The sequence below is a fragment of the Pseudorasbora parva genome, chromosome 18 (genome assembly GCF_024679245.1).
Source record: "Pseudorasbora parva isolate DD20220531a chromosome 18, ASM2467924v1, whole genome shotgun sequence".
In the NCBI taxonomy this organism is placed as follows: Eukaryota; Metazoa; Chordata; class Actinopteri; order Cypriniformes; family Gobionidae; genus Pseudorasbora; species Pseudorasbora parva.
Genome location: NC_090189.1, coordinates 11,382,691 through 11,524,237, shown reverse-complemented (window position 1 = coordinate 11,524,237; position 141,547 = coordinate 11,382,691). Strand labels below are relative to the sequence as shown.

Genomic DNA, 141,547 nt, shown 5'->3' with positions numbered 1-141,547 from the left:
AAATAAGAACACACTTACAGTCTCATATAACGCTGACTCAGAGTACTTTTCAAGCAGATGCATTTGATAAAGCACAAGTTCATCCAATGTTCTTGCAAATAGGCAGAGGGATAGACAGACAGAGCAAGAGAAAGAGATGTGATGATGGGATGCGTGGAGGAAAAACCACTACCGCAAAGTACAACAAAGACAAAATGTGTGAAAGGAAAATAAAGAAATCAATAAAGCTTTCATGGCAGACATTCAAATAAAGCTCAACGGTGGAAGGAATTAGGGAGCAATCTCAGCCCTCACACTTAAACAGTAAAGCAAGAAACAGCAGCTGTAGGAGGCCGCCTCGCCACATCTAAGAGCAGACACTGAAAAACAATTTGGAATGAAGCATATCTGCAGCAGAGACCGGCCTCGGCACAACGCACATCAAAAAAAGAAATATCACATGGAGGGGAACATTAACATCCCCGGTAATTTCATCGTGCTGAGAGAGAAATATTCAAAGCTTTTCCAATCAGTCTTAAGGTAAAAACGACAGAAGACTGAACTGCAGAAAGTGCTGACTGCGATCAAGCAGCAATTTTTACTTGAACAATGTTTGATAAAGGGAAAGCTGAGGGCTGTGGGTGAATCTTGATCTAGCCTACTTTGGACCAAACAGAGGGGTCATTCTGAGGTCAAAGATCAAGTGTCATGACCAGGCTATTCTCACGAAAATGCGTATAAATAGTACGAGTGTGCAATGTCGTGGAATATAAACGCCAAAACTCATTTTGGCGTGTCTGTGCCACGCTGTTTTTCGCGTGCATATTATACGCACTTTATGGCGTATTATACATACGAACCCCCCACCCGACCACCCTAAACCTACACAAGAGCGTGTCATATATACGCCATAAAGTGCGTATATATGCACGCAAAAAACAGCATATCATATGCACGCCAAAATGAGTTTTGGCATATACATTCCACAACATTGCACACTCGTACTATTTATACGCATTTATGTGTGAAAGTGTGAGATAAAACTCAATACAACATTTAATTCAGATTAGTGCTGTCAAACGTAGAGCTGGATGATGTGACCTTAAATCAGAACCGATTACTTGAACACTTTACCTCGATTACGAATAATAAATGATTTTTTTTTTTGCCCTCATAGTTCACTGACAAGGTATGTACTGTAAATATTCATGACTATTAAAGGTAGGATATTTCTTTTTAAAATAAATTAGCACAGTGAGAGTACAGTTTTTGTGTCTGTGAATTAGTCATACCATCTCTTTATTAATTGTGAAGCTGTGCGTTGTATGTTGTTACTTCAAAAGTAGCTATAACTTTTGAGTTTCTAATCTACTTTAGTGATAAATCACAGAACGGAGTTGACAATCTTCGCGTGATGTGCGAGCTGCTTCGTGTGTCACAAGTCAGCGCAGTAGCTTAATATAATGATAAACATCCGATGGTTTAAAATAGCTTGAATGTTCAAATTGGCAAGCCTTAAAAAACATACAAGTGACCGGATCGGCTCTGTGTCACAAAACAGCTTGCGAGCACTTAAGTGCCATGTGTTTGAAGGATATTTTCATTTATTTCAAGGATATGTTCATTATTTTCATGTAGTTGCATATTATGATATGAAGTATTAGTCATGTGGCATATTATGATTCACAGTATAAAGTATTGAGTATACAGTATTAATTGTGTTTTTCACCATGAAGTATTAATGATTGAGTGTGATGTTCATTATGAATTGAATTGTTCTTGAATTTGCTTATGATGATTTACCTTGCAAATGTACAGAAGATTAGGATATGCGCTGAGATTTTTGCAGGACGCTATAAAGAGTGTGAAACGAAACTAAGGATAAGGATAGGTGGTACGATGTGGTACGAGGTCAAGCAAGGGTGAGACAGAGGGGATAGGGGATCTCTAAGATGGAAAAATACCAGAGCTGTACTTTCTTTGTGTGTGTGTGTGTGTGTGTGTGTGTGTGTGTGTGTGTGTGTGTGTGTGTGTGTGTGTGTGTGTGTGTGTGTGTGTGTGTGTGTAAGTGTTAACCTATGTTCATAGAAATGCTGCCAGGAGACTGATGACGTGGGACACCCCAATTCGAGGAGACAGTACAGAAGGAGAAGGGGACGAAGAACAAGAATATAAAATATGCATGACAAAAGTTGTGAAATTCATTCGTGAGCAGCCATAGTGAAGCCATCAGGATTTTCCTGATGCTGGTCTTTGCTAGTCTGAATCCTGAGCTCAGAAACCTTTTTTACTTGCTGTTACTTTAATAAAAGTATACTTTTGATTGATAACTCGACTCCTGGCCGATCATTGAACTTGACAAAATGTCATAAGTTAGCTGTCTGTGTGTGTTGTGTGTTTGAGTTCATCTCCATGTTGCTTCCATGCCACTGATTGGACGGGCAGTCACATGACTACACACACACACACACACAGTAGTATGTTGTTAAGAGGAAAGTATTAACTGGATCAAATAAACAAAATAGCTGACATTCTGAATTTCGGTTTGAATTGCTTTCCGGTGATTCGTCCAGCCCTAGTCAAACGTTAATTGCGATTGATCATATCCAAAATAAAAGTATGTGTTTACATAATGTGTGTGTGTGTGTGTACTGTGCATAATTATGTATATATGTATAGAGGTTGACCGATTAATCGGCACCGATAGCTGATTGGTGGAACAATTGGTTATCAGCAAAAGTCCACACCGATAGTTTTTCTGATGCGTCTGTTGCTGGAGCGGTGGAGAAGGGTGTGTTGTCATTACACAGTACAAAAGCTCTGAGAAGGATCTGCTGGCATTATATAGCACGAAAGCAGCCTCTAAAGGCGAAAAAAACCTCTCTGACTTGTGTTTACATTCACACGCGAGGCTGCTCGCTGAATGGAAAACACGCTGGACCGAGAGCGTTGACACATCTGATGCGCGTAAAGGTGCCCTAGAATGATTTGAAACAATATGTTAAATTATTCTCTGATATCTACATAGAGGGAATGGGGCTTATTTAAGGGCAAAAAATGTCCAGATACAGTTTTACAGGTCCATTTACAACCCTATAAATTGTCCCTAGGATGTAATGCTCCGGTTTTGCCTTATTTGGAAGAGTCATGAATATTAATGTTGAGCTCTGCTCTGATTGGCTTATTTCAGCAGCTCAGTTGTTCAGAGAAGCGGCTCGTGAGTCCTGACCGTCCTGACAGAACACAAACCGACTGAATGACACTTTAAGCAGAACATCTCAAATGGAGATTGCTAAAATGCAGCTTACTTGTTTATTGGTGTTTTCAGATCATCTGCACGTGAGAAAGAGCTCGCGTTTGTGCGGTTGCCAGATTTCAGTCATTTAAATCCCCCAAACAGAGCTTTTCTGTGAAAAGAACTCGTAAACTATCCAGTGTTTTACCTAAACATGTCCAATCTGGGAACGATATGCACGCGAGCTCTCTCGCACACGGATGATCTGAAAACACCAATAAACAAGTAAGCTGCATTTCAGTAATCTCCATTTGAGATGTTCTGCTTAAAGTGTCATCCAGTCTACATTTTAGGCTTGTGTTGTTTCGTAAACGATATTGCATGTTTATATAACGTTAGTTACAAGGTAGGCCAAAGTTACGCAGTGACTGTGATGTACTCTGAAAGCATGTGAAAACATCATAGGCCTACTTCAGTTCTCAAAAATATAAATATATAACTTATCTTTTTACAAAATGAATAGCCTTGTCAAATGACTGTCTTTTTAACTTATATGGTGAGTTTACAGTTTAAGACGCTGAGCAAAGCTTGCTTGAAATGGGCCGAACAAACAAACGATTTTGAATTAAATTGTTGTGGTATCCGATTATAATAAACATCAACCTTGACTGTTGACATTTTTTATCTGTGGGAAGGGTAGAAAAGTCTCCTGCACAGCCTGGAACATGCCATGTGTCCAGAAGAGAAGTTTGTTTATCGGCAATCTTGATGATTCTGCTCCATTTCCACCTGACAATGAACATGTTTGGACATATGCAAATGTTGGGGGCGTGCATATAAATGATCCCCAACGCTTGCGTCAGGGTTGGGTTTATGTTGAGAAGCACTTTTTTTTCTGTGGTGTTTTTGATTTACGAGATTTACATGAGAAGTAGGAGGCAAGGGTGTTTGAGACTCACAGTATGTTATGTCCATGTACTGAACTCTTATTATTTCACAATGGCAAGGTTAATTCAATTTTTCATTCTAGGGCACCTTTAAATAGGGAAAACGTGGAGGTGTTTGGTCACTTCTAACCTGATCTCTGTTTGGTACCATAGTGAATGAACTGGGCTTAGTGGGCTAAGCTGAATGCTATCAGATCGTCACCGCGTGCACGCACTGATGAGAGAGGTATGTATCAACTCGTTTTAGTTAAGGGAATAACAGTTTAATATGAAAAGCGGTGAAGTATCCCTTTAAAAGGTGCACAATGTAATTTTTCCGTCCACTAGAGGGCGCCTATTCAAAACAAAGGCGTAGTTTGATGACACCAGGTTTGAGCTCAGAATCTTGGGAGGTGGTCTTCACCTCACAGCCGGTGGAAAAGAATCGGGATAGGACTCATGGCAGAAATCATGTTCATGGATACAGTTATTAACGTTACTGTAGTATGAAGCAGAGCAGAGCCGAGTGTTGAGGAGCTGAGCAAGGCCGCTGGAGCGATTGTTACACAACTGTTTCCACTTTTCCGGTCATGAGTATGAGGTAACGCAGCTCTGTTTATCATATTAGATACATCTGAGTGTGTTGAAAATGATGTTATGACGTTACTCTGTGCGTTCGCTCAGCGGCTGCTGTGACACTTGTTCACACTGCTAAGAGTAAAGCGCTTCTGCCAAATAAAACCAGAAACCGAGGATAACGCAGATATGACGCAATTGACAGATGACCCCCTCAGACATCCCGGCTTCTTGGTTTAAATAGTAATTTTCTCACAATTTAAAAATTGTTGGAAACATCTTGTATATTGTAGTATATAACACTGATCTAGTGGTTTTTGGATATTTTACTGATTTAAAAAAAAAAAAAAAATTACATTTAAAGTACGGTATAGATGTAACTTGAATGGTCAAGAAATAAGCTAAGAATACTGGAAACTCAAATTGATCAGCCACAAATATATATTTTTAACCTTAAATAGACTATGATAACTCACCATTGTTATGTGACATGTCCAATAGGTGGATCTCACCTATTCATTTTGTGTATTATTTATCCTCATTTAAACAAATAAAATATTAAAATGAATATCTGAGTTATGCTTACAGGAATGTTTAAAGGTTTAGTTCACCCAAAAGTGAATTTGACCCTACTGACATGCATTATACTCGCAACGGCTGGAGTTAAAAATCTTCATTTGTGTTTTAGAAACAAACACACCTACATCTTGGATGCCCTGGGGGTAAGCAGATAAACATCAACATTTCATTTTTGGGTTACTATCCCTTGTGAAAAAGAAGTGTGCTTAATTGTATTGAAAGTGTATTTTTTGTGCACTTAATATATTTAAAGTATATTTTTTAAAAACTGCACTTGTAGATAATATGATATAATTAAAATTAAGTGCCACTTAAGTGTACTTAAAGAGAATACACTTTAATGACAATATTTCTAAACACACTTAAGTACACTTTTTTAAAATTCACTTTGTAATAATATCTAATTAATTTGTATTTTTAAAAAGTACACTTTCATGACAATATTTATAAACACACTTTAGTGCACTTTTATTAAGTGTACTTTGTAATAATATATAATTAATTTGTACTTTAAAAAAGTACACTTTCATGACGATATTTATAAACACACTTTAGTGCACTTTTATTAAGTGTACTTTGTAATAATATATAATTAATTTGTACTTTAAAAAAGTACACTTTCATGACGATATTTATAAACACACTTTAGTGCACTTTTAATAAGTGCACTTTATAATAATATCTAATAAATTTGTACTTTAACAAAGTACACTTTCATGACAATATTTATAAACACACTTTAGTGCACTTTTAATAAGTGTACTTTGTAATAAAATCTAATTAATTTGTACTTTAAAAAAGTACACTTTCATGACAATATTTATAAACACACTTTAGTGCACTTTTAATAAGTGCGCTTTGTAATAATATATAATTAATTTTCACTTAAAGAAAGTACACTTGCATGACAATATTTATAAACACACTTTAGTACACTTATAATAAGTGCGCTTTGTAATAATATATAATTAATTTGTACTTTAAAAAAGTACACTTTCATGACAATATTTATAAACACACTTTAGTGCACTTTTAATAAGTGTACTTTGTAATAATATCTAATTAATTTGTACTTTAAAAAAAGTACACTTTCATGACAATATTTATAAACACACTTTAGTGCACTTTTAATAAGTGCGCTTTGTAATAATATATAATTAATTTGTACTTTAAAAAAAGTACACTTTCATGACAATATTTATAAACACACTTTAGTGCACTTTTAATAAGTGCGCTTTGTAATAATATATAATTAATTTGTACTTTAAAAAAGTACACTTTCATGACAATATTTATAAACACACTTTAGTGCACTTTTAATAAGTGCGCTTTGTAATAATATATAATTAATTTTCACTTAAAGAAAGTACACTTGTATGACAATATTTATAAACACACTTAAGTGCACTTTTTAAAAATGCACCTTGTAATGTCTACACCTAAATTTACTTAAACCATTTTAATTATGAGTTTGTTTCATAAAGTGCACTTATTTTACTAATGACAAAGCACATGGAAAATAAATGATTTTTTTTAAAAAATTAGTTGTCCAAATTTACATTGGTTAATGTATTTTTCTTCAAAATTTCACTCGCTTACACTCCAGTACAACATACTGTTGAAATGTTATAACTAGCTCCTATGAACTCAACTACAAGTGTCAGTTTTCTACATAATTTGACATTGTCAATCTTTATGAGAGGAGTTGCCTAATGTACTGTAGGCTACTTTACATCTGTGTAGAATAACCTACTTTCAATATTATGTTGTTGTATGGCGATTAAACACACATTTAATTGCATTAATTCCAAGAAAAAGTTGAACAAATCTAAACCAAATTAATTTGCATTAAAATTCAGTTAAAATGGGCTACATTTAATTTTAATCAGACTCTAAACATGATTGACTTTTAGTTAGGTGAATGAGTCAAGTTCTCTGAAATACAGTCCAACTACACAGTGTGTTAGAACAACCTGAACAGAAATGGATAATTAATAAGTGATTTATAATCAACATTTAATGCACGAAATATCTTATTTTATATTTATACTTAATATTTCAATGCGCATGCGCCAAAAATACTACGTCATGATTTTGAAAAATGCGCGGTCCGCCTCCGCCATGATTGCGTCATCTCGATGCGTGAGGAAAATGAAGCTGAAGAGAACAGACAACAGAGGAGCGAACCGTTTGGATCATTACAGATGAGACATTATATGCTACAAATAATGAGTCAAGTAAGTATATCTTGATATAAGCTCTCTTGATTTTACATTTTCACCGTAACATGGTAGCTCTCTATTACGGTGCAGTTATTTAGTTTAATCGCAGATAGGGGACTCGGGAGGTGAATTAACATTAATCATGTTTCCTATGTATCTAAGATTGTTTTATTCATATTCATGTATCTAAGATTGCATTATAATAATTTCTTAAATCGGAATGTGATCGCCGGTGTGGGCATGTTCAATGAATTTGCCTGCTGTAAATACAATATTTTAATCGATCTCCTACTTTTTAAATGGACAGAAGACATTTAACGTTATATACATTTATTCCATATATTAACTTAACGTATAACAACAACAACCAGTAATGAAATAATGATTTTAATATGTTCTTTTCTTTTTGCATTTGGAGAGTAAGATGTTAAAGTACTATTTGTGTTTTTAATATTTTGTGCTTATTTTTATTTTTATTTTGTAGGATCAATACAGATGTGTTATTGGAGATCCAGTGCAAGCTGTGTGGAATCACAGAGCCATCTTGATGAGGTCAAGTTAATGTTAATTATGAATTTATGCCCAGCCATGACACTGATCACACAAGCTAAAACATAACTATCAAGTCTTTAGCTTTTAAATGCTTTGCATCTTGTCCATTTGTAAGTAATACATTCCCACTTGTACATTTACAGATCCCCTAATCATTATATATTTTACAGGCCACACACCCAAAGGAATGGAGCCGCAGCATTGCTGTGCCAGGCGTGGTAAATACAGGAACATCCTTCATGGAGATGGGCGAGGTAAGCTGAAACTTGCAAGGCAAGATGAGGAAAAATGCAAGAATACTTTTCTCAATTTACATTGGTCTTGGGTTATTTATCTATATTTAAGTTATGTTTAATTCCCTGTAAAGTAGGAATAAAAACCATTATTAAAATGTTCTCTATTTTTAAAGTCCAGTGTCAGTGAAGATGATGTGCTCAGTGGGATACGTGAAGGAACCTCTCCAATCATTCTACCCTGACGACTGAGGTAATTCATCACATAGGGGATGCAGTTGTGGTCAAAAGCTTACACACACCATGCAGAATAAACTGCTTCATCAGGGCAGTACTAGATTAAAAAGAGACAACATGCTCATTTTTATGATCCCTCTTATGGCTATTTCTTTTTTTTCTTCTTTTTTTCATACAGATACTGCTGTGTGAATATAAACTGTACATCTATCGTTTTAATTTAATTGAGCCAATTATAATAATGGATAGATCTGTTTTATAAACAAGTTTTTTCTTTGCGTTTTCTTTTTCTTTCCTCAAGGTATATCTTTTTTTGCTTTCCTGCCTCTTTGGAACATGTCCATTCACATCTACTGTGGAGAGATGGTGCGCCAGTTTCCTATTGATGGAGAGCTTCTGGGACATTGACATAAACAGCACTTTCCAAACAACTTGAAAAGAGTTGGTGACAAACAATTTTGTGTGCCTTTGGAGTTCTTCAGTTTTTTTTTTCATTCACTAATGCTGGAATAAGATTTTAGAATAAACCTTTTGGTCCTAATTTTGGTGCTAGTAAAGGTTTAAGAGCTTATAAGTTCAGTAACACTTTACAATAAGATCTAATTTGTTAACGTTATTTAATGTATTGACCAACATGATCTAACAGTGATTTCTTTTTATTTATTTTTTTTATTTAATTTTTTACAGTGTTTATTAATAGTTGTTGATCTTGCTTAATAAATAATAGTTCAAAGCTAGTTAATTAAATTTATAGTCATTGTTCATGCAAGTTAACAATGCATTAAATAATTAACATTTAAGATTGCATTAATAATAGAGGTGTAACAGTAGACAAAGCTGACAGTTCGGGGAGGAACACTAAATATAAAAATGCTTCTTTTTTTTATTGGTTTACTGAACAAATTGTAATTGTCCTAATCTAAAGGTTTCTTAAAGAATTAAAAATATAATATAAAAAATATCTCTACTAATTATTATTATTATTATTACCTTTATTTAACCAGGAGAAAAACTCACTGAGATTAAAATGTCCTGTCCTGGCCAAGATAGCCAGCTGTGTTTGCATGTACAGTTATACATAAAAAGTCACATAAAAAACATAAAACATACAACCAGTCAAAAACAATTACACACCATTAATTTACTCTCAAAATGATGTAGTAAAATTTTAAAATGACTAAATGTCACCAGATCTTTTAGCTTCTACTCAGTCTGGAGCAAATTCCAATCTGAGGCTGCGACATATTTGAAGGATGTTTTACCAAGCTTAACTCTAACAAAGGGCACACAAAGATTATAATTTGATTCAGAATGTAATATATAATTGCCTTGTTGTTTCTGATTAATCAAATGACAAAGAATGCTGTATAGTGTAGACTATATAAGGAGGCCTTACTTGCACTTGCATTGTATGCAAACGTGTAAACTTCTCATAAGACCGTTTTTGCATTAACTTATAAATCTAATTATAGGTTAGATTTTTTTCAGGTTTTCAGGTAAAGTAGAATATGATGAATATATAGGCTAATATAATGCATACATTTAGTGAAAGAGTTCATCTCTCGTGTTTTATCGACGTCTTTCTGCTGTTGAAACACTGAACGATTACACAATGTGATACATTTTAGTAAGTTGTAATGTATCCTTAACATACCTTCTGATGTTAATTCATGTTTATTCTTTGACTATGACAAGGTGATCACATTCACTCGTGCCGCGTTGCTGCTTGAACTGATGTCTTTACAGTGATCTGTCATGTCACATTAAAGAGCATCAATATGGCATCACTTGAATTTAATGATAAAATTGACAGAATACATATGTTCTTATGAAAACTTGTATTGAAGTGTGTTCCACTCATTAAACAAGCCGTCTGTTAACTGTTAAAGATTGCATTCGTACCGCTCGGTACACACGTGCACTGTACCGGAAGTCCTTTACCGAACCGGTTCGGTATGAATACATGTGCCGTTACACCCCTAATTAGTAAATGTTGAAATTAACATTAACTAAGATAAATAAATGTTTATATTATTATTCATTCTAGGTTCATGTTAAATTAAGTAGTTAACTAATTAAACGTTACCCAAAGTTTTGAATCTTAGTGTTGTACATGAAACGATTCTTTTCTTTCCATTTGTTTGTATTTATTCATCTGTTGTGTGAGGTAATTTTCTGTGATGGGTAGATTTAGGTACCTTTGAATGAGGGAGATATATAATAATGCATATAATTACATATAATTGCATATAATCCTCATTGTCCTCCAGACTCTTTCTAAATGAATTTGTGTTTGTGTAAATAGTTTTTTGGGTTTTTCTTGGGCATCAAAAAAAAGTTTTTTTTGTATATTTGTTTTACAGATTGTTTTGTCAATAAATGTAGAGGATTTAAATTTGGATGTGTTCATTACACGATATTGCAGCTGTATTATTTGAAAAATTTAATTATGAATGTATTTCATTATATTAGAGTGTACATGTAAATTACGTTAAGGTATATTTTAGTTCATATTAATTGCTTGTTTTTAAGACAGTAGAATGGATGTCAGTACATTGAGCAGTGCACTTTAATTACAATTTTAATACACTAGAAGCGATTATGAAAGTACATATAAAGTTGTATTTAAGTACCACTTAAGTTGTTCCAAAAAATCACTCTTAATTGCAACTTATTGTATTTTATTTCAACTAAATATGTGATAAATTTGAAATCAATTACATATAATGTGTGTTAAGTACACCGAAAACATTGCATTTAATTCACACTTAAGTGTATATTTAGCTGACATTAAAGTATGTTTTAGTTCACATTAATTGCTTGTCAGTACATTGAGCAGTGCACTTTAATTACAATTTTAATACACTAGAAGCGATTATGAAAGTACATATAAAGTTGTATTTAAGTACCACTTAAGTTGTTCCAAAAAATCACTCTTAATTGCAACTTATTGTATTTTATTTCAACTTAATATGTGATAAATTTGAAATCAATTACATATAATGTGTGTTAAGTACACCGAAAACATTGCATTTAATTCACACTTAAGTGTATATTTAGCTGACATTAAAGTATGTTTTAGTTCACATTAATTGCTTGTCAGTACATTGAGCAGTGCACTTTAATTACAATTTTAATACACTAGAAGCGATTATGAAAGTACATATAAAGTTGTATTTAAGTACCACTTAAGTTGTTCCAAAAAATCACTCTTAATTGCAACTTATTGTATTTTATTTCAACTTAATATGTGATAAATTTGAAATCAATTACATATAATGTGTGTTAAGTACACCGAAAACATTGCATTTAATTGCACAATTAAGTGTATTTAGTATAAGTATATTGTCTGTGTAATAAGTACACTTTATAAAAGTACACTAAAGTGCACTTTTTTTTCACAAGGGATCCCTTTAAGTTGAAATCACATTGATGCATGTTCGTCTATAGAAGTGTTTGTTCACCATCATAAACCCATGGCAGTGTTCTCAATAAAATCCATTTTGCATGGGTTTTTTTTTATTTGGAGATCAAATTAGCTCTACAGGAAGCTGTATATCAGCTGGACCAGAGTCAAAGAGGAACACTCATGCGTTTGAGCAGGATTGATGTGTTCAATTTCCAGTCATTCAGAGCAAAAGCAAAAAACGACGATCATCAGCGGTGCTGGATCAGACCCACAGGGATCAGAAGTCTGTCATCCTCGTACAGACAGCACCGTCACACTCCAAAAACTTCTAGACAACAAATCCTCACAACTCGCACTCTGTCTATGACTGTGCCATATGATGATGGATGGGACTTCAGGATGGAATCAAACTCCAGAACCACTGCAGGGCAGATTTAGGGTTGTTAAGCTCATATGGCAACACATATACAGTGTATTCACTGACCGTCTGATGCATACACTGCACACAAAACGCAGCTCAGTTCTCAACGCCTTGCATTATGCAACTAGATACACACATGGATTCCATAAGTTTGTCTGGAAACTAAGTCATATTGCATTTTGCTACTAGATGGATGCAATAACACTGGCAAAGTTAGGCACGTTATTAACAGTTCATTTCAAATCTTAAAAAGAGCTACTTTAAAAATTTGATTTTACAATATTTCTACTGTAAATTCTTACAATAAAATACATTTATATATGAAATACATACATGTTAATATTTTAATCATCTGAAATAAATATAGGCTAGTTCATGTCCTGTGAGGGAAAAATAAAAATGTAATAATAATAAATACACTAAAACAATTATATTGGTTTAACTTTGGCATGTTTCACTTGGCGAGTATGCAATATGCTTACACAATCTTTAATAGTATTTGAATAATGATGTCAGTTCTCAAAAAGGAGATGATTTTTGCAACTATCTGAATTACCACACTGTAAAATAAAAAAATGATTTGTTTTTACCAACTTTTTATCTTTTGTCAGTTGAGCTTAGATAATTAATGTGGTTCAGGTAACAGAATATTTTGAGTTTCTATTTAGTAATTTAATTTCCTCCATTGTATTAACTCCATTTTTTAAGGAACTCAAAATTAAAGTTTCAGTCAATCTCATGTCAATCTTGAGTACCTATAGAGTAGTATTGCATCCTTCATATCTCCGAAAAGTCTTTAGTTGTATTATATTTATAAAAGAAATATGGGCTGTACCGAGTCTTTCCGGAAAAAAACGAGCGCCTGGAGGCGTATCGAGTGGGCGGAGCTAAAGAATGACGATCACGAACAAAGCGGTGACGTCCTCAAGCGTGGAGAAACCCATGGCTATCGATTCTCAGCTAATAGATATGATCCAGAATCTAATTCGGAGGATGAAATAAATTAAATAGGAGAATCAGCAACAGCAGGACGTCCGTCTCTGTGGTATGTACAGTATTTAGTGGCCTGTCAATATTTGTGTGCGTTTACTCGCAGTTTATGAGGACATGATTCGGTTTATGGACTATTGTATGCGACTAAACCTTAGCAGTAGCAAGCAAAACGGTTTTGCACGTCAGACTAGTGTAACGTTATACATAGAACAGCAATGGAGTAACGTTAGCGCATTTGAATGACGAAGCACGCGATCGTGTCGTTTACTGATGTTTACTCACGCGACGAGCCAACAGCTCAGACATTTGAAGCAGTTTAACTCACCGGCTGCTTCCAAAGCAGGACCGAACCTTTATCGCTGGGACCGCTCCGTCAAAAACACACTTCTTTGGTATGATTTGGTGAAGTCCTGACAGCAGTGATTTGCTGTGCTGAAGCGTTGAAGTCGCTTGATGTCACAGATAGGAATAAAGTGGAGCGTGGCGGGAGTGTATGGGCGTGCATTTCCTCTCTAGCTCTAGTCACGCGCGCGCGCACCCTCCCGGGAGAAGAGCCCGTACGGCCCATACAAGGACCTTCCGCTCTAGTAACGTCAAGTCGAGCCATACTCGAAAAAAACTCTCAGAAACTTGTGAGAAACCGGAAGGAGTATTTTTAACACAGAAATACTCTATCAAACGTCCAACATTAGTTTTTGAAACTTTAGCCCTATTCGGACTGGATTAGTTTAACATGGGGACATGTGAGTAAAGTCATTTTACCTCCGGACGTCTGTAATATCAATGGCCAATTCGCACGGGATAAGACATCTCAGTAAAACTAGCAGAAGTGGGAGGAGTAACTCGCTTTACGCACCTCCTTGACGTCATGTGCGTATGACGTTACCGTTATAACGTGAGCAAACACACAACCTGAGCGCCAGTCTGAACTCCGTCTCCAATATATATGTGTTTTAATAAACAGTTAGGTCCAGTCTAACGATTATGATTGGATTGTGTTGGTAATAGACACTTTCCTAGAGCTAAAATGTGTTGTGCCTCTAATAAGTGCTTTTGATCTTCTTTTTGCTGTAAATTATATGCGGAAAATACTGGACATTTTCCACAGATTTGTCCCACCACCTACAACGCAACCGAATGCTTCAAGCGCCTCCAAGGTCGCAAAATGTGCTCTTTTTTTTTACTTTTAAACAGGCAATGACGGAATTTTACCATAAATTTTTACAGCAGGTCTATTCGAACGGGATTAGTATTACCTGAGGTAATTTTTCCGGACCTTTTTACAGAAGGTAAAAGTCTCGGTAATCTTTACTGACATTCTCCGTAATGATTACCGAGATGGCACATTCGGACGGGACTAAAATCACCGAGAACCTCTGGTAATAATTACTTTACCCCCACATCCTCATGTTAAACTAATCCAGTCCGAATAGGGCTTTTGTCTATGTTTAGGATGGGAATCCAAGTCTTTAACAGTGTAAAAAGCTCAGTATGCATGAAACAGCATTTTTTTTATGTTGTTTTTTACACTAGATTTAAGGTGACTGAACTGTGAAGTGGAGATCCCCCCCCCCCTCTCTCTTTCTTCCCCCTCTTTTATTTAGACCCAGCGGGAGAGAAATCAAGTTCACTTTTAAAACAGCAAGGCTTGTGGCCTCAATGCATGAGCTGCACGCCTATATATATGCCAATAACAACCCCAGATAACAGACACGGCCTCAAACTACACGCTCACTCTCTCTCTCTCACACACACACACACAAACACACACACACATCATTGTAATTCACTGACCTTTCCTCACTCAATTCAGTGGTTCCTACCTCAGCCCACTCTTTTCCACACTCAAACAGAAAATAATGCTGTGGGTCAAAGACATGCAAATTGAACTAGCCCTGGAAATAAAGTCTGTGACTGCACCTTTAAACACAGCCGTGTGACCGGTGTCTGATGCTGGCGTTTGCCGAGGTCAGACTCGTGCAGCGTATGGCAGAGGAAACATAAAAAAAAGCTATTCAAACTCTAAAATGTTATTCAATATTTATTTATTTATTATAAAAAGATTTCTAAAAGATTCAAATAAGATTTCTTCTCCTAATATCAGAGAAGGATTAAAGCTGTTATGTTGTTCCTCTTAGCGTAGCAAATATTTTTAGTGATCTAAAACTTTCTCCACTGGGAAATTCAGGCACGCTGTGGCTTTGGGAATTAATTAGTCTAAAAGTATCACATCAGAGATTCAGCAAACCCAAATAAAACAATCTTCACAACGTTCCTCCATAAAACTGACTTCAGAGCAGAGGGTGGAACGCAAGTAAAACCGATCAGGCTACTGCTAATGCTGTTGGGTTAATCAAATACTGAATTATGAACACACAAACTGTTCAGTTTAGATTGAGCATTTCTGTTTACATTAAACTTGGACTGAAATCCAGCTCAAATTTAATTCACAAAATACAAACAAGGAGTTACTGGACAAATAGCCACTAAACAAATCTAGATGATAGAGTCAATTTTGAGCTGGAACTTCACCAGGAAAGTTCAACAGGGACCTTCGTAGAATACGCTTTATTATTTTCCAGGTTGTATTAGTTAACATTAACTAACCATTAACAACACTTCTGTTCAGCATTAGTTCATCTTTGTTAACGTTAGTATAAAAATCCAGCTGTTCATGGTTTGCTCACGTTCGTTGGCAGTGCATGCAGTTAATGTTGAAATGAACATTAACAACGCTAAATAAACGCTTTAAAAGTGCAGTTCATTATTATTTTATCATAGTTCATCATAACTAATGTAGTTATAATGTTAATCATAAACCTTGGTCCGGCGCTCTGGGGTCGTGTAAGTAAGAGATTCACTTATGGCGTTGGTGTAAACTACGCCAGATCATGTATACCGGAAGTGATGTCTTTACACGTCCACGACGTGTATCCCTTCAGACCCATTTCAATAAATCTGTCATACAACATGACACTGACAAACTTCTTTTTTCCAGTTGAAGCAGCCCAAACTGTCTGCAGGTTCCTAGAGCACACAGGGCCTGAGTTACACACTTTCAAAAATGAATTTATTTAAAATAAAATAAAAACATCAAAAAGCGCCTACTTTTTGGGGGGTTATAACAGCTTAGACAACATATACTTCCATGTTTATCACTTTTAGCAGTGTTTTATGTAACTTTAAAGGGTTTCCTGTAAAACGACACCAACATTTTGAATTTAGACCACTGTATGTATGTATGGGAAGCTTTCCAATTGGCCTGGATGTCGAGGAGGCGGTTAAAATCTCTCCAGGGCGATACGACCTCTACTAGCCCATCACAACTATCATTCTCAGTCTCTTCAGTCAATAAAAACACTGGCCATACTCTTTATATTGCCTCATAATTTGATAACGGTTGGTTTGCAAAAACTCATGTGCTGTTTATGATGCTGCTACACTAATTTTCTTAATATATTTGTTATATATGTGGCAAAATAGATTTAAAAATGAATCCATTTAGTTCACCCAAAAATGAAATTGATGTCATTAATGACTCACCCTAATGTCGTTCCACACCCGTCAGACCTCTGTTCATCTTCGGAACACAGTTTAAGATATTTAATATTTAGTCCGAGAGTGTATGCAAGTCAATGCCCACTATACTGTCCATGTCCAGAAAGGGAATAAAAACATCATTAAAGTAGTCCATATGTGACATCAGTTAGTTCATCAGAATCTGGATCGCGTGTCAAACTGTTGAAATCACGTGACATTGGCGATCCGAATCATGAATCAATCCGCTGATTCATAACCGTTCAAATCTTTATTTGAGGATTAAAAAACAAACCAGGAAGAGAAGACAATGCCGAATAAAGTCGTAGTTTTTGATATTTTTGGACCAAAATGTATTTTCGATGCTTCAAGAGATTCTAATGAACTAACTGATGTCACATATGGACTACTTTGATGATGTTTTTATTCCCTTTCTGGACATGGACAGTATAGTGTGCATACACTTAGATACACTCTTGGACTTAATATAATGTTAACCGTGTTCTGAAGATGAACGGAGGTCTTAAGGGTGTGGAACGACATTAGGGTGAATCATTAATGACATCAATTTCATTTTTGGGTGAACTAACCCTTTAACTCCACTTCACTGTCCGTCCACACAAACGAACCTCGCGTCATGTCTGTTGTTTTGAAAGGAACAGGAAGTCGCTTGTGCTATTCGTTGTTGGCGATTTTGAGGATTCTAATTGGCTTGCATGGCTTTATCCTTCTCCTTATAGGTTTGGCATAGTCATGATGGCGCTCGACAACTTTTTTGAAAACGATGTTGTGTGCACAATGTTATTTTTCGAAAACGGAGGGGAGGAAATGTTTGTTTCTCTAAATACCCGGCTATGTGTAAACGTGGCCTCAAACAGAGCCGAAATAAACAGAGATAAATATTTTCGGAGAGAGAAAAAAAAAAGTTATTAAATGCAAAACCGCAATTCACAAGTGCATATTGAACCGTGAATGCCGTATTGAATATTATATTGAGAATTGTGGCATCTCTAATATATATATATATATATATATATATATATATATATATATATATATATATATATATATATATATATATATATATATATATATATATATATATATATATATATATATATATATATATATATATATATATATATATAAACCTGGTAACCTGTTAGTTTATGAAAAACATCACATATTAAAAATGTAGTTTTCAGGCCACACTTATTTAGGGTGATTGGGACATTTTTTTCCAAGTTATCTCAAATGGCAAAAAGTGTCCAATCAACCAGAATTCACCTTACTGCCGGTTTAAGATATCTTCACAATAAAAAAATGTAATTACTGACAAGATATATGCCAATATTATTGTCCATCACTTTGCGGTGAAACCCAAATGTTAAGCAGGTGAACAAGTAAACTCAATGCAGAGCAAATGAGATAAAAGCCCACACGTGGATGCAGACAGCTGTCATGAGGAAACAGGAGACGGAAGACTCATTTGTCAACATCAGAAAGAATGACAAATGGAGACCGAGAGCCGGGCGAGGTCAGTGCACCTGTCAATCCCTACAGAAATGACTCTACAGCGGGTGGGGCTGTGGGAGATTTCTCGTATTCCTCTTTTTTCTTGCTCTGTAACATGACATCACCTGCTTCATGTTGCTTAATCCATCTATTTTCATTCTCTGGATACAGCAGATCCAGGGGGGATTAGGTGAACCAGAACCTGCCCAGCCAATGACAGCGTGGAGAGAGAGAGAGAGAGAGAGAGAGAGAGAGAGAGAGAGAGAGAGAGAGAGAGAGAGAGAGAGAGAGAGAGAGAGAGAGAGAGAGAGAGAGAGAGAGAGAGAGAGAGAGAGAGAGAGAGAGAGAGAGAGAGAGAGAGAGAGAGAGAGAGAGAGAGAGAGATGGGCCGTGCACGATCTGGCTGTGTGACCTCGTGCAGGGAAGAACCGCAGTCCAATCTCAATCGACACACTGACCCCTACGGGACAGGAGAGGTACTGCAATGTTAATTGCTCAAGCTGTGGGCTGCTACACACATTCATTATTCATGAATCATGATGTAAGATGTTCAAATCTCAGAACGAGGAAACAATTATAGTGACAATATATAAGTGGCAAACATTAAATCACACATAATCTTTAATATAGGCTAAACATTATGTGAGATGACTGTTACTAACCTGGTGTGACAGTGAGAACAGTGCGCAGATGCATTGCTAAGATATATCAGGGGCATGCACAAAAATAAACACAACATATTTATATATTGCATATTCGCCAAGTTAACTATAAGATAATATATCGCATAGATCCATATAGCACTGTAGGTGATTTTCTGATGAGCAGGATGAAATATGATGCTGATATATTCTAAACAAATAAATCATCAACCACCAAATTCATATATACACACTGCGTCTATTTCTGGCCCACTGTGCATTCTTCCCGCCATGGCTCTATAAATAAAATAAGGAGTTCATTATGCATTCTATGGGAATATCTTAACAGTTCTCGCCAGGAGAGGCGACAGGAGTCATAAATCTGGTCAGATCTCAGGCACACACACACACACACACACACACACACACACACACACACACACACACACACAGGCACAGTGGACACAGTACACACACACATTCAATTTATATACAAAAACTTAATATTCAACATTATTGATTTAACTGCACTGACACTATTGGATGAGAACTGAGCTGAGCTGGACTTTTTCTTTTTCTTTTTTTGTGGAACTGCTTAACAGATTAAATTAACTAAATTAGTAATTGATGATCTTACGACGGAATTGAATTGAAACTGACTTTAGCTGAAAAATGACACTATTAAGGGGTTTAAGCACTTATCTTTTAGCGCAGGATCAGCATTCTCCACTAAATGTGATTGGGCAGACCAAACCCTAAGTCGTAGAGACTTGAAACTTTGAGGGCTAGTACTCACACCGTCTACAATGCCACCAAGGCTCGCCCTGATTGGCCTGACATGAACTCTTAAAACGTTAGGCGCAGGCTCAAGTGTGTCTTAAGCTGCATTTCCACCACAGGAACTTTACCCAGGAACCAGGAACTTTGGGTGGTACTCAGTGTGTGTTTAGACCGCAGGAACCAGGGTCTAAATGAAGTTCCGGGTAAATATTTCCCCCTCCAAACGGCCCTGCTCGCGAGGTAGTACTTTTTCAAAGTTCAGGAACTTTCGAGGGCGGGACTTGGGCGCTGAACATGCTGATTGGTTTAGCATTTTATTTCAACCGGCATTTTTTTAAAGTTTTTTGCAAGGTTCGGTCTACGTTCAGTAAATATCAGTCTTGCTCTCTGTCTGATGGCGCGCGTTTGTCTCAGCCATCTTACATGCAATGTCCGTAATAGCTGATAATAATATACATTGTCATTTTAAATCTAGCTTTACAAGCTTTCTGAATATGCTGCATGCTGCTGAATCTGCATATTAGTGCTCTTTTCTGTCGTTGTTAATTACCTCTTTAGTAAACCTATACATAACCAGCAAAAGCAGCACAGCTTGAATCTCTTTCATACTCGTTATACATTTTTTTACAGTCTATATTTTTCACCATGTAAACGACCTGACCGATTACTTTTAAGTGTGCGTCCTTACATGACGTGACAGCGTGCGCCGCACTCATGTTAACAAGAGAGGAAAGCAATTTTTCTGAGGGGTAAACTTTTTATTTCGTAAGTTATGAAGATAATGTTGGAATAATGACACAGCGTATATTGCCCCAGGCAGTTTTTACTTTAACTCTGTGCCTGACAGAAGAATTTTTTTTCCTGAGATGATTATTACACTTTACAACAAATAAATAGCTTATTATATAATACTGTATTAGTCCTGGTGGCCGTTAAGAGTTGCTATGGCTACAGTTAACACATTCCAGCTGCTGGAGAAAACAGCGTTGACATTTTTGATGCGGTAAACAAACTGCGCGTGACAAAATGATTGCGATTGAAAGTCATCACATCGGTTTAGATAACATCTCATGTAAACAGTCCACTAAATCTTTCAATCGGTACACGCAAAAATGATTACTGTCCGTCACTGACTTGGAGGAGCAGTCACGCGCAGTCCTACATCACCGGACTAATTTGCCTAATCTTAGGGGGGGGAGGTTCCTGTAAAAAAGTTCCTGGTACAAATTGTTCCGGGTAATTTTGGTGGAAACGGGGCTTTATATCGCTGGAATCCTTGGCTCAAGGCGGGTACATGGGTATTTTGGATCTTTTGAAAAACCTACGTTTGCAAACCAGTTTTGATTCAGAGTCCAGCAAAACGTTTGAAGAGGGAGGAGCCTCTTTAACTAAAATGACTATAAATGGTGAACAGAATTAAGCCCCGTTTCCACCAGAATTAGGCCCCGTTTCCGAATCTAAAGTTCCGTGAAGATTAGGCAAATTAGTCTGGTGATGTAGGACTGCGCGCGACTGCTCCTCCAAGTCAGTGACGGACAGTAATCATTTTTGCGTGTACCGATTGAAAGATTTAGTGGACTGTTTACAAAGACACTGACAGGTTATGATGTATTGGTTTATGTCAAGTTGCCATAACAAAGACAACTCTGAAATGTCATCATTGCATTAAAAATGACATAATTAAGCAAATGACACTTAATGACAGTTGTCATAAACATGCATAAAAACTCCCTCATATTCATGACACGTCATGTCATGATTATGAAGGTGTCATGTCAGTCTTATGCACACCCCTTCAAGTAAAGTGTTAACCATTTCATTTGTATAAAAAAGTTAGCATAGCAAAATACATGTAAATTGAAGCGATTTAAATCTATTTTGCTAAAATTAACAATTAAATGGCATTTTATTATTTGCTTTATTTTTTTATTTGCCATTTACAACCCTCATATCAGATCAGCCGAGAGCCACTGCCTTACATTATCTGATACATTATTAGTTAATTTATGTAACAATTTCTGGTGGGTTAAGACAACCGCATGATCCACTGGTGCACAATACCAAGAGCAGCCATCAACACATTCCCACAGATCAAAAGTGACATGCACGCACACATGCAGTTGACTCTCAGCGTACGGGTCAGTAATGATGCATTCACTGTAAAGGATGAATTCAGCTTCTTACAGATGCCTGACTTCATTTCTGCTGCATGCACAAAACTTTCCTTTATACCACCTTTGCTTCTGTACGTTTATTATGCAAATGCATGCTGAGAGCACTCTTGTACGTGGCTGCAGTGGTGAGCATGTTTGTCACTGCGTGTGGCAGAGATGATGATGATGCATCCAACATTTCACAGCATCATCTGCAGCAAGTAAACATTATCTTACGTGACCGCAGAGCATCAAATCACCTGCGTCACAGCCGGCTGTGTTGCCTTGGAAACAATGGGAACGATGATGTCACAAAGACATCACAGTTCACAGTGACCGCTCACAGCACCACCCTGTTGTTTGTTTTCTAAATCACAACTTCAGGACGCACAGGACCAACGACAATGGCATTTGTTACAAACATCCAGCCACATAATCCTCTTCATCTGTGCAAATAAAATACAATACAAATACAACTTAAAACTAGTGTGGTGGAGAAGGCAGCAAATGTTCAGCAATGCAGAAAGCACAATAAACTTGACCAAGAGCTCTTCTGCAATTCTGCAAAATGTACTTATCTAGCTGCAACTTATTATTTCCTTTCAAGATTTAATAGCAACTTCAGAGTGGCAGTACCGCAGATGGGAATACTGTGGTACTGTATGAATACCAAAAAATGTCATTTTATTTAATTTTAGATACAACCATGATCATGATGGCAGCAGGATTCTTTGCAGCCCACCTAAATGCTTTATGCTGCATGCATATTATATTTAATATGTAAGATTGGGGACGAACAGATAGGCGGACAGATAGATGCTGGACAGAACGGATGGATGGACAGATAGAGATTTAGATATAGAAAAATAGACAGAATGATGGCTGGATAGAACAAATGATAGACAGACAGACAGACAGACAGACAGACAGACAGACAGACAGACAGATAGACAGATAAATTATAGACAAATGATAGATAGATAGATAGATAGATAGATAGATAGATAGATAGATAGATAGATAGATAGATAGATAGATAGATAGATAGATAGATAGATAGATAGATAGATAGATAGATAGATAGATAGATAGATAGATAGATAGATAGATAGATAGATAGATAGATAGACAGACAAATGATAGATAGACAAATGATAGATAGATAGATAGATAGATAGATAGATAGATAGATAGATAGATAGATAGATAGATAGATAGATAGATAGATAGATAGATAGATAGATAGATAGATAGATAGACAGACAAATGATAGATAGACAAATGATAGATAGATAGACAGACAGACAGACAGACAGACAGACAGACAGACAAGACAGACAGACAGACAGACAGACAGACCGACAGACCGACAGACCGACAGACAGACCGACAGACCGACAGATCGACAGATCGACAGATCGACCGATCGACCGATCGACAGATAGATAGATAGATAGATAGATAGATAGATAGATAGATAGATAGATAGATAGATAGATAGATAGATAGATAGATAGACAGACAAATGATAGATAGATAGACAGACAAATGATAGATAGACAAATGATAGATGGATGGATGGATGGATGGATGGATGGATGGATGGATGGATGGATGGATGGATGGATGGATGGATGGATGGATGGATGGATGGATGGATGGATGGATGGATGGATGGATGGATAGATAGATAGATAGATAGATAGATAGATAGATAGATAGATAGATAGATAGATAGATAGATAGATAGATAGATAGATAGATAGATAGTCACATTTGCATCTCTCTATTAAAGACAGCTGTCATGAACTCCTAAATATAATATACGGTCACATGACACATATTAGCAGTGCAGCACAACTTACCACTGACACATCTTACCCCGCTCTCCCCTGTGTAAAACTCTAATAGCATTCATTTTTAACTTGGATCATGTAGATTGTATGGGATGTAGATTGTTTTTAACTAGGAACATGTAGATTGTATGGGTTATACATGATTCTGACCTGCTACAGTACATTCATTTCTCTCGTCTATATAAATGGGAACACCCACTTCTGTTTCCCCGTGTGATTTCAAAGTTTCATATACCTCAGCGTTATATTATATGGCCTCTTTCGGTCAAACATGTTGGGGCTGACTGCCGAGTGGGTTAGACCACAGATCTGATTCAGACACTTTAATGAAACAGGTTTTCTTTCTTTCTGGTTCTCATTCCTTGTCTTTCTTTCTGTGCAGCTCTCAGCAGTAATATTTTGGTTTGACATTCTCCAATGCCCTTTCTAAATTTGTGCGCTCTCCCCATGATAGATGAATGACCCTATAAAAACAGCCCTGAGCTGACGACTCCACCGTCCCTGGACCAGCTGCAAGGCTGCTGACTGCGGCGGGAATCTCTCACAGGTACATGCATAAAACAGATGCCTAATAAGGTCAGCCAACAGCATGCTTTCCCTCTGCAAACACAGATTCCTGAAGAATGGATGCTGATTCAGCAATCAGGGCATACACTAAGTCACAGTGATAGCGGTACAATTAGGAGTTGTGCAGGGTCATCAATTAACGGATAAGATTAACTGAACTTAGTAAAAACACTAAAGATGGGCTAATGACAGAGCCAGACACCAAGGTCAGCTATTCCAGCACCCTTATCTCAAAGCAGTTACTTCCCAAAGAGTGAGAGACTAAGATGACAATGTTCCAGGAATGTCTAAAGCCCAGTTTATACTTCTGTCCAGTGTACGCCGTAGCTATGCTGTAGGCTGTGTGTTGCACGCGTAGCATTTTTGCTTAACAATGTATCAATTCTATGTGGGCCGCATGCTCTGTGATTGGTCTGCCAGAACCCCTCCCTCAGGGGTGCACATGCTCCCTCTGCATGTGTGGCTGTACGCAGGGGCGTGGGACTGGGGGGATAAAGGGTACTGAGTAACCAGGGCCCGAGGCAGGGAAGTCCGTTTTCTATACATACACATACATTGGTACGGGGGCCCAGCGAGATGGTTTGTACCCAGGGCCCAAAATTTGGTGCTACGCCACTGGCTGTACGACACAGACAAGGATAGCCCACGACTAAGAGGCTACAACGCAGGTCTGATGAAGAAATATAAATCAGCCTTTATGCATAAATCTGTAACTTTTTGGGGGGCATATATTGCACTACATTAAATTGCAACCATAATCACAGATAAAAATAAATATTAACTCTTAAAGCTGCACTATGTAACTTTTCCGTCCGCTAGAGGTCGCCTATTCAAAACAAAGGCGTAGTGTGATGACGCCAAGTTTGAGCGCAGAATCTTGGGACATAACCTCATAAAATAAAATAAAAAATCATGCCATGGGACCTTTAAACATTTAGTTTAATTTTTCAGTTGCTACTTTTGATCTTACAGTCTATCTCGACCACTACCTCAATTACGATTATTTGTATTCAGTTGTGTTGTATAGGCATTAAAACAGTCCAGTACTTTATAGTACACTTTCTGTGCCACCCCAGACTGGTTGCTGGCCCCTGCCTGGCCACTCCTAAGTAAATAGCAGTCAATAAATACCACAAAAAAACAAACCATTTAGATGGACACTTTTGTTAAGTGGGTGGTTCTTGACGATGATAAAGGCTGGTTTGCCCCAACACACACCATATTTCAACAGTGGTGGTTAGGCTGTTGATGACTGCTGGAACAGTGTGAATTGCCATTGTATGGACCAGATTGTATGCTATTAGTCAAAAGTCTGGCTACCTCCAAATGTGTTGATCTGAACACTGAAGAGCTTCACATAACAGCAAGTAAAGATCTCAAGTCCATATCATCAGCAGAGATGAAGATGATTGCGGCTCTTCAGGATGGTTCTCCAACCGTCTCTTTAGACCTGCATGAACACAAGCACTCTAACACATCAAAGCAGTTGAGATCAGTGTCTCCCCCTCCTCTTTTCTCGCTCCCTTTGATCCTCTCAGTCATCAGTGGCGGGTTTCACTTCCTCCCATAATTCATTGGAGCAAGTCAAGGATGCTCATTATTACAATCGCTTTCCTCTCGTCTCAGAGGACGGGTGGCATGCACAGTTTATCATAATGATAGCATCTCTGGAGGGGAATGGAACGCCCCTCTTTGTGCTAACCGTGGTCTGCAACTTTAGACCCCTTCTGCCTGCATTTTCCACCACATTTAGCTTGATTGTACCCCTTCAATACTTAGCGTAATCTGATTAGGTTTTGTTATGGGATGCATATGCAGAAAGATAGAGATAAATGATTTGTTTGTCTGTAAACAGGATTGTAATTGAGTAAAGAAACTAAAAATAAGCTGAATTATCGCAGCATGATAAGACAGAGCTAAGCTTGATTCCATGAGGTCATCCGATAGACCCTGCTGCTAATTGAATATAGCGTACAGTCAGTGGCAGGGGGCATTTTTACAACTCTATTTGTCCAAAAAACCATGGGAGGATGAAATCTGTAGAAATCTCATATGCATTACTTAATTATCTACTGTGAAAAAACTGAAGAAAACATTTGAGCTTCATTGCAGGTTCTAGAAGAAAGTTAAACCCATGAGTGAAGAAAGTGCTGATATTCTGTTTTACACTTTGAAGTATGTCTACAGCTAGTCTAACAGTTAAAACCATAGACTGTAAAAAAAAAAAAAAAATATGGACGTAGTGTCCGTGAAGTCACCCATAGGATTCAGATAAGCCGCTCCGAAGCATAAAGTAGAGACGAGCTGGCCGTTGCCATCTTGCAAGCGCGTCATCGCCCGGATAACAGAAAATGGGCAAAGAGGCGGGACGTGGGCAGGGCTGAGGTGACGCGATGACTGACAGACAGCGGATAAATGGCTATCCATCTGTCACTCAAAGTGGCCACGCCCTTAATTATGCAGAACTTTAAGGCTTTTATATAAACAGTCAATTTGATTTAGTTTTGATTCAGATTCACTTATTAATTGTATATAGCTGCATTTCCACCAACTTTTTCCACCAACTTTCCAAAACATTTCCAAAAACTTTCCCTAGGAACTTTGGGGTGGCACTCTGTGTGTTTCAAGCACAGGGACCCGGGTCTAAATAAAGTTTCAGGTAAAAATGTCCCCCTCACAAAGTCCCTGCTTACGAAGTAGTACTTTTTCAAAATTCAGGAACGGGGGTGGGACTTGTGCACTGAACATGCTGATTGGTTGAGTTCACGCAGCATTTTGATTGGTTGACTCCACAGCGCAGCATTTTATTTCAAACAAGATTTTTAAGTCTGTTGCAGTGAGTGCAGAAAGAGTTTGCTATTCAAACCAACAAGAGTTTAAAATATACAACCGATGATGGACTGACGATGAGGTTCAGGCTTTATTAAGCTGAAATGCAGAGGACAAAATCCAGCGGGAACCGGAAAGTCGCGCGCAGTCTCACGTCACCACCCGTTGCCTAATCTGCCTAGTTTCCACGGTACTTTAGACTGTGATGGAAATGCAGACAGCAACAGGTCTGGAGGAAAAAGTTCCTGGGACAAATTGTTCCGGGTAATTTCGCTGAATTTTTTTTTTTTGTTGAATATGCTGATTTTATGCTGAAGTAACATTTCTTATTGTTATTAAAGTTGAGAGCAGTTGTGCTGTAATATTTTTGTGAAAACCCTTTTTTCAGGTTTCTTTGATGAATAAAGTTCAAAACAACAGCATTTATTTGAAATAGAAATCTTTTGTAACATTACAATTATCTTTACTGTCACTTTTGATCAATATAATGTGTAAAGGTATTCATATCTTTGAAATATAAAAAATCTTACTGACCCCAGACGTCTGAAAGGTACTTACTTTATACAATACTACAACCAAATATTCAAGAATGTACTGGTCATTTTTATAAATGTAATGCATCCTTGCTGACTAAAATTATTAAATTTCTTTCATTTTTCATTTTCAACATTTGAATGGTAGTCTATTCAGTTGAAATGGGGCAAGAATCATATGTTTCAAGAAGCAAAATTGGTCACGCTGCATGATTGTGATTCACTAAAAAGAACAGGAACAAAACAGTTTGTGAAATCAAACAACAGTCAGGTCATGTTCATGCTTTTGTACTTGTGTAGAGAATGTTACGTACTGTATCGCACTTCCAATCCTTTTGATGAGTGGACTGATTCAGAGAGGAAACGTTTTCCCCCTTGTCTTGTCTTTGGAAATGAGAGACTCTGACTGCACTAGAATAGCTGGAATACAAACAGAAGATCATGGAAGACAACAGACATAAACAAAAACTAGTCAGTGCATAATCAGAAACATTTACAAATCAAATTAAAATGACTTGCCAAGCTGACACGACAGTCTGTACACAAAATTTAATTTACAGTACAGTGCATTTTCCATCTGAGAGGCCATCTTCAGAAGATATCATACAGCTTTAGGAGATCATTCTTGCTTTATGGCTTAGTCTGAATTTTAAGCATCGTAAAATGCCACAATATCGCAGCCTAATAAATCAGCCTTAAAGAAATCTTTCATTTGTTCAAGTTAGTTCTGGATACTTCAATAAAAACAATTCAGCCAAGAGATTTATATCAGTAGTGGCTCAGGATGAGAGAATATCTAGATAAAGGAGTCTGAAATCTGTAAATATTGTAGTGAATAAGATTTTCCTCTTATGCTAAAGCGCAATGCATACAGGTCCTAAGTGCAAAACAGCGCAACATCCGCATTGTCCTCATTCTTCTCTCTTCCAACGCAAAAAGCTCACTCAGATAAATATATATATTTTTTGGGGGAAAACAAAACAAATAATAATTTAGCAATACTGTAAACCACTGCATACAGAAGCAGGAGAGACTCCTCTGTCAAACGCATGTTAACCACAAGTAAAAACAATCAAAATATGTTTTACATCCAGCACTGAGGCATACAAGCCCCAAAAACACATAATAACACTGATGATCAATCAGCATAGCGTAACAAAACCTGCACTCTCGCTCTGTGAGAATACACAGACGTACACAAGTCACCAAACATCTCCACGCGCTGTTTCACAGTTGCAAAAAAAGGCTAAAATTCATTAAACCCTACAGTATTTGGCAAATAAAAGTAGGTTCGAGTGCACACGTGCATGGCATTTGCAAGTATACATTCAATTAAGATACAAGCTAGCTCCATACGAACGCCCCAGCGCTCCGACGGCGATTGCTCTGAGGCTCGTTTCCCAGAATAACAGTACTTTTCCCTCCCGCTGAGTCAGAAGGTGTCCCGTATAGTACAGTACAGTAGTTTAAAAGCCTTTGGCATAAACTGGGGCGGGAAGCTAGCTGCCAAGTGCTCACCTACAAACCGCCCCCAGTTTCTGTCGCTAGCGCTGAGAGAAACCTCGCGACCATTCCAGGCACAGAGCTTGTAATGGTATGGTGATATTTTTTTTCTTCGAAATTAGGTTTAAGGAAGCAACATTCAGAAACACGAATATGATACAAAAATTAATAAATAACTAAATAAATTGCTTTAATATTCTGCATTTGACCTGGTGGAAGAACTGGTGAAGTCCATTCTGGTTACTGCAGAGTACGTCAGGATTTATGACTGAGAATTGTATTGCATGTACGAGGAAGAAATTTATAATTTACGAGATTTAGTTTGTTGTTTTTGTGCTATGAAGCATAACAGCGTCTGTATTTGCGAGCAGCGCATCAGTACTCCGTGTCAGAGCCGTCCGCTGGGTCGGTGTTTCGTGACAGCATGTAGTTGTCCATGTCTATGGAGGGGCAGTTGTGAATGGAATAGCGTAGGCGCTCGGCTAATATGGCCTGGCTTGTGTAGGGAGGAAGGCGGAGCTGAAAGAAGCACGTCTGGGCTGTAGGAAGGCCGTTCATAGGCTGTTGAGAGAACATAAAGAGAAAGTAAAGACCTGGGCTTGATCCCAATGCACAATACTGCTATTAGGCTTGGAAAGTACATACTACAGTATGACTACGCCTTTCAGACACTTTTAATCAGCCAGGCTCATTAATCTGGTGATATGATGATAATGCTAACCCTTTTACTAACCAAATCTACTGACAACCTTTTCATAAACAAACATTAATAATATAAATTAAATAATAATATAATATATAAATGATTAAAAATGTTTCATTTTGGGTGAATTTTAATTAAATAATACTACATTTTATATTCAAAAGTTATTTTAATTTTATAAATCTTGTCTGCATTTAATTTGTTGTCATTACATAATTATATTAAAATCATATTATATCATTTTATATTATATATTAAATGACCCAAAGTTTTATGTGTGTTCAGAAGTGTATGTACAGTCTTGTTCAAAATAATAGCAGTACAATGTGACTAACCAGAATAATCAAGGTTTTTAGTATATTTTTTATTGCTACGTGGCAAACAAGTTACCAGTAGGTTCAGTAGATTCTCAGAAAACAAATGAGACCCAGCATTCATGATATGCACGCTCTTAAGGCTGTGCAATTGGGCAATTAGTTGAATTAGTTGAAAGGGGTGTGTTCAAAAAAATAGCAGTGTGGCATTCAATCACTGAGGTCATCAATTTTGTGAAGAAACAGGTGTGAATCAGGTGGCCCCTATTTAAGGATGAAGCCAACACTTGTTGAACATGCATTTGAAAGCTGAGGAAAATGGGTCGTTCAAGACATTGTTCAGAAGAACAGCGTACTTTGATTAAAAAGTTGATTAGAGAGAGGAAAACCTATAAAGAGGTGCAAAAAATGATAGGCTGTTCAGCTAAAATGATCTCCAATGCCTTAAAATGGAGAGCAAAACCAGAGAGACGTGGAAGAAAACGGAAGACAACCATCAAAATGGATAGAAGAATAACCAGAATGGCAAAGGCTCAGCCAATGATCACCTCCAGGATGATCAAAGACAGTCTGGAGTTACCTGTAAGTACTGTGACAGTTAGAAGACGTCTGTGTGAAGCTAATCTATTTTCAAGAATCCCCCGCAAAGTCCCTCTGTTAAACAAAAGGCATGTGCAGAAGAGGTTACAATTTGCCAAAGAACACATCAACTGGCCTAAAGAGAAATGGAGGAACATTTTGTGGACTGATGAGAGTAAAATTGTTCTTTTTGGGTCCAAGGGCCACAGGCAGTTTGTGAGACGACCCCCAAACTCTGAATTCAAGCCACAGTACACAGTGAAGACAGTGAAGCATGGAGGTGCAAGCATCATGATATGGGCATGTTTCTCCTACTATGGTGTTGGGCCTATTTATCGCATACCAGGGATCATGGATCAGTTTGCATGTGTTAAAATACTTGAAGAGGTCATGTTGCCCTATGCTGAAGAGGACATGCCCTTGAAACGGTTGTTTCAACAAGACAATGACCCAAAACACACTAGTAAACGGGCAAAGTCTTGGTTCCAAACCTACAAAATTAATGTTATGGAGTGGCCAGCCCAATCTCCAGACCTTAATCCAATTGAGAACTTGTGGGGTGATATCAAAAATGCTGTTTCTGAAGCAAAACCAAGAAATGTGAATGAATTGTGGAATGTTGTTAAAGAATCATGGAGTGGAATAACAGCTGAGAGGTGCCACAAGTTGGTTGACTCCATGCCACACAGATGTCAAGCAGTTTTAAAAAACTGTGGTCATACAACTAAATATTAGTTTAGTGATTCACAGGATTGCTAAATCCCAGAAAAAAAAAATGTTTGTACAAAATAGTTTTGAGTTTGTACAGTCAAAGGTAGACACTGCTATTTTTTTTGAACACACCCCTTTCAACTAATTGCCCAATTGCACAGCCTTAAGAGCGTGCATATCATGAATGCTGGGTCTCATTTGTTTTCTGACAATCTACTGAACCTACTGGTAACTTGTTTGCCACGTAGCAATAAAAAATATACTAAAACCTTGATTATTCTGGTTAGTCACATTGTACTGCTAGTATTTTGAACAAGACTGTATGTACAGTGGGTAAGGAAAGTATTCAGAGCCCCTTAAATGTTTCACTCTTTGTTATATTGCAGCCATTTGCTAAAATCATTTAAGTTCATTTTTTTCTCATTTATGTACACACAGCACCCAATATTGACAGAAAAACACAAAATTGTTGATATTTTTGCAGATTTATTAAAAAGAAAAACTGAAATATCACATGGTCCTATTCAGACCCTGTGCTGTGACACTCATTTGTGACCGATCATGGACTGTAGGGACAGAAGTCGGTTCTTTTGAGTTATTCTGAAAGTATAGTCACGATGTGTGACACATGGAAATCTGATAATATTTGGAGAAGTTGTGGCCATTTGAAAGTAGGCATTTAAAAAAGTTTAAACTGGAGAAAACGGTCTCTAAAGTTTTGCAGTTCTCACCTGTTCTCACCTGTTGAGTGACAATAGGGCTCATTTACATCTCATTTAGATAAGCCATACCCCCTGTAAAGCTGCATGGTTGCATAATGCATAGTAACGATAGATGTAACTGGAAAAACTCGGACCACACATTAATAATAAAGGATAGCAGATGTTAACATTACGATATAGTAATGTTTTTTTTTTGGCAAGTGATACAATGCTAAAAAGTACCATTGAAATGACAGTTAATAACAATAGGTAGGTATGGGAAGGTCTAAACATGAGATAATGTGTACATGTTCTTAGAATGAACACAAAACGACAAACTTTGGTGTTTATGGAAACTCACACCATAAGAAAAAGAAAAGTATTGTTGCAGATCTCGTGGCCGCCAATGAAATAAGTCGTTCGGGAACACTTTATGTTTGCTGGGGTCTTCTTTGGGATGTACTGTGTGTCTTTTTTATGGGGATAAACAGAGAAATGGGTAAGGTGCATGTTATCAAGTTTTGACGGAACTCGATCAGAGGTTTGAATCCACCTTTTGCCACACTAACCGAGAAACACTTATTATTAAACACGTTAGATCCTTTATTTCCACTTTGCTAATATTTTCTCAATCCTTATAAAAAAAAAAAATACCTTTCCGATCTGAAGTGTGATGGGAACAGGGAGTAGAGAAAGTGTGGCGGATTCGAACCTCTGATCGATTTACTTCAAAACTTGATGACATGCGCCTTACCCCTACACTATAGCCATGGTTACGGATTTTCCCCATTTCTCTGTCTTTATCCCCATCAAATGTTACTATCGATATAGCCTTTGATATCTTACGGTCCAACTTGTCTGACACCAGTCAGATACATTCTGGTGTGTGTATATTAATGAGAAAAAATGAACTTAAGTGATTTTAGCAAATGGCTGCAATATAACAAAGAATAAACCCACACACGTGTGTGTGTGTGTGTGTGTGTGTGTGTGTGTGTGTGTGTGTGTGTGTGTGTGTGTGTGTGTGTGTGTGTGTGTGTGTGTGTGTGTGTGTGTGTGTGTGTGTGTGTGTGTGTGTGTGTCAGGACAGGAATTTTGGGTTTTCATGAGCTGTATGCCAAAATCATCAGTATTAAAACAATAAAAGACCTGAAATATTTCAGTTGGTGTGCATTGAATCTAAAATATATGAAAGTTAAATTTTTATCATTACATTATGGAAAATAATGAACTTTTATCACATATGCAAATTTTTTGAGAAGGGCCTGTATATATTTATATATAAATCTAAATGATCAATTAAATGCATGCATACATTTATTTCAAAATCATAAAAAATCTTACTGGCTGCAAACTATACATATTTCAATAAAATATTTAAATAAAATTATATTTAGTATAATAAATTAAAATGTAATAAATGTATTTCAATTTAATAAACAGAAATTAAAAACTAATTTGAATAAATAATACAATTTAATAATAAAATACATTTAAAAATAATTTAAATTTAATCATGTGGCATTGGCCATACCCGATCAACTTTGATGATCTGAAACTTTTGTGTGATGTCTGCCGGATTGGATGGCAGTCTGGAGCGTCCGGACACGAAACGCAGGAACAGGACTCTCTCCTCATTGGTGAATTCCGCAAGGCTCTGCCACAACCAGCCAATGAGTTGGTGGCTGTCGGTAACGTCACGGTATCGTACCACCTTCTTAAGCATCTCCACAGAGACCTCGGGCAGGCCACACACCAGCTGTTCCAGCTGCCGAGCCGTTAGCAGGGAGAGCAACGGAACTGGGATGATGGAGGACATGCCCTCCCTCACTGCTGCCACCTACACAAACAGATGCACACGTGCTGTGTTACCACTGCTTATGTTCTGTTAGCATTTGAGATCAGTTTATTGGCATTATTACATACTGCAGAGCCACTAACATGGTTGATGTGGAGTTAGTTGTTCTCATTTATCTCTACACATAGAGAGAGTCAATATTTGAGTTATTGTGGCTCTTAGTTCATGTCTGTTAGCTTCATCTATATGCTAATATACTCCAAATGTTGACAAATTCCCTTTTAGCAGAAAAGTGCACTGTAAATTTAGACATTTCCAGGAAATACTGGTACATAAAATACTGATGATTCACAGATGTATGTACACTTATGAAAAGACTAAATATGAGTATTGCCATTTTACAGCTGTACTATATTTAATAATAATACTATTAAATATATAATTTAATTTGATCTTACAATTATATACATAATTAAATAATAATTATTTAATATTTTATTTAATAATTTCCAATAAAATAAAATTCCATTATTATTCAGTTATATTGATATAATTATCACAATATGATTTTTTTGCCAAATTGTCCAAACCTCAACCCTCAGCTTGTTGCCCCCAAACAAGCACAGTAAATCATATTATTATTATTATTTTCAAACATTTATCAGTCTGGTTTTATCCGAAAAATCACTTAGTTTTCCCCCCAAAAAATAATTTTGCCCTAATAAATTCCCAAACTATTATCCGATTATTTTAATCAATACTTTAATCATGTCACATTATGTTTTAATAAAAAATATTTAATTATCAGCATGGGGTGTCTCAAGATGGCAGTATGCAAATTATGCAGTACAGTTATTCTAAAACCTCCTATTGTGTTTCATAGAAGAAGAAAAAAAACATGGGATTGGACCAAAAGTAGCAGAATATCCATTTTCAGGTGAATTGTGGCTTGATACCTGTCTGTCCATCTCATGAAGTCTGTAGTGCAGGGCTCTCTCCACATAATCGTTCCTGTTGGAGAATGTCAGGGGGAAGTTATGTCCACCTGGAATTACTGGAACCAACGTGCCATCAGCACTGTGAGCCACAAACGAGTCCAGAGGGATCATCTACAAATCCAGAAAAAAGACCAGACAGTGAGAAAGGAGAAAGTTACGTGTTTGATGTCTGAATGGGTGATCTCTGCTAGTCTCTCAGGAGTGTATGGCTCACCACTGTGAAGTTCTCTTCATTGATCACGCTGTTGTCCAGGTGCAAGATGCCCTGAAGTGAACGGTACGTGAGCAGGTCCACCTCCTCCAGGTCGCCGGCTCCCAGAGGAATACAGCACATTTGTTTCCAAACCCATGGTGCCAGGTGCAGATCCAAGGGCTTTTTAGTTCGAATGGCCACCGCCATTAGGATCCCCAAGAAGCGAAACTGCACAATGTGATCATCCGAGACTGCTGCTGGGTTCAGCAAGAATCTGTCCAGACCATGGAGGTTAGCGGAAAAACAGTATCTTTTTTAGTGCCAATAGAGTGTTGCAGGGTTGACATATTTTTGTAGACCAAAACCCAGAAACTAGTTAACATTAACTTTGGTTAAATGTCTAAAATAATGTGTGTGGTGAAAACGAGTTCAATATATTTTCACACTTCATTCTTCAACATAAAAAACATCAGTTATACCCCTAGTGAATTTTTTAAAGGTGCGATATATAGGATTGACAGCTAGTGGTCGAAAGTAAGTAACAGAGTTATGGTCTGGCAAAGTTTCATAGTTAATCATTTCCAAAGGGGTGTCACCAACAAATGTTGCTCAAATGCCTCTGGGCGCAATTGGGTAGACCTAAAACCAGCTTGGTCTACAAAAACACTGCAGCACTCTTTTACATTCTGCTTACACATCTCAGTGTCTACAACGTACCGGTCCGTGTTACTGCCAACATCTGCAGTGCTGTTAGGAGTGTGAATAAGAAGGTCGACCACACCAGACTGCAACTCCTGGGAAAAGAAAATTTGGTTCTGAATGCATGAATAAAAAGCGACCCCCCTCCGGGTTGTTGGAGTTAGAGTTACCTGGCACATCTCAGTGATGGTGTCGTCAAACACGCCCCCGGCATCATCCGCCCCCTCTCCAACCAACTTCACCTTCCATGCTCTGGAGGGCAGACGCAGCTCAGTAGGGTTCAGGTTCACCACCTGCTTGGCGATCTGCACGAAAATGGGCTTGCTAGAGCGCCCCCTGTGAATTTGGCAAAAACAAATCTGTAGCTCAAAACGCGAACACTATCAACTATCTGTCTATACATTCTCTACAAAAATATTTAACGCAGAATAAGAATGTCTATATAAATCACTTATTATTGTTAATGCAATTAAATACAATATTAAACAAAATAATAAACATAAATTATTCTTTGCTTAGCGTGAAACACGCAGTGCATATATTTATTTAAATTAATCACAACCTTTGCAATTTTATAATCGCACTAAGCCATATCCCGATTTCAATTTTATTTCGATTAATCGTGCACCTTGATTAAATTAAGTCTCGCACCTGGTGGAGATTCGTTTGACTGTGATCTGTGGGCCGTAGGTCTTCCCTTGGGTCATGGTTCTGCCGATAGTGCGAACGAGAGGAAGTGTGTTGACTTTCGGAGACAGGAGGCCTCGGAGTTGGCCTTGTACGATGGCAGCGGTACCTGAGCTGTAGCGAGAAGTATTCACCTGGAAAGCAGCCAGAGAGTGACACAGTCAGACAAAACGCTTGCTTGGAAATCGAGCGACAGAGACCTATTAGTCTGGAGGTAAAAAACAGGAGTCATAACAAGGCACACTTTCACACTGGACACAAATTCAGCTGAGCTTAGAAAATGATAAGAGGTTCTTGGCAGGGACTCAGTTTCTTTCCAGTGTGTGTCTGTGCTCATGTTTTATTATTGATTATGTGTACCTGACTGCGAGGGTCGAGGTTCAGAAGCCTCCAGGACTTGTACATAAGATCAGAGAAGTGGTAGAGCACTCTGAGACGGGTGTTCAGCACTTCAGGGCTGCAGTCTTTAAGGGCGTTATACTGCGGGGGCACTGACTGGGGCAAACCCAGCTGTATCCCTGAGCAACCTGCAAAATACAGAGTCAGAGTTGTTGACATGAGACACAAAAGCAAATCTCACATCCAACAGCTGAGGAACTGATCCTTGAACAGTGACACTGATAAGCTCAGAAACCATGGAGATGTCAACAAAGATGAATTAAAGGGATAGTTCACCCAAAAATTAAAATTTGATGTTTATCTGCTTACCCTCAGGGCATCCAAGATGTAGGTGTCTTTGTTTCTCCAGTAGAACACAAATAAAGATTTTTAACTCCAACCGTTACTCGTTTCGTATAATTCATGTCAATGGGGTGTAATTCTATGAGTGAGGGCCACTATAAGAGTAAAAAACCCATAGACATACGAATCCATATTAAACCCTGCGGCTTGAGGTGACACATTGATATCTTAAGACACGAAACGATCGGTTTGTGTAAGAAACCGAACAGTATTTACAGTCCCTGACAAAAGTCTTGTCGCTTATCTATTTTCTAGAAATAGCTGATATTAACCTGACTTTTAATTAATTCATTGGTGTTAGAAATAGCTCATATGAAAAGCTAAAACCCTCCCAAATGATGTTTAATGCACTGAAATAAATCATTTTCACAGAAAAAATATTTATCATTTAATCAAGACAGAAAGGTCAAATTTTGGCAAGACAAAAGTTTTGTCGCCTATACAGAAATTGAACAAATTTACTGCAAATACAAAAATATGTCAGCAAATTAAGTTGTGGTGCTGTGAGATCCAAATTTAATAGCTTGTATGACTTCCATGAGCTTGAAGGACTGCATCCATGCGGTTTGGCAAGGATTCATACAATTTATTGATGAAGTCATCAGGAATAGCTAAGAAAGCAGTCTTGCAGTCTAGTTCATCAATATTCTTTGATTTCGTCTTCCATGCGTCCTCTTTCATCCTACCCCACATATGCTCAATGATGTTCATGTCTGGTGACTGGGCTGGCCAATCCTGGAGCATCTTGATCTTCTTCGCCTTGAGGAACTTTGATGTGGAGATGGAAGTATGCGATGGAGCACCGTCCTGCTGCAGAATTTGGCCTCTTTTATGGTTGGGAATATAAGAGGTAGCTAAGATTTCTTGGTATTTTAGACTATTGATGTTGCCTTCCACCCTGCAGATCTCTCGCACACCCCCATACTGGATGTAACCCCAGACCATGATTTTTCCGCCACCAAACTTCACTGTTTTCTGGGTGAATCTCGGATCCATTCGGGCACCAGTAGGTCCCCTGCAATATTTGCGGCGACTGTGGTGTAATTCAACAGAAGATTCATCTGAAAAATCCACCTTCTGCCACTTTTCCTGCGTCCATCCTTTTAGCAGGCTGTGGGCCTTGGCAAATGCCACACGGTTTTTCAATTGTCTTTTGTTTAGTGCTGGCTTCTGGGCACTGATTCGACCATGGAGGCCATTTCGAGACAGAATCCGACAAACTGTTCTGGTTGACAAAGGGACTTCAGGTGACCAGGTCTCGTGGAGCTCTGCTGCAGTGGAAAATGGGCTGGCCTTTGATTTTCGAGCCAACAAACGGTCCTCTCGAGCAGTTGTCTTGTGGGGTCTGCCTGACCTGGGCTTGTCAAAAACATCTCCAGTCTCTTCAAATCTTTTTTTTATCCTCTGTACTTGACGCTGAGACACATTGAAGATGTCTGCCACATCAGCAGTGGATCTGTTCTTCAGCCTCTTGATAATCAAAACTTTAGTCTCAGGGTGAATCTTAGGCATGTTTGCAGAGGTCTAGTTGCAGTTGATGTGAAGGTCTAGTGTACTGGGGTTCTTTTTATACACACTTGAGACCTAATTGATCCATTATTAGTCACAGGTGAAGCTCATATGACAAGGCGACAACACTTATGTCTTTGCAAAAATTGACTCAATGGGCTTTACCAAGCTGTGAATATTAGAATACTTTTTGAAAGTTTAGTTTTTCACTGAACCATTATCACAAAAGCTGGTGGGATTAAAATGAGCCATTTCTTGTAAAAAAAATCTTGATTAGATATATATTTCAGTGGCACTTTAGGTCAACTTGTACACAAGCGACAAGACTTTTGTCAGAGACTGTATATCATTTTTTACCTCAAATACAAAACTATGTCAAACAACCGCGAACGCACCATCCCTTCCACTGGATGAGGTCAAATTACACGATATGGCATACGATATGCGCGAGACATCACTTCCGCTGCTTGGATCCCATTGAGATACGCCATATTGTGTACATTTGACCTCATCCAGCAGAAGAGATGGCGTGCTCACGGTTTTTGGACATAGGGTGGGTTGCACCAACAAGGATTAAATTAAACTCAGTTCAGAGCTAATCTAGGATTTGTTGATCTAGGCTTTATTTTAAATCTAGTTGTGTTTCACCACTTAATTTTAAACCCAGATTAACAAATCTGGGATTAGAATTTAACCTGCGTTTAAAGCCTCCATTTACAATACATTTTTGCCGCCATGATAGATTCGTCATTGACAGCAACAATACTAATATTCAATTTCCTTCTCTACTGACCACCAGAAACTCTAGGAAAGTAGGAAAGGAAATAAACTTGTAAAATGTCAGCTGTCTTTATAAAGCGCTACGTAGAGAGACCGTTACTGATCAAGCAGGCAATAAAAACACAGCGGCAGCGCGTGCAGATTTTTTATACGCCTGGAAATATATTTATAGAAGGCTATCAGTTAATGGAGTATATTGTGGTAGCATGACAACTGTCATGATTGGCTATGAGTGACTATAGTTACTCCGCTCTTGACGGCGCCGCCCATCCCGTTTGATCGCGTGGAGCGGGCATGAGAAACGCGAGGCGGTTGCGATCACTGGCGCTCACCACATCATCACAGCTGCCGACCGTTAAATGCTAAATATAATCCTCTCTTCTTTTCTTTGTCCGACACCGAGATGAGTGACGGATCTGCATCCCGGACTCGACAGCAGGCATAAAGTCACGAGCCGCCATGACCCCCACACTCTGATGGCTCAATTCGCTTTTGTTCATTTTTATTAGAAATAAACACCTCTCTGTGACCTGACAACACACCCACAGTTTCTCTCTCTTTTCAATCATCTGCATAATTTAATTGCAGGTGCACTTTATTTTATTTAAACCTCCTCACATGTAAATTTAAAATTAATTCATAATTGAGATTTAAATCTGAGTTTAAAGTTATGGAGCAACAGGATTAAAGTTAAACTATCTTAAATAGAAATTAAATCCAGGAGCAAAATGATAGCTTAAATGCAAACCTGCTTATTTTTAAACAAGGTTTAAAGTTTGGTGCAACAGAATTATAAAATAAACCTTTATTTAATCTAGATTTAAGATTAATCCTTGTTGGAGCAACCCACCCTATATACCCATATCGTGTTTTATTTGAGGTACAAAATGATATAAATACTGTTCGGTTTCTCACACAAAACGATCGTTTCGTGTCTTAAGACATCAATGTGTCGCCACAAACCACAGGGTTTAATATGGATTTGTATGTCTATGTGTTTTTTACTCTCATAGAATTACACCCCATTGGCATGCATTATACGAGCAACGGTTGGAGTTAAAAATCTTCATTTGTGTTCTACTGAAGAGACAAACACACCTACATCTTGGATCCCCTGGGGGTAAGCAGATAAACATCAAATTTTCATTTTTGTGTGAACTATCCCTTTAAGCCAGGATTCAGCAGAAAAATGTTGCATATCTGAATTTTTTATATTACAGTTTAAATTAGAAAGTTCAGAAGAGCAGCATTTATTTGAAATAGAAATCTCTTGTAAAATTCTAAATGCTTTTTTGTCAATCCTTAATGAATAAAAGCATGTATTTCAAATCAATTCAAATCAAATCAAATATAACTAACCCCAAATGTTTGTTTGTTTTAGGATTTTGTTGATTCTCAGGATGTTTCCAGGCCTGAAAACCTTCTCTTTTTTTTGAGAAGTGATTGACATTTACTTTAAAAGTGCTAGCTCTGTGGTGTATTTGAGTGAACGGTAACGTAGTTGCTGCCCATGAGGAGCTTTCCAAAACTTTTACTTATGAGGTTCCAAACCATCTTACAAGGATTTATTTCCAAGCCTGTGGTGTGTACCTGAAGCTCTGGTTGACAGAGCCGGTGTGGTCCATGCCGAGGTATGACAGCGTCCAGCAGAGATCTGCCTGATGTTCTTGCCCTGTAGAACAGTAACTAAAGTGGGCTCTTTGACGGGATTGGAATGGCCCAGACCCAGCTGCAATGAACATAGAGGACATAAGCTCAACTAAATATTCACGCAATCACACATGACGGTAAAGCATCGGTGCACTATTTCAGCTGACTTTACCTGGGCCTCACAGTTGCAGCCCCATGCGTACACGTCTCCAGTGTTGGATAAAGCAAGGACGTGCTCACAGCCCACAGCGATGTCCTCAATAAACACGCCCTCCAAAGCTGGAATGATCTGTGGACGGTTGTGATTCTTCAGCATGGGATCCGGCAGACCTATCAGACGCTCTGTGAAAACACACACACACACACATAAGGGCTTTGGAAAGACACACAGTCAGCTTTACATTCAGACATCTCATTTAAAAAAAGTAAATAACGCCACATTTACACACAAACACATTTGAATGAAGATTCCTTGAGGGTCTACCTTGGCCAAATGTGTAGACGTGTCCATCTTTGGCCAGAACCACTGAGAAATGCGTTCCACATCCGACCTTTTTAATGCCTTTATTGCAAAGAGCCTCCACTTTCTGCCAACCAACAGAAACGCAGGTCAATGAGCCAATGGACAAAACACATACACATACAGTTAGGGGTCCGTAGGATTTTCTTTTAAGATTGTAATACTTTTTTTGTAAGGAGGATGCTTTAAATTGATCAAAAGTGACTGAGGGCAGTTATAATGTTACAAAAGATTTCTACTTCTAATAAATACAGGATACTATTCATCAATGTATCCGGATAAAAAAGCAGAACAACCACTTAACTTTGATAATAATAAAAAAAAAAGGTATCTTGAGTACCAAATCAGCATATTAGAATGATTTCTGAAGGATCATGTGACACTGAAGACTGAGTAATGATGCTGCAAATTCAGCTTTGTCATCACAGGAATAAAATGTATACAAAATATTAAAATAGAAAACTATTCCATAATATTTCACAATGATACTATTTTAACTTTGGTGAGCATAAGATATTTTTTTCAGAAATATCTTATCAAATCTTATGAAACCGAAACTTTTGAACAGTATTTTAGCTACTGATCAGCCAGTGAGAAGATCAGTGCGACAGTACCTGTGGGTAGCACTTCACTGTGCATGGCCCGATTCCCAGTTTACCATAATCGCCATCTCCGAAGGCCCAAACGGTCAGGCCGTCTGATGACAGGACCAAAGTATGATTGATACCACATGACACCTAAACATGAGCGGAAAGGTCATCTACACTCATCACGCATTGGTCAAAGGTCATATGCACCTATTAGCATGAAAGTCAAAACTTGGCAAAGTAGCACCTGTCCAATGTGGCATCCATCTAGTGCTGTAACCCTCTCCGGGACCATCTTGTTTGAAGTCGACCTTTGTCCCAAGCGTCCAGAATCTCCACTGCCAAAGGTGAAGAGTTTTCCGTCTGCTGTGACGACAGCTGAGTGTTTGAACCCGCATGCCAGCTGAGGAGGGGAAACGAAGTTCAAATGAAAGCTGGTCATGTGATGGTTTTGGTGATTATCTTGAACGGTCATTTCCTGTACCTGCACAACTTCCTCTCCTTGCAGAGCCTCGATCTGTTTGGGTCGCCTTTGCCGTTCACTGTTGCCGTGGCCGAGTTTCCCATAATCCCCATCACCCCAGCTGAACACCTCTCCAGTCTCTGTGAGAGCCAGTGAGTGTCCATCTGAACCGTATGATGTCACTAGCTGTGTTACTACATAACCTAACAGGGGCAAAAAAAAAAAAATCATAAAATCATATTCCATGCAATACATGCAATATATATATTTGCTATACAAGTACATTACATTGAGTTCAAGTTTAGAGAATTATATATATATATATATATATATATATATATATATATATATATATATATATATATATATAGTGTGATTTGTATTACCTTGTAAAGCTGAGATGATAGTTGGGGTGTAGAGGTCATCTGAATTACCCTGTCCAAGTCGCCCATAACTGCCCTCCCCTACAGCCAGAACTGTACCATTAGCCTGAACTAGGAATGTGCAGTTCTGACCGCACACAACCTGAGAGTAACACACATCAGACAAAGAAAGAGAGGATAACTCTTTCTTAAATAAAAAATGAACATGCTTATTTTAAAGGGTTAGTCAAAAATTCAATTTCTGTCATCATTTACTTACCCTTTTGTCATTCCAAACCTATAAGACTTTCATTCATCTTCGGAACGAGATTTATTCTCCTGTTACGCAGCACGTTTGAGCTTCCTCAAAAACCAATGGGGTTCAGTCTCATGTTACACATCCTGTTTGAGCGTCCTCAAGAACCAATGAGGTTTATTTTCGTGTAATGCTGCACGTTTGAGCTTCCTCAAGAACCAATGAAGTTTATTCATGTTGAATTCTGTAGATTCTGTTGAGCTTCTGTTTATGTTGGCTGGTCAATGTTTATATGTGAATTAAAGCCTAAATTGAATCTGTTCATCATTAAAGAAAACATCTCTAGAGAAAATGTGGACTAAACCTCTTGATTCATATTATAGATTTGTTTTAAAATCACTTTATGAACTTTTTGAAGTGTCAAAGTGGTAGTTGTGTAGCTGTCAATGTAGGGACAGAAAGCTCTCAGATTTCATCAAAAATATCTTCATTTGTGTTCTGAAGATGAATGAAAGTATCACTCACTTTAAGAGGTGTTGTGGTAATTTTGCAATCATTTTGTGTTGGTACTCTACCTGTTGAGTCTGAGAAAGGGAGGGCGCAAGAGTGGGCACAGATGCACTGGTTCCAGCATCGGCCAGTTGCCCATGACGTCCGTTACCCCACAGATAAACCTCACTTTTACCACCCTGCTGCCAGTCCTGTAAAACACACAAACACAGTTTTATTAGATTAAAATAAGATCTTTAAACTATCCCTATTATGCCATTTTAAAGGTTCTAAATTTTATTTTGGAGGTCACCTACAATAGGTTTACATGCATGCATCCAAGAGTTTTTTTTATAATATACATTAAAGCACCTCACATTTTTACAGCCTCTGAAACTCTTGATTAAGGATTAAGTCTCCCTAAACCCCTCCTTTCTGACCCACTCAGCTCTGATTAATCAGATGGCCCAGTCTGTTGTGATTACTCCGCTTACAGCGCGTGTCGGAAACGAAATGCCCATTACCATATCTACCTGTGGAGGCTTCCTTAGCACTTGATACACAGTTATACAAATAATAATGACCAGCGGTTTTACCGCAGAAAATAGCGGTACTCTAAATTCCCAGGACACAAACCAAACTCTTGTTTATAAAGGCGGGTCACAGTTGAACTTCACGGGCAGCCAATGAAGACCATAAGCTGGTATTATCCAATTTGGAGTTATATTAAAAAATGTCCTGTCTCTTCCAAGCATCATAATGGCAGTAAATGACAGCCCAAAAATTGAAGCTCAAAGAAGCGCATCCATCCATTATAAAAGTGCTCCACACGGCTCCCGAGGGGTTAATAAAGGCCTTCTGAAGCTAATCGATGGATCTGTGTAAGAAAAATATCTATATTCAACACAATATGAAAAAAGCATAACCGGTGCGATGACGTCGTTAAACTGTAAGGTAGCTGTATATTTTACTTTATAAAGTTTTAAATATGTATATTTTTCTTACACAAACCCAACGATTCGCTTCAGAAGGCCTTTATTAACCCCCTGGAGCTGTGTGGAGTACTTTTATAATGGATGGATGCACATTTTTTAGTCTTCAAATTTTAGACTGCCATCCACTGGCATTATAAAGCTGGAAGAGAAATGTTTTAATATAACTCTAATGTATTCATCTGAAAGAAGAATGTCATACATACCTAGGATGACTTGAGGGCCAGTAAATTATGGGGAAAAAATAATTTTGGGGTGAAATATCCCTTTAATGTTTACTAACAGCTATATTACACACTAAAAAAGCCTAATGGGGCACTTAAAAAAAAAAAATCATCACAACATTATTTCCTTTATACACAGCTGTAGAGATAAAAAAAATACATAAAGATGTGCTTTAAATGAGGACGAAAGGGTGTGCAGGTAGCTGGTAGAGTTTGTGTGAGGTAATTTAAAAAAGATGAATGAATAAAAACATGTAAAGAGCGATAAAAAGCTGCCTGAAAGAACAATGCTGAAAACAAAGACTTTACTGACAGAGACGAATGAGGAAGATCAGGGTAGATCCGGATGTCTTTACACACACTTCCACATATCTGCTCAACCCCACACACATTCAGGAATACAGGGACTTACTTCAGGTTTAGTGGTCGCCCAGGACATGAGTTGTTCATCCATCATGAAGCTCCATTTACTGTTGTCCTATGAAGAGAACAAAAGACACTCTGCATACATTCTCATATCAAAATAACCTTCAAGAGGCATATTATGGAAAAAAAAAGGACTTTCTGTGTTCTATTAAAACAATGAATCATAACATTAAAAAATTTAATTTCAAGCAAAAAAAGGTATTTGAATTTGGAAATACGTACAAAAGTACAAGAGTCTGTATTTAAAGGTGTATTTTTGCATAAGACAAAAACACAGTTTGGAAGATAGATTTATGATGTACATGCTCATTACATATAATTTGTCACTTTTAAACGAAACAAATTTTTTTTTTACATAGTGTACTTTTAATATTACAAGGGTCAGTGGAACGGTCAAAAAAACAACAACAAGAATGTTCTTTAAATATCCAATTAGCTAACTTACAAATTTGACAAAGATTGACTTTATTTTGTTTCTTACCAGAGGTTTGGTGAACTCCGTGGCTCCTGAATGAAGGAACTCCGGTGCGATGAAGGCTTCTGGGAAGGGCGTGCCACGAGCAAACGCCTCTGCGCTCTTCACTGTGGTTGAATATGTGGAGAGCCAGGTCCACTCTGAGGGGCAGAAAGATCCAGGGGCCCCGTCCCGTTCCGGCCCCGTCCCACTGTGGTGAGGAGGTCTGGGCTGACGGCACAGTAACTGATCCAAGAAGAGACCCACGGAAAGTGTGGCCAGACTCTGAAGGAAGGCGCTGTGGGTCAACTGATCACCCGCCATCACATGACTCTGAGGTGCAAGACACACATGAAGGTAAATTATGTGGTATAATTTCTGTAATGCACTGAGAAAAACTTCATAATGCATTAAATTCACTACATGTTACAAGTTTGGAATAATTATTAAGTTTATGTTTTTGAAATAAATATCCCCCACACCACTACACCATCACCACCAGGCTGCGCAGTGGTCACAGTAACAAGGCATGATGGATCCATGTTCTCAATCTGTTTACGCTAAATTCTGACTCTACCATCTGAATGTCTCAACAGAAATTGAGACTCATCAGACCAGACAACATTTTTCCAGTCTTCAAATCTCCAATTTTGGTATGCTTGTACAAACTGAAGTCTATTTTTCCTATTTGTAGAGGAGATGAGTGGTACCCGGTGGGGTCTTCTGTTGTAGCCCATCCGCCTCAAGGTTGAGCGTGTTGTGGCTTCACAAATGCTTTGCTGCATACCTCGGTTGTTGGGGTTATTTCAGTCAAAGTTGCTCTTCTATCAGCTTGAATCAGTCGGCCCATTCTCCTCTAACCTCTAGCATCAACAAGGCATTTTCGCCCACAGGACTGCTGCATACTGGATATTTTTTCCCTTTTCACACCATTCTTTGTAAACCCTAGAAATGGTTGTGTGTGAAAATCTCAGTAACTAAGCAGATTGTGAAATACTCAGACCAGCCCCGTCTGGCACCAACAACAATGCCACGCTCAAAATTGCTTATTCTGACATTCAGTTTGGAGTTCAGGAGATTGGCTTGACCAGGACCACACCCCTAAATGCATTAAAGCAACTGCCATGTTAAGTGTCGAGGTGTCCATGAGCAAGACACCTAACGCCAAACTGCTACCGACGAGCTGGATGGCGCCTTGCATGGCAGACACTGCTGTCGGTGTATGAATGAGTGTATGAATGGGTGAATGTGAGGCAACATGTAAAGCGCTTTGGATGGCCAAAGGGTCTGTTGAAAGCACTATATAAATGCAGTCCATTTACCATTTACCATTTATTTGTTTAATTAGATAATTGCATTAATACAGAATTTAACAGGTGTTCCTAATAATCCTTTAGGTGAGTGTATATATACTGTAAAACTACTGTATAAATTATATATATATATATATACGCACTCACCCACCACACACACACACACACACACACACACACACACACACACACACACACACACACACACACACACACACACACACACACACACACACACACACACACACACACACACTTTCAATAAAGCAATTATTAAACCAATTTAAATTGAAAAAAAATTCCACAATATTACAGTTTTTACTGTATTTTTGATCAAATAAATGCAGTTTTGTTAAACATAAGAGACTTAAAAAAAAATCTTAACATTCCAAATGTTTGACTGAAAGTGTTTAAGCTAAAAGCTGCACGGGAAGTTTCTTTGATGGTTTTTACAGAGCTGTTTTGGAATATCTGATGGAATATCTGTGTGATCTTTTCATTCAACCATTGCATCTCAATAACTTTACTGACATAATCAGGAAAGTGTTAATATTTAATGTACTTGGGCTGTTTAAAAAGCTAAAATGAAGTAAAAAGAGGTGGTGCTGAGGTGCTGTTGACCCAGAGAGCTGCAGTTCATTAATCAGAGCAGTAGCTGCAGTGTGAATGGAGTGCCTCTGGTCTCTTTCATGGGGCTGTAGTTTAACCGGGGACAATAATGAATGTTAAAATCTCCTTTTGGAATCTCTGAAAACTATGAAACAATCCCTACAGCAAAAATTCTGGAACCTGACTTATTTGCATATAAAACCCATGTATCTTGTCTAGAATCATAACTATTTCCTTTTCTTTTTAATTTCCCTTTTTTAAGTGTTTTTCTTGTTCATTTTCAGTCATTATTTTTATTTTGTACATGATTATATATTTTGTAAATATCTTGCAAAAAAAGTAGATGTCTGATATCAGCATTTTTTATTATATTTATCAAGAATATTGGTTATTTACTGGCTGATACCTTTTTTAAATATATGAATACAGTCAAACCAAAATGTATTCAGACACCTTCAATATTTTCTCACATTATCACAGTTTATTCGCTAAGAGTTAAACTGTGTCAGAACAAATTCATTTTGATAATGCCAAATAACTTTGATAGAAATGTATGTAATGGATTACAACCAACCAATCATTAATAAATGTAAGCACACAATTAGTTAATACCAATTTAGCTCAACTAATGACCAAGCAATGTTTCATTTTGTTCAGTCTGTGGTGTAAAAGGTCACATTAGCGATTAAAGAAAAAAACACTTAAGCGTAACACGGTCAGTTCAAAGTTTCTGAATCATTTTGGTCCCAAATGTTTATCAATTTTACAGGTAGTCCACTGTATTAAGAATATTTGGGTATAATGTGTTACAGTTTACTTTATCCTCACTTACATAAGTAAACTATACTGTAGTGTCCTGCACTCACTAGTAAACAATAATAATCTGGTGTCAGAAGAATTTTTGGTTTGACTGTACATACAAAAATCAAAAGAGTAAATTGCCAATATAGGACAATAACCGGTCTGGTGCAATCAGATATTTAATAGTTTTTGCCTATTTTATTTATTTAGTTTACTATCTAACAATAACATTTATCTCCAAGCATTAAAGACATTATCTCTTTATTTTCCCTTCTCTTTAATGTGTTTATTTATTCTTTTTTTTCACCACAAATTAGCATTGATTTATAAGTCATATTAGCAATTTATCTGTTATCAGCCATAACATAAAGAGAGCAAAATATACATCATTAAATGGAAAATACGTGCGGTGAATTTTGAGTTTTGATGAGAAAGTTTATGTACCTTCTCATAGCTGTACTGCTCCTGAAGTAGTGTGGGAAGGCGCTCAAGAAAGACAGCCATGCAGGGAGCACGATTCAATCCCAGAATTCCCTGACTGCGTAGAACGGAGCGGCAGGAGGCCAGAACGTGATTTTGAGAGATCCAGTCTGGGGTACAGCGAATTAGCAAAACATCCTGAGATGGGAGAAACAAATAATTAAACCCTTTTTAAATTAAATATTAATTAAATTAAACACATTTTCCAAAAGTATTTGGTACCTTTGATCGACCAGAACAAGCAGTCACCCCTATGTGTGGTATCCAGGTGGTACAAACCACAGAGCCCATTCCTGTAACCATAGTCTGCAGGACTGAACCATCCTAGAACAGAGGGGAGAAGCGTTACAATCAAAAACAGGAGTTTTGTAAAGCTAATAAAAGAAACACCAAGTTTGAGTCACCCTGAGAGACCAGATGTTGAGCACCCCTCCGATTCCTCCAGACACCAGAGCAAGTCCACTGGGGCAAAATGACAGCGTTTTTACTGCGGTAATGTGTCCACTTAGTCGGAACACACATTTAGCATTGCCCCGCTGAAAAGCGCACACCCACACACACACACCAAACAAAACAAAAAAAATACTTTAGGTGACACATTTAATCTAACGGAGCGAAAGTGAATTAAAATGTAAGGTTAAGCAGGTAATAAATAAGAAACTTAATTTACTCCAAGTAAATTATCTCCCCAAAAATGATAAATATGTAGTTCTGACCTTGATGGCGCTGCTCTTGTCTTGGCTGGTAGATGGGGTGAGGAAATTGGGCACTGAGACATTAGTGCCCCCTTGAGGAAGAGTCCACACATACAGGAGGCCATTTTGACATCCACTGAGGAAATGAAGAAAGGAAATTCTAAAAACTTGGATGATGGATTACACACTTGTGCATCCTTGAGTACAACACGACAGCTTAATGCCCATATATCCTAAAAATAATATATGGAAGAACTGATTTAAAGCTCTCAAAAGCTATTCTGAGATATCTGCTACCCATTCTTCAAGTAAATGGTGCGACAAAATAATAAAAGTGCCATATTATACACATTTGTAGCACCTTTCAAGTCCACTTAGTCAAGGTTTAATCCACCAAAGCTGTCATAATTTAATATGACTCTCTCGAAGATATTTAGGATTTGCTTTTAGAACCACTTCAGCTCTGCAGGATACTTTGAATGATTGAATGATGACGCAATATTGGACCCACGGGTCTATATACCTATCTATTTTCTAAATGCAAATTGTAAATTGCAATGTTTAAATCAACATGTCATAACTGGATCTTCAGGTGCACACGACACGAATTTGTCTCATTCGACTCTTTCACTTTCGAGTATAAAACTCACATCTCAAAATCCTATCAAAAACAAGACACCGCCCTACATTTTTTTCTTTTTTCAACAATCTGTTAAACTCAGATATACATCACAATAAGAAAGGATTTGTTGCTACTTCCGTTTCATTGCAACTTTAAATCTATATGTAAAGGGATTCTGTTAGGATTGGCTCGCTATAAGTAACATCACCAGCAAGATGCTAAATATCGAAGTGGGTGAGAATATGTTAATGTGCACTAGTTCAATGTTTGCTTTAATGATTATTAAACACAAGCCACACTCACACTGCCATCATTAGACGAGGCTCTGCCCCTCTCCCGGGCAGAGGGCACCACTCAGCTGTGTTGACGGTGCCCGTGTGGAACAGAGAGTGGAGGGTGACCCACGCGCCGCTGGCACGACCCCAGATCTTCACAACCTCAGAGCGGCCAACAGACAGCAGCAGATGTCCTGTAGGGTCCCATCTGAGTGCACTCACACTCTCCTGTAAAATAATTGAATAATAAAAAGAGTCACTCAAAAAAGATATGGGTTTATTATGTTTAAGTGTGTGTTGGGTTTCACACAGTGTATGCCAAAACTGTCTAAGCTGTGTAGATTTGAGGAATTTAATTTAATTAAAAATGTTTATTTAAAAACAAATTATGTTTGAGTCATCATTTAAAAGTTTTGCTGAAGTCCACATATAGCATTTTATTTTTGAGATGAAATAAACTACGGTTCAAAAGATTCTTTAATGTTTTTAAAAGATCTCTTACGTTCATCAAGGCTTTGTTTATTTGATCAAAAATGCAGTAATATTGTGAAATATTACTACAATTTAAAACAACTGTTTTCTATTTAAACGTAATTTATTCCTGTAATGCAAAACTGAATTTTTCAGCATCAGTCTTCAGTGTCACATAATCCTTCAGATATCAATCTAATATAACAATTTTATGCTCGAGAAATATTTCATATTAATAACTATATCAAAAATATGATACTCTTCAGGATTGTTTCATTTATTCCAAATAGAAAGTTTGTAATATTATTCATGTCTTTATCATTTCTGATCAATGTAATGCATTCTAACTGAATAAAATTATATATATTTTTTTTAATCATACTGACCCCAAATTTTGTGTTAATAGTGCTAATATTTAAATGCAACTATTTATCACAATCATTGATTAAATTAAATAAATGAGGGTTTTGTATTGTAAATGAGGGGTGGTTCCGTGTTTTTTTTCTAGGCTTGGTTGTGTTTATGGGGCGCAGTATAACATGTCTTAATACTACTTTTTTTTTTTAAACACTGTATTTTTCTTGTATTTGACCTTTATTCCACACCACTGTCTCCACTGTCCTTTGAATGTCTTGTTTGCTTCCTGCTTCTATGAAGCCCATCCCTCTGAAAAACGCAACAGTCTTAGATTGTGTTAGATGGCCAAATGTAGTTTCCTGTATTTTTATTGGCTGAAGTGCCAAGCACAGGTTGTCCGGAAACGCCACGGCCCTTACCATTACGGGCAGAAGTCACATCTGCAGTGACTAGCAAGGGTTTATGATGTCACCAACCCGGGAAGAAGCTTGTTGTAGTCCAAACAGGACGTTTTTGTAGGCAATAAACTGCCATGACTTTAAAAGACATTAAAAATATCTCCGTTTGCACTGAACTTTCAGCGCTGTAACTTTGCAGATACTGTTTATGCTCAAGCAGCAACATTACACACTAACTAAAGTTAAAAAAGTGAAATCGCATGCAACCACCCCTTAATTAATGCAGGCTTTTGTGATTCACTTTACTAATTAGATCAATAAAATATTCAGTTGTAAAAAATTGCCACCATCACAGCTCTTTTCAAATGTCGCACAGACTCAGAAAGTATGCAATTTCGTTTTTGATGACTGAAGTTTTTACTCACAGGAAACGCTGTTAGCAGAATGGGTGGTTCGGTTTCATAGCTCTCTGCTGTTGCGAGGAGAATTTTGCCATCAGGATAGCCCACAGCAAATGGTTTCTCAACACTGTACCAGGCCAGACATTGAGGTGCTGAACAGAAGGAGGAAAAAGACTGTTAATTTGCCACAGAATTAATCATTTTTTCCAAGCACATTAAAACAGAGAGATCATCAACACTTTTTTTGCCACCAACCTTCTTTCCTGTGGCAGTGAGTGAGCTCTGTCCTCTCCACTCTCAAGTCATCTGTGACCTCCAGCCAGCAGAGGGAGCCGTCCAGCCGGCCCACCAGCAGACTCTCAGGGCTGACCTGACTACAGGCTTCCTGGCTGAGGAACGGAGTGGAAGTCTGCACCCATGAGAGCGCCGTGACCCAGGAGGACTGAGCCTCTACGTGTGCTTGAGCTCCTACAGGAAAGAAAACAAATAAAGGTGTTTGTACTACAACCAATTTGTAATATACTTTGGGTCGTTTTTATCCATCAGGATTTAACTGGATTGTAAATGTTAGATTATGAAATTAGTAGCCAAGACATGCACCACTAATAAAATTAATAAAATCGCATAGAACCCCCTAGTAACTACATAAGAACAACCCCCATATACTAATAACAATTCCGCGGATATTCCGTAACAGCTCTCAAGTGCACATAGTGGTGGATTTTCAAAAGAGCGCTAGCGTTTTCAACTGGCTAAAAAACTGCTTTGGTGGACACAGCCTTACTCCTACAATCAACTATAAACTACATTATACCTGTTCGATTACACAAGACTTTGTAGCGCTGTAACTGCGTGTGTGGATATGTGACAGTGGGATGCGGTTCTGACCATTGACGGTCCAGATGTTGATGAGTTTGTTTTGGAAGGCGGCCAGTAGAGTTCCCCCTGCGCTCCACAAGACTGCGGACAACAAATGAGATCCCATCGAACCATCTGAGCTCTGAGCATCCTCACTGCAGGGAAGAAACACACACAAGCACAGAGGTGTCAGAGCCCAAAGCATCTATTTCTATCTCATTGTGCAGAAAAATAATTTCCCATCAGACAAATGAAACTTTTGGATTTCTCCCTATCCTAATCAAAGAGACGAAAAGCAAGTAGTCTCACCTGACACTGCAGCTGTGTGTGTGCTGCAGCTCTGTTGTGTTTGGCGTTATGGCCCACAGCCGAACGGTTCCGTCCTGTGAGCCGGTGGCCAACAGACCTTGTTCTGCATTCCAGCTGCAGCTGCTCACCTACAAACACAACAGCCAATTAAAAACAAGATTTTCTGTGATGCCCTGGACAAAGTTCACAGTAAGAATAGCTCTTTATAGCTATGTAAGAATAGCTTGTTGTATCTATTTCCTCTTTACCCTGTTCTGATGTCCTTCCAGCTTCCTTATGGGGCACTTGCGCAGATCTCCGGCTATGTCACTGTATGTCTGGGGTCTGGCGATGTTGTCTTTCTCAGAAACTGCCAGGGCCTGGACCAGCTGTTGTGCCGCCCATTGGCGGTGTCTACTGGTCAGCCTGGCTGACAGGGCACAGGCAGCAAGTGCATTAGCCAGCTCCAGCGGTCCGACCCGCACCCCAGCTTGAGAGAGAGGTGGACCTGAGGGTGGAGGGCTTCCTCCTTCTGTCCAATGACATGTGGAGTTAAATAGAATAAATTAATAGAACATTTGAATTCCAAAAAAAAAAGTATATATGGGTAGATAGTAGTAGTAGTAGTACTTTATTGTTCAACCTAAGTTGAAAATTGATCTTTGGTCTCGTCACACAGTCACAGAACAGTTAACAGTACACAACATCCAATAAATACATCTAACAATACAATACATCCACAATGACAAAATTATATATTACTTTAATTGCTTTTGGCACTCTATAACAACGTGATTTCCTTATTATATATTTTTTATATATAGTATAAGGATATATATATATATATATATATATATATATATATATATATATATATATATATATATATATATATATATATATATATATATATTATATATATATATATATTATATATATATATATATATATATATATATATAATATAAGGACTCTTCAGGTCCTAATAATAATAATAATAATAATCTTAAAATTCCAGTTATGCGAAACATATTTTTTTTTATTCTAATACAGGATTTTCATGACAGTGGGACTTATGAAAGGTAAAAACAAAATGAATAAATAAATAGTAAAAATGTAAAATTAAATCATAAATATCAACAAATAAATCAACAAATAAAATTGTATAATATAATATAATATTAAAAAAATTCAATATATGTACCCAATGAATTAAAATTTGAATTAAAAATATATATTTTTTTACCCTTTGATTCAGTGGAATCGCTTCTTTCCACACTGTAACGGAATCGGACACCTTTCTCTGTCAAGAGGGACACGAGACTCTGTGTGACCAGGAAGGTGGGCGGGGTCAGTTCTCTCGGCTCCTGCAGCGCACTCTTCAGGGCAGCGCTTTGCCTCATTCTCTGCTGCGGATCAGTGATAGCACTGATGTTCATCCCTGTAGCTGCTGCCATGAGATCCTGAGAGGAAGGACATGCAGGTGAGACAGCATGATTAGGAGGAAGACAGGGTGATTAAATGAGCTTAAAGGAGAGAATGATAAAGAGTGTAACAAGGATAATGAGGTGAGAAACATTAGCAGAGAAGTTAGGCAGTAGGAGAGAGAGAGAGAGAGAGAGAGAGAGAGAGAGAGAGAGAGAGAGAGAGAGAGAGAGAGAGAGAGAGAGAGAGAGAGAGAGAGAGAGAGAGAGACCTGGGTGCAGATGTCCACTAACTCTCTGTAGGCAGCAGGACTATGGGACACTAAGCTGCCGATAGCTGAGCTGAGGAAGGACAGAAAGGCAGAGCCTGTGCGATCGCTCACAGAGCCACGGCCAACCCCCTGCTGGTCCATGCCTGTGTGGACACGCCCCCCTGCTGCCAGACACATCAATCGCACCAGGATACGGATGTCAGCCAGACCCAGAGCTTCCAGACCACTGGACTGATTACACACTGAACTACTGAAACACATAGGGATAGAGAGAGCTTTGAGAGAGAGTTCATAATGGACAATAACATAAATACATTGTGTATACACATACAGGTGCTGGTCATTTAATTTTCATTATTTCTTTCACTAATTTAGTGAAATTTATTTCACTAATTCCATTCAAAAAGTGAAACTTGTATATTATATTCATTCATTACAAACAGATATAACAAATGTTTTACAACAAAAAAAAATATTTCAAATGTTTATTTATTTTAATTTTACTTAAATATAACTGACAACTAAGAAAAATCCCAAATTCAGTGTCACAGAAAATTTGAATATTATGAAAAGGTTCAATATTGAAGACACCTGGTGCCACACTCTAATCAGCTAATTAACCTAAAACAGCTGCCAATGCCTTTAAATGGTCTCTCAGTCTAGCTCTGTAGATACGCAATCATGGGGAAGACTGCCGTCTTGACAGTTGTCCAATAGACGACCATTGAAACATTGCACAAGGAGGACAAGACACAAAAGGTCATTGCAAAAGAGGCTGGCTGTTCACAGAGCTCTGTGTCCAAGCACATTAATAGAGAGGCAAAGGGAAGAAACAGATGTGTAGAAAAAAGTGTACAATCAATAGGGATAACCGCAGTGAGTGGACTGCAGCTGGAGTCAGTGCTTCAAGAACCACTACACACAGACGTATGCAAGACATCGGTTTCAGCTGTCGCATTCCTTGTGTCAAGCCACTCTTGATCAACAGACAGCGTCAGAAGCGTCCCACCTGGGCTAAAGACAAAAAGGAGTGACTGCTGCTGAGTGGTCCAAAGTTATGTTCTCTGAGGAAAGTAAATTCTGCATTGGTGCAGTAATTCAGGGAAAAGGAGCCTCAACCAAGTATTGAGTGCTGTACATGCTCATACTTTTCATGTTCATACTTTTTAGTTGGCCAAGATTTCTAAAAATCCTTTCTTTGTATTGGTCTTAAGTAATATTCTACTTTTCTGAGATACTGAAATTGGGATTTTCCTTAGTTTTCATAATCATCTAAATAAAATAAAATAAAAAATGTGTAATAAATGCATATAATATACACTTTTTGAATGGAATTAGTGAAATAAATCAACTTTTGATGATATTCTAATTATATGATCAGCACCTGTATATAAAAACAGACTACAACGTTAGTAGCAACAGATTATTTGTTTTGTATGTACATCTGAAAAAACTGATTACCGAAAAAGAAAAATGAAGGGAGGGGACTTGGTTCTATCCATATGAAGTTGACTGGATGGAGGCAGATCTAAATGAGAGCATGTAGTCGATTTTAAGAGAGTTGAAATGCTGGTTAGTTATTTTTACCATTAAACAGCTTGGGGGGAAAAAAAATCAGAATTTGACAGATCACAGTAAGGAAATTTGGATTCTGAATTTGTGTAAAGTAGTTTATGATTGTGAGAATGCATTGTGCAGAATGGATTTAAATCAAATAACAAGTGTTCAACAGAATGGAGAGTACTATAAAATTAGAGGGCCAAGGGAAGGGTAAAACATTTGTGAATGATGGGTGTGATCTTGATGGGTGAATGATGGAATAGTGCAAGGCTCAGATTCCGTCGAGGTCAGTCAGACATTGATAGATCAATCACAGTATGACACATCAGATACGTGTTGAAGGAGTTTACAGAGCAGATGATATTCTGCAGGAAAGTAAGGCGGAGGTGTGCGAGCGGTTGTTACCTGGAGGAGGTCTGTGAGAGAGCTCTCATCACCATACTGTAAGCCAGCAGGATCTGAGCGGTGGATGTGACTCTCCTCAGAGCCAACAGCCTCTCCTGGGGCTCCCGAAGGGATGCTGCCTGCTCCCCTAGACTCAGGGGAACCGAGGCACTCTTCAGCTCGGTGCTAACAACACCTACACACAATAAACAAACAACAATGTGTTGCATTTCACTGTGATTTTGGGAAGCTCTTACATGCAATATGAATGGGAACACTGTAAGCATACTGTAGTCGTTAAATATATGAGAATATTACCTTTGTAAAACAGGTTACTGTCGCCACTGACCGAGCCACTGACCAGAGCTCCAAGAGGGTCATGTTCCATGAAGGGGATGGGGTCGGGCACCGGCTTCTTCTCACTCAGACCCAAAGGTCTAAGAAGAATCCCAAAGTCCTCCAAACCTGTAAGCCGGTCTGGGTCTAAGTCTTCCTGGTTACCTGGATCCCACTCATCTAACGAACACATCATTGCACATGAACTCAAGGCAAGTAGTTTAAAGCACAGTAGTTTAAACCTAACACATATCACCATAAATCCGCATTACATTAGGAATTGCCAACCTTTTTGCCTTACCAGTTTTCCGAAATGTTATGTTTAAAAATGCAAATCAGGCATTATATAATTAAATACCGTATGCACTACTTTCCATACATTTCCAGAATATAAATCTGAACATTGAATAAAGGTCAGGTTCAAAAATATTATTTTATTTTGTTGACAAATTAGAGGTTTTTACAAAGGGGATTTTGTATATCTCTTTTTAATTGCGGCATAAATCTGAAAATAAATGTCAACAGCAAGGGGAAAAAAACATTTACCTTGTTTGGAGGAATAAAATGTTGTATAAAATCAGACAAACTATATATGAACAAACCACTCTGTAAAAACCTTCAGTATATGAGTCATATTATTTATATTATCATATTATAAAAGTCAAGAAGAACCAAATATCCCAAAATTGCCATACAAATACCTTCTGATGTACCATCCAACTGACCAATCAGATCAGACGCCAAACCTCTTGCTCTGAAAAAAGAAAAGAAAAAAAAATTCATCTGGGTTGCTATATAGAAATGGTAAATGCCTACAACATGCTCATAATTTCCTCATATTCACCTATCCTGTTTAGAGTTCATAACGCCCAGGTTGGAGGCCAGATACTTTTCCCTGCATGCACTGCATAGGAGGTAGTATGGGCTTCCTGATCCGCATTCGCCTCCAAACCAGCCATCCACGTAGGCCCCATTGCTGCGGTAACCACGGCGACCGGCGCTCTGACCGCAACCTGGATGGTGGCGCTTCATGTGGTTGTTAAACTGCAGGGTGAGAGTGTTACACAGCTCACACTCCACCATCTCATGGGGTTCTGGGTGCTCTTCTCTTCCCTGAAACAAAAATACATGGACAAATAATATTAACACAACAGAACAATTGACAAATGTAACGAAAACAATCAACAGAAATAATACATGAAAGATAGAAAGATGACAGAACAGAATGATGAGTTAAAGAATGATAAAGAATGATATAATCTTAAGTTATAGCATGAAAAAAAAAATGATATTTGATTGAAATATAAATCAAAGGGTGGAAAAATGGAAAAATAAAATGGTAAATGAGAGAATGATGCACAATAAATACATAGATAGAAAGATATAAAGAAAGAACGATGGATGGATGGATGGATGGATGGATGGATGGATGGATGGATGGATGGATGGATGGATGGATGGATGGATGGATGGATGGATGGATGGATGAGTGTTGTATTGTATTGTATTGTATAGATAGATAGATAGATAGATAGATAGATAGATAGATAGATAGATAGATAGATAGATAGATAGATAGATAGATAGATAGATAGATAGATAGATAGATAGATAGATAGATAGATAGATAGATAGATAGATAGATAGATAGATAGATAGATAGATAGATAGATAGATAGATAGATAGTCAGTCTCCAGCACCTCTACCATCCACAGCGTGTCCCTCTCAGAGGTGATGAACTCTGGGGTGAGCAGCTCCTCGTAGGGCTCTTCATGGTACGGATCATCCATGTAGCCCAGCTCTGAGTCTTCTTCAGCAGCAAATGGGTGCGTTTCAGCCCGCTCTGGCCACTCTGCCACTCCCACTTCCTGTCTGTACAGTGATGGGACAGGACTGGGCGACGGGGAGTCTGAAACAAACAAGATAGGTGAGCAAACTTCAGAGCAGAGTCACTGAAATGTCTCAATGCACAGTACAATCAGTTCACATCCACATACAGTTACAGTACATATACATGTACACTACCGTTACGCTTGGGGTCAGTAAGGTTTTTAATGTTTCTTAAAGAAATCTCTCATGCTGCATTTATTTGATCAAAAATATATCTTAATACAGTAATTCAGTCTTCAGTGTCACATGATCCTTCAGAAATCATTCTAATATGCTTCATTTTGCAATGGTGAAAAAAGTGATGTTTAACATTTTTGTGGACTCTTTGATGAATACAATGATCAATGAAACAGCATTTAATTGAAACAGAACTCTTTTGTAACATTATGAATCCAGTTGTTACTGTCATTTTGATGCATCCTTGCTGAATAAAAGCATTCATTGGGATGACCCCAAACGTCTGCTGAACGGTAGTGTACATAAGTGTACATGTGTGAAAGTCTGACCTGCTCTCCTGAAGGATGTTCTCTGACCCACTCCAGACCGCTGTCTCCGTGCAGGTGGAGGTCTGTTCCTGGTGAGGTGAACATCTAAGAAGTTCTCTCTCTCCACCAGGTCCAAACCTGCTAATAGACTGGAAAACACATCAGAATACACACAGTCAATAAACGCACAATTCCATGAAGTGTGCTCTGTTGGATACCATATATTTTAGGACGTTTAGTAGGTCATGTGCTACTATAGTATCAGTACAGAAGAAATAGCAAGAGTAGTATGCCATTCCAAAAACAGACACTAGATACATTACCATTTAAAAGTTTTAGATCAGTAAGATTTTTTTATTGGTTTTGAAAGAAGTCTCTTATGCTCACCAAGGCTGCATTTATTTTATCAAATATACAGCAAAAACTGTACAAATGTGAAATATTATTACAATTTAATGGGGACAGAAATGCAATATAATATACATAATTATGTTTTTAGTGATAAAGTTGATAGCGTAAAGACCTTACATAATGAACTGTTACGTTTTAATTACATTTGAATGGTGATTGTGTATACAGTGAAGTCGCCATTTTACACCGTCATGTTTCTACAGTAGCCCTAAATGGACAAACTTCATTACAGAGCGCTAGCTACTCTCTGCTGTCTCAGACGACCATATTTTTGTCCTATATTGGCCACAGTAGCTTCTCTATGTGCTTCGAAATAGAGGTGTGAGCGGTGGCCGGTTGCAATTTGCAACATCATCGCTAAAATGTACAGTGCACCTTTAAAATAACTGTTTTCTATTTGAATATATTGTAAGATGTAATTTATTCCTGTGATGCAAAGCTGAATTTTCAGCATCATTACTCCAGTCTTCAGTGTCACATGGTCCTTCAGAAATCATTCTAATATAATGGTTTGCTAGCCTAGAAATCTAGACGCACCCTAGTGGCAGCAAATCTGTCATCTAGCAACTCTCAATAGACTTCTGAGCTGGAAAACCAAACTCTGGTCGGGCCAATCACATTGTGTATAGAGTTGGTGGGCGGGGCTTAACATAATGACGGCCGTGTTGCGCTTGCGTGTTTACGTGTAGTAAACACAGAAGCTGGCAAACGGCGGTCTTTCGAATCAGCTTTGGCCGCGACTTGGAAGATTAGATGTTAAGCTTTTCTCTTTTCTCTCTATTTGTGAATAAAACACATGCCATGCCATGCCATGTCCAAGATAACAAAACCATCAGTTCCTGGGAAGTTACTGCAATCGATGAAACTACTGTGGCTCTTTTTCCTACATTAGAAAAGACTTGCACCTCGGAGCGCACAGACAAAACATAATAAACCGTCATGATATGTTGCATTGCATTCTGAGGCAGATTTATCTGAGGCCGATTTATTAACGGTGCGAAGAAAAGGTTCTATACTTTGTCCTACGAATGAAAAGTAGATTGTGCCTAAGTACAAGAAAATCTGTATTTTTTAAACGTGCGCACACAGTTCTTAATAAATTGATAAATCCCACGTGTGTAAGTACATGCTTGTTCACGTTCACTGCTACCATCATTAGCATTTGGAAATGCCTACAATTAACCATACAGTCCCTTATCTATTTTCTAGAAATACCTGATATTAACCTGACTTTTAATTAATTAATTGGTGTTAGAAATAGCTCATATGAAAAGCTAAAACCCTCCCAAATGATGTTTAATGCACTGAAATAAATAATTTTCATAGAAAAAATATTTATAATTTAATCAAGACAGAAAGGTCAAATTTTGGCAAGACAAAAGTTTTGTCGCCTATACAGAAATTTAACAAATTTATTGCAAATACTAAAATATGTCAGCAAATTAAAGTTGTGGTGCTGTGAGATCCAAATTTAATATCTTGTATGACTTCCATGAGCTTGAAGGACTGCATCCATGCGGTTTGGCAAGGATTCATACAATTTATTGATGAAGTCATCAGGAATAGCTAAGAAAGCAGTCTTGCATGCCTCCCAGAGTTCATCAATATTCTTTGATTTCGTCTTCCATGCGTCCTCTTTCATCCTACCCCACATATGCTCAATGATGTTCATGTCTGGTGACTGGGCTGGCCAAACCTGGAGCATCTTGATCTTCTTCGCCTTGAGGAACTTTGATGTGGAGATGGAAGTATGCGATGGAGCACCGTCCTGCTGCAGAATTTGGCCTCTTTTATGGTTGGGAATAAGAGGTAGCTATGATTTCTTGGTATTTTAGACTATTGATGTTGCCTTCCACCCTGCAGATCTCTCGCACACCCCCATACTGGATGTAACCCCTGACCATGATTTTTCCGCCACCAAACTTCACTGTTTTCTGGGTGAATCTCGGATCCATTCTGGCTCCAGTAGGTCTCCTGCAATATTTGCGGCGACTGTGGTGTAATTCAACAGAAGATTCATCTGAAAAATCCACCTTCTGCCACTTTTCCAGCCTCCATCCTTTTAGCAGGCTGTGGGCCTTGGCAAATGCCACACGGTTTTTCAATTGTCTTTTGTTTAGTGCTGGCTTCTGGGCACTGATTCGACCATGGAGGCCATTTCGAGACAGAATCCGACAAACTGTTCTGGTTGACACAGGGACTTCAGGTGACCAGGTCTCGTGGAGCTCTGCTGCAGTGGAAAATGGGCTGGCCTTGGATTTTCGAGCCAACAAACGGTCCTCTCGAGCAGTTGTCTTGCGGTGTCTGCCTGACCTGGGCTTGTCAAAAACGTCTCCAGTCTCTTCAAATCTTTTTTTTATCCTCTGTATTTGACGCTGAGACACATTGAAGGTGTCTGTCACATCAGCAGTGGATCTGGTCTTCAGCCTCTTGATAATCAAAACTTTAGTCTCAGGGTGAATCTTAGGCATGTTTGCAGAGGTCTAGTTGCAGTTGATGTAAAGGTCTAGCGTACTGGGGTTCTTTTTATACACACTTGAGACCTAATTGATCCATTATTAGTCACAGGTGAAGCTCATATGACAAGGTGACAACACTTATGTCTTTGCAAAAATTGACTCAATGGGCTTTACCAAGCTGTGAATATTAGAATACTTTTTGAAACTTTAGTTTTTCACTGAAACATTATCACAAAAGCTGGTGGGATTAAAATGAGCCATTTCTTGTAAAAAAATCTTGATTAGAAATATACTTCAGCGGCACTTTAGGTCAACTTGTACACAAGCAACAAGACTTTTGTCAGGGACTGTATGGTAATAACACTTCCCTTTAAAAAAAAAAAAGAGCATGTGATTGTGTTTTTCCCTCAACGCAATAATAGCAAAGAGAGCAAAGAAGAGGAACTTCACAAAGACAGAATGAGTCGTGCAAAGACGTTTAACAAGAACTTGGATCACACATGATTTGCACGTTAACAGATTGAAACCCCTTTTCTATTTGCATCATTAAAATTGTTGGTTGATGGTGCTTTCTATGGCTCCAATTATGTTTGGGAATCAGCGCCATTTTATTTTGTCTTGTTGCGCACTTCGGTAAGGGAACTGGATGTAGGTTGGGGCCAAGGAAATAATTGTCACAGCTGTCTTTCATAAGAGGTTGACACCAATTACTCGTGTTAAAAACTAAAAAATTATAAAGTGAGTGTTTTAGAATTAAAGGAAACAAGACATATGTGGATTGCTTAATGCATACTGTGACACTCTTAAATGCTTTTTATGTGTAGTGTCACTATTCTACCACTAGATTCTCTGTGTAAGCATGCTCAGAGTTGTGCAAAATTTACACACATTTCTATGTATAAGTACAACCACACTTTGCGTGAAGCTGTCCTTGTGCACTCATTACACACAAATCAGTGTGCACTTCATTGATAAATGAGGACCCTGGTGTTTGGGAATGCATTTGTGTGAGACAGTTCTGGGAGGTAGTTATACCAAATAATTTTGATGACAGACTTTGGCTAAGGAATTTCAGAATGACCAAACTAACATTTTAGATGCTTTGCAATGACATAGATCTGCTGGTTAGTCCAATTAACCAAACTCATTGGATAAATCAGACAGTTGACCACACCCATTTACTTCCATAGTTAGACAAAAAAATAAAAAAATGGCTCAGTGGTTTATGTAGGTTGGCTACAAACCGGAAGGTTGGTGGTTCAATCCCCGGTTCCACCTGACTAAGTGTCGAGGTGTCCATGAGACACCTAACCCCAGCTTGACACTGCCGTCGGTGTGTGAATGAGAGAGTGAATGAATGGGTGAATGTGTCAATACGTAACGCAATATGGATGGCTGTTGAAAGCCCTATATAAATGCAGTCCATTTACCATAACTACGCCTTTAATTTTTTGTATAAAATGTGAAAAATGTAAATTTTTTGTAAAATGCATTTTGACATGAGTGTTTTTTATGCAAAATTTGAAAGTGGACATCAAAAAAAAAATCTTACAATCAGTTGCAATTGATTAGGACTCAGATTAATATGCAAGAGATTGATTTATCGCTTGTCACTTTGTGTTGTGCCCGGTTGGGACATGGCATATATGTGTGAATTCACCTCTCGTTGGGTTCTCTGCTCTCCTGTAGGGTCAGAGAGGCAGGAGACTCTGGGCACTGGACCGTTTCAGGCCCTTCAGATGAGGGTGTATCAGTCGTGCCCCCTGCAGATGAGCCCTCTCCCCCCTGCTGCTCCTCTGTGATAGGGTGTTCCAGCATCCAACTTGCCAGCACCTCGATGGTGCGCGAGTCCACCTCTCCAGTAACCCCTAAGAGATGTCACAACATCAGTTAAGGAGAATACCCCGAAAAAGAGAATATGTATCTCACACACACACCTATACAAACATTCGTGTGTGTGTATACATTTATTTATATTTATATATATATATATATATATATATATATATATATATATATATATATATATATATATATATATATATATATATATATATATATATATACACTCACCTAAAGGATTATTTGGAACAACATACTAATACTGTGTTTGACCCCCTTTCTCCTTCAGAACTGCCTTAATTCTACGTGGCATTGATTCAACAAGGTGCTGAAAGCATTCTTTAGAAATGTTGGCCCATATTGATAGGATAGCATCTTGCAGTTGATGGAGATTTGTTGGATGCACATCCAGGGCACGAAGCTCCCGTTCCACCACATCCCAAAGATGCTCTATTGGGTTGGGATCTGGTGACTGTTGGGGCCATTTTAGTACAGTGAACTCATTGTCATGTTCAAGAAACCAATTTTGAAATGATTCGAGCTTTGTGACATGGTGCATTATCCTGCTGGAAGTAGCCATCAGAGGATGGGTACATGGTGGTCATAAAGGGATGGACATGGTCAAAAACAATGCTCAGGTAGGCCGTGGCATTTAAACAATGCCCAATTGGCACTAAGGGGCCTAAAGTGTGCCAAGAAAACATCCCCCACACCATTACACCACCACCAGCAGCCTGCACAGTGGTAACAAGGCATGATGGATCCATGTTCTCATTCTGTTTACGCCAAAGTCTGACTCTACCATCTGAATGTCTCAACAGAAATCGAGACTCATCAGACAAGGCAACATTTTTCCAGTCTTCAACTGTCCAATTTTGGTGAGCTTGTGCAAATTGAAGCCTCTTTTTCCTATTTGTAGTGGAGATGAGTGGTACCCGTGGGGTCTTATGCTGTTGTAGCCCATCCACCTCAAGGTTGTGCATGTTGTGGCTTCACAAATGCTTTGCTGCGTACCTCGGTTGTAACGAGTGGTTATTTCAGTCAAAGTTGCTCTTCTATCAGCTTGAATCAGCCGGCCCATTCTCCTCTGACCTCTAGCATCAACAAGGCATTTTCGCCCACAGGACTGCCACATTACTGATGTTTTTCCTTTTTCACACCATTCTTTGTAAACCCTAGAAATGGCTGTGCGTGAAAATCCCAGTAACTGAGCAGATTGTGAAATACTCAGACCGACCCGTTTGGCAACAAAAATAATGCCACGCTCAAAATTGCTTAAATCACCTTTCTTTCCCATTCTGACATTCAGTTTGGAGTTCAGGAAATTGTCTTGACCGGGACCACACCCATAAATGCATTGAAGCAGCTGCCATGTGATTGGTTGATTAGATAATTGCATTAATGAGATATTTAACAGGTGTTCCTAATAATCCTTTAGGTGTGTGTGTGTGTGTGTGTGTGTGTGTGTGTGTGTGTGTGTGTGTGTGTGTGTGTGTGTGTGTGTGTGTGTGTGTGTGTGTGTGTGTGTGTGTGTGTGTGTGTGTGTGTGTGTGTGTGTGTGTGTGTGTGTGTGTGTGTGTGTGTGTGTGTGTGTGTGTGTGTGTGTGCTATTTTGCAAATTCTCCCACTTAGCAATCATGGAGGGGTCTGAAATTGTCATCGTAGGTTTTTAGACATAATCTAAAAAAAAAAAAAAAAAAAAAAAAATCCAGAAATCACAATGTATGATTTTTTAACTATTTATTTGTATGATACAGTTGCAAAAAAGTATTTGATAAAATCAATGTTAATATTTGGTACAGTAGCCTTTGTTTGCAATTACAGAGGTCAAACGTTTCCTGTAGTTTTTCACCAGGTTTGCACACACTGCAGGAGGGATTTTGGCCCACTCCTCCACACAGATCTTCTCTAGATCAGTCAGGTTTCTGGCCTGTCACTGAGAAACACAGAGTTTGAGCTCCCTCCAAAGATTCTCTATTGGGTTTAGGTCTGGAGACTGGCTAGGCCATGCCAGAACCTTGATATGCTTCTTACAGAGCCACTCCTTGGTTATCCTGGCTGTGAGCTTCAGGTCATTGTCATGTTGGAAGACCCAGCCTCGACCTATCTTCAATGCTCTAACTGAGGGAAGGAGGTTGTTCCCCAAAATCTCGCAATACATGGCCCCGGTCATCCTCTCCTTAATACAGTGCAGTCGCCCTGTCCCATGTGCAGAAAAACACCCCCAAAGCATGATGCTACCACCCCAGGCTTCACAGTAGTGATGGTGTTCTTGGGATGGTACTCATCATTCTTCATGTCTTTATGCAGTTAACGACCTCAAACAGGTTCATCTCATTTAGGATAATAAATGGAGTGGAGGTGGACATTTTAAAGGCAGACTAACAGGTCTTTGAGGGTCAGAATTCTAGCTGATAGACAGGTGTTCAAATACTTATTTGCAGCTGCATCATACAAATAAATAGGAAAAAAAGTCATATATTGTGATTTCAGGATTTTTCACATAATTTTTTTAGATTATGTCTCTCACAGTGGACATGCACCTTGTTATATATATAGTATTGTACACACAGAAAGACACACACTTTTTATTTTGATTGCAATAAGTATGCAAAAATGTGCAAAACATAATGAAGACACTTCGAAAGAATTTAGATTCATGACTTAATAAGACTTCATGCGGTGCTCTGCTAATATTTCCCATGATTCAGCTGAGTGTTCCAGTGGGGAAGAACAGTGAGGGGTGAATTGAGGCAGGATCTCACATGGGAAGTGTAATGAGTGCATCACTAGTAAATAATTATTTAGTTACAAAATACAATCAAATGCAGTACAAAACTCAACATAGATATCCAATATTTATATTTGTGAATAACTGCATTGCTTTGAAAATTCAATAAAACTGCCTATTGTAACAGTATTAGAGGAGTTTAATAACATGATGTCTCCCTCTTAAACAGGTAAGAATGTGTCTAGATGTTGCAAGCACTTGTTGGTACCTGCTGCCTCCATGGCCCTGTAGATGTGTCTCATTGAGAAGCCCATTTCAAGCAAGCGAACTGGGACAAACATTTGGGGCTGTTCTGAAGGACAGAAATAAAAATTATTAAGTGATGAATCGGAATGTGTCTGGCCTGGGCTGACTGATCCAGTCAGGAAAATATGATTGTTTATTTATTTACAAAATATCTACATTTAAAAAACAGGTCAATGTGCTAGAGAAGGCTGGGGACTTGGACTACAAATTAATTTATCATTGATTATGATTAAATTCCATTTACTATTTACTATTTTATTTAATTATATATTTTACATTTTATTTATACATTTATTTATGTTTATATATATATATATATATATATATATATATATATATATATATATATATATATATATATATATATATATATAATTTATACATTTATTTTATTTTAACTTTACTTTTTTATTCTATTTTTTAAATTTGAAACCACACTGAAAATAAGAAACCCTTTCAATTTAATAATACAAATATACAAATGAAATAAATACCCAAGATACTTTTTCTAATACATTTTTTGATATAAATGAATGTAACTTTTAGAATGTAATTTATTAATTGTATTAATTTTTCACTTAACTTTTAACTCAGATTGAGTGATATGTGCCAATAATAATTAAATATATTAAGTATAATATACAAATATTTTTATATATTATATTCATTACTACAAATATACATATTTATTTACTTTATTATAATAACAACAATATTTTCATTAAAATTGAAAAGATAGAAGCAATAGGTCTTGTACTTCATTGTGAGATTCAAGGTGCCATTCAACTGGGTGTGAAGATGCACAAAAAAGCAAACTAAATTCTTGAGTGAGTACACAAAATAAAACATCCAAAGCAGGACTCAAGTGTAAAACATGCACAGGTCATCAGGGTTAAGTAAAAGGAAACTTCTCAAACTGCAACAAACCAATACTGATATTAGTTTATTAAAAAACGAATTAAGTAATTACTGGAACATCATACGTTAACCAGATAAACCGTGTCCATGGACCACATATGCTAGTCATCCACTTTTACTAGTCCCTTATATCCCAAGAGTTTGTCTGGACGTTATTAAACCTCCGCTGTCTGCCTTACCCACAGGGGTCCTGGTCTGACCGCAGGGCTCCAAGAAGCTGGTCTGCTGCTCAGTGAAACCCTCACAGGATGCCGAGCTCGTCAGGCTGAGCCCGGGGGGCAGAACGGGACTGTGGACAAGACCTGCCAATGTAGGGAAACGGGCCAGCACCATCCGCCTAGAGGAGCCCAGCCACACACACATGCACACGCAAACACAGAAGAACGGCTAGCACCAGCTCTAGAGCAAACCTTCAGTTTGAGCCCGCATTACATTAAGATGTTAAATCGCCCTTGTGTCATTAAGCCATGCTCAGACACTTGAGGTTAACAGAGGAGCATGTGTTTGAGGGGTTATAATGCACACATCCACAGCTTTACACTCACACACTCACCTGTATTCTCACTCACACTCTCAGTGACCTGTGTGAGTGTGTGTGTCTCAGTTGACAGCGATCTGGAGTGAGAACATCCAGACACATTCTCATTCTCATGTCTCTTTGGTTTTGTCTTCAAATTGACAGTGGATGGCACAGTAATTACAAGCTGTACACATTTTAAGTGCTAGAACAATTAAAGGGGATGTCATCCACAAACTGGCATTACTTCAGAATTATTTCACAAATGTATAGGTTCTTTAAGGTCAGTTCACACTGATGCCGACAGACACGTTCAAGAGGTTTTTTTGGATCACTGCTGGTGCGGTATGAATTGGACTTTATAATATACTTTTTAACTTTATTTCTGCAAACTAAACTATAATATCATTACTTTAAGAAAGTTTGGTTTTCTATATACAAACTTTTGAGGTTCACACAGAAAAAAATCAAAAGAGTTAATGGGACAATGATTTCTGTAAAAATATGAACTGCAAAAATGTTTAAAATGACAATGCTCTATGAAATAATATGTACAATGGCTAATTTGTTTTTTAAATGTTTACTAATATAAAGTAAATAATATAATTTATTACCATAAATTATATTATATCATATTATTTATAAATTAAACACAATATACAAATAATATAATACAATATATTATATTATTGCTTCATATTTTCTTAATTTTTAATATGGTGACACTAGTGTTGCAGATATTGTACACTTCACCTTTGCTCACTGCAATGAAATCATGCACAGAATAAACTGGGACTGGATGGAAGAGAAACTCACTGTAGCAGGTTGATAGGCAGGAAAGGGTTAAAGTTCTCCAGGCCATCTGCCTGCAGGGCGGTGAGGAGGGAAGTTGTGAGGTCATTGGTGGAGGGTGAAGCTGACTGGCCGAAGATGGCGGTGCCCTCAGAGCCGTTGCTGTAAAGCGAGACTGAACTGGAGGATTTGGACACTGGCTGAGAGGAAGCGTGACCCCCTGAATCTATGTACACAAACACAAATGATCAAGTAGTACAATTAATTAATAAACAAGAAAACAAATCTATTAAAATATATATGTTGTTGTTGTTATAATAATAATAATAATTACTATTATTATTATCATCAGCTATTTTTAAAGACTTACTTTTCCAAGCTATATAAAATACTACTACTACTACCACCACCATTAATATTATTATTATTATTATTATTATTATTATTATTATTATTATTATTATTATTAATAATAAAATAACATAATTATTAAATTATATTAATAAATAATTAAAACCTAAATAAATAAACAGACATTAGATAAAATAGTAATGTTATTATTAGCTATTTTACAGACTTTTGCCATTCTAAACTATATGAAATAATAATAATAATACTAATAATACTAATAATAATACGTTAATACAAATATACTGTATGTATAATAAATTATATTACAATTAGGCTGCGAATTGATTAATCACAATCACATCTAACATAAAAGTTTGTGTATACATTTAATTTGATATTTTATATATCAAATTAATTTATTTTATTATATTCGATGCGATTCTTCGTGAGTCATCGTTTTGACACTAATTTCCATTTTCAAATTAATTTAATTATTCATTTAAAAACAAATAAATAGTAAAAATATAATAAATAAAACAATAATAAAAATAATAATAATAATAAATTACATTATATTCAATTATTCCATTATTATTAATTCATAATTATTATTTAAACATTATTATTATTATTATTAATAATAATAATACTGATAATAGTAATGCATTTAAATAATAATAAATTAAATCATTACAGACAATTAAAAATAAATAAACAAACAGCAGCAATTAATTATAATGTATTATTATTATTATTATTATTATTATTATTATTATTATTATTATTATTATTATTATTATTATTATTATTATTATTATTATAACAACTACTATACAGAGTTAAGTTAACCAGGCTTTTTATTATTTTTGAACAGTAAATGTGGTAAAAAATTGAATAAACTAAAATAAAGATTTTTAGCTTGTTCACATGTTCACGCAAAAGCGACAAACCTTTGTGTTCCTTGCTTCCATCCTCATGCAGTCTGTTCAATGCTCCTTTAAAGATGATGATCTGGGCCCTCTCGAGGTCTGATAAAGCCGTGGCCTGTTTAATCGGACAGGGTCTGACGGCCCACTTCACCATGCTCCGCACCACAAACTGCAGCACAGAACGCAGCTCGGCACTCTCCTCCCCACCAGCAGAGGTCCTCGCTGGGTCAGGGCTAGTGACACTGACGACCCCTGCCTCTGATTTGGGAACCAGGAGAAGATCCGTGAACTTCCCACAGCTCAGAATGACAGCCAGAGATTTTAGCGCCCCCAAGAGGAGGTAGGAAATGCGGACTGCACGAAGTTCCAAAGCAAAGAAGTCCACCCTGGGCTGGGGTGCGAGGATTGGTGGATAGGGGGCGCCAGCGCGGTCCTCGTTTGACTGTGTGAGGGTTTTGAACGTGTCATCTTGGTTCTCCTCTCTCCTCTCCTCTGCATTATTTCTGACCTCATCCACGGGACAGCTCATTCCCTCTTCGTCCATCATAATGCGAGCGATGTCCTCATCCAACCGCCTCTCCAGCTCACTGCGCGGGCCGCCCTCTGAGCTGATTCGGTTCCGTGGCAATGCGGATGATCCGGAAGGAAGCTCCTGCTCATCCAAGATGCCAGTCATCAGGATGAGGTCGAACAACACGGATGCTTTGAGGCCGCGGCAGCGGGACACGTCCAGCTGGGGGATGTCGCACGGCTCCAGGGAGGAAAGAGGTGTGTCGCTAGGTGACCAAGAATTCAGGAAGCTTTGGGTTAGTGGGACCACAGCAGGTCACAAGCAGTATGAAGATGAGGAGAGGAGTGAGACGGAGGGGGCAAGACAGAAATAAAAGAGTGGAAAGGAAAGGATACCATGATTAGAAAAAAATGAAGAGGACAAAAGACAATACAGGAAAAGGGAAGTGAAGAAATTGGAAAAAGAAAAGATGCATGCAACTGGCAAAAAGAACAGGACAGATATAACATACAAAATATATAAAAATTACAATGTCATCTGAACGCAGAAGCCAAAGACTTTGCTGGAGGACATCAAGTCGTGAGGTAAAAAAATTTTCTTCTACAAAAAGAGTTTTAAAATATTTTGATGCCAACGACGCCAAAACATGAGGGACATTATTAAAATATAATGCCAGCTAAATCTGTTCATGCATAAAGCTCAGTTTGTTTTGTGTGAGAAAAATATTAAAGGAACACGGCGACTTTTTGGGACTTTAGCTTATTCACCGTATCCACCAGAAAATAGTCCTCAGCATGCTCTCTGTGCAAGCAGGTTGTCACGTCGGTTATGTTGACGGAAGTGAGCCTATTTTAAGGCGCTGTGTTTATATTGCGTCGCTGTACCTATTGTACGGCAGCAAAGTTCTTTGATTATTAAGCAAGAATTTGAATATAGTTCTTACTTAGCCATATCGGTCTAGAAAATCGCAAGTTTTAATTTTCCGTTGGTCTTAGTACAGGACATAACTAGGGATGCACCGATCAATACTCAGTATCGATATCAGCTCTGATCCGCCATTATTTGCCAGATCAGGTAACGATCAGAAAGGGCTGATCCAAATTCGATACTGTGCATATAATATTCTGTGTTATTTTTAAGCCCCAGTGCCCCACAAAAGGCACAAAAACCATTATAGAGAATCATAAACGCTTCGTGCACTGTTATAAGGGTTCTGAAGCCATTCCAAAGTTTAATGTGAGGTACAGATTAATATTTACCATAAGTCATTAAATTCAAGTTTACGTCAATGCATGCTTCCCTCCGCTGCGGCTCAGTCTCTCTCCCTTCAGATTTCAAACTGTATCGCGTTCGGTTTCGACAGTCAACACAAAGAAACTCTCCAAAATGATTAATTGTTTCTGTTATTATGCTTGATCTGTAGATAACGCTCTATGGTTTCTCATAAAATGACTATCTGCTGGCGTTTATTGCTATAAATTGTATTGCTTTTTTTCCGGGTGGTCTAGATATTGTATTGTTGTTCATACACAATAAATAAAATGTTAAACTGTTAAAAAAATTATCTCAATAAAACATTGCATAGATACACTACATGTCGATATAGTATCTTCCCTTTGTGTTCTGAACTTCCCAGTGCAGACAGAGCGCTGTGACTCCGTGTTGCTTCAAGCACATCATCCTTTGCACTGGGATTCGCATACGCGCTTTGAGCCGCTCTGAATAATAATACTTTTGCGCTATGAAAGATTTTTAATAGCCTTTCTTGTTCTGCCCTATCTATAATATGCTGCTGCTTCATTAAAAATATGCACTATACATTTAAAATAAATATGATTTCTTAGTATATAGGCCCTATTTCTACAAATAGGTAAAAATGTACTTGTTTTTCATGAATGTATTTTGTGTAACATTTTACCAGATTTAGAGCTACACTTATTCACTTAAATGGTTTTCTTTATTTTTTTCCCCATTGTATAATTGTATACAATTTCCCTAATTGTATAAAATCGAAACATTTAGATTTTATACAATTATTGTGCACTCGTGATTTTGTAACTTTTGCTGCTGAATTATCAACTAATCTAATGTATTCACCATCTAGAGTAGTATTTTTGTTATAGACTGTGATTATATATAAATATATATATATATATATATATATATATATATATATATATATATATATATATATATATATTTTTTTTTTTTTTTTTTTTTTTTTTATAATGAAGATGTCTGTATTTAGTAGATTGTGTTTAACTCACAAAAGAGTGATTATTTTTTTTAAACAAAACTGAAATTGTATCGGATTGGTATTGGTATCGACCAATACTCAGAATTTTTAATATCGGATTGGATCGTTTCTGAACGGTCATGAATCAGCATATTGATTCATGATTCGGATCGCCAATGTCACGTGATTTCAGCAGTTTGACACGCGATCCAAATCATGAATCAATACGCTGATTCATGACTGTTTGAATCTTTATTTGAGGTTTGAAAACAAACGCGGAAGAGAAGACAATGCTGAATAAAGTCGTAGTTTTTGTTATTTTTGGACCAAAATGTATTTTTGATGATTCAAGAGATTCTAACGAACTAACTGATGTCACATATGGACTACTTTGATGATATTTTTATTCCCTTTCTGGACATGGACAGTATAGTGTGCATACACTTAGATACGCTCTCGGACTAAATATAAAATATCTTAAACTGTGTTCTGAAGATGAACGGAGGGCTTACAGGTATGGAACGACATTAGGGTGAGTCATTAATGACATCAATTTTTGGGTGAACTAACCATTTAAGATACGATAACACACAAATATTAATTTCATAGTCTTGTTTGTCAAACTCCCCCAGAACCCAGTTTGCAGCTATATTTACACCAGCAATTTTCACTGCCAACTGAATAAAAAAAAATTGTGCAATGACTGATCACATTACTCTTGGCTCTTACTCCCTAATTTAGTTTCACAGCATATAAAGGGATTCAAATATAAATGTTCAATCATTTGCATGTCTGTAAGATTACCATATATGAGCGTATTTATGTACTTACCTCACAGTAAAATCAGTCTCCTCCCACTGAAGCTTAGCCAGGGGGCTTCCGTCTTTCAAGACCCCGAGCAGGGTCGCCCGTCGACCGCTGGGTTTGTGCAGACAGGTCCCCCCAGCACGGAGACCGCTGTCCACCCCTCCAATCAGGGCCATGACAGGCCAGACTTCATTGCACAACACGCTGAGCTGGGCGTCAGAGAGCCCCGCCGGGCCAGAGAGATGGTCTGTCGACGTCCCGACATCTACCCAAGCAGAGCCCCTCTCTCGGTTCACCCCACATTTCTCTTCAGACTCATTACTGGCATGACCTGCTGGCAGAGAAAAGAAAACAGAATCTATTAACCTTTAAATGAGGACTTTGTTCTTCATTGTTTTAAATCCACTGTCTTATAACAGTAGATGCAAAGATATGTTATTGCTTTTCTACACTTACTGTTTCAGAATTACATAATTATTGTAATACATACACACACACAAACACACACACACACACACACACACACACACACACACACACACACACACACACACACACACACACACACACACACATAAACGTTATTGCTTAAAAATCTAAGAGTAGTGTTTATTCACCATTGAAAATCTATCGGTTAATCATGGTGTAACTTTAATATTTGTAATATTGACACTTTCTATGCAAGTACAGATATTTCCTCCAGGAAATGCAAATCTAGTGTTACTGTATATTGTAGCAGTATTTTAGATAATTTAGTAAGTTTGGTAGATCCTATAACATAAAAAATTATGTTTGATGAACATAACTGACATATTCAAAATTGCCTTTTATATAAAAGTATTTAACTTGAAAAATAAAAGATTATATACACTCTTGCGATAGAGGATACGTAATCAACATTTTAGATCCAGAAAAAGACATTTTAAATGTATATTACTATATTTATCATGCATTTAAAAACACTGTATATACATTTTGTATTATATATATTTGAAATATCTAGTTTATTTCTAAAATGTATGTACCGGTACTACAGGCTTGATAAGGCATAGTTAAAGGTGCAGTGTGTAATATGTATGAGGATTTATTGACAGAAAAGAAATATACTATACATAACTATGTTTTCAGTGTTGTATAAAGACCTTACATAATGAAGCATTATGTTTTTATTACCTTAGAATGAGGCATTTCTATCTACATACACCGCGGGTCACCTTACAGTGTAGTCACCCATTTTGCGGCGTCGTGTCATGTTTATGTCCGTAGCCCTAAACGGACAAAATTCTCTACACAGTGCTAGTCACTCTCTGCTGTCTCAGACTACAACATATTTGTCTTGTGTCGGCCACCGTAGCTTCTCTATGTGCTTCGAAAGGGAGGGGTGAGTGCTGGGTGGTTGCAACTCTCAACCTCGCCACTAGATGCCACTAAAATTTACACAAAGCACTTTTAAGCTAATGAGCATGGTCTAAAACATTTCTAAACTAATAATTTGCAATCATTTATATATGCAACTATATATAATATGATGTAATATGTATATTGTTATTATCGAAGCAATCGTTTAAGCAGTTAACTGACCTATCTTGCCATGTCCCTCCCTCATGAGAGGGTTGATGAGCTGTAGTTTATTCAGCATGTACTGGTTGATATGTTGAACCCAGTCATCGTTCACATACAGGCGCCTCAGCAGCTGAACTGTGGACTCCAGCAGAACCGTCGCCCGCGGGCTGCACAGTGGCTCCCCTGGTAAAAGATCGCTAGGCATGCCACGCATCTGCAGGTCACACAGCGCCACCTAAAGGCCAGTGGAGGAACAAGAGGTTTTTGTAAGTTTAGAGTTGATTTGTAGAGATTTCCATTCATTTTTTAGCAAGCTTATTATGTATTGTGTTTCAGTTCCGGTAAGATTTGCTTAAAATGGGCCCATTAGTGTATAGGTTGAAGAGGCTGACCTTTTCTCCTGGGTTGCTGCTGTAGAACAGAACACAGGGGTAGAGTTCTGTGGCATCCACTCCTTCAAACGCCAGCTTGGGCTCCTGCACACACACAAAAAACACAAAAACAGTCAAAAGCACTTCGTAACTCAGTTTGCCCATAGATTTTCATTTCAAGTTCATTAGTAGTAATATATTATAATTAGATTTGTTATTGATTTGTACAAAATTATTTTCCATAGTAATACAGCTTAACCTAAAATATTCCTTAAAATGTGTCATCTTTTGAATCAGTTTCATGTGAACAACTTCAAAATACATCATACTATTTCCAAGTTAAATATTACAGAACTTAAGGATTTTGTCCCGTGGGACTGAATCATAAGTTATTGATTTTCTTAGCATCAATACTTTCTGGCCCATTCTGTCAACTAAGGTTACACAAGCTGAAAATACAAATGTCTGTGATATTTCTTTAGGTTATTGCAAAAAAATACTTCCTTTTGGACAGTTGTGCACATTTATTAACAAGTCTATTAACCTTGTAAAGCTTGACATTTAAATAATAGATAATAATTATTTTGTGTGGAATAGTATAATGTGCATATGTATTTATGTGTATGTGTTTGTTGAGTATCATATTTGATAGATCAGGCATTTATGGCTCATATACTATGATATAGGACGAGGCTATAGAGCTCAGATTCAAGAAGAAAACAAAAAACATCTTCAGTACAGTCTACTGTACAAGCGTGAATTTGTATTTCCTTTATCCTGAGGCTTATTCATTTAACTTTTGGTGAGAAAAAAGTTGAGTTTATAACTTTTTTATTGTTTTTTTCAGCCCAGGTGAGAAAAAACTAACACAAAAGTAGTGTAATGCATTACATTCCATTAAAATGTAAGACAATTAGTTACTTTTAAAGCTACACTGTGTAACTTTTTTAGTTTATTCTTAGCTAAAAACACTTAGTTCTTTCAAAAATATATGTGCTCATTAATGTATATTTACTTCTTTCAAGTAATAAAGTATTCTCGTAAGTTAATAATATGCCATTGAAAATCCATACGGGTGAGGGGTTCGGATGCTGGTCGCCATGTTGCCCCTCCATCTTGAAAGTACATTAGCCAAAGAGGGACATACCTGTAAATTCAAGCTTCGCCTTTCACGCTTTAACACTCGATGGCACCGTGTCGAATGTGAAGAGTGGGATTGCCATGTTAATCTTGGATTAAATCGGCCACCATAGGAGTTAAAACGAAATCAGAATTGAGATGAACAGAAACTATTATTCACTGGATGGTCATATACCTTTACACCGCTAGATGGGGGAAAATATCACACAGTGTAGCTTTAAGGGATTAATGCCATATTGCAACATTTATTTTAAAAAGTAACTTTAAATATTACTAATAATATACAAGTTAATTTAAAGGCCAGGATCACACCAAGCCGAAGGTCGGCCGTCAGGTAACGTTGGTTCTTTTTTTTCAGCGTCAGCCAGCTAGTTTTTCCGGTGTATTCCTCAAAGTTTGCTCTCGTCGGACACTGTCCCTTTTTTGGGCCGATTCAGCATGTTGAATTGGCATCAGGAAGTCGGTGAGAGAAGAACTCTGACTGACTGTTCAGCTTAGCAAACGAGAATAAAAGTGAAAGTGATAAAAGCTAGCAAGACGGTACAGACAGAAGCCTCTTATAATTTTACATCATCTTACCTGAGCATTTGAAAGCACAATTATTTTCATAATAATGAGCCAACTGGAATGAATAAAGTGATCAGCGTGATCAAGCAAGCGCTGCTTTGTTTACGGTTTGTATATCTGCAGTCCTAGTTTTGGTTTCCATTTCTGAATGACAAAAATAGATTATTGATACCTGCTGAAATAGATATTTCCATACATGCAGGTGCAGAACATACATGCTTGTTGACAGACGCCTTTAGTCCTTTTGGTGTGTTCAAGTGCAGCTTTTTGGACGATATGCAGCAGACGAGCGGCGAAAACAGTCAACTTTTGTTGCTTCTAGTTTTTTGACGTCAGCTTGGTTTTATTTCACACAAGTACCACAACCTGAAGAGGGATGTTCTTAGAATGATACTAAAATGCCTTTTATTTGCTGAAAAAGTATGAACTATCATGACAGAATGCATGCAGTAGATTGTGTACAACAGGTTTTTCAGCAAAGTTTTGATCACGTTAATAATTGAGGCCCTTTATCAGGATAAATCCATCAGGATCTTTTCATTTTTATTTAATGTCGTCTTTAAGTGTAACTACTGTAGCTTGTACAGCCGATTATAATCCATATGCTATTGCGAATTACACTGTTGAGCTAAGTGGGAAAGTTTTTTTATCTCATAAACATGCACTGACCCTGTTGTTTTTGGCAAAGGAGATAGTTCTAGCCTCCATGTCTAGGATGCAGGTTATTGTGTCGCCCTGGGTGAAGGAGGGCAAGGCTCTGCCCAGTTCTCCTCCATGATAGAGGCTACCGCTGTAGGCCCGGTACAGCCACATGTCTGTGGTGGTGCGATGGTTGTAATCCCGGATGGGCCATCGGGACACTCCGATACACGTCCCTTCATTACCCCTGTTCTCCTTAGTGATATAAAACTAAGACAAAAAAACATATTAGAACATGGACCCTGTAAAGGACACCAGTGACTGTATTTTGCATTGGTACCTTCCAGATGAAGCATCCAGATGTGATGGCAGTGGTGGCCAAACCGTACCCTTTTCCCCCCGATCCATGAGATAGCACATTCCCGCTCTCCAGAGAACAACAGATCAGTTTATGTGGGTCAAAAGAAAAATCACCAATAGGAATACATTCATCTTCACTTCCGCTGTCCTGGAAGACACATAAGAATATAAAACAAACCATCTAAAACCCAAGGACACAAATACAAGTGTGTAAAATGTGGACAGATAGAGATGAGTTTAAATACCCTAATTATATTCTCAGAAGTTCTCTCTTTTTCTAATTTCCTTCTCAGGGCCACAGGTTCCTCCCACATGTATGTTGACAAAAGGTTAAATAACTGATCCACAATCTGAAATAAAAGAAAAATCACATGGTAAATGCTTATTAGTCAGAACAATCAAGCACCAATCATTCAGTGTTCAGCGAACAGCACTTCCTGTCTCACCTGTTTCATGGCGACAGGGTCTGAACAGGCAGGGAGAAGAGCTTCTAGAATATGGAAGGCCAGCAGCTTCGTCCGCAGGTTGTGGAAATGTGGATTTCCCGAGTTGCACTTGTATGAAATAATTGTCATCAATGGATCGATCCACTTGACAAATGCTGAGACTCTTTTGGCGACCCTTAGTGACAAAATACGCCTCAGGAAGACTAGAAAGTCAGCAAGCTGGGACTCCACAACCCTGCTGCTGCGAACTATATCGGCACCTAAAATTCAACAAAAAAAAGTTTATACTTTTTTAATACAATAATAAGATGCAATAAATAATACAATACAATAAATATTACACAAATATACAATACAATTTAACAATTTGGATTTTGTAAAATGCTCAAAGCAAGTCATATTGTGAAATAGTATATTATTAGTGTATTGTGGTAGTGTATATCATTACAAAATCTTTTTATTTCAGATAAATGCTGTTCTTTTGAACTTTCGATTCATCAAAGAATCCTGAATACTGTTGTTAATGATTAACTGTTGTTATTAATAATAAATATTTATTGAGCAAACCATCATATTAGAATGATTTCTGAAGGATCATGTGACGCTGAAGACTGGAGTAATGATGCTGAAAAATTTAGCTTTGCATCACAGGAATACATTTCCTTTCACATATATTCAAAAAAAAAATATTTAAAACTGTAATTATATTTTACAATATTACTGTTTTGCTGTGTTTTGGATCAAATAAATCCAGCCAGGTGAGCAGAAAAGACTTCTTTCAAAAACCAAAAAAAAATCCATCCACACTCATCTAAAAGTTTTGAACGGTAGTGTATATATATATATATATATATATATATATATATATATATATATATATATATATATATATATATATATATATATATATATATATATATATATATACACACACTATATATACACATATATACACACACAAGTTATTATTAAAGATACACTGTGTACATTTTTTAGTTTATTCTTAGCTAAAAACACTTAGTTCTTTCAAAAATATATGTGCTCATTAATGTATATTTATTTCTTTAAAGTAATAAAGTATTCTCGTAAGTTTATAATATGCCATTGAAAATCCATACGGGTGAGGGGTTCGGATGCCGGTCGCCATGTTGCCCCTCCATCTTGAAAGTACATTAGCCAAAGAGGGACATACCCGTAAATTCAAGCTTCGCCTTTCGCGTTTTAACACTCGATGGCACCGTGTCGAATGTGAAGAGGGGGATTGCCATGCTAATCTTGGACTAAATCAGCCACCGTAGGAGTTAAAACGAAATCAGAATTGAGAGGAACAGAAACTATTATTCACTGGATGGTCATAAACCTTTACACCGCTAGATGGGGAAAATATCACACAGTGTAGCTTTAAGTATGATGAAACGGTAAGTAACCAAAAATAACAAAAATATACTAAAGAACTCTTAGGCCCTGTCCCAAATGGCATACTTAATGTGCACTTTCAGTCTTGTGGACTTACAATGGCCGTTTCGTGCGCATGTCCGTTAAAGGGTTAGTTCACCCAAAAATGAAATTTATGTCATTAATGACTCACTCCACACCCGTAAGACCTCCGTTCATCTTCAGACACAGTTTAATGGGTCCTGCACACTGCAATTTTTCTAAATCCTTTGCGAATGTTCCTTGTCACACTGTAAAATCTCAGTTGTCATTAATGTCAGACTGTACAATAGTCCGCTAAAAACGGACGAGCACAAGCAAACTCGTCCGGAGTTTTATATCATCAATACACGCAAGACTGAAATGCTGGCTACAAAGAAATCTCTAGCTTTCGTTTTGGTCATAGTTTGTCTTGAAAAACCGAGATATTTGACTGTCGTCATAGGAGAAGTCACACTGCAGGATTCTGTGCCAAATCTGCTGCCACTGCCAGAATTTCGTCTGAGGTAAAGTTTGATCGCAGCGCTCATTAATCGGCTGCCGGTGAACATGTCAAACTAACGACCAAAGACGTCAGATTTTAGCCTAGGATCTGAGGAATCTTTTAGGATTTGCTAAATTTGTCTCAGACGGCCAAATGGTGGGCAAAATCGCACAGTGTGCACCAGGCTTAAGATATTTAATATTTAGTCCGAGAGCACATCCAAGTGTATGCACACTATACTGTCCATGTCCAGAAAGGGAATAAAAATATCAAAGTAGTCCATATGTGACATCAGTTAGTTAGTTAGAATCTCTTGAAGCATTGAAAATACATTTTGGTCCAAAAATAACTACGATAAATAAAACTACGACTTTATTCAGCATTGTCTTCTCTTCTGCGTTTGTTTTCAAACCTCAAATAAGATTCAAACGGTTATGAATCAGCGTATTGCTGATATATACGCTGATTCATGACCGTTTGAATCTTTATTTGAGGTTTGAAATCAAACGCGCTAGAGCATGCTGAATAAAGTAGTTTTTGTTATTTTTGGAGCAAAATGTATTTTTGATGCTTCAAGAGATTCTAATGAACTAACTGATGTCACATATGGACTACTTTGATGATGTTTTTATTCCCTTTATGGACATGGACAGTATAGTGTGCATACAAAATATCTTAAACTGTGTTCTGAAGACGAACGGAGGTCTTACGGGTGTGGGATGACATAGGGTGAGTCATTAATGACATCAATTTCATTTTTGGGAGAACTAACCCTTTAAGTCCATGAGACCACAGGGTGTCCCATTTGTCATTTTAGGTCTCAGAAGAGTGCTCGCGAGTGGCCCCTTTGAGGTCAATATGTGCCCTCGATGCGCACTTTCGCCGAGTCCACTCTGGTGCTGCTTACGCAGAAGACTTCTTCCCAGCAGTCAAAGCGACATTACGCTGTGAAATTGCGGACTCAAAGGAAGACCGTGAGGGTTTAGGGTGCCATTTGGGACAGGGCCTTAATCTTGTTTTGTTATGACTCACTTTCTTGTTTGGTTGCTTCTTCTTGGATGTGTTCTGTGGTGTCTCTCTCTAGCACGTCCTGCTGGTGGACTGCATGTAACAATCCCTGCAGCTGCTCGCTCATTACATCCATGAGAGCCTGAGACACGTCCAACGGCAAGGTCTCTTCACAGGAACTGGAGAAACACACACAGTAACTGCAGCTGCACAACCTGGATTATCTGTAGCCAGGTACTGTAGCTAGCATGTGGGAAATTTTTATGACAGAAGGAATGTTCGCTGATTTAAAAACTGTAAGATGAAAATATGTTTTGAAATTTCTTTAATTTACACTTTCTTTACCATGCAAAAGTGTTACAAAAATGCAATATTAAGATGCTAACATAAAAAATGATTTGAAGGTGGTTTTCTAAAGCCTAGTTCACACTGCCCGATTTTTGCCCCGATTTTGAGTCGCCGACAGGTTTTGCGAAATCGCCGACAAATGCCCGAGATCACAGGCAAATCGGTGCTCGTGCACGCGAGTGACAATCACGCAGTGTGAATAATCAAAGACGCGATCAGAGAGAATCGCCGACGAGTCGCCGACGCCGGTGAGATATTTGGCATGCTAAATATCTGGACCTGTCGGCGATTCAAACTCCTGCTGTGTGAACAGGGTTCTGACTGAAAATTACATCGGCGATGACCGACAGCCAATGAAAGAGTGAGATACAGGGCAGCAGGACGTTCAGGGAGGAGTTATAGAGCAGGATATCAGTATTTTAATAGATATATTTACAATTCTATCAAACAGAAACAAAGCCCAAACATTTGCACATCCAGCCACAGAAGCAGCACATTACAAAATTGTTTATTTACCTCAAACTGTCTTTGCAGAAAACAATCCTGGCTCCCTCTGTCTCTCCAACAATTTCTTCCGCCATAATCTTTTTTCTTTTTCTCTACAAATCAGCGCACATACAGTTTGAAGCAAACGTTGTGCAGTTTATCATTTTAAATAACAATTCAAAGTGTCGCGAGAGAACTCCGGTCTGACGCACGTGTGATCTCGCGTTGTTTACTCGGCACATCGCACGTGTGTTTGGGAAACGTGGTTTGCACCGGTGACCGGAGAGAGAGAGAGTTGTCGGCGATTCTTCCTCTTGTTCAGTCATGCAGTGTGAACTCCTCTGTCGTCAAACAATCGTGCAGTGTGAACACAGCAGTGACTGAATGATACCCCAGATAGTCATGCAGTGTGAATAGAGCAGTGACCCGACGAGTTTGAAAATCGTGCAGTCTGAACTAGGCTTAAGGCAGCAGTTCTCAAAGTGTGATGTTTTATGGGGATATTATGGGAGGTGTTTTCCCATTTTGTAATGAATTATCTAGTTTATAATCTCACCTGGCTGCTATGGCGAATATCTGCAGGAGTCTGGCAGCGGCCAGCTTCACCGCCCCACCGAGCTGCATGTGACCGGACATGGAGGCGGCCAGCCAGCGTTGGTTCACCAGCACGCAGGTGTTATCAGTCAGTGTGGACAAGATCTCCAGGACGCCACATTTAATAATCACTACCAGATCCACCGGCTGATAGTGAAAGTTCAGAGCAAAGACTGTAGCTAAGAGCAGGTGCTGATAAGAGCCTGAAATGAGACAAATCTATGTTAAATCACTGATTAATTAAACTGGTGTGTACTATTAGAGTACTAGGACTGTGCCAAAATACAAATGCAGTCAAGCTAAAATCTTATCACAAAGCAATATCACAAATGTTGAATCAGTGGACAATGATACATTAAAACCAAATCAGTTTAAAGAAACAATATGTCATTTTTTGTTGCTTATTCAAAACAAAGTTGTAGCCTTGATTTTGTGGTGCTTTTATTGTGCTGCAGACGAGCGCTTCTGCTTATTCTGGTCATTGCATACGCAGTGCTGTTTTATCATATTAAATACATTATTTGAGCGTGTTGAAAGCTATATTATAATGCTTCTGTGTGTTATTTCAGTGACTACTATGAGACACCTGTTGAACACTGCAGTAAGCTGGATCGATATTAGGCATGGTAAAACATGGCACTCGTGGTAAACAATAAACAATTTAATTTTTAAACAATTTAAACAACTAGTCCCTGTGGTGGACTGCATGTAACATGTAACACCAGCAAGTGCCTGTGTTGAGCTATATAACAATGATTAGTTTTCTGATGATGAATGTATCCAAACAGTTCCTCACCTGTCTAAAAAAAAAAAAAAACATAATATATTAAAGCGTCTTTGGTGTTTCCATGATTTTAATCAAAATATCTTACATGTTGTACCTTTAATTGTAAAAGTTTTGAATGCATAAATAATTAAAAAAAAATATATATAAATTAAATGTTACTATAATTTATTTATTTAATTAATATCATCAAGATACATTGTAAAGTACAAAATAGTTCATTTAAATGTAGTTAATATTATTTTCACAGTTTTTATAATGACCTACTCACAATTAAAATGAATAAAATATATAAAAAATAGCACTTAATTGTATTTTTTTTGTTGAAATGTAATCAATATTATTTATATTATCTGTATAATATTTGTTTATATTATTAATATGAAAAGTCATTTTAAAAACGAAGTATTTATATAAAACTACAAAAATCAACAACAAAAAAACTATGAAAATTATTTAAGTTTAGCTGGCTTAAGAAAACCTATTTTAATGTATTTTTTTTGTAGTTTAGATAAATGTTGCATCCATGAGTAAGAATCATTACCCACCTGCTTGTTCTCTCTCTAGCGCCACCTTCTGTCTGAGCACACGGACCAGCTGCTGGTGAAGCGTGTGAGCTGCAGACTGTAACTCCCTCTGAACACTGATAGGAGCCGACTGAGTCCCAGCCTACACACAAAAACACAGTCATCTAGACACCTGAAATTATATTTTAATAAAATCACAGTGATTGTGCATCTTAAAGGGTTAGTTCGCCCAAAAATGAAATCGATGTCATTAATGACTCACCCTAATGTCGTTCCTCACCCGTAAGACCTCCGTTCATCTTCAGAACACAGTTTAAGATATTTAATATTTTAGTCCAAGAGCATATGCAGTCTATGCACACTTTACTGTCCATGTCCAAAAAGGGAATAAAAACATCATCAAAGTAGTCCATGTGACATCATTTAGTTGATTAAAATCTCTTGAAGCATCGGAAATACATTTTGGTACAAAAAAATTAAAAAAACTGCCAAACTGCTGAAATCACATGACATTGGCGATCCAAATCATTAACCGATTCACTGATTCATGGCTGTTTGAATCTTTATTTGAGGAACACGAAAGAGAAGACAATGCTGAATAAAGTAGTAGTTTTTGTTATTTTTGGACCAAAATGATTTTTTGATGATTCAAGAGATTCTAATGAACTAACTGATGTCACATATGGACTACTTTGATGATGTTTTTATTCCCTTTTCGGACATGGACAGTATAGTGTGCATATACTTAGATACGCTGTCAGACTAAATATAAAATATCTTAAACTGTGTTCTGAAGACGAACGGAGGTCTGATGGGTGTGGAGCGACATTAGGGTGAGTCATTAATGACATCAATTTCATTCTTGTGTGAACTAACCCTTTAATTTGCAGATCATAAGATGTTTGTGATAGGATCATTTATCCCAAAAAATGGGCAGGATTTTTAAAACCAGTCAGGACACAAAATTATCTTTGTTTTTATTCAAACAAATGATCAAAATATAAATTATTTCCTCAACATTTCTTGCAATCCTTCAATAAAATTTTAAATAAGCATGATGTAAAATGAATTTGCATTTAGGCTGATGTGATTAACAGCATGTCTTACAGTATAATGGTGAATCTTGTTGTTAGGTGCCACAAGACTGCCGGTGATCGGGGCTCCCAGGCCAAAGCAGCCGGAGAGGAACTGGAGCTGCACTGACTGCAGGAGGCCTGGGAAACGTGGGGGCGCCAGCGAGCTGACGCTCTTTTCCTCCATCTCTGACAGGAAGGTGGAAATCTGACACAAGGCCTCCAAACGCACCTGAGGGGAGAGTATGAAAACGATTATACTATTACTGTATGAGAATATTACATAGATGTTAATACACTTAATTCTTCTGAATTTTAGCCAGTTATTGAACATATAAATAATCTGCTATGGCTTTCCCACCTGAGCTCTTTGGTGTTGCTGTGCCATGGCTACAGTGATGGCTTTGGGGTCTGCCTGTGCACCTCCATCTTTGTCTATCAGAGAAGAGATCCGGAGGAGGCTCCCACACAGGAAATGGAAGACCTGGCCCAGGATGGGTGTGCCACCTCCGCCAGGGCACAGCACGGTACTGGGACTGATGCACTGCCGCAGTCTTTCCCAGGCGTCTTTCATGATGCCCAAAGAACAGAGCGGAAGGCCTAGCAAGAAACGGGGCTGATTAGCACAGAAGTGTGATAACTAAAATGGATGACAGATTAACTCAGATTAAACGTGTGATCAGGCAAGCGAGATATAAAGGTGAGATGAGAGATCAAGCGTGAGATCAGACCGGTGAAAATCAGATTTGAGAGATCAGGCATTTAAGAGATCAATTATATGAAACATACAGTATGTGAGATCACGCAGTTCAGACATGTAAAAAATAGATGTCATAGATCTGACGTGATATCAGACAGAAGAAGCATATGCGCTGTGTGAGATCAAATATGCAAGATGCAAAAAATGTAAGATCAGACATGTGAGAGAACAGTTACGTTAGATGAGATGCGAGATAAGACGAGAAATTGGAAACTGCTAAAAACGTGATATCAGACAATATATGAGATGTGTTAGAAATCACATCTGCAACATATCCAAAATTTGTGAGATCAGATACATCATAACTTAATATGCTACTATATACACACACTCACCCATTTTATTCTTGAATGACCCTGAGGAGCTTTTAGACGGATCTAGTGTCTTTAAAAGAGAGACGAAACAGACCACAGGTGAAAAAAGAAACAAACAAGAAGACCAAACGAGAGATCAATTCATCAATATTGTACTAGGAGAAAACATGGGATGCACAAATACCTCTCTCTCACTGAATCTTCTCTCAGAGGAGGACGTTAACTCCATCTTTGTTCCTAACGCCTCATAGTAGGGTGGAGATCTGTGGAGTGAGAGAGATTTAATCACATACCGTACATTTTTTTCACAGCATGCGCAAGCAAATGTTCTGTAATTGTACACAAACGCAAACCTTGCTAAACTCTCAGTGGGCGTCTGTGACGACACAATCTCCTCCTGCCAAGCAGCTCGGACCCCCAGCAGAAGGAAAAGGCAGCGGGAGACCAGCAAGTGGCATGCCGCCGGGAAGGAAAGGCCATGGTCAGTGGTGCTGTGGTGGTTCCAGGGCCGCTGAGGAGGCTCTCTTTCTGGCGTTCCTGGGCTCTCGGTGCTGCTGGGTAACGTGCTAGTGCCAGACGACTCGTACACAGTCTCGTTCTGTTGGAGCTGCATTGCCTCACGTGTGGCCAGGAAACACTGCAGAACCTCTGCAGGGAGAAAGAAACATGCAAACAGTTTGTTGTGCAAATAATTACACAATACAACACCAGAGTAAGTATTTTAGAGCAAATAATGCCACATATTAAATCACAACCAATACACATCTACACTGTAAAAAATTATAGGCATTGGATTACAGGTAATAATGCTGTAAATTATGTTAAAGGGACACTCCACCGTTTTTAGAAATAGGGCTTATTCAACTTCTTTCCTAAATTTAGATATGTGGGCAAATGCATTTTTGTCTTAGTGGATGCATTGTTTTAGTTTGGCGGGGTGCCGCTAGCTTACCTTAGCATAATGAATGGAATCCTATGTTGCCAGCTAGCATTTCCCGAGTAAAAGTGATCCCGAAAAAAAAAACACCCACCTAATTACTTCTTGTGGCCTGCGTATTCACAACGAGTACAAATCGTGATTCAGATTAAGACTAGGCGATTTCCAGATATTGACTTGGGACTATTATGGGAAGCACAGGCGAAGCACTGCTACTTGGGCGCAGAGATATCAGGCAACACAGAGGACGTGAGGATGAGAGCCGTGATATCTCTAGGCCCAAGTAGCAGTGCTTCGCCTGTGCTTAATTAAATCCAGCGACAATTATTTTCAGTGTAATGACAAGAGGTGGACAGTAGTTAAAGGAAGTGTGTGTAAGATTGTGGCCAAAACTGATACTGCAATCACTTTCAAATGACTGTAGAGCGGTGTATTCCCTCTCCCCCTCCCCCAGACTCGAGGTTGCCAGATCGGCTGCAGGATCAGCAGGAACGTTTGTAGCTGCAGCTGTGGTAACTATAGCAGATCTGGCAACCCGGATGACGAAACACTACTGACTTTGTGATTGGCTGATAGGTGGAGGGTGGAGCTTCAGGCCAAAACACAACATGTCAACATCAACATCAGTTGAGGGCTGCAACAACAACTTTTAAATGACAATATCCTGGCCGGACTACTGTTGTCAGTGATTATTTTAAAGTATTTTAAATGAACATGATTTCTTAATGTCTGATGACACATCAGGGCCATTTTATAATTAACTGAAATACATTTCTTATATACAGTTCCTTTAAGTATTTTTACATTATTCAAGTACATTTTTCATGTATCTGTTTTTTCTTTGGAAAACTTTTTCAAAAATGTTTTTACTTCAATACATTCCAAAGCATATTGTCATAGTTACTGCACAACATTTCATAAATAAAGTTATTTTTTTACCTTTAATACTTAAGTACATAAAACATTTAGTACTTTCATTTAGTAATTCAAAGTTGTGCTTGAGTACGAAAGTAAGTTAGAAAAGTAAGAAAGTACTAGATTTGTATTGTAATCAAGTATTTAAAAAAAAAAGTAAGACATTATGCTCTGAAATGTAGAAAAAGTGCAGAAAAATTGCAGAAAAAGTTTTACAAAGAAAAAAACTAGACATTTTAAATATTTACTTAAGCAGAGTAAAACACTTTGCGTCTGCCTCACACACAACCTTAAAATGTTAAATATAAAAATAAAAAAAAACTAAATAAACTAAAACTACAAGCCCTGTGTGAATGTAATTATAGTCATTACTTACTCTTCACTTATATATATAAAGAAATAACTATATATATATATATATATATATATATATATATATATATATATATATATATATATATATATATATATATATATATATATATATATAATGTTTTATATATATAAAACCAGTCAGGATATATATATTACTATTATTATTTAATTTATTCAGGGTATTTAATCCCAGAACTATGGGCAAAAAAGTGGGAGTGCACCATAACACTGGAATTGTTGAACAGGCCTTTTTCTGAGACAAGAAGCTTTTGGACTATGGTCCAGCAGAAGCACGGAGGGAAGAACACAGAAAGCACAGTGTTTACCCGGCAGGTACATACTACTGATGCTGGGCGTCTCCTCCTCTAAGGGATCATCCTGGTTGTGTTCAGCTGCATGGGGAGTCTGGCTGCTGGGATCTGCGTCTCTTCCTGTCTGCTCTCCCGAGCTCACTGCCTCCTGCCTCTCCTCACTGGGGCTCTGAGAGACCAATGAAGCCTGGACAGGATGAAACAAGGAGGAACAGAGCTAATATTGGTTAATGTTATTTTGTTACCCGTAGCATAAAGTTGCTTTAGTGGTAGGAGAAGATTAAAAAAAAATACATTTTATTACATTTCATGTTGTCTTTAAATGTAACACTCTTTTAAGCAACCTTGAACTTTGGAAGGGCGCTATATAAATAAAACTTCTTCCTATAATACATTTGTGAAAAACATCCCAAATTCATTAGCATGTTTCCTAAGAATAAGTGCATTAAACATAGGACCTAATATGATAATCAAAGACAAATATACATATACACCAATGTTCAAAAGTTTTGGGGTAATTAAGATTTTATGTTTTTGAAAATAAGTCACTTATGCTCATTAATATTTCATTTATTTGATTAAAAAATATATGTTAAAAACAGTAATATTGGGAAATATTACCATTTAAAATAACTGTTTTCTATTTTAATATATTTTTTCCTGTGATGGCAAAGCTGAATTTTGAGCATCATTACTCCAGTCTTCAGTATCTCATGATCCTTCAGAAATCATTCTGATATGATGATTTGGTGGTCAAGGAACATATCGAATTATTTTCAATGTTGAAACAGTTTACTACTTATTACTGTTACTGTTTACTAATAGAAAGCAATTATTTGATGAATAGAAAGTTTTAAAAAAACAGGATTTTTTAAAATATGATTATATTATAAAGGTATTTAATGCTTTATAATATAATCATATTATAAATCATATTATATAATCATATTTTAATGCTCATTTTGATTAATTTGTTTCCTTGCTAATAAAATAGTTTTCCTTTGAATAGAACATGCTCTCTGTCGGCGTGGCCGCATTAGCGGATAACGAGGAGGCTCACGACTGACATCTCTCTCTTTTCAAACAGATTACATAAAAAGAGAATTATTTGTTTTTTATTTAATTTGCATTATTTAAAACCTGACATTGCAAAATGTCTCATGTTTGTGTGACAAGTATTCGCTAAGTTACAGTTCATTTTCTGACAAGCATCAGAATGGACTTCATTAAGAGAGACAACAGATCGCACATCATGTTTGCTTTATTTAGCAAAAAGCACAACATTTTGTTTTTATTGTGAATTTCACAGACACCTGCTCTCATTAACAGTTTCTTAACAGTTATTTGTATGACCAAAATCGAAATTCAAAAACATTTTTAGTCTCTTTCGCACTGATAAGAAAAAACAACCGATGACCCCTGGAGGTAAAAACAAATGTTACTGGCCCCAAACATTTGAAGTAGTAAATATAACTATGTATGTAAGTATGAAAGTATATAAATATAGAGTCTAGGGTTTAAAATATAAATTAAATTGGGTATGTATATAAAACAAAAGTTATAACAGCAAAAAAAAGTAGAACAAATATTTTGATATTTGCACTATTTGTAGGTTAGTAATAAAATATAATTTGTGATATTGATCATGTGATAATTTAACTTTATGTTAACTTTAACTAGTTTCACTAGTTGTCTCAGACATTTAAATAATATATCCCATTGTATTTATTTAAATAAAATGTGTTTATCAATGTGTTTTACCTGTTTGGTGGTAGTCGTTTGGACGCTGCTTGTGTTGCCAATGCTTTCTTTATAGGACAGCAGAGTGCTGCGGATTTTATACACCACCTGGTATATTTCAGTCAGAACCTCACAAGGCTCATATCTGCAGTAAAACACACACACACACACACACACACACACACACACACACACACACACACACACACACACACACACACACATTAATGGACTTTTTAATTTTTTGGTTACTGCTGTCCAAACACTGAGGAAGGTTTATCTGGATTCATGACTGTCAATTCATATTTACTAAACTCTCACTCTCACAAATAGTGGCTAAGGCATTTATCATGTGAGATTTCACACAGCACAGGGAGAAACAGAGACTGACACTTTAATATTCACATAAAGAGTCATTCTTTAAATAGATTAAATCTGGGTCAACTAATTACAAAGTTCATTAAACTATAGCATAAGTGAGAAGTGAGAAGATATAGATGTAAAAAAGAGATCTAGGTAAAGAGAGAGATAGAGGGCGAGGTGTGGATTTCACTCACTTATCCTGCCAGTAGGCTTCATGAAGGCCGGTGTGTTTGAGCAGAGCAGCCAAACTACAGCGACATGCCATCTCTAGCAGAGAGTCTCCCACTGATCCACTACTGTCCCAGTCTATATAAAAACATACGTCAAGGTTAATATTTGGACACGCACATGATGACAGCGCTTATTGTAATCTGGAATACCTGACTCTGGTTGGTCGAATGCAGCATTATGCCGTCAAATTTTTGTAAAGACCACTGAACAATGTACTAAATAGGCAGCTGATTTCCTACATAGCTATGAGATGTTTATCTCCTATTACTTCAAAGTGTCTTTTTGCTCACAGAATAAAATAATGTAAATGTTTAATAAAAAGAAACATTTAAATATTTAATACATTTAATTTATTTATTTTTTAATAAATGTTTATTTCTAATTTAGTTTAATAAAAAACATTTATAAATGTATAACTTTTAAATGTATAATTAATATATTTATTTTTAAAAAAGTGTGTGTGTGTGTGTGTGTGTGTGTGTGTGTGTGTGTGTGTGTGTGTGTGTGTGTGTGTGTGTGTGTGTGTGTGTGTGTGTGTGTGTGTGTGTGTGTGTGTGTGTGTGTGTGTGTGTAATTAATATATTTATATTTCATACATTTTATTTTAAAATGTATATAAATTATACACTTAAAAATAAAAAGTATTAACATTTAAAATACAACAATATATAATGGCATTTATATATAATTAAAATTGCTTCAAATAATACTAAATACTAACCTAAAGCACCACAGTGGTACTTAAATATGGTAATTATTGAGTACTACGGTATACAGACAAACAAACACTGGCTCAAAAAGGCCAGACAAAAAAACGTCTCAAGCTTGTCAATCAATATATTTTACATTCTTTTCATATTCTATATGTACTTTAAAGGGTTAGTTCACCCAAAAATGAAATCCTAATGTCGCTCCACACCCGTAAGACCTCCGTTCATCTTCAGAACACATTTTAAGATATTTTATATTTAGTCCGACAGCGTATCTAAGTGTATGCACACTATACTGTCCATGTCCGAAAAGGGAATAAAAACATCATCAAAGTAGTCCATATGTGACATCAGTTAGTTCATTAGAATCGCTTGAATCATCAAAAATACATTTTGGTCCAAAAATAACAAAAACTACGACTTTATTCAGCATTGTCTTCTCTTCCTGGTTTGGATCGCCAATGTCACGTGATTTCAGTTTATAAATAGTTTTCAGTAAAAAAATATATTTTGTTATTTTTGGACCAAAATGTATTTTCGATGCTTCAAGAGATTCTAATGAACTAACAGATGTCACATATGGACTACTTTGATGATGTTTTTATTCCCTTTCTGGACATGGACAGTATAGTGTTCATTCCCTTTCATGAAGGAACAGAAACGCTCTCGGACTAAATATAAAATATCTTAAACTGTGTTCAGATGAACGGAGGTCTTACAGGTGTGGAACGAAATTAGGGTCGAGTCATTAATAACATAAATTTCATTTTTGGGTGAACTAACCCTTTAACAAATCCTGCCTCTCTTACCACGACTTGCAGCATACTCCTTCAGCTTCCTCCAGAGGGCGCTGGCGGGTTCTCGCGGGGAGCCGAGGGCGAGTTCCACTAGCGTTGTGTTCTCTTCCGACAGCCGCAACTCAGCAAGTCTCACATCCCCACAACCCATGAACACGGCCTCAGTCAGCCAACCCATTGCACAGTCTACAGGAAAATAGATGAGTATTCATTTATTAATCTGTATTTATGCATGTGTTAAAGCCTTACAATATAAACAAGGCCTGCTGCCCCCTTGTGGTAGGTCATTACCCAGCTGTTCAAAGTCAATCTCAAGCCCGTTTCTCAAGAGTGGGTTACACAGCCAGAACTCTGCCGTCTTCTCCTGGATGGAAGGGGGCGGGCCTTGCAGCATACCTCCCAGGCAACGGCCAATGGCAAGCGCAACAGACCTCTCCAGGTCAAGAAGCCACGCCCAGTCATCTGACTCTGTTGCCAGGATTGGCTCAGAGGTGTCTGATGGTTCTGCAACAGGAAGGAACGTTGTGTAATTGGCAGTAATGTGCTCATCTCATAAAATTTCTTCATAGATCTGCCCCTTGTTCTTAAATACGTTTTTTTTTATATAGTTTGGATGCCAAAAAATGTATTATGGTATCTGAAATAGTTTCAGAGAATTAATTCTGGTGCTTACCCTGCGAGTTTCCTTCCAGCTCCATGTTCTCCAAGTGTGAAGTGTTGGGCAGGTAACAGTTGAGCTCGTTGAGGTGTTCAAGCAGAGTGAGCAGGTGAGGGAGGAGGGGTTTGACAACAGCCAATGGCAGCAGGAGGAGAGAGTAAGTCACCTGACACAGCAGACTGCCCGCCACCGAACCAAACAGCACAGCTACAGAGAAACAGTCAAGTCAAACAACTCAATTGGATGGATGGATGGATGGATGGATGGATGGATGGATGGATGGATGGATGGATGGATGGATGGATGGATGGATGGATGGATGGATGGATGGATGGATGGATGGGTGGATGGATGGATGGATGGATGGATGGATGGATGGATGGATGGATGGATGGATGGATGGATGGATGGATGGATGGATGGATGGATGGATGAATGGATGGATGGATGGATGGAAATGTGTGTTCTCACTGTGTAGTTTCTTGATGACGTGTTTGTCCAGTGTGCTCTCCTCCAGCAGAATGGTGGATCTCCTGAAGGTCTCGGCTGCATATGGAAGCAGCAGACACAGGTGCTTATGTAGCAGCACTACGCTGCTGTCATCCTACACAACACACAAACAAAAAAAATAAACAGTTATTATGCAGGTTGCCTTCAATTCTGGGTTCTGGAATAAGAATGAAGCATCTTTGAATAAATAGCTCACACAAAAGTTTTACTTCTTACTAAACTACAACCTCTAACCAATGCATCTGGCAGGCTGAGGGAGGTATCATATGGAGCAGGCTTTAACAATAAATGTGTTGTTGTTGTTGTTGTTGTTGTTGTTGTTGTACCTCAGCGCCTGTGTGGATGTAGCAGTGGGCCAGCAGGTGTCTGTGAAGGGCTGACAGCAGGTGGTGGAAGTGTGATGGAGCCTCCGTCTGTTTCTGGGACGGACTGGACCGCTGTTTATCACTGTTCTTCTCCAGTTCACCAAACGCACGCTCCTGTGTGTACAATGGAGTTAATGGAAAGTAAAACGTGTGGCGATTTGTTTTTGATTTCTACACTTCCTCAAAATATATTTAACATAAATGTTCAATTTCATATATCCAAGACAATTTATTCATATCCAAGACACATCAGATGACTGTCCATTTAAGTTATTGACAGCCAGAGAGGACCAAAGAGCCATTTAAATTAAAGAAACTATCACACCTACATCAAAGAAAATCATTGTTTCCACAATAATATTAAAGGGTAAGTTCACCCAAAAATGAAAATTCTGTCAATAATTACTTACCCTAATGTCGTTCGACACCTGTAAGACCTCCGCTCACCTTCAGAACACAAAGATATTTTTGTTGAAATCCGATGGCTCAGACAGGCCTTCATTGACACCAATGTCATTTCCTCTCTCAAGACCCATAAAGGCACTAAAGATGTCGTTACAAAGCCCATCTCACTACAGTGGCTCTACAATCATTTTATGAAGCGACGAGAATAGTTTTTGTGGGCAAAAAAACTAAATAACAACTTATATAGTGAGGGGCCGATTTCAAAACAAAGATTTGAACGTTATGAATCAACGTATCGATTCAGGATTCGGATCGCCAAAGTCACGTGATTTCAGCAGTCTAGCAGTTTATTGTAGAGCCACTGTAGTGAGATGGGCTTTGTAACGACGTCTTTAGTGCTTTTATGGGTCTTGAAAGAGGAAATGACATTGGTGTCAATAAAGGCCTGTCTGAGCCATCGGAATTAAAACAAAAATATCTTCATTTGTGTTCCGAAGATGAGCGGAGGTCTTACGGGTGTCAAACAACATTAGGGTAAGTAATTATTGACAGAATTTTTATTTTTGTGTGAACTAACCTTTTAAGAAGAACAGTTACTCATTCCTGAAGGATCATGTGACACTGAAGACTGAAGTGATGATGCTGAAAATTCAGCTTTACCACTACAGGAATAAATTACATTTTAAAATATATAAACAGAAAACAGTTATTTTCAATGTTAATAATATTTCACATTATTACTGTTTTACTGTATTTTTTATTCATGGTAAGCAGAAGAAACATCTTTCGAAATAATTCAAAAATCGTATTGACCTCAAACTCTATAGTAGTATATATTATAAATTATTATATCAAATATATATTATCAATTATATTGTTTCTATATTCAGTATTATTAATATATAATCAATTATGATAATCACCTAAATTATAAGTTGTTTTTTTAAGTGGTTTCCCCAAAAAAGTGGCCACATTTTTCTAATGCAGGGGGCAAATGTCAATTTTAAAAGCATATTTCCTTTCCTAAACCAGTACAGGAAGAATCATAAAACCCATTTTCAAAATGTCTTTGGGAAAAAGCATATTCATTATACACAAAATAATATGCTTGCTTAATGCTTTTTTAAAAATAATTTCAATTAAATTTCAATTAAGTTAAACTGAATTCAATGCTTGGAAATAGAAAGCATCTGTTGGGTCTCTCAATCTGGACAACTGTTGAACCACTGGACTGACCGTATAGAACCCAATGCTCAGCAGCAAGGTCTTCAAGAGGACCTCGGCCAGGTGAAGGTGGTCTGGAGCTTCTGAACTTGAGCTAACACTTCCTGTGGGGCGGTCAGGGGTGGGCGGCAGTGCCAGACCTGCACTCAGCTCCCCAGGCGAGCTGTATCCAAGCAGGGATGCAACATGACTCTGTTCCTGCAGGCTGTTGAGCACCATATCCAACTGTAGGCGCTGTAGAAGGGCAAACAGTAATATCACTGAATATTCAGCAAAACATTTACTACGATATTTACATTTGGCTCCAGGGGGTTAATAAAGGCCTTCCGAAGTGAAGTGATGCATTTTTGTAAAACAACTATCCATATTTATAACTTTATAAACTATAAAATCGCTGGCTTCTGGTAACGGAGAGTGACCTCTGACATGAAGCATCGACAAACAAAACACTGGTCAAGAATTCAAATTTTTGAAGGGAGATGTCAGAGGAGCTTGAGTTTGTTTTCCAGCACTATTTGTTTAAATCACGAGGCGCCTACTCTCACGTCTCATCTAAGCTTACGCCACTCCTACCAGAATCGGACGGTATTGAAGTATTTTTACTTTCCAAGTCATTTTATTTTTCAAGTATATGCACTTTGTCAGTGTTCTTCTTTGGAAAACTTTTACTTTACAATATTCCAAAATATAATATTGTACTTTTTACTGCAATAAAATTCATATTTAATATCATTTAATATTTAATTACATTAAAAATGTAATACTGTATACTTTTACTCAAGTAAAAGTAATTCAAAGTTTTACTTGAGTAAGTTTTACAAGTAAAAAAGTACTACATTGGTATTGTAATTAAATATTAAAGATAAGAAAACAACAACTGTTATTTATTAAATTTAGTGCAGTAAAAAGTATGACATTATATATTATGCTTTGGAATGTATTGAAGTAAAAGTTTTCTGAAGAAAAACACTGATAAAGTATACTAAAAAATTGACTTGAGTAGAAAGTAAAAATACTCCACGACGTCAACTGTCCGCCTCTGACTCCTACATCGGGTCAGAGTTCGCTCTTCCACCAGAACTCGACTTGCATACGGCCATTATTGAAGCCATTATAGCTTATTAAGTTATAAATATGGATAGTTTTCTTACAAAAATGCATCGCTTCGTAAGGCCTTTATTAACCCCCTGGAGCTGTATGGATTATTTTTACAATAGATGGATGGACTTTTTTGGGCTTCAAAAAAACAAGGTGCCATTCACTCCCAATATAAAACTTGCAAGAGCCAGGATATTTTTTAATATACCTCTGGTTGTGTTTGGCTGAAAGAAGTAGGCTTGAGGGTGAGCGAATGAGAACATTTTTATTTTTGGGTGAACTAACCCTTTAACTTGAGTTATGTTCATTTGAGAGCTTTTCTCAGCCAATATGGATATATGCGATTAATTCAATTAATCAATCAGTATATCCTGTGATTAATTCAAAGTTTGATAGTGTTTCTGCATGAGTACCTGTCCTTTAGACAGGCTTTCCCAGCTCTCCGGGCCCTGAGGTAACAGAGAGTGCAGCAGCTCCGTTCTCTCCCTGAGAGGAGGCAGCAACAGACACGCTCCGATGGACAGCGTGCTCATTACAGCCTAAACACACACACACACACAAACGAATAACAATTAAATAAAGGGAATGACTCATATTCTGGCATTCTGACTGATGACTCAGTCGAAGCGGCTACACTGCACTCTTGAAGGTTGTGAAAAGTCGTGTTCCCTGCAAACTCCCTCGAAATGAAAACAGAGCCAACAGATTCCCTCATCTTAGTGTTTTCAACATGTGGGCGGAACTCCAGCAGCATATGCAAGCATTCTGATTGGCTGAAGTTTACTGTTGTGTAAGCCTGTTGGAGTGTGTGTGTTTTAAAAATGTATTTTTAGATATTGCATCAAAAAAAAAAAGACATAAAATGAAATAAATCACATAAAAACTAAGTTTACATGAAGCAGCTAAACTAAGGTTTAAAAGTATAATAGTTTAAAGGTGCCCTAGAATGAGTTGAAACAATATGTTAAATTATTCTCTGATATCTACATAGAGGGTATGTGGCTTATGTAAGAGCACAAATTGTCCAGATACAGTTTTTCAGGTCCATTTACAACCCTATAAATTGTCCCTAGGATGTAACGCTCTGTTTTTGGCTTATTTGGAAGGGTCATGAATATTAATGTTGAGCTCTGCTCTGATTGGCTTACTTCAGCAGCTCACACAAGTTCAATTGTTCAGCGAAGCGGCTGACCGTCCTGACAGAACACAGACCGACTGAATGACACTTTGAGCAGAAAATCTCAAATGGAGATTGCTAAAATGCCGCTTACTTGTTTATTGGTGTTTTCAGATCATCTGTGCGAGAGAAAGAGCTCGCACCGGAATAGTAAACGTTCTTTTCACAGAAAAGCTCTGATTGGGGGATTTAAATGACTGAAATCTGGCAAACGCAAGCACGAAAGCCCGAACGCTCTTCTTTTCCCCCGACAAAACCAATGCTTTTTGTTCAAGTTTTTATTTTTTAAACTACATTTTAGACTCGTCTTTTTTCGTCAACGATATTGCATGTATATATAATGTAGTCACAATGTAGGCTATGCAGTGACTGTGATGTACTCTGAAATACAAACATGCAAAAACATCATACTTCAGTTCTCAAAAATATTCAAAAAATTTTTTTTTACAAAATTAATAGAAGCCTTGTCAAATGACTATCATTTTACCTTATATGGTGGAGAAGGTGACATTAGCTAGAAGGACTGATTGAGCGATCTGTAAGCAACTAAACTAACGTAGTATGACACATATCTACGGTTGAATTTTGTAATACAAAATAATATTAACCTGTCATTAGACACACTATTTAGTTTTGTATGGTACTTGGAGTTTCCTATTGTTACTTTATTAGCATCTTGCACCTTGTTTCAGATACGCCTGACCTGAACATGTTCGGACATATGCAAATGTTGGGGGCGTACATAGTAATGATCCCAGCGATTGCGTCACAGTTGTCGTTATGTTGAGAATCACTTTTTTCATGCACGAGATTTACATGAGAAGTAGGAGGCAATGGTGTTTGAGACTCAGAGTATGTGACGTCCATGTACTGAACTCTTATTATTTCACTATGGCAAGGGTTAATTACATTTTTCATTCTAGGGCACCTTTAAATATATATAACTTATATGTAAATAAGAGTCAGAGTAGCTTTTACAATAAATTACATTTGTATTTTACTATTTTGTATTTTTCCTCAGAAGATAAAGTTAAGTTATGGAAATGCTCTTTATTTCGCAAATATTTTTAATATATTAATATCATGAATACATTAAATTAGCAACTTGGATGAAAACATAGCTACTGACAATTAACATATGCCTTGCCAAGTATCATTTTCCAAAGGGCACAATAAATCTCAAAATATTCACATCCATTCAGCACTTTCTTTGAGCTTTACTTGTAGCTTTACTTGTAATATGAATTTAAAGTACAAATTACTGTTTGGGATCAGACTAAGTTTTGTAATGTTTTTATGTTTAACGTCTTTATTTTGGAATTCTCTTTTGCTCATTTATTTGATTAAAATATATTAAAAGTAATATTGTGAAATATTATTACAATTTAAAATAACTTTCCCATTTTAAAAGACATATTAATTAAAATGTATTTTATTTCTGTGATGGCAAATCGGAATATGGGATGTTGCAGTTGTTTGAAATACAAATTTTTTGAAAATTATAAACGTCCTTACAGTCACTTTCCTGGTTGAATAAAAAGTTAAATTTATTTTTTAAAACAAAATCAATCCTTACTGATCCCAGTGTTCATCAAATGGATGAATATACTGTATGCTAATTCTAAATGTAAATATATGCAAATAAAGCTCAGTGTTTCATTGCAGACCTGTTGTATGGAGTCTGGTACATTTGAGTCAATGAGTCTGAAGAGCAGGTTCCTGAGGGGCCGACCCTGAGCACCCAGCACTGTGGCCCCAGTTCCCCCTGCGTGGGCCAGCGACAGGTGGATGGACAACAGTTTCATACACAACAACACAAACTGGTGATGTTCCCTGGGAAAGAAACCGAGAGGGAGAGAGTGAGAAGTTTGAAGATGAGAAGTCTAAAGTGACCTTTACCGAGTGCCAGGCCATATGCTGCTCTGACCCCATCCCTGTGGGTATGAAGAAAGTCGTTGGCTTGTGCCAGTTACCCCTGCGGCTGTGTGTGTGTGTGTGTGTGTGTGTGTGTGTGTGTGTGTGTATCACATTTCTGTTATATGAGTGTCTTTCATTAGCTGACATTGACACAGATAAACCAAATTTCTTGCTTGCCCATGCAGAACTCTCTGACACAATGCTAAGGCGTGCTAGGTGGTTGCTAAGGCATTGCTATGCTTATGTATGAGCAATAGTACAAAGCTCACCTTTGCAAGCGCCACTAAAAAGCATTTAAAGCGTTGGGGTATTGTGGGAGCTTCCACATAATGGGATCAATAAGATATTTGACACACGCCCTTTCTTTAGAGATACTGCAGCAGAATGAAATGCATCACATGTACATGAATCACTTAACATCTTGTGGCCTCAGCAAGGAAATATCTGCAATAATATCTGTATGATAATAATCTGTATGCTCTTATGTAATCTTAAATGGTTAGTTCTGAAATCTGAGAGCTTTCTGTCTCTCCATAGACAGCTGTGCATATGTTATGATAGGCTTTGACCCTTCAAAAAGTTCATAAAGAGATTCATATGAAACTAATAAAAATAATCCATATGAATTAAGCAGTTTAGTCCAAATGTTCTAAAGAGACTCAATAACTTTTTATTATGAATAGCTTGAACTTGTATTCACATATATGCATTGATCAGTGAACATAATCCAAAGCACAACCAAACCTGCTTGACACTAGAGAACAAAACCTAATTGGTTATTGAGGAAGATCAAGCGTGATGCGTAAAACGAAATTGACCCTCATTGGTACTTGCAAAAGCTCAAACTTGCTGCATAAAAATGAAAATGAAGCTTAATGGTTCTTGTGGAAGCTTAAACGTGATGCGTAACAAACGAAAATGAAGCTCATTGGTTCTCGCGGAAGCTCAAACGTGCTGCATAACACGAGAAAGAACTTTATTGGCTCCTGAAGCTCAAGCGTGCTGCGTAACATGAGGAAAAACTTCATTGGCTCCTGAAGCTCAAGCGTACTGCGTAACACAAGAAAGAACTTCATTGGCTCCTGAAGCTCAAGCGTGCTGCATAACATGAGAAAGAACTTCATTGGTTCCTGAAGCTCAAGCGTGCTGCGTAACACTAGAAAGAACTTCATTGGCTCCTGAAGCTCAAGCGTGCTGCGTAACACGAGAAAGAACTTCATTGGTTCCTGAAGCTCAAGCGTGCTGTGTAACACTAGAAAGAACTTCATTGGTTCCTGAAGCTCAAGTGTGCTGCGTAACACTAGAAAGAACTTCATTGGCTCCTGAAGCTCAAGCGTGCTGCGTAACATGAGAAAGAACTTCATTGGTTCCTGAAGCTCAAGCGTGCTGCGTAACACGAGAAAGAACTTCATTGGTTTCTGAAGCTCAAGCGTGCTGCGTAACACTAGAAAAAACTTCATTGGCTCCTAAAGCTCAAGCGTGCTGCGTAACACTAAAAAGAACTTCATTGGCTCCTGAAGCTCAAGCGTGCTGCGTAACATGAGAAAGAACTTCATTGGCTCCTGAAGCTCAAGCGTGCTGCGTAACACTAGAAAGAACTTCATTGGCTCCTGAAGCTCAAGCGTGCTGCGTAACACTAGAAAGAACTTCATTGGTTCCTGAAGCTCAAGCGTGCTGCGTAACACTAGAAAGAACTTCATTGGCTCCTGAAGCTCAAGCGTGCTGCGTAACATGAGAAAGAACTTCATTGGTTCCTGAAGCTCAAGCGTGCTGCGTAACACGAGAAAGAACTTCATTGGTTTCTGAAGCTCAAGCGTGCTGCGTAACACTAGAAAAAACTTCATTGGCTCCTAAAGCTCAAGCGTGCTGCGTAACACTAGAAAGAACTTCATTGGCTCCTGAAGCTCAAGCGTGCTGCGTAACATGAGAAAGAACTTCATTGGCTCCTGAAGCTCAAGCGTGCTGCGTAACACTAGAAAGAACTTCATTGGCTCCTGAAGCTCAAGCGTGCTGCGTAACACTAGAAAGAACTTCATTGGTTCCTGAAGCTCAAGCGTGCTGCATAACACTAGAAAGAACTTCATTGGTTCCTGAAGCTCAAGCGTGCTGCGTAACATGAGAAAGAACTTCATTGGCTCCTGAAGCTCAAGCGTGCTGCGTAACACGAGAAAGAACTTCATTGGTTCCTGAAGCTCAAGTGTGCTGCGTAACACGAGAAAGAACTTCATTGGCTCCTGAAGCTCAAGCGTGCTGCGTAACACGAGAAAGAACTTCATTGGTTCCTGAAGCTCAAGCGTGCTGTGTAACACTAGAAAGAACTTCATTGGTTCCTGAAGCTCAAGCGTGCTGCGTAACATGAGAAAGAACTTCATTGGTTCCTGAAGCTCAAGCGTGCTGCGTAACATGAGAAAGAACTTCATTGGCTCCTGAAGCTCAAGCGTGCTGCTTAACACGAGAAAGAACTTCATTGGTTCCTGAAGCTCAAGCGTGCTGCGTAACACGAGAAAGAACTTCATTGGTTCCTGAAGCTCAAGCGTGCTGTGTAACACAAGAATGAACCTTATTGGTTCCTGAAGCTCAAGCGTGCTGTGTAACACAAGAAAGAACTTCATTGGTTCCTGAAGCTCAAGCGTGCTGCGTAACACGAGAAAGAACTTCATTGGTTCCTGAAGCTCAAGCGTGCTGTGTAACACCAGAATGAACCTTATTGGTTCCTGAAGCTCAAGCGTGCTGTGTAACACAAGAAAGAACTTCATTGGTTCCTGAAGCTCAAGCGTGCTGCGTAACATGAGAAAGAACTTCATTGGCTCCTGAAGCTCAAGCGTGCTGCTTAACACGAGAAAGAACTTCATTGGTTCCTGAAGCTCAAGCGTGCTGTGTAACACAAGAATGAACCTTATTGGTTCCTGAAGCTCAAGCGTGCTGCGTAACACGAGAAAGAACTTCATTGGTTCCTGAAGCTCAAGCGTGCTGTGTAACACAAGAATGAACCTTATTGGTTCCTGAAGCTCAAGCGTGCTGCGTAACATGAGAAAGAACTTCATTGGTTCCTGAAGCTCAAGCGTGCTGCGTAACATGAGAAAGAACTTCATTGGCTCCTGAAGCTCAAGCGTGCTGTGTAACACGAGAAAGAACTTCATTGGTTCCTGAAGCTCAAGTGTGCTGCGTAAAACGAGAAAGAACTTCATTGGTTCCTGAAGCTCAAGCGTGCAGCGTATCACGAGAAAGAACTTCATTGGTTCCTGAAGCTCAAGCGTGCTGCGTAACATGAGAAAGAACTTCATTGGCTCCTGAAGCTCAAGCGTGCTGCTTAACACGAGAAAGAACTTCATTGGTTCCTGAAGCTCAAGCGTGCTGTGTAACACGAGAAAGAACTTCATTGGTTCCTGAAGCTCAAGCGTGCTGTGTAACACAAGAATGAACCTTATTGGTTCCTGAAGCTCAAGCGTGCTGTGTAACACAAGAAAGAACTTCATTGGTTCCTGAAGCTCAAGCGTGCTGCGTAACACGAGAAAGAATTTCATTGGTTCCTGAAGCTCAAGCGTGCTGTGTAACACCAGAATGAACCTTATTGGTTCCTGAAGCTCAAGCGTGCTGTGTAACACAAGAAAGAACATCATTGGTTCCTGAAGCTCAAGCGTGCTGCGTAACATGAGAAAGAACTTCATTGGCTCCTGAAGCTCAAGCGTGCTGCTTAACACGAGAAAGAACTTCATTGGTTCCTGAAGCTCAAGCGTGCTGTGTAACACAAGAATGAACTTCATTGGTTCCTGAAGCTCAAGCGTGCTGCGTAACATGAGAAAGAACTTCATTGGCTCCTGAAGCTCAAGTGTGCTGCTTAACACGAGAAAGAACTTCATTGGTTTCTGAAGCTCAAGCGTGCTGCGTAACACGAGAAAGAACTTCATTGGTTCCTGAAGCTCAAGCGTGCTGTGTAACACAAGAATGAACCTTATTGGTTCCTGAAGCTCAAGCGTGCTGCGTAACATGAGAAAGAACTTCATTGGTTCCTGAAGCTCAAGCGTGCTGCGTAACATGAGAAAGAACTTCATTGGCTCCTGAAGCTCAAGCGTGCTGCGTAACACGAAAAAGAACTTCATTGGTTCCTGAAGCTCAAGTGTGCTGCGTAACACGAAAAAGAACTTCATTGGTTCCTGAAGCTCAAGTGTGCTGCGTAACACGAGAAAGAACTTCATTGGTTCCTGAAGCTCAAGCGTGCTGCGTAACACGAGAAAGAACTTCATTGGTTCCTGAAGCTCAAGCGTGCTGCGTAACACTAGAAAGAACTTCATTGGTTCCTGAAGCTCAAGCGTGCTGCGTAACATGAGAAATAACTTCATTGGTTCCTGAAGCTCAAGCGTGCTGCGTAACACTAGAAAGAACTTCATTGGTTCCTGAAGCTCAAGCGTGCTGCGTAACATGAGAAAGAACTTCATTGGTTCCTGAAGCTCAAGCGTGCTGTGTAACACAAGAAAGAACTTCATTGGTTCCTGAAGCTCAAGCGTGCTGTGTAACACAAGAATGAACCTTATTGGTTCCTGAAGCTCAAGCGTGCTGCGTAACACGAGAAAGAACTTCATTGGTTCCTGAAGCTCAAGCGTGCTGTGTAACACAAGAATGAACCTTATTGGTTCCTGAAGCTCAAGCGTGCTGCGTAACATGAGAAAGAACTTCATTGGTTCCTGAAGCTCAAGCGTGCTGCGTAACATGAGAAAGAACTTCATTGGCTCCTGAAGCTCAAGCGTGCTGTGTAACACGAGAAAGAACTTCATTGGTTCCTGAAGCTCAAGTGTGCTGCGTAAAACGAGAAAGAACTTCATTGGTTCCTGAAGCTCAAGCGTGCAGCGTATCACGAGAAAGAACTTCATTGGTTCCTGAAGCTCAAGCGTGCTGCGTAACATGAGAAAGAACTTCATTGGCTCCTGAAGCTCAAGCGTGCTGCTTAACACGAGAAAGAACTTCATTGGTTCCTGAAGCTCAAGCGTGCTGTGTAACACGAGAAAGAACTTCATTGGTTCCTGAAGCTCAAGCGTGCTGTGTAACACAAGAATGAACCTTATTGGTTCCTGAAGCTCAAGCGTGCTGTGTAACACAAGAAAGAACTTCATTGGTTCCTGAAGCTCAAGCGTGCTGCGTAACACGAGAAAGAATTTCATTGGTTCCTGAAGCTCAAGCGTGCTGTGTAACACCAGAATGAACCTTATTGGTTCCTGAAGCTCAAGCGTGCTGTGTAACACAAGAAAGAACTTCATTGGTTCCTGAAGCTCAAGCGTGCTGCGTAACATGAGAAAGAACTTCATTGGCTCCTGAAGCTCAAGCGTGCTGCTTAACACGAGAAAGAACTTCATTGGTTCCTGAAGCTCAAGCGTGCTGTGTAACACAAGAATGAACTTCATTGGTTCCTGAAGCTCAAGCGTGCTGCGTAACATGAGAAAGAACTTCATTGGCTCCTGAAGCTCAAGCGTGCTGCTTAACACGAGAAAGAACTTCATTGGTTTCTGAAGCTCAAGCGTGCTGCGTAACACGAGAAAGAACTTCATTGGTTCCTGAAGCTCAAGCGTGCTGTGTAACACAAGAATGAACCTTATTGGTTCCTGAAGCTCAAGCGTGCTGCGTAACATGAGAAAGAACTTCATTGGTTCCTGAAGCTCAAGCGTGCTGCGTAACATAAGAAAGAACTTCATTGGCTCCTGAAGCTCAAGCGTGCTGCGTAACACGAAAAAGAACTTCATTGGTTCCTGAAGCTCAAGTGTGCTGCGTAACACGAGAAAGAACTTCATTGGTTCCTGAAGCTCAAGCGTGCTGCGTAACACGAGAAAGAACTTCATTGGTTCCTGAAGCTCAAGCGTGCTGCGTAACACTAGAAAGAACTTCATTGGTTCCTGAAGCTCAAGCGTGCTGCGTAACATGAGAAATAACTTCATTGGTTCCTGAAGCTCAAGCGTGCTGCGTAACACTAGAAAGAACTTCATTGGTTCCTGAAGCTCAAGCGTGCTGCGTAACATGAGAAAGAACTTCATTGGTTCCTGAAGCTCAAGCGTGCTGTGTAACACAAGAAAGAACTTCATTGGTTCCTGAAGCTCAAGCGTGCTGCGTAACACGAGAAAGAACTTCATTGGTTCCTGAAGCTCAAGCGTGCTGTGTAACACCAGAATGAACCTTATTGGTTCCTGAAGCTCAAGCGTGCTGTGTAACACAAGAAAGAACTTCATTGGTTCCTGAAGCTCAAGCGTGCTGCGTAACATGAGAAAGAACTTCATTGGCTCCTGAAGCTCAAGCGTGCTGCTTAACACGAGAAAGAACTTCATTGGTTCCTGAAGCTCAAGCGTGCTGTGTAACACAAGAATGAACCTTATTGGTTCCTGAAGCTCAAGCGTGCTGCGTAACACGAGAAAGAACTTCATTGGTTCCTGAAGCTCAAGCGTGCTGTGTAACACAAGAATGAACCTTATTGGTTCCTGAAGCTCAAGCGTGCTGCGTAACACGAGAAAGATCTTCATTGGTTCCTGAAGCTCAAATGTGCTGCGTAACACGAGAATGTACCTCATTGGTTCTCGCATGTCAAGCAAACATGCTTGAGCTTCCGTTTACCACAACTGATGCTTGTGGTGATAAATGCTTATATGTGAATAAAAGCCTAAATTCAATCTGTTCATTGTATAAGGCCATCGCCTTATACGATTTGGACATTTGGAATAAACCACTCGATCAATATGGATTAGTTTTTTCCCCATTTCATATGGATCTCTTTTTGAACTTTTTGAAGGGTCAAAGTCTCAGTTGCGTAGCTGTCAACGGAGAGAGAAAATCTTAAAACTTGCAGTCTCAGCTGTAGACTGCTGACATCTCACATAGCAAATGTCTATGCATCAGATTGGCATGGTTTAAGCATTTATCCATTAATCAATATCAGGGTTATTATTATAACTAAAACTACAACTAAAACCATAACAAAAAACAACAGGCATTTAAAATAAAATAAACGTTAACTGAAATATAATAATTTATTTAAAAAGTAAAAAACTGAAAAAAAACAAAAACTGAAATTAATAAAAACAATTTTTCTTTTCTGTGTTTCTTTACCTCTTAGAGGGGAATGGTGCAGGGGGTGTGTCTCCACTGATACAATCGCAGTAACGCTCCAGGAAACTGCGCAGGTACGTAAACGTGCTCTCCTCGAGATCCACACAAAACGGCCTGTGCCAAGCCACCAGCTGCCTGCCAGGCACACAAGAGACAAATCATTCACATTCAGTCATGCCGGGAAATCAATGTTAAGAGTAATGGAAAATGTAAATGCGACCGCATTAATTAATGAGTAGTGAATCTCACTACAGATGGAGCGATACGGGTTTTGATTTGTATGACGAATATGAGAATGTTGTCATTTCTTGTAGGCTGAAACTCATTTCAGGACAAACTGCTTTAGGTTTGCGTTTAGATGAGGAAGTGAGGGCTTTTTATTTCCATTATCCACAGACAATTGATAGGCATAAATGTATTATGGAAGCCCCGTCATATCACTCATCACAACTAACGAAATATGTCTTCTCCTCTCTCCTCACCTGTCTGTAGGAACTGCTGTCCAGGCCAGGCTGTGGGAGGTGCCTGCAGTGATCTGCTGTATTGAAACCCCTTCTAAACCAATCACTTTCTTGGGTTTGGTGACTGGTGTAGAGGTGTGGCCCTGCCCACACTGACCCATGGCATTGTTGCCCCAAGCAAACACTTCGTTTTCTGTAACAAAAACACAAAATTACATAAGCATTTTCACAAAGAAAAAAATTAATGCAACTTTAATCTGAGAATTTCATTTCAAATAACAACTTAGATTTTGTTTTTCATTTCTTTTCCTCACACAGGTGTCATAGGGTTTCAAAAGACTAGTAATTTAGTTGAATGGACTATTTTGATCCATTTTTAGGATTGAAAGCATTATTAGGGATTTATTGTATTTATATGGAAAAGAGCAAGTAGTATGGCTCCTCAAAACACTATTTTTGTGCCCCACAAAATAAAGAAATCAAAGGTTTGGAAAAACCTGCGGTGTTGTGAGCGTCAACTTTAAATTTAAAAGAGCATGTAATTAAAATTAAGCTGAAATAAAATATAATAGAGATACTAGATTTTAAAAAAAAATGTATACTTAAATTAAACAAAATGTAGAAAATGTACAAATAAATTAAACAAAATTTAGAAAATATAACCTTTGCAACTATCTAAAATAAGTATGTTTAAATTGAAGAACTAAAATGACAAAAAATAAAAAAATAAATTAAAGCTACAATTAAATAGCTATAAATTTAATAAAATATTAAAACTAAAATAAATTAAAATGAAAACTGAAAAATATATTATAAACTGCATATAAAATATATAAATATTATAGCAGTATAAAAATAATAATAAAAAATTAATAAGAAATAACACTGATCTACAATTAATTTCTATTAAATAAATTACTCAGATTGAAGTAATTATATTCCATATTTTAATATATTATTTTATTTTATATAATATAATTATAATATAGAATTATAATACAATACAATTAAATAATACAATATAATATAATATAATATAATATAATATAATATAATATAATATAATATAATATAATTAATATAATATAATATAATATAATATAATATAATATAATATAATATAATATAATATAATATAATATAATATAATATAATATAATATAATATAATATAATATAATATAATATAATATAATACAATATAATATAATATAATATAATATAATATAATATAATATAATATAATATAACTTAATATAATAGAATATAATATAATATAATATAATATAATATAAATTGTCTAATAATATGTTGTCCAGTTGCCTAGTGGAGCAGAAATTACACATTTCAGGGTTTTTAAAATCGTATTTAATCATGTGTTTTTCATTTATGTTTCTCCCTCTCTCTCACCGTGAGACAGAGCGAGACAATGGCTGTCTCCACAGGAAATGTCGATGACTTTAGTGATGCTGAGTTCCTCTATCAATCGAGGTCTGAGCGAGGTGGTCTCAGACGAGCCGCAGCCGAGACACGATCCGCAGCCCCATGCAAACACCTGCATCGTACACACAGGAGAACATAGAGACACAAGAATTTATATGGGTGTATATAACGGTACATATTTACTCAGTTCACGTCTGTGGGATAAATGAGAGGTTGGTTGTGTATACCTGGCCAGCAGATGTCAAAGCCAGTGATGACTGGCTCCCAGCACACACTTTCCTGATAATGAAGCCGTGCAGGGCTTCTATCACTTTAGGCCTGTACACACGGTTTGTGTCCCCATGTCCGAGTTTACCTAACACAAACGCAATGGTCACACTCACAGACAATTCCCTATGAATTGAAAAACAGTAATTTTAGGTGTGTCAAATTCAGAGGCTGTGCCGGTAGTTCAACAACTGGCTCTATATTATGCCTCCTAAAACACATTGCAACGGCTTTATTACAAACATGTTTAAGCTTGTCTGTGGATATTATGTCTGATAGTCCTGAAATATTGGATTTTTATTGCTCTACTTATGCAAAGCATCACAATGTCCTACTCATTCTTGAGAGCAAAAGACTTATGAATATATGAGCAATATGAATATCCCTTGGGTGAACAGGAAATTAGAGATCAACCAATAATGCTTTTTCATGACCATTGCAAATAGACAGAATGATAAAAGATAGAACGATAGATAGTAGGGGTGTGACCTAAGAGGATAAACCTAAGAGAAAGTGTAGGACATTTACAGAAAATAGCCCACATCCACATTGCAAAATAAAGTGGATATGAAATATTACCATTGTCCCCTCCTCCAAAGGACCAGGCGATTCGGCCATCTTGAGCCACAGCAATGGTGTGAGAGCTGCCACAAGCCACTTGCCCGACCCCACTGATGTCCTTGACCAGAGTGGGCACGTTACGACTGTGACTGTCGCTGTGACCTACATGACAGACAGATGGAGTAAAAATAAGACAGAGACAGACAGGCAGAACTTCTGACTCAGTCTGAGGGATCAGGCATCCTGTCGAGTGCCTGACAAATTATCTCTATGGATTTAAAAAAACTTTTAAAAAAACTCTGTGCACTGCATACTGCGCACAGCAGTCATTCAAACCACCTCACAGAAATCAATAGTGAATTGTATTTCACTGACAACACTACATCTGAGAACATATACTTGGGTCTCAGGGGTGTGTGTGTGTGTGTGTGTGTGTGTGTGTGTGTGTGTGTGTGTGTGTGTGTGTGTGTGTGTGTGTGTGTGTGTGTGTGTGTGTGTGTGTGTGTGTGTGTGTGTGTGTGTGTGTGTGTGTGTGTGTGTGTGTGTGGTGATGTTGAGGGCCTGTAAAAGGAGAGTGATGTACCGAGTCGACCAAAGTCGCCTTCCCCCCAGGTGTACAGCTCTCCGTCATTAGTCACCGCAGCACTGTGTCTGTATCCAGCAGACACACACACCACCACCTGCAATACACACACAGAAAAATTGTTACACTTGCAAATGCAATGATAATACACAAACTGGTTTCTTACAATTTCTGAAGAAGTATCAGTGGCTGCTAGGGTGTTCTGGAAAGTTTAGGCATGTGTACATGCAGCTTCAGGTCATGTGGTAGCTATAATATCGTAAGTTGTTCAGGAAGTTGCTTACTGGCCCAGTTCAAAAGAGCCCAGGAAAATACTCATGATGAGACACAGTCAGAAACAAGCTCCATTCTGCATGTAGAAAACATTATTTCCTCTCACCTTCCCTAAAAGAGGCCCCTGTATAATCTTGGGGTATTTCTGCGTGGCGCTGTTCCCGTGGCCCAGTTTGCCGTAATCTCCGTCTCCCCAACTGAACACCTCTCCCTCCGCCGTGACGGCCAGCGTGTGTCCGTCTGATCCCTTGGAAGATGACACCTTCCTCATGGTGCGAGGCGGCTCCAGAACCAGCTTCTTGGGCATAGACTGGTTATTAGAGTCCCCCAGTCCCAGACGCCCATAACTACCCTTGCCACAAGCCTTCACTGCACCGTCAGCAGATACAGAGAACGTGCAGTACTGGCCCGCCTCAATCTGCAGGTGGAAAAACAAGAGCACCATTTAGAGCTGAGTGAATTGAATCAACTGTGAGCGAGGATGTCTAAACTGTATTAGTGAAAGGGCACAGTTTATTAAGATGCGCCTGCTGTTTCCTAAATTGTATTTCTCAATTATAATGAAAAGACATGTCTGTATTAAAAAGCAAAGACTGTTGGGCCGGAACGCTACTCCAGATTAGATAAATGATAAATGGACTGCATTTATATAGCGCTTTCAACAGACCCATGGCCACTGAAGAGCTTTACATATTGCCTCAAATTCACCCATTCACTCTCTCATTCGTACACCGACGGCGATGTCAGCCATGTAAGGCGCCATCCAGCTCGTCGGGAGCAGCTGGGGTTAGGCGTCTTCCTCATGGACACCTCGACACTTGGTCAGGTGGAACCGGGGATTGAACCAACAGCCTTCTGGTTTGTAGCCAACCTACATGAACCACTGAGCCACTGACCCAAAGATATCAAAAATATCCAAGATATCCAAACTTGGCACAACAATTTAGATCGGTACAGGTGGTTTAATATTATTTATAATATAGTCTATAACCAATATGAGCCTAACTGCATTACAAAATATATACTTTAGTTCATATAACTAATACTTTTTTGCCTTTTTAAAGTTGAATGAATGAATGAATGAATGAATGAATGAATGAATGAATGAATGAATGAATGAATGAATGAATGAATGAATGAATGAAGCTCCTTAAAATGATCTATAAAAAAATAAATAAACATTTTACAAAAACAAAAAACATTAATTTACTAATAAAGCAAATAAAATAAATAAATATATTTTTAAAAATCTGAAATAAAAGGACAAAAACTGAATAAAACAAATTTAAATATTTAAAAATAAAAATAAAATAAAATAAAAATTACAAAAAAAAATTCCTTATATTATGAGATTTCAATTTGCATATTTAATTTGAAAATTCCAAAACAGTCATGAGCCCCATATGAAAAATTTCTCATCATCCAACTAATAATTACATTTTCATCACCTAACTTTTTTTCTGTCATACACAAAAGCGGAACCAAAGTCCATTTTAATATCTCCCATCCATAAAATCTGACAAAAATGTGTATGCCGATTGATAGAAGTTATAGACTACAAAACTCAGCCCAGAGAGTGCCCTTACCAAGTAAACAATTGGATCTTTTAATTAAAAGCTCTATTGTACAGCCGTCAAATTGAGCGTTGCGATCTCTCTCATTACATTTTTCTTCGAGTGGTCTTTCTCCTCCTCCTCATGCTGTCTCTGTTTGAACTAATGTTAGCTTTATAACGGCTTCCAGTTATTTGAGTTTTCAATACACTTGAGTTACACAAACCCACACACACCATTTGGGCGTCGCTGAAGCCCTGAGCCAGTTTGGGCTGTAAAATCTTCTCCAGCGTTCCCTCGGCGAGCTGATGGCTGCTGTTGCTACCCCACACGTACACCATAACGGCATCGTTCTCCGAGCCGGAGGAAGAGGAAGAGCCTGTGCTGCATGAGCACAAGCAGTTAGAGGCCAGGGTGCAGATCTACAACACACACACAAAGATTAAAGATTTATTTCAAAAAGAACAGAGGCCAAAGTCTCTCCGTCTTGGCATGAGAAAGCTTTAATAACACCTTATATTATAGTCTGTGAACACTTATACATTTTTTCACACAAACACACCTCTTCAAAAAGGCAAAGAGCAACATGCGAGAGGCTACAGAGTCCGTCTGCATCTTTCTTCAGCACCTGAGTATTGACGGATTCACCACGGAAAGCCTGTAGGCACAAACAACAAATTTAACAATAATATTTGTAGTGGATGCAACCATTGCTACAGTTGATCATTCAAAAAAGAAAAAGTACTGTAGAATGGGGAAAAAACCCACAGAATCACATGCTGCCTTATTGCTTGACGTCGCAATGAAACGGAAGTAATGGCAGATCTTTTCTTCCATATTATGATACACATCAGAGTGAAACGGATAACTGAAATTAAAATAAAAGCAGGGCAAAGACTTCTATCAATCAGCTGTTGATTGAATGGAGGCTGAATGCGAGCTTGCAGTCGATTTATAAGAAACTGGTGATTAAAGCGGACTAAATGATTGGAAGTCCAACCTATATCCCCAAAGAAAAGTCTGTAATTTCAGCGGGAGATCAAGTTACCAGAATGTATTTAAGTTTTTTTGTAATGTAACTGTGCTTTTTCAATGGTTAATTAAACAATTTGAAAGCAAGATGAAACCCCATTGGCAACCCATGTCACTTTTGGAATTTAATAAAATAAAATATTAATTGAGAAAACAACACGTAGAGTAGGACTTGTGAGGTAAAAAGTGGCCTTCAAGTTAAAAGTTTGCTGAAACGCAACAACTCAAATCACTGATTGACTTTTGGTTAACACGATCCAGTGGCCTAATAACCTAGGTGACATTATCATGAAAATTCTTGTTTTTTTTGGATAGGAGATAACGAAGACAGTCTCACTCTCAATACTGGCTCCAATGTGCAAATTACCTTTGTACTCTGAAGTAGGGGAATCTATAAACAAACAGTTGCTTCAATACAGGCAACACATTCTGCTGAACTTAAAGCACAAAAGCCTTATAGGTAGATATATTTCCTATTAATTAAAACATGAATAAATTACAAAATGGACGGTCTGGTGTGGCTCCGGCAGCTTTCAATGCTGGGAAGACGGCCAAAAGCTCCCAGTCAAATGAATGCCACAATCTTATTTAGTGCAAGCAAATGTTTGAGCCATTCCTGCCCTCTATGAGAGGAATACAGACTATGCTATGGTCCTAACAGCAGTAACAGTTAGCAACAGCAATTTCCTTTAAGTGCCGAGGGAGGGATGAACAAATGGAGGGAGGTGTTAGCCTAGCCTCAGCGCTGTAACTCTATACTCTCTCTGCGTGCAAAAGAGGCACAGCTTTCTATACTAGTGCCCATTACCCATTAGTATTACTGTATATTACTTCACTCATGCTATTAGCATGACCGCTAGGTCAACCACATGGTGTGGGAACGCACCGTGTGCTGGCGCATCTGTTGCAGTGTTTGATGGATCAGCTCGTAGCCCACTCCAACTGTTTCAGAGGTGGCTGAAGAAGCAGAGGCGGCCAACGCCACCTCCACCCACTCCAGAAGGAAGCGCAAAGACCCTCTTTGTAAGGCTAGCGAGAGAAGGAGCTCCAGGGCTAGCCTGCGACCCGCCCGATCCGCCCCGGACCCGCTGACCGCTGTCTTCTTCAGGAAGTCTCCAACTTGCGCAAGACAGTCGAGCCCCACTGTTGGGATCTTGTTCTCGTTGGCCAAGGAAAGAGGGGGCAGTGCGGCGAGGACTGAAGATGCAGTGGCCAGTACCTCATTGCACAAAGCGACATCCGGTGGGTTCTCAAGACGCCCCCGCTGCCAACTCTGCCTCAGTAGGGCGAAAAGGAGACTCAACCCAGTTCGGACACCCATTTCGATAAGAACATCAGTGCCCGACTTCGAACGGGAACTGCCTGTTGGCCAAGGCTCAGATACTGACTCCAGAGTGCCCCCTTCTGCATTGGAGGATGAGGGCTGGGGGGGCAGAGGTGCTCGGAATCGGTCATGATACTTGCTATGGAGGGCATAGAACACCCTCTGGAGGATCACCAGCCTGTGGTGAAGGGACAGGGCAAAAGGGGTCCTTGCCAGCATGCGGTGGGCCAGGCATCGTTGACTGTGTAGCAGTGCGGACAGATATTCCTCCTTCTCCTCCTCAGCACTAGATTCATACTGGAAGTCAGGCAAGCGTGGACCCATTAGGTCCTGCACTGGCTGGGCCAAGCCCACAACCTCCTTGTTGTAGAGCAGCTTTGCATAGAGAGCAGCCGCTCCATGCCGTGTGGCTGTCTGAACGCTGTCCTCTGCTGCCCAGGAGCTGTTCAGGTGCTCCTGCCACTTGAGCATCACGTGGGTCTGAGAAGGCACCATCACTGTACATTATTCACACACAAGAGGCACATATCTGAGAGAGAGAAAGAAAGAACACATGTAAGAAACATTTAAAAATACTGTTCTAGACATAACAAAGAGTTTTAATCAGGTTTGTGTATCAAATTTCCAAGAACCAGTGATTTAATAAGACATTTCGATTCCGTTAAACAATTCCTGTGTTCACATTTTAATGTGATTTTAAACCATTCAAGTGCAAGAAGACATCCAAAGCACACTCCTGGCCATAAATGTAGACAGGGCAGATTCTGGGTCTTAGCACTAGTTTATGATAACCATGTTGAAGCTTTAAATTTTAATCGTTGAACACATCAGACACTTTAGACAGAATTCAGCCTGAGGGTGGTGCTCTAATGATGAGTGACAGACTTTAGTGCACACGAATGAGGTTTTCGTGAGATAACGTCACATGAAAATAAGAGGGGCAGCCAGAAATCTGCCCCAATCCCTCTCTATGAAAGCGTGCTGCCGTTCCATTTATCACTAGTGATTTACATTGGAAAACCGTGGGGCGCTGTAGACCTGGGGAGGGCTCAGAGACCGGCTGCGCCACTTCAGTTGCATTCACACAGGGCGTCGACGTTAACGCTTCTCATTTATTTTGAATGGGTGACGTCATGCATTGCCGAACTTAAAGGTGGGGTAAGTGTTATTTCAAAACCGTTTTAGAAAAAGGACTCAGGCCGAGTGGAATTACAAACTTGTAGCCAATCAGCAGATAAGGGGCGTGTCTAAGGTGAGAAGAGAAGCTCTTTGCACCTCATTGTTCAAAACACAGGAGTCACACAGGACGGACATTAGCCAAGAAAGAACTAATATATGCTGGCTTTTGCTTGAATATGCTCATGTCATGTTCGCTTGTTTGTCCATTTGCGATCGTATTGTGGCTCACTTCAGCGATGATAAAGACCTGTTCATTTCCACACCGTATGGAGCATCTAATTCTCCTGATCACTGTTTGAAGGTTTCAAGTGTCAGCTAACAAAATGTGTCCGACAGGTAAGATACTATACTCCTAATATATGTTTGTTTCCTCTTTTCATCTATATAACCCATCAGGTCATAATTGTAATATATCATTAGCTGGACTTTCGAGCTTGTATACTTATCGAGTTGTTCATGAGAACGGTTTGTGTTTTTGTGATCGCTATAACTCAAATCTGGTCATAATTGTAATATGTCGTTAGTTGGACTATCGAGCTTGTATACTTATCGAGTTGTTAATGAGAACGGTTTGTGTTTTTGTGATCGCTATAACTCTAATCTGGTCATAATTGTAATATATCGTTAGTTGGACTATCAAGCTTGTATACTTATCGAGTTGTTCATGAGAACGGTTTGTGTTTTTGTGATGGAAGGGGTAGGGGCGTGTTTGTTTTGGTGATTTGAAATATCAACAACGGTTACCAGATAGCACTTACCCCACCTTTAATTGTGGGTTATATTGCAGCACATTACTGGCATTGCTTACGGCAGAAGTTGAAAAGTTTGCAGGCGACCAGAAATTGACCAACAGAAAGCTGGCTAGTTTGAAAGTGACTTGCATGTGAGCAGTGCTTCATGCAACATTACACCATTGACAATAAACACTGGACCTTCTTTCCAGCGAAATTGTGTTGTGACCACACCTTTAACCCCAGGGTGCTTCAGGAGGACTGTTGAAGTTCATGACACTAAGGCAAAGGGTGGTAAAAGTTGTTGAATTATAAATAAATGTTATGTAAATACATTCTACTAGATTAGGATAAAATTGAATAAATTAATCAAATTAATACATTTATTGACATTATTGGTCAGTCAAAATGCTGCATGTATTACAATGGTTGCTTTCTAAATTATTATATTTTGCCTCCCACAATCCAAAACATGTGGTTCATGTGGTACATCCTTGTCAGACTACAATTCAGCTCTTCCCCCCAAAAAGACATGTCTTTCCTCTAGGGCCTCTCTGAATGAAACTTCTTGACAGACTGCATTTTTTTCCTCCCATTCGGGATGTAAAAAATGTACCTGAGAACATATGTCGAAGGGAATCAAGATCATTTTCCTGAGCCACGGTGTGCCTGAAAATGAGAAACATCGACAAAAGCACAGCTTACTTGACAACAATAGTCATGCATTACAGATTAATTAGCGAATCACTGACCCATACCCCTCACCATATTTGTGAGTCATTAATCAGAAGGTTTAGACTTCACCCTAATCTAGTTATTATGTGTAAAACTGATTACAGACTGTAACTAGCCTACAAACAACCTAATCAGATGTGAGTGACGCCAAGATGAAAACAGCCTCAAAGCTTGGGTTTCTACTCTCTGGGCCTCTTTCCAATCTGAGAGACAGTTAGCAGTAAATTGAAAGACGTAACAATGAATATAACCACTTGTCTGGCTATCACCAGACCAAGCTAAATTTAAAACTGAACATTGGTCTGGGGAGTCTGCTCTGTATTTTCTACTGCACAAGGGGCGTGATAAACGGTCATAGTTCAAATGACGCTCTACGCAATCGGATACCAATCTACCAATCCTTCAACCAATCTGACCACAAGAGGCATGATCAACGGGCAACAATCAAATTTTTCTCTATCTGCCATCGTGTTAAACCCGCCCATAGCGGGCCAGGTGGATAAACTATTCTGTTATTGGTTCCCGCAAAAGTGTAACAGACGCAGTAGAATTGAATGCACGGGTTTGCAGAGTGAAATAAGTTGCCAGGCAAAATCAAATCGCCGGCAGATCTTAAGGGATACTTCACCACTTTTTCATATTAAATTATGTTATTCACTGAAATAAGACGAGTTGATACATACCTCTCTCGTCTCAGTGCATGCACTTAATCGCTCTGATGCACAGTGACAATCTGATAGCATTTAGCTTAGCCCACTAAGCCCAGTTCTTTCACTATGGTACCAAACAGAGTTTAAGTTGGAAGCGACCAAACACCTCCACGTTTCCCCTATTTAAATACAGTTACACAAATAGTTGAACGATCAAGTACGATGGCATAAAATAAAAGGTGGCGCTTTTTTAAGCGGATTAAAAAGGAAAACTATAATGTATGGCGGAATAGCACTTCTGAGAGTACTTCGACTCGGCGCAGTAAAAACTCACGCCTGAAAAATCCTCCCTCACATCTCCCCCTCCCCCCTATTGACAGAAATGAGAGAGGGAGGTGGAGATGTGAGGGAGGATTTTTCAGGCTGATTGAGGTATGAAAACAAACCAGGAAGACAATGCTGAATATGACAATGTCATATATATATATATATATATATATATATATATATATATATATATATATATATATATATATATATATATATATATATATATATATATATATATATATATATATATATATAAATTTACACAGATCTGTTAAATACTTGATTCTGATTGGACGATCACGCATTCCAGCGGTATGTTATTTCCAGATAACAACCGCTCATCCGGGTACTACGAGTTATCTTGACTGGTACTACTTCTATGCTTAAAGGGGGGGGTGAAATGCTGTTTCATGCATACTGAGCTTTTTACACTGTTAAAGACTTGGATTCCCATCCTAAACATAGACAAACTTTCAAAAACTAATGTTGGACGTTTGATGGAGTATTTCTGTGTTAAAAATACTCCTTCCGGTTTCTCACAAGTTTCGGAGAGTTTTTTTCGAGTATGGCTCGACTTGACGTTAATAGAACGGAAGGTCCTTGTATGGGCCGTACGGGCTCTTCTCCCGGTAGGGTGCGCGCGCGCGTGACTAGAGCGAGAGAGCAAATGCATGGCCGTAAACACTCTCTCAGGTGCAGATCCAGTCGTCCGTGAACACTAATGTCGGTTATGTAAGGCAGCGCTGCATTTGAACCGATTTGAACGCAGAAATGCTTCAGTCGCATCGCAAAGTGGATCTCCACACTCCAATAAGTGTGTTTTTGACGGAGCCGTCCCAGCGATAAAGGTTCGGTCCTGCTTTGGAAGCAGCCGGTGAGTAAAACTGCTTCAAATGTCTCTGCTGTTGCTTATCGTCGCGTGAGTAAACATCAGTAAACGACACGATCGCGTGCTTCGTCATTCAAATGCGCTAACGGACTTCATTGCTGTTCTATGTAACTTATAACGTTACACTAGTCTGACGTGCAAAACCGTTTTGCTTGCTACTAAGGTTTGGTCGCATACAATAGTCCATAAACCGAATCATGTCCTCATAAACTGAGAGTAAAGACAAATGTTGACAGGCCACTAAATACAGTACATACCACAGAGACGGACGTCCTGCTGTTGCTGTTTCTATTTCAGCCTCCGAATTAGATTCTGGATCATATCTATTAGCTGAGATCGATAGCAAGGGTTTCTCCACGCTTGAGAACGTCACCGCTTTGTTCGTGATCGTCATTCTTTAGCTCCGCCCACACAATACGCCTCCAGGCACTCGTTTTTTTCCGGAAAGACTCGGTACAGCCTATATTTCTTTTACAAATATAATAAAACTAAAGACTTTTCGGAGATATGAAGGATGCAATACTAGGTACTCAAGATTGACATGAGATTGACTGAAACTGAGTGTTTCACTCCCCCTTTAACGCTGGCACCATCTTGTGGCTGTTAAATACTTAAACAGCCATGGCTACAATGGAAGACTTCAAGGCGGGTTTCCTTTATAAAGTTTTAAATATGGATATATTTTCTTACACAAACACATCGATTCGAATCATTAACCCATCGGAGCCGTGTGGAGCACGCTATTTGACGGACAGCTGCATTTTTTATGGACTTCAAAAACAGCTACAACTAAGTTACTACTGGGATTAATGTTAGCCTGGACTTTTGAAATACAACTCCCGATTGTATTTGTTTGAAAGAAGAATGTCATATACACCTATAATAATTTGAGGATGAGTTAATCATAGGTTTGGTTTCATTTTTAGGTGAACTAACCAGAGGGACTACATTACTTGCATTTTGGAGAATAAAAAGAGGAAATTAGGTTAGGGTGAGAGAGATAATCATGATGTTTTATTTCTGTCTTGGAAAACATGATTAGCTAACATATGAATATGAAACCTTACTTTATTATATTTGGAAATCAGTAGCTATTGACTGACATGATTAACCCGACACTTGGATGGCAGTGTGACTCAGATCTAAAAATGGAATTCCAGGTCTAAAAAGTAAAAAAAAAACTGAACGGACCAGAGACCATCAGCCTGGGAATTGAGCAACATGGACGCCTGCCTTCATCTCTGCTTGAAAAAAACTCACGTCAATGAACCTGGTGACCTTCTGGCACTTTGAGCAAGTTCCCCCCCGTTGGTGAGTGCCCATGAGCAACATGACCCAGCACTTCCACGTCTGCTCAGTCTTACACCCCAGAATGAATTAGGCCTACACCTGGCAACCTCTACGGTTTCATTATGCATAAAAATAAAAAGGATGCTTCTCAAAGCTGCTTCACAGTTATGTGGGAGGCGGTGTGGGACCGAGTGTCACATTCCCCAGGAACTCTGACTAATTCTACAAAAATCACGACAACAACAGGTCCTTAATGTGGCGGACTAAGCAAAGAGACTCTGAGCTTATACTCTGAGGTGTTTACCACTTTACAACAGACATATTGGCGGGAGTACAATGCTATGAGTGTAAATATAGACAATCTTAGGTTACAAGTTACTATTAATAATGAGATAGAGGTAGTTATGCACCAAAATAGTAATTTTAGATCATGCTTAAAAATAGAGGCGAACAACATGCAGGTTTAAACCAGTGTTGATCTGATAGCTCATGGGTGTGCTTTCCAAATTAAACTAGAGGACATAATAACTGTTGGGTCATTTCTTCTAAGAGGGTCAGATTCATGTTCACGTCTACATGTGTTGGATACATTAAACTCACAGCTTTTATGAAAATCATATTGGTTAGTTTAGCTTACGCTGCCATTCAAAAGGTTGTCGGTAGGATTGTTTTGTTTTTGAAATAAGTCTCATAGGCTACATTGATTTGATGAAGTAAATGTAAAATATTTTTTAAATATTAATATTAAAATGTAATTCATTCCTGTGATTTAAAGCTGAATTTTCAGCATCATTACACCAGTCTTCTAGCCTAGAAATCTAGATGCACCCTAGCGGCAGCAAATCTAATCTGCCGCGAGTGTCGTCTAGCAACTCTCAATACCCTTCTCAGCTGTAAAAACTAAACTGTGGTCGGGCCAATCACATCGTGTATAGAGTCGGTTGTAGCGAAATCCTATCGGGTGCAGAGGGAGTTTGAAAAACAACTGTTTACCTCGCCCCTCGGAGAGTGTGTGTGTGCGTGTGCGTGTGTGTTTTTGTGACATATCAGGACACAAATATGTTTAATGACATGGGTATGTGTGTGTGTGTGTGTGTGTGTGTGTGTGTGTGTGTGTGTGTGTGTGTGTGTGTGTGTGTGTGTGTGTGTGTGTGTGTGTGTGTGTTTTAAAAAAATATATATTTGATAAAATTACAGAGTCATGATATTATTAAAAAAGACTCAAAAGATGGTTAAAAATAGCCACATTAACTATTAAAAATATCCAAATAAAATATTAACACTGACTCCCTCATGCAAGCCAACTTTAAATCCCTTACTAATTTTACCATCCTATTAACTTTCTTTATCTTTGTGTAAATAATTACAGATCCGACCAAAGCCTAATTATGAAAGTCTGCAACACATTTTTTTGACATCTCATCCCAAACCATCAGTTTGGTTACAGACATCCTTCAAAATATTTTCTTTTGTGTTCAGAAAAAAAGATATTCATACAGGTTTGGAACAACTTGTGGGTGAGTAAATGATGACAGAATTTTCATTTTTGGTTGAACAATCCCTTAAAATTACAACACAAGCATATTTATTTTTGAATGTTACCGAGTTCAAAAAAATGCTGCATAACAGAAATTACCCAGTAAAAATTGTGTATAGTAAAAAAAATATCAATCTGGTGTCTTGTTTGTCTTAATGAAAATAATAAATTAAATGTTTTCAAGTATTTCTTGGAAATAAACCCACAGTCAAATGATGAAAACACACAAAGGATGCTAACCGAAAACAGTCACAGGGTCATTGTCAGCCACAGAGGTGTGGAACTGAGCTTGAATCTGTCAGACAAACATAAAGCTGCCCAGCCAGCCAAGGTTTTCCACTGCCAAGTACCTATCACTGTTGACCTTCTGTTGAATTCAATTCAGCCAGTCAAAAAAGGTCTGGGCATCTGATCACCTGACTAATCCAGGGCAACTGCGACAACTAAAACTTCTGTCTGGTGTGATCACATTTCAGACAGAGGGCATCAAAATATACAAGAGAAGATGGTATACGCACAACTGCAAACTAAAAACCTGTCTTTTGGGGATTGTGTTGAGAGCCACATGTCTCCTTAAGTACACCATATAAACAATAAATGTTTCATTTATTTATTTATTTATTTCATATCAGAGGCGCCTGCATGGCTCCAGTTATGAGATCTGGATCGACTTGTTTGCAGAAGTAAACAATAAAGATGCTGGTTATGACATGCACAGTACTATCATACAACACACAATACAGTGAAAATCTCCTCAGAATTGAGAAACTAAACAGTTATTATGAATTATTATTAGAGATGCACCAATCGACCAGCCAGGGATTGGATATATGACAACATGAACAGATGAATCTCCAAAGCTGCTCTGAGAGTCACTTCATGAGCATTTTACCATTTCATTTGAGAATAAAATGGAAAGGTGTATCTACATTTCATTTAAATGAACGTGCTATGCCTTCATTTGATTACCAGAAACTAAAATACACAACACAGAATTTGTGTAAAAATATATATATATATATATTTATTAAATGCCCTATTAATGTAAACAAATTTGTTTTTATTTCATATATCTCTTTATTCTATTGCATTTCACTGTCCTGTTGTAACAGAAATCAGCCAAGATTGCAATCAATGCATCATTATTATTTTATTAAAATTATTATTAATTTTAGCTAAAGTCACTGTCAGTAGACTTCTTATGGGAAAAGTAACCCTGGAGTAATCTGATGTTAAAGTTCAGTAATCATTTAAACATGTTCACATCGTTCCAAAACAACATTTTCTTTCTTCTGTGAAAAGCAAGCTAATATATTTTAACTTCAAATAAATACAATGAAAGTGAATGGGGACTAGAGCTATCAAGCACCAGAAATGACAAAAAAAAAAAACACCATAAAATGATTTGCTCTATATTCCAAGTTTTCTGCAACCATATGATAGTTTTGTTTGGGAACAGATCAAATTATTACAGTTATTAACAACAAATTTCCCGTCTGGCTCCGAAATATCCTTTGCACTTGTGTAGATTTAAATTAATTGACTTAAAGTGATAGTTAATTGACTTAAAGGGATAGTTGAATTATCCCTTTAACAAGAGACATGCCAGAACTAGTTATTTTTGACTTCACTGACATCAAACCTGGCTCGAGTTGGCATCATAATTTAATGATATTTCAAGGTGTTTATGCCATTTGGAGCTTGACGGCCCTCATGTGTCCATTCACTTTCATTGTATGGAAAGGATCAGCGTTGATATTCTGCAAATAAAAATATTTGCATTCCACAAATGACAGAAAAACATTAGGTTCATGGTGAGTACGTTGTGGCAGTATTTTCATTTTTGGGTGAACTGTCCCTTTAAATGCTTTGCTCAAGGAACAATAGTGCTAGTTCACGGGTCACCTGTTCTCTGCTGTAAAGACCAAATTGGCCCAGCATGAATTTCCATGCTTGTCTAGCTGGTGAACCAGTATTACTAAAAAGCAATGCTGGAAAACTAGTATTGTCTTTCTAATGAGGCTGGTTAACCAAGGGAGGCTTGCTTTGTTAAGATAGATCAAATCCAGGTACGGACAGCAGCATTCGGGCATCTAACGCATCCTGGTCCTTTACAACAGTGGTATGAACCTACAATCTATAACACCAATACCACATCACATCACCCCAAAGAATCTGCTGTTTCTCAGGCATGGTGGACCAGAATGCATCAGTGGTCTGTCAAACAATGCACTCAGCACTGTGCATCTAAACACTGATCTTTGAAAAAATACAACACATTATGCAAAATGTGACCACAATCAGATCAGCTACCACAGCAACATACATTAACTGTCACTTGGACAAGACTTACATTGTTGCATCAGCTGGGACTAGTGATAGAAATACAAAAATAGCTGACACATGACGGGCTCAGCTGTTTAAAGAGCTAAACCACAGTAATAACAGATACGGAAACCCATTATCAGATGCTGTCGAATGAAATATAAAAAGACAGTATAAATAACACTTACCAAACGATCCGAGCTTCTCTTTTCCTTATGTCATTCACGCCCAGCAGATCAACCCACTGCCCCCAGCAAGGCTCTTTAAACCTACTGTCTACCAGAGAGGACGTGAATCCTCGGCTTTATTATGAACCATACCCTGTAATTTACTTTCACAAATACACACTTTTGAATTAAATATAACTAAACGCCACCCGGCAAAGAGGAGTTACGCAATGCGAGGACGAAATGCCGGTTAATCTCGCGCTAGAGGGTGTTTATAGTAGGGTAGGTTGCCGCTCGTCCGCAAGCTGTTGCCATGAAAAATAGCGGCGTTCGTTTTCGAGAATTCGCGTACAGCGGTGGATTTTACGCATTTGGCGTAGTGTCATGATGTCATGACGTTTATATCGTAAGGGTCCGTTACGTGTAGCTTTTGTTTTTGCGATATTATTTACCATCAAGTTTATAATCGTTAACTAAAACTATATATATATAACTATATACTATAGGTAACTATACTATACTAGGTAATTTTATATATATATTATAGTATATATATATATATACTAGGTATTCTATATATAATTATAATTATATATAGGTAACTATACTAGGCTTCCTGTGTCGTTCAGGATCGAGTACAAGATCTCTCTCCTTACCCACCAGTGCATCCATGGTGATGCTCCCTCCTATCTCAAGGAACTCCTCACCACACAAACAGCCACTCGTAACCTCCGCTCTGTTTCCCTGTATCGCCTCAAAACTCCCACAGCCAATCTCCGTACTATGGGGGATCGGGCCTTCTGCTCTGCAGCCCCCAGTCTGTGGAATGCTCTCCCTGACCACCTGCGGACTCCACAGACTATAGATACTTTTAAGCGTGGTCTTAAAACCCACCTTTTTAGCAGAGCTTTTAATTGACTTTTAATTGACTTGCTACTTGTTTAATTTATTTTATTTTATTTTTCGGTTTTATTTATTTATTGTTGTTGATAGTTTTGTTTTTGTTTTTAAATTCTGTAGCACTTTGAGATTTTGTTTAATATAAAGTGCATTATAAATAAAATTTATTATTATTATTATTATTATTATTATATATATATATATATATATATATATATATATAACTATATATATATATATATATATATATATATATATATATATATATATATATATATATATATATATATATATATATATATAGTTATATATATATATATATATATATATATATATATATATATATATATATATATATATATATATATATATATATATATATATATATATATATATAGTCTGGGCAGAACTAAACAATATACACTACCTTTTTTCTTTCTGAAAATAAATTAATATGTTATTCATATTAAATTAATAAATAGTGGTAGTAAAGATTTATATTGTTAGACAAATTTTATATTTTGAGTAAATGTTTCCAAACTTTTTACTGGTACTATATAAGACTAAAAACTTATTTCAATAATTGTCCTTTAATTTAACTTGAAATAAACCACACAAAAAAACTCAACAAAAAAAACTAAAAAATAAATTTAACCCAAAAATAGTAATATAAAAAAAAAGATTTTTTTTCCATCTAAAATTACTTTTTAAAAAATAAAAACCAAATTCAAAATGAATAGAAATGAAAACAAACTACATTAGTATATAATAACACTATACAGTATAACAGTATAATAACAGTTTTTCTTTTATTGGAAACATACTATCATTGAAATATTAAAATTAAAATTTTAAATTATTAAAAATATATATCTAGTGGGTGGAATGCAGAACAGCATCCATCACATGCCTCCTCTTGCAAGCCATGGAGTCCAAGGTTCTTAAAGTGTGTTCTTAAACTCTTGTCTATGCTTTCCATACTTTACCATTTTTACATTATTAGAACAGTTTTGACTTCAATTTCAATCATATTACTTGAGAAGACTCGGAACATGCAGTAGCACGAGTCATATGGACCTTAATACTTTCACTCTGTCATTTGGAGCTGGACAGGCCCATCACAATAACATTGCTTACCTGCAACAAAAGCACACTAAAACCACAGCATTTTTTCAAAAAGGGTCTTTATTACAATTCAAAGCAAAATCAAACTCTTCTCTCTTGTCTTAACTCAGAAACGACGGAGGACAGTGAGGTCACTTTCTTCTTCAACCTTCGAATCCTGGCGCTCTGCAGTTTCAGCCGTTTCCTGTAGCTTGTAAGCTTGCCTTTGGCCAGGTTTAAATTGTTCTTTAACATCTCTGGCGATTCAGCCATATAGGTGTGATCCATGGAATGACAAACTGTGTCAGATGGCACAGAAGGGCAGCAGGGTAAATGGTTATTATATGAAATGTTACATCGTCTCCTGGGATGGATCTCTGATGCCCCATTGCTTTCATCCACAATAACCCTCACAATCTCCTCCACGGGTTCAGCGTTTCTCAACTCGTCATCCCCACGCCTCAGTCTTCGCCTGGTGTTTTGAGGCTTTTTCTGCAAGTGCTCAGGGAAGGAAAAGATGGTGGGAACAGCAGCTGTAGTAAGGCGCACTTTGCCCAGATTGTTAGTAAAGAAACAGCTCTCTTCAAAGTGGACAGAACATAGGCGAGAAGAGGCAGTTGGCTTCCACTTATCCCGTCTGAGATTCACCATCCACCGCCGCAGCCTGCTGTTATCACCTAAAGGGAAACTGAATGAGAGAAGATAAGTATACAAGTGGAAAAAGACACTATTAGAGAGAGGCAAATAGGCTTATTCCTACTGGATCAATCGATTCACTAAAAGATTCAAAGATTCGACTCAAAAGCATCGCTGAATGCTCTAATACAGACTACGAAACTGGTCACAACTGTTGAAGATGTGATTAAATATGAGATGTAGGCCTACTGCTGCTAATTTTTTATTTTATTTATTTATTTAAATAAAAACTGCTAATAAGAACGTCATCCATCGAATAGCGTTGTTTTAGGTAAATTGCAGCTTGTTGAATAAAACTCAACCATAATGCATCATGAGTGGTTTCTGGCTAATTCTCCGCGCATAACTTTACTAAGATTGTTGTTTTATTAGTATTATTATTGGCAGAGGGAAATAAAGAAAAGTAAATTCATTCAGTCATTATAACTTACCGAAAAAACTGTAAACTAGATCCTTGTGAGTGGCGATTTGTACAATTTATAGCTGCGCACGACATCATATGAGGCTAAAAGTGCAAGGCATTGACTAAAATGATAAAAATACTCAACAAATTAGATATTTGTGACTGTTTTTACAACCAATGCCCAAGCACAAGAAAGCAATGCTTGCTCTGGCGTTTGACAAACCAATGGTGCATTTCCGCCAACTACTGGACTGGAGTGTGGAGTATCGATGGTTGGATGTTGAATGATAAAGCGCCATAACAAGTGCCATAAAAGTCATCCATACGACTGCGCTCTATTACATCTTCTATGAAGCCACAAAATGCGCGAGGAATACACTGTTGTTCGATTTGTTAAATCAGCCTTCTTCCATCTCTACCTATCGCAGATCCCCTGCCATTATTTTATGTAACAGCGGCATCTAGTGGTGGATTGCCCGCACTGCAGCGCTGCTGAGCGAATGATCTTGTGTTCCTTTCCGATAGAAAAAAAGACTCAATAATATTCAAAAGAAAGATTATTTTTAAGCTTAATAAAACGTAATATAATATAATATAATATAATATAATATAATATAATATAATATAATATAATATAATATAATATAATATAATATAATATAATATAATATAATATAATTAATATAATTAAAATCGATTACTTGTGATTAATCACATCCAAAATAAAAGTTTATGTTTACATAATATGTGTGTAGTTAGTATAATTATGTATATATAAATACACACTAAACATTTAAGAAATATTTGCATGTCTACTGTACATATATTTATATTATATATAAATAAAAAACAATCGTATACGTATCATATATACATGTGTATTTATACATACATAATAATTATACACAGTACACATACATACATTATATATATTGATTAATCACAATTATTAATCTATTAATCGCACCCAAAATAAATGTTTTTGTTAATATTATATATATATATATATATATATATATATATATATATATATATATATATATATATATATATATATATATATATATATATATATATATAATGTTAACAAAAACATTTATTTTGGGTGCGATTAATCGGAATTAAAATATTTGACAGCATATAATATAATATAATATAATATAATATAATATAATATAATATAATATAATATAATATAATATAATATAATATAATTAGGGCTGTCAAAATCAAAATAACGCATGTGACAGACTTTAATTTAAAAAACAAAAAACATCCTAAATGGTATCTTGATGTTCTCTGCAACACAAAAACAGCACAGAATTGAAAGCATATTAATTTATGAAGAAAAATGTCAGCTAAAATTTTTGACTTTATTAACTTTTTGACTTTAAAAAATATTTTGCAGTGAATGCAACTTCGAAGTATTACATTTCTTGAATGTATACACACACAATCTCAACAAAGAAACTCTTCGTGACATCTATTTAGGTTAAATAAAATTAGAAATAATTATCATAGTTAGAGTTACAGTGGTTGTTTTGCAGTACTCACCGGTTCATTTACCTTAGCGCATGTAATAGCCTATTTAATTTAATCAAACCAATATTTATACAAATAATTGCATTAAAAATGTCATGGGCTTGGGTTATATGAGTTTTTTTGTATAACATATACAATGAGTAGACTTGATTTCCCTCTCAAAGGAGAGGACCATTTTAATGCTCCACCAGCCGAAAACGTCTTATCATGCACGTTCACGTCAGGAACGAGGGGTCACGGGGGTCATCTTTAAAAACCTTCAAACAAACAACTCCAGACTTCAGTGATGACATCAATTCCTGGATGGCAGCACGGCTCTAATTCCACTTCCACGCCGGATTTCTAAAACAGGGAAGGGGGAGGCTGGCAAATAGACAACAACACCGGATTGAGGAAATTGACGAGGGCATACTATGTGCAAAACAAAGTTGTTTAAAGCTGACAGCCATGCAGCCCGAGCTGTTTCATTCACTGTCACATCTGAGAAGAGGACAGCTCCTCCCTGGTGTACTAGACCCGAGCACAGCATCCAGCGTGGTGTTCGCAATCACTTCAAGCCATGCATCTCTACGCGATCCCAGTGTTCTTCTTGTTGATGGTGTTTGGAGCTGCTGACGCGTGGGGTCCCGGTGGTAAATACGCCGTGAACTGCCCGGACAAATGCAACCCCGCGCAGTGCGGCTCGACGCAGCGCTGCAGGCGCACGGTGCTGGATGACTGCGGATGCTGCCAGGTCTGTGCGGCGGGACGGGGAGAGCACTGCTACCGCACCGTGTCCGGGATGCACGGCGTCAAGTGCGGACCGGGACTCTTCTGCGACTTCTACAAGGATGAGGATGATTATGGAGATGAATATGGCATCTGTAAAGGTACAGTCTGCTGTGTGCACCTGCTTAGGCAGCTGGGATGGTCCATGGGGGGAATATATTTAAACTATTCAATTATTTTGTAAAACTGAAGTAAAAATCAAATGCAACTTTCAGAGCAAGAGAACATTTACAAAGAACTTAAATTAAGAACATATAAAAACACAGAAAACATACAATTATATATATATATATATATATATATATATATATATATATATATATATATATATATATATATATATATATATATATATATATTTATAAACATGTCTTTATAAAATTATGTATTTATTGAACTTACCAATTGTTTGGTATGCACTTATTACTTAGTATCCATATTTATAATATTTTCTCATGTTGCCTAAATTGAAGTTATTTATCTATGTATATGAGATATATTCGTTTTTGTTTGTTTTTTGACAAGTAAAAATATATTAGCTTTAAAGCTTAAAAAAAAAATATATATATATATATATATATATATATATATATATATATATATATATATATATATATATATATATATATATATATATATATATTCTGTGATCAATATAGTTTTAATCTCCTGTGATCAATATCAAGATCAAATCAATTTCATAAAGGCTTAAAAAAAGAAGAAGAATCATAAAGGAATTCCAAAACAAGTTTAGAAGTGTAGAATAAAATGTGTATGTAAGAAAACATATAAAAAGTATACCCTTTACAAATTAAATATATTATAAAATATTTCTAATTTAGATTACACACAAAAAATGTAAGTAAAACAGTGATATATGTATACACACACACACACACACACACACACACACACACACACACACACACACACACACACACACACTCACACATTAAGAAGAATCATAAAGGAATTTCAAAATAAGAGAATTTGTTTTTTAAAATGACAAAATAAGTGAAATATGCACTGTAACACTGTAAACCTTAATCAGTTGAGACTACTCAAATGATTGGTCTCTTCATTAAATTAACTTATATTTTTAAGTACTGATAACTTAAAAAGGCAAAGAGACTAAACTCGAATGATTTGAGGAAAGTGATTCCCTCAGTTCATTTTAGTAATGGGGAATTGATCATTAAATCATTAAAACAAGTATTGTTTTTCACAACATCCACTTTATTAGGTTTATACTATAGAATGTAAAAAATAATACATATATATATATATATATATATATATATATATATATATATATATATATATATATATATATATATATATATATATATATATATATATATATATATATATATATATATATTCTTGCGTACATGTCTGTAAACTGTCCTCACAATTTCAGAATTTTTCCTGCTGACATGTAGCTTAATCTCACCTGTTTAAGGCATATTCATTTTAGTTTTTTTAAGAATATTCAAATGTTTACCCAAACCCTCATGGTTAGCTGATGTTTGCGGGGTGGTTACAGGTTAAAGAACAGTTCAGCATACTAAAGAAAACTCAGAGTGTCTTACTTAATGTATTATGTAAGAACAACGTGAGTTGGTGAATGAACACTTTGTATTAGGGGAACACACTCTCTCCACATCAATTACTCACACTCAGCCTTTTAATTGAGCCTTAGTGTTAGATGTAAGTGAGCCTTTCTGATCCTTTTACACTTGACACAAATGCTTCAGAAAGAGAGTATTTGCCAGGGACAAGAATGGCAAATGTTTACCTCCAGATCCTGTAATGGCTAAATGAACTGTTACGTGTTTGTTTCTCTTATCAGACTGCATGTATGGAACTTACGGCATGGAATGTCGGAAAGCATGCAACTGTAAAGCAGGTGGACTGTGTGACAGAGAAACGGGCGCTTGTCTGTCCTTTAAGTTCTTGGCTAAAATGGCCATGCTGAAATCTCATTCAACTGACGGTGAGTTTATTGGTTATTAAAGTGCACAAAGTAATTTATTTTAAATAATAATATTATTTTTTTCCGTCACTTTTCACATTTTGAAATGTCGGTCACACTTTAGAGGTCAAATTCTCATTATTAACTAACTAAAAACGATGACTTTTTTCTTAATAAACACCTTTTTACAGCTTAATTATTAGTTAGAATGGTAGTTACATTTAGATATTGGGTAGGATTAAGGGATGTAGAATATGATCATGCAGAATAAGGCATTAATATGTGCTTTATAAGAGCTAATATTACTAATAAGTGCTAATGCCCTAAACTAAAGTGTCCTTTGATATAAAGTGAAATGTGTCTAATTTTATTCATTTATTTTGATCATATTACAGGTAATGAACTGGGCTCGGGTGACACCAACACTGAAATCAGCAGCAATCGGTCCTCGGCTCGCAACTTTCTCACCCCCCGCTGACAGCAACTCTCCCTCTTCAGTTTAGTTAGTGTACATGTAGCATAATATATTCAAAGACCAAACGGATATATTTTAATATGTTTAAAAGGGTCAAAGAAAACAATGTTTTATTCTGTATATTTTACAGATGTGTATGCCAGTTATCTATTTATTCCAAAACATGTCACTTGCATTCACATAAAAGAACACACACATGCACACACACACACACACACACACACACACACACACACACACACACACACATGTTGGTCTATGTGGTTTACAGGGACTCTCCATAGGCGTAATGGTTTTTATACTGTACAAACCGTATTTCCTATCCCCTTACACTGCCCCTGTCCCTAAACCTACCCATCACAGGAAACATTCTGCATTTTTACTTTCTCAAAAAAACATCATTTAGTATGTTTTTAAGGCCATTTGAATTATGAGGACATTTGATATGTCCTCATAAACCACATTTATAGTGTAATACCAGTGTAATACCCATGTAGTTATACAAATTTGTGTCCTCATAAACCACATAAACAGGCTCACACACACACACACACACACACACACACACACACACACACACACACACACACACACACACACACACACACAAATAAATATGCACATCCATTAGTGTTATAACACAATAATAATATTCCCTCAGCAACTCATTATGCTGAAACAAAAATGAGATGTCAAAACTGTGGTTTAACTGAAAGAACACACACAAACACTTTTACATCATGAATGTATTACAATTAAACATGCAGCAGTGTTTATATAATGATATTTAATGACATGCATACATTCTAAGATTATATAGGGCTACCAGGCTCATTTCCAAGGCTGATCGGCATTATAGCATCAGTTATGACTTTAATGTGCCATCATATATTTGACCTTGTGGTCTCTGTAATGCTAAACAATGACGTGTTTAATGTGGTATATTCTAGCCAAGGAGATAATTATAATTTATGGACTGTATATCCTTATAATCTGTGTGTAAATTATTCTCTGTGAATCTTTGCTTTAAAGCCCTCTTGAAAGAGATGATATGAATTATTTTATGTATGAGATTTAAATTAAAACTGTCATTCTGAGGAAAAAAAGACATTCTCTTGGTTTTTATTCTTTTGATATTGTATCATTCTCTTTTTTGTCAAATTATTAAGGTCAATTTCTTTAATATATATATATATATATATATATATATATATATATATATATATATATATATATATATATATATATATATATATATATATATTTTTTTTTTTTTTTTAAGTGTAAATACATATATATTTTGCCATAAGTATTGGGACACCCCTCTGCTTCCCAATCACTTCCATGGTCACAGGTGTATAACATCAAGCACCTAGGCATGCAGACGCTTCTACAAACATTTGTGAAAGAATTGGTCGCTCTCATTGGAGCTCAGTGAATTCAAGCATGGTGCCGCGATAGGTTGCCACCTGTGCAATAACTCTATTCGTGAAATTTCCTCACTAATAAATATTCTATGGTCAACTGTTAGTGGTATTATAACAAAGTTGAAGCCATCCAGAGCTTAAAAATCACAGAACGGGGTTAGTGCATGCTGAGACGCAGTGCACATAAATCGGCAACTTTGGTTGCAGAGTTTGGTGAAAGGGGGATTATGGCGTGGGGTTGTTTTTCAGAGGTGTTGGACTTGACCCCTTAGTTCCAGTGAAAGAAACTCTTAATGCTTCAGCATACCAAGACATTTTAGACAATTTCACAACAGTTTGGAAATGTCCCCTTCCTGTTCCAACATGACTGCACACCGGTGCACAAATCCAGGTCCATAAAGACATGGATGAGTCAGCTTGGTGTGGAGGAAATTGACTGGCCTGCACAGAGTCCTGACCTTAACCTGATAGAACACCTTTGGGATGAAGTAGAGCGGAGAGCGCGAGCCAGGCCTTCTCGTCCAACATCAGTGCCTGACCTGACTCACAAATTAACTTCTAGAAGAATGGTCAAAAATCCCCATAAACACACTCATAAACCTTGAGTCCCAGAAGTGTTGAAGCTGTTATAGCTGCAAAGGGTGGACAAACTCCATATTAAACCCTACGGATTAAGAATGGCTTGTCATTAAAGTTCATGTGCATGTAAAGGCAGGCGTCCCAAAACATTTGCAAATATAGTTTATGTTCACAACACTGATTTGAGAATATTTCTTTTAAAAACTGTTCTAAAACATTTATTTACAATATATTGTAGGGGGTTTTTTTTATTAAAAAAAAGTAATAAAAAAATACATGATAGAGGTGTCTCAAAACCAGCATCCAAAATCACTGCTAGAGGGAAAAAATGTGTATTTAGATTTAGAATTGTGTAATTAGACTGCACACACAAAAAAGTTACTGAAATGCAAACCTTGTGACAACTAGCCCCGCATACAAATGAATAGGCCATCTTCTTCCAATTAGACATATTTCAACGAATACAAATATTCTACACCCTTAAAAATAAAAAATAAACTTTGACAATGTATTTAAAGTTCATCCAGATGCTCTAACCTCCTTTACAGAGGTTTCTGAATGAAAACTGCCCCATGACCCGTCCTCATCCTGAGCAGTACAGCAGATGCGCTTCAACACGAGCTCTGAAAATAACCACTGCTGACTATTAATAACCATCAGATCCCTCACCTCGCAGAGTTCTCATATGAGGCTGTTTCCCAGCATCCCACTTGTTTATTTCCTGTGTTTCCTGACACCTGTGAAAATGGCCTTACTTCCTGTTGTTGTTGTGTCTGCCTCTGGGACAGGATTCAAAAACGGCTGGAATTTGTCAACTGACACACGTCACCACAGAACAGGACGGGAAACGAGGAATGTCACGCTTCCGTCACCGCAGCAGGTTTACAACATATCTGCCGCGCGGCAAACTTCACGTCACTGAAACAAACAGGTTTATTGATGTGTCTGAATGAAATCAAAACATAGTTTTGATACTTAAAAGACTAAAAACATGACAAAAAAGTGTAACAAGAATTCATAAACATGCATTGTGTGAACACGTCCCATATTAAAGCAGGCCTTAATTTCACTCTCAGGTGGGTCATACAAGGAGCGGCATATACCATCAAGTCATTTCCATCTAGGGATTTTAATGGTCAAAAAGCTCACCTTCCTGCCAAAGTTTATTTTTAGGGTCCCATTTGAGAGCATTTCTTGAGGATTTTCCTTCTTTTCATGCATTGTTTCCTCAACAGGCGCAACGATTCTTTCCTCTATAAGCCACAATGAGCTGTAGTATGAGACACCTTTGACTTCATGGAACGGCCTTTGACTCAAACCCACACACACACACGTTTGTTTTTGTGACATATGGGGACATTCGGCGTAATGGTTTTTATACTGTACAAACTGTATTTTCTATCCCCCTATACTGCCCCTGCCCCTAAACCTACCCATCACAGGAAACATTCTGCATTTTTACTTTCTAAAAAAAACTCCTGTATGATTTATAAGCGTTCTGGAAAGTAGGGATATGGCCAATGTCCTCATATTTCACCCTCTCTTTGTAATACCTGTGTCATACCCATGTCATTACACACATTTGTGTCCTCATATGTCACAAAAACATGCCCACACACGCACACACACACACACACATTTGTTTTTGTGACATATGGGGACATTCCATAGGTGTAATGGTTTGTATTCTGTACAAACCATATTTTCTATCCCCTTACACTGCCCCTACACTTTTTTCTCTTTTGCAACTTTAACCTAAAATATAAAGGGATACTTCAGCACTGGGAAGATGAATCTGTATTTTAAACTGGGTCATTAATGTAGTAGAAATGTGAAATTATTTTTGAATTTGATGCTTTGCAAAATGTATTTTTGTCTCATGGGGATGAAAGACAACATTTCCCAGAATGCTTCACTGCCCTGTGAGGCCACTCCCAAAGCCAGCTACTGGATTACTGAATCATTTCCCACCGCGTTCATCTTCATAAAATCAGTTCAGTTAGAGAACAGACACTACAATTAAAAACTGAACGTGGCTCTTCAATATATTGTGATTTAGCCGCTGAGTGAGTGTCAAAAACGCCGCAGGAGTCAGATTACACTCATCGTGAATGAGCTGAGGTAAGAGCTCTCGTGATGAGAGCTGAGGTAAACATGTCCACGCTCGTAGGAGTAGTTCTCAGCGCGTGTTCAGTCTGGTGCGTTTTCAGTTCATGCCTTTGGAAGCTTAACTTTTTATAGGAATTCATCTGAGAAGTTAAAACACTTACTTTGCTCCGCCGGCCGCACCGTTTCCATGAATGCCGGCAGCTGCGAGCTGAGCTGTGAGTGCGATCTCCCACCGCCACATGTGCGAGTTGAAAACATGCGGAAATGGTTCCCTCTGCTGGCTGTAGTCTTTAGCCTCTGGCCAAAAATGTTACCGATGACGCCAATTGACGATATTTACGTCACCGGAGTAATTTTTCCAGAAATAAATTGCATAAATCTCTTGTCTCAGGGGAATATGAGGGGGCGGGGCACGATCATTCGAATATACTCCAGGGTTTCTACTGCTAGAAAGCCATATGCTAATCTCTGAAGTAACCCTTTAATGTAATTTAATCTAAAACTAAATTCTGTTAAACAGTGAACATCTTTTAGCACCTTTGCGCAATATTATGATATAAAATATGTTTTTTTTGAGTAGCAAATTAGTATTAGAATGATTTCTGAAGGATCATGTGACACCGAAGACTGGATGTAATGATGCTGAAAATTAATCTTTTCATCAGAGGAATAAATTAAAAATGTGAAAAAAAAAAAAAAAAAAAAAAAATATATATATATATATATATATATATATATATATATATATATATATATATATATATATATATATATATATATATACATATATATATACAGTATATATATATATATTTTTTTTTTGTCGTAATAATATTTCACAATATTACTTTTTTTTACAGGATTTTGGATTAAATAAATGCAGCATTGATGAGCATAAGACACTTCTTTCAAAAAGAACAAATATATACATATACATATATATACATATATATATATATATATATATATATATATCTATATATATATATATATATATATATATATTTTTTTTTTTTTTTTTTTTTTTTATTATTATTATTATTGTTTTGTTTTTTCAAACTGTAGGCTGGAAATGTACAAGTGAGAAGAAGGAAAACTGGAGTTTTGCCAGATAAACTGACATCACTGACACTTAACAGTTATTTCTCATTTTCTATTTTATATGTGACCATGACCTGGTCAAGACACAGAACATGCTGATGGAGAGACAGACAACAAGAGAGAAAGAGTTGAAGAGGTCTCTGATAACACAGATCTGCTCCGTGCTTCACTCAGGCACGAATGTAGCGGTTCACCATTCCCCTGAGAACTGAGGAGCAGGAGTCCCGCGGCCAAACAAAGGCCTCGTTCTGAAAAACAGGAAGGAGTTGGTGACAAATACCCTTTATCTGACTCCCCAAACACGTCAACATCGCCCTTCAGAAACAAAGGTGTACAAAGCACCTCGTAAATACGGCTGATTTATGGCAACGGGTTGATATTTCGACGGCAACAGGTTGTTTATTAGCCTGGGCGAAGTGCATAACGGTAACCTGAGTGAGTGTTAGGTCACAACCTTCACAGAAATGGAGCGACGTCTGGGTCGTCCACTTCAACAACAATGAATCGGATGTCTAAATTTAGGAATAAATACGCAGACGAGAAATTGATTAGATGTTTGGAATTCCACAGGACTACAGAGTCGTGAAAAAGCTCCAATAATGTCTTGAAGTGGCTTTGAAGCCGACAGCCAATAGTTCTGCACACAAACCGGTCTCGACTTAACACAAGTTTACACTGTTAGTGGAGGTGTTTAGGTTGTGTAAAAAAATAAACCAAAAATCTCTATAATCTGTTAGGACTGATGGGTCAAGGTTGGGCTCTGTTAGCCCCCTGCTGGTAGTTTCTGTAACTACACCACCTGGGTGCAAACAATTTTTTATTTTTTTTACATTGATGCCCATTTAATTGTAGCTTGTGCATTTTGATGAAATCATTTGGCAGAAGCGCTTTACTCTTAGCAGTGTGAACAAGTGTCACAGCAGCCGCTGAGTGAACGCACATAGTAACGTCATAACATCATTTTTAACACACAGTATCTAATATGATAAACAGAGCTGCGTTACCTCATACTCATGACTGCAAAAGTGGAAATGGCGCCGGCGACTGTGTCCCGTTATAATAAAAGTCCCGTTGCTCTCGAGCTGTGTGTTTGTGTAACAATCGCTCCAGTGGCCTTGCTCAGCTCCTCAACACTCGGCTCTGCTCCGCTTCATACTACAGTAACGTTAATAACCGCATCCATGAACATGATTTCTGTCCTATCCCAATTCTTTTCCACCGGCTGTGAAGTGAAGACCACATGTCCCAAGATTCTGAGCTCAAACTTGGCATCATCAAACTACGCCTTTGTTTTGAATAGGCGCCCTCTAGCGGATGGAAAAGTTACATAGTGCAGCTTTAAACTACTGTTTAAGTTTGCGGAGTGTTTACACCAAGTGTAAATAGCATGCCTTGTTGGCTTGCGCATTTTACATTAGCTCCGCCTAACAATGCCTGGTTGGGTAAACAAGATTAAAAAAATATGTGCCTATTTAGTGGTGTAGTCAGTAAAGCTCAAGGCTTGTGGAATAAGGGTTTGAATCCGACATTTTCAGACTTGAGCATAATTACGCTAGTTATTTATTTACAATTTTTACATGATTACCAGATCTAGTGTGAGGAAATAAGCACAGAAAGGTCAGGTTTAGGTCAGGCGGCATTCATCTTTGTAATGTAAAAAATCTGCTTCCCCGTCGCTACGCTGTCGTCATCGTGTAAAGCCTGTCCCAACGTTTCTGATTTGTGCTGCGATTTCGACGGTTTAAAAATGGGCTTGAATGGGCTCTTTGCTATGCTTGCAGAGCAAATCTAATTTGCCGGAAGTTGTCCTTCCTACAAACATACAGTAAAAATTGGGAAATATTACAATTTAAAATTACAGTTTTTACTAAAACATTACTGTTGTGCACTTGAGACAAAACAATAGCAGTGACATATTTTAAGATATATCAGTGCGCGTTGCTATCAGTTAAAACAGCACAAACATGCATTTTAGTCTGGGACTAGCTTAAGCCTCGTCTGTGAAAACAGGGGCATATGATGGTTGGATCTTTCCTTTCAATTTTTTTTTGACATGCGTCACATTAAGATGCAAATATTGATGTTTTCAGTCCAACTCTGTTCATCACGTAGTTCTTTGTTTTAATAAAAGATACAGGCTTCTTATCACTGTTTGGGCAGATATCACATCACAGAATAATGTAGATAGTTTTTTTTTTTCTTCTTCTTGTCTTAGCATGGGGTGTGCGAGTTAGGGAGGGATGAGCGTGTGAGCGGTGCTGATACCTGCTGTTGTTCTCACCACTGACTGTTATCTGTCCGGAAACAAAACAATCGTTTCACAAAACATGATGAAACACACAAACAGCTCATTATGTCTGAGGAAATGATCAGTTATGAGACACATGCAGTTTGTACTTTTAAAGAAAATCATTGGTCATTGGAGGATCAAAAGAACTAGTGAAGGCAAATGATGATTAAAAACAGAAAAAAAAGAAAAGAAAAAAACACCTACGAAATGGAGACCAGTTGAAGGACCTAAAATACACAGTATCTCATAAACACTAAATGCTAACTAAAATTGTAATAAAATAAAGTCCATTG

At 37.8% G+C, this 141,547-nt stretch overlaps 2 protein-coding genes and 1 long non-coding RNA gene across 11 annotated transcripts; 2 read left to right on the top strand and 1 right to left on the bottom strand.

Moving 5' to 3' along the window:
* The first annotated feature begins 6,870 nt into the window (after positions 1–6,870).
* Positions 6,871–9,237, top strand: LOC137046308 (uncharacterized). Of its 2 annotated transcripts, XR_010898929.1 has the most exons (5): positions 6,871–7,532; positions 8,002–8,069; positions 8,240–8,323; positions 8,479–8,555; positions 8,841–9,237. It is a non-coding gene; the product is annotated as an uncharacterized lncRNA (long non-coding RNA). The 2 variants fall into 2 exon arrangements; XR_010898928.1 differs by having other exon boundaries at positions 8,002–8,323.
* Positions 9,238–28,302: 19,065 nt separating this feature from the next.
* LOC137046988 (probable E3 ubiquitin-protein ligase HERC1) lies at positions 28,303–126,204 on the bottom strand. 8 transcript variants are annotated; one of them, XM_067424522.1, is made up of 78 exons: positions 125,907–126,204; positions 115,615–116,581; positions 114,259–114,354; positions 113,933–114,118; positions 112,250–112,561; positions 111,871–111,967; positions 111,306–111,449; positions 110,687–110,814; positions 110,427–110,571; positions 109,039–109,210; positions 108,557–108,691; positions 101,224–101,389; positions 98,793–98,918; positions 97,294–97,515; positions 95,614–95,766; positions 95,249–95,381; positions 94,793–94,984; positions 94,411–94,623; positions 94,132–94,305; positions 92,576–92,687; positions 92,040–92,163; positions 90,294–90,465; positions 88,094–88,388; positions 87,925–88,003; positions 87,762–87,810; positions 87,028–87,266; positions 86,701–86,898; positions 85,615–85,735; positions 84,245–84,485; positions 82,879–83,033; positions 79,929–80,188; positions 79,728–79,832; positions 79,463–79,630; positions 79,153–79,392; positions 76,798–76,881; positions 76,424–76,640; positions 74,867–75,176; positions 71,310–72,088; positions 70,033–70,234; positions 69,253–69,314; positions 67,744–67,827; positions 64,563–64,770; positions 60,054–60,181; positions 59,358–59,566; positions 58,501–58,769; positions 58,358–58,410; positions 57,639–57,836; positions 57,342–57,516; positions 55,377–55,626; positions 54,927–55,143; positions 53,950–54,212; positions 53,702–53,829; positions 53,423–53,547; positions 52,790–53,002; positions 52,559–52,686; positions 50,936–51,135; positions 50,032–50,146; positions 49,720–49,851; positions 49,538–49,639; positions 49,280–49,453; positions 46,140–46,445; positions 45,645–45,710; positions 44,103–44,228; positions 43,296–43,434; positions 42,931–43,112; positions 42,694–42,849; positions 42,474–42,596; positions 41,824–41,926; positions 41,512–41,681; positions 41,280–41,418; positions 37,020–37,186; positions 36,624–36,793; positions 36,143–36,308; positions 35,991–36,067; positions 35,295–35,547; positions 35,039–35,191; positions 33,819–34,124; positions 28,303–29,837 (listed from the first exon to the last, which is right to left on the bottom strand). In XM_067424522.1, exons 2-78 carry the CDS (start codon positions 116,545–116,547, stop codon positions 29,652–29,654), a joined length of 14,298 nt encoding a protein of 4,765 aa, XP_067280623.1. In that variant the 5' UTR covers positions 116,548–116,581; positions 125,907–126,204; the 3' UTR covers positions 28,303–29,651. The 8 variants fall into 8 exon arrangements, with proteins under 8 accessions (XP_067280623.1, XP_067280617.1, XP_067280619.1 ...); XM_067424516.1 differs by lacking the exon at positions 69,253–69,314 and adding an exon at positions 68,879–69,036; XM_067424518.1 differs by lacking the exon at positions 69,253–69,314 and adding an exon at positions 68,879–69,036 and having other exon boundaries at positions 55,377–55,623.
* Positions 126,205–130,549: 4,345 nt separating this feature from the next.
* esm1 (endothelial cell-specific molecule 1) lies at positions 130,550–133,985 on the top strand. The gene is made up of 3 exons (XM_067423049.1): positions 130,550–131,399; positions 133,151–133,294; positions 133,669–133,985. The coding sequence occupies exons 1-3, from the start codon at positions 131,090–131,092 to the stop codon at positions 133,749–133,751; spliced, it is 537 nt and encodes a 178-aa protein (XP_067279150.1). The 5' UTR covers positions 130,550–131,089; the 3' UTR covers positions 133,752–133,985.
* Positions 133,986–141,547: the final 7,562 nt, after the last annotated feature.

Bases quoted from the DNA above. Each gene is read 5' to 3' on its own strand.
- LOC137046988 (XM_067424516.1), bottom strand. From the start codon at position 116,547: ATGGTGCCTTCTCAGACCCACGTGATGCTCAAGTGGCAGGAGCACCTG. The intron at 86,899-87,027 runs GTGGGAAAGCCA...CTCTCCCCTCAG, and splicing joins AGCAACACCAAAGAGCTCAG to GTGCGTTTGGAGGCCTTGTG. The intron at 57,837-58,357 runs GTATTTGTATGG...TGTGTTCGTTAG, and splicing joins GTTGGATGGTACATCAGAAG to ATGAGTGGGATCCAGGTAAC.
- esm1 (XM_067423049.1), top strand. From the start codon at position 131,090: ATGCATCTCTACGCGATCCCAGTGTTCTTCTTGTTGATGGTGTTTGGA. The intron at 131,400-133,150 runs GTACAGTCTGCT...TTCTCTTATCAG, and splicing joins TGAATATGGCATCTGTAAAG to ACTGCATGTATGGAACTTAC. The intron at 133,295-133,668 runs GTGAGTTTATTG...ATCATATTACAG, and splicing joins GAAATCTCATTCAACTGACG to GTAATGAACTGGGCTCGGGT.